Raw genomic sequence first — 121,896 nt, forward strand, 5'->3', positions numbered from 1 at the left:
AACTTTTGGTGACACATTTTGTGGACACTTCCGATGCCAACATAGGCTAGTACGATTTTCGCCTTAACACGACAATGAGTATCAGAGTGCACGTAGGCGAACGAGGATCCGCAAGAGGATCCACAGACAGGAGTAACTAAGGCTGGTGGTGGTGGTGGTGAAAACATTTATTATTATAATACATATAGGTATGTACACTAGGTGGGATGCCTAGACAAGCACTCCATTAGCGTTTGCCGCAGCCCGGGCGCGCTGCGTTAAGACCTTTTGGGCCTCTAGGGTGCAGCAGCCGGACAGGGTCGCCTCCCAGTTCTCTCGTGTGGGGTTGGGGATAGGGGGCAAATATGGGGTTTTCTGGCAGGCCCGCACCATGTGGTGGATGTCAGACGCCTCCCCACAGTGCGAGCACAGTCCGTCGAATTGCGGATCAAAATGTTTTAGAGTAGCCGGGCACAACATTGTATTGGGGAGCATGCGCAGGAGCACCCGCTCGTTAGCCTTCCCCAGCCCTTTGCATGGGGTGGGAAGAGTTTGGTGCGTAGATCTGTAATATTCACATATTTCTTTAAATTTGTACACTGGGCTGAAATCAAAATCCCGGTCCGCGTCGGGTCCCGGAGAGAAAGCGCGCGGGCGGCGGCGTCGGCTGCCTCATTTCCTTGGAGACCTTGGTGACCTGGAGCCCAAACGAGAGATCGGTACGCGGGGTCCGAATCTCGACTGCAATTTTTTGTATATGCGGTAAGCTAGAGGAGCAGTCCACTCTTGCTGGACGTTCCGACAAGCCCCTCGCGAGTCGGTTATGATGTATTTCGAGGAGGAGTCAGAGGCTGCGAGGGCGATGGCAACCTCTTCTGCGTGTGTTGGTGACTGGGCCTTGAACGTAAGGCCATCTACTGTTTTGCCCTTGTGGACGACCGCGGCTGTGTACCAACCAATAGAGTTTGGGCCGGAGACATCCACATAGAAAACTCCTGGTTTGCTTCCATAATGGCGGTCCAAGGCTTCCGCCCGCGCCAGGCGCCGACCATTATGGTCCTCTTTGGACATGTTGGCGGGGAGAGGCCGCACATGGAGGGCGCGTCTCCATTTTTCGGGAATGCGACATCTCTCCTCTGTGAGTTGGGTGTGTTGGATGTGAAGTCGGGCAAGAAGACGGCGACCCGACTCTGTCTTTGTTAGACGCGTGTACTGATTGGTGAGGTGGGCCTCCCGAAGCTCCTTGAAAGTATTCACCATACCCATACTCGTTAAAGGCAATCTTAAGCGTCCCTAAAATGTTTGCATTAAGTTGTTCTTTCTACAGAGATTTTCCGAAACTTTTCACCGAAACAAATTCTTGAATATCGCTGGAAAATCACTTTCTCCAAACAGAAGATCAGTCGAATTGGGTTGCTTAGTACTAGAGGCGCATACTCTAGATTCAGTTCAGTTCAGTTCAGTCGTTCAGTCGTGTCCGACTCTTCGTGACCCTATGGATCATATCACGCCACGCTTTCCGGTCTCTCACTATCTTCCTAACATCACATAACTTCATCTGCAGTGCCTTGAGGATGCCATCTATATGTTAAGCAATATGTTAAGATTGCAGACGGCTCAGCGTGTGTCTGTGTTTTGAAAAGAAAAACATGAAAAACGAAAAAAAAAAGGATGCAACTAGGTATGGCTATTAGTGATGCCTACTGATACCACACTATAATGTGTCATTATAAGTAATAAAACTCCCCTCGTGGAGCGTCAGTATTAGGGGTCATCAATTAGGGGTGCATGCCTTCAGTGATTTTTGGTCCTAGATTGGGACTAAAGGGTAAATGGCATGGTAATGTATTCGCGCACTCAAGCGTTCACGTTCCTGAGTTGGAGCCCAGTCGAAGCTGGTGCTTCCCCAAGAGTTATGTGCCTGGGTGGTGTGTATGTTTACATGTCCACGCCGCCGCCGGCCTTCCACAATTTATGTGCTTGTGTGTTTATGCGACCCTCCTCCGCAACGCACGTGACCGCCTCAGGAAGCCAGCATCTCGTTATTTCCTGTGGCGCGCGTTGTGTTAGTCTCCTTTCCGTCGCCCGAAGCCGAACTAAAAAGTGTCAGTGAGAAACCAAGACTCAATGCAAAGGTTTTAGCTCGACTCTCGAATCAGCTGCCTTCGTTGTTTTCATTACGATAGCGTTTCCGTAAAGAACCTTTTTTTGCCGGCCGTAAACGATAACTCGCGCAAAAAGAAGCTTTTTTTGCGACGGTGGTACTGCTTTAAAGTCCCGAGAAGCGTCCCACATAACAAAATCTACTTTCAATGTGCAAGCATTTTTCGGCTCATCAGGGACGTGGGCAGAAACTGCCATTAAACACTGTCACTAGATGTAGTCAGCATGAGCTGATACTTTAGAATATGACTCGTCTCATTGCCACATATCTAACCACCGTCCGAACAGATAGCTTCCTTGGCCCAAACATGAGAGCACTGCGTTATCTTAGTTTTTTCTTCAACATGATATTTATTATACTTTGTATAAAGTGCAGCGGTGGCGTAGCGGTAGAACATCCGCCTCGCATGCAAGAGGACCGGGGCTCAAATCCCGGTGCCGCGCAATTCTCCACCGTATGAAAAAAAAAAACGCGTGTCGATGGAATTGCATACACAGGCTTGGGGTGCGGCCTGATCCCGGTGAACACCTCTGGCAACGCACTCCCTCACCAGAACAGGAGTTGGCCCCCTTGTGCAGTAATTGGCCGCAACCTCTCATGATAAGCTCCACAAAACCCCGGCCCTTAGTCACCAGCGGCGGCGGAACAACTGACCACGGCGGCGGTCAGACCTGTGACGCAGCAGGGGGTGCTAAGAAAGCCTGGCTCCGCTGGACAGGCCGCCATTGGAAACTGACCCTGGCAACATTTAATGCTAGAACCCTAGCTAGTGAAGCTAGTTTAGCAGTGCTGTTAGAGGAATTAGAGGGCATGAAATGGGATGTCGTAGGGCTTAGTGAGGTTAGGAGGCCGAATGAGGCATATACTGTACTGAAGGATGGGCATGTACTGTGTTATCGAGGTTCAACAGAGAGGCGACAACTAGGAGATAGGTTTTCTTGTCAATAAGTATATAGCGGGTAATGTAGATGAATTCTATAGTATTAATGAGAGTGTTGCAGGCATCGTAATTAGGCCTAATAAGCGGTATAAACTGAAGGTTGTACAGGCCTATATGCACCTACGTGTAGTTATGATGACCAGACAGTTGAACGCTTCTATGAAGATGTAAAATCGGCAATGCGAAAAGTAAAGACGCAGTATACTGTACTAATTGGCGACTTCAATGCCAAGGTAGGGAACAAACAGGCAGGAGAAAAGGCAGTAGGTGACTATGGCATTGGTTCTAGGAATAGCAGGGGGGAGTTACTAGTTGAGTTTGCAGAGCGCAATAACTTACGAATCATGAGTACCTTCTTCAGCAAACGGAAGAACCGGAAATGGACATGGAAAAGTCCTAACTGAGAGACTAAAAATGAATTCGACTTCATGATGTGTTCACAACCCCCGCCATTATGCAAGATGCAGAGGTAATCGGGAAAGTGCGAGGCAGTGACCACAGGATGGTGAGGTCCCGAATTAGCCTAAATCTGTAGAAGGAACGCAACAGATTAGTAAGAAGGAAACCCATCAACGAATTAGCGGTGAGGGGAGGGCAGAAGAGTTCAGGATCTCGCTACAGAATAGATATTCAGCTCTAACCGAGTATGGCGAGATTACCTTAGAAGCAATGAACAATAATTTCAGAGATATCAATACTGAGTGCGCTGTAGAAGAAGGCGGTATAGATAGTTACAGAGGATAGCGGTAAGCTGTCTAAAGAGACTAAACATTTGATTAAGAAACGCCGGAGTATGAAAGCTTCTAGTCCAACAGGCCAATTGGCCGAGATATCAAAGCTAATCAATAAGCGCAAGGTGGCCGATATAAGGAAGTATAACATGGAGAAAATTGAGCATGCTGTAAAGAACGGGGGAAGCCTTAAAGCGGTAAAGAAGAAATTGGGCATAGGCAAAAACCAGATGTATGTGATAAGGGACAAGGCGGGCAACGTCATCACTAATATGGAAAAGAGAGTCAAAGTAGCCGAGGAGTTCTATACAGATCTCTACAGTAGCCAAAGTAGTCAGGACCGTAATGAGATTGGCGGTAGGGAAAAACAGTAAGACGTTCCACCAGTGACGAAGGACGAGGTCAAGAAAGCACTAGAAACTATGAAAAGGGGGAAATCAGCTGGACAGGATCAGATAACTACAGATTTGCTGAAGGACGGGGGGGGGGGGTATCGTGCTAGAAAAACGGGCAACCCAATATACGCAGTGCCTGGTGTCACCGAGGGTACCGGAACCATGGAAGAATGCAAACATTATCCTCATTCACAAGAAAGGGCGTCTCTCATAGCCTGAGTTGCTTTGGGACGTTAAACCCCACAAACCAACCAACCAACCATTCACAAGAAAGGGGACTCTAAGGACCTTAAAAATTACAGACCAATCAGCTTACTGTCTGTTACGTATAAGGTATTTACTAAGGTAATCGCTAATAGAATCAGGTCAACCTAAGACTGTAATCAAGCAAAAGATCAAGCAGGGTTTCGGAAACGGTACTATACTATCGATCATATCCATACCATCAATCAGGTGATAGAAAAATGCTTGGAATATAACCAGCCCTTATACATAGCATTCATTGATTACGAAAAAGCATTTGACTCAGTTGAAACCTCGGCGGTGATGCAGGCATTGCAAAATCAGGGGGTAGACGAGCCGTACGTGAAAGTGCTGGAAGATATATATATAGTGGCTGCACAGCAACCATAGTTCTGCATGAAGAAAGTAACAAAATTCCCATAAACAAAAGTGTTAGGCAAGGAGACACATCTCCCCAGTACTATTCACAGCTTGTTTAGAGGAAGTATTCAGAGACTTGGAATGGGAGCAGTTAGGGATAAGGGTAGATGGAGAATACCTGAGTAATCTGCGATTTGCTGATGACATTGCCTTGCTAAGCAACTCGGGGGATGAACTGCAAATAATGATTGATAACCTAGACAGGAAAAGTAGAAAGGTAGGCTTGAAAATCAATATGCAGAAGACTAAGGTTATGTTCAACAGCCTCGGGAAGGAACAGCAGCTTACATTAGGTAGCGAAATACTGGAAGTAGTAGGCGAATATGTCTACTTAGGACAGGTAGTAACCGCAGATCCGGACCATTAAAATGAAATAACAAGAAGAATAAGATTGAGATAGAACGCATTTGGCAAGCACTCGCAGATTATGACTAGTAGCTTACCGGTATCGCTCCAGACGAAAGTATGCTATACAACAGTTGCATCTTACCTGTACTCACCTATTGCGCTGAAAGGTGGAGGCTAACCAAGGGAGTTCTACTTAAGTTGAGGACAACCCAGAGGGCTATGGAACGAAAAAGGGTAGGGGTAACATTAAGAGATAGAAAGCGTGCAGAGTGGGTCAGGGAAATAACTCAAGTTACCGACATTCTAGTAGAAATTAAGAAGAAGAAATGGACATGGGCAGGACATGTAGTGCGAAGAGAGGATAACCGATGGTCGCTGAGGGTAACAAACTGGATTCCAAGGGAAGGAAAGCGTAGCAGGGGGCGGCAGAAAGTTAGGTGGGCGGATGAGATTAAGAAGTTCGCAGGGGTCAAGTGGATGCAGCTAGCACAGAACCTGGTTAAGTGCAGAAATATGGGAGAGGCCTTCGCCCTGCAGTGGGTATAATCAGGCTGATGATGATGATGATGATGATGATGATGATGATGATGATGATACTTTGTATATTATACTATCACCTTAGCCGACCATGTCTCGTGTAAAACTGCAACACACTCTCGAGCTGTGCATTAACACCGTCGTCTTCATGACGCTCCAACTACAAAATACTCGCGCTATGCAGTGCCCAAATTCGTCTCATAAAGTTCCTTTTGTGCCACCCATTCAATTAACCAAGGCAAATACTTTTTACGCAGAAACCATTTGACGGACTGCGGCCAAGGTCCGCTAGCGTAGTACCGAGCGACTGCACCAGGCGGCGTAAGAGAACTCACATGACATTCTGATTACTGCACTCATGTGGACTTCGGTGCATCCCTGGAATTTTCTTCCCTTTGTTGTCCCCTCCAATGATGCTTTATGCTCCATACTGCTGCTTAAAATTTCCGCACTGGGTAACTTTAAGAAGCAATGGTTAAAAGTGACATCTTTCTTCAGAAGCCAATAGAAATGATACATAAATCGCAGCTTGGTGAAACAACGTAGCTAGCTATTTTTGTTACGACCTAAACCTTTCATATACACTTTGTTCCTGGAGCCAAAAATAGACAGCTCATTAGTCCTGGCTTGTTAACTACGTCGCTAAAGTCGACGCGGAGGGTATACGCTTCTAGCCATTCTCGTCTTAAAATAGATCTAAAGACTATTTTTTAAAACTGGGTACATTTAGCTGCAATATATGATATGTGTGTGCATACATAATGCATACATACATGCATACAAATACATACATACATGCATGCATACATACATACACACATACATACATACATACACAAATACATACATACATACATACATACATACATACATACATACATACATACATACATACATACATACATACATACATACATACATACATACATACATACATACATACATACATACATACATACATACATACATACATACATACATACATACATACATACATACATGCATACATGCATACATACATACATACATACATACATACATACATACATACATACATACATACATACATACATACATACATACATACATACATACATACATACATACATACATACATGCATGCATGCATGCATGCATGCATACATGCATACATGCATACATACATACATACATACATACATACATACATACATACATACATACATACATACATACATACATACATACATACATACATACATACATACATACATACATACATACATACATACATACATACATACATACATACAAAACAAACCACCAACCATGATACCAAAAAAGCTTAGAAACTTTTTGTATTGATCATGTGAAACAAAATTCAAATCGTAAAAACAATTTCATTAGATGTGGAAGAAAAACAACGACTTGAAGTTTTTCCTCCTCCGCCATGATCTCCGAATTTGAAGTTTGGCGCTCCACCGACTGCGCTCCGCAGGCTGCTCATGTAGCGTGCAACATAAATACCTAAGGATGTTGACAGAACAGTTGTCGCCGTAGCGTTGTCGGCAAAGGCACGAATTTGAAGGCCGTGGTTTCGCATCCCACCAGCGGCATGTGATTGTTTCGGTCCTGCATTTTTTGCATATATTTGCAAATGCATTTTTTTTTCAATAGTAACTTTATATAGAAATGAGAATGCCCTCCAATCTTTGTACGATTTAATGTGGTCTGTTATTGCAGATCAGAAGTGATTAACTAGGAGAATGTATTATGTGAGCTAGCCGTACTTGCAAAGCACCACTCATTACACTGTATAAATATACCATAAATCGTAGAACTTTCAAATTTTGCATATGCTACGCAAATTACCGGAAACAAATGTTTAAATCTTGTTTGCAATTTGTCCTGAACAATCTGCGGAAACAGATAAATCATTCAAAAATTAACACAACGTATATCTGTTGACTAAGAATGTACAGGCCAGTACAATTGGCTCACAGTCTTCGAGTAATGTGTACAAGTCTAGCGCTATTTTAATCATATTTTTAATTTTCCTTTTGCTTTTACAACTTACATTTTCTAATCTGTATATTTTGCACACCATAACTTCCATACCCTGCTACCTGGGACTGTTTTCTTACATTATTCGGATTAGATCTTCATCTTCCGGAAAACCTTCCTTCTAAGCAGCTGCGCTCTACAAATGTATCCGGTATTGCACATTACCCCGCACTTCCTGCTCTATAAGCCTTGTAACGGATGTGCACCCTGATTTGAATTCTTTTTCTCTGCACCTTTATGCACCTTGCGATGTTTGTACAAACTGATTTGACAAGCTGCGTTAGCTACGCTTCGACCGTGTAATGGTTGTTCGAGCCAGAGGAAGCACAAATCACAGGGTGTGCGCAATACGAGCTAGGCTCCCGCTCCTGAGGGAAGAAGCCCTGCGAATTTGAACCACAAGTTTTATACATGTCAAGCAGCTCCATTAGGCTGCACGGTAAGCATCTTCGAGACACCGGTACAGTCAATAGCCCTGTAACGGGATCCGTCTCTATAGCGAATCTCCAAAAAGGCGTACATGGCACAAGCGCAAAGAAAATTTAAAAAAAAAAATCGGAAACGAAAATGGCTACACAAAGGTTTTACGAGCAAAGCCATGTGGGTAGGAGCCGATTTTTTGGGAAACGTCTGGGCGGCAGAAACCTCGCATTTTAAATTTGCATCCTAAAGGCGTTTTGGCGCAGCCTATTGCGCGGAGACACCCTATAATACCTAAGGGACCCTCCGAGGGACCCCTTCCCGTGAGGTTTGGTTTCTTTCAAAATTTTACGGTATATATTCCCTGCAGCCTGTCTAGTTAGTCTCGTATGCAACTTGTTTCGATATGGCCGGCCAGACCGGCTGCTGAAAACAAGGCGCCTATTAGCGGCTCTACCTAGCGCGTTACGATCCCTGAGCCCCTCCTAAACCATCTCGCGGACTGCCCGGACGACATTTCGCCTCCCGGTGTGCCTCAGGGGCCGTCTTAGAGCCCAAAGTGACTGGCTGCCTCCCTCTCTCTTAGGCTCTGAACTTTTTAACCTGAAGCGCATTCCGTTCCAGTTATTGCCTCTGGCCGTGAACCCGGAATGCCCGCACTCTACCTGTATGAAGTTAGGCACCGATGCCATCGCCATGAGTCATGAGCAGATAGATTTTCGCATCTAAACAAAAGTCCTGGAATCTGCAGTACATGCGCCTCTGTAGTGAACAACCTGCCGGCAAACCAAGCGGTTTCTAGCTACTGCGGCCGTCCAGGCGAGCACTTCAAGGTCTTATGGACCTTGAAGTGCTTGAAGAAACCTTCACTTGAGCTTCTGCGGCTGTGGAGACGATCCTCGACCTATACGACGTCGACAAATGCTTCTCCTAACATTCGCTATAGACGCTCTTATACTAACATACGCCCTTCCTGGCGCCCTCGGCGAGTCCTTTTGCCCGCCACTGACTCTCTAGCTTGACCGTTCCCGCACTGCAGAAGCACCTCAGCGGGTGTTTTTAACATGCATCTCGGCCCCTGAAAACTCAGCTGCTATTCCGAGACGTAAATCAAAGCCCACACAGGCACTGAAGCCGAGAACATCAAATCCTTCAGCCTCCGACCTTCCTGTCATGCCGTCATAATGGCCTTCGGAAATCCTAGAGACCGGGGACGCCGGGTGATGGCACGCCCCAGTAGAACCTGCTTCGACCGCCATGTCCAGCTGGATATAGGGTTCACATCGACTTTACGCCTTAGAATATTTTTGTAGCCCTTATCCGCCCGGCTTCCACACACCTCCATAGCCATGTCACCTGTAAGGACAGGCTTTCTTTAGTTATGCGATACGTGTGACGCGTGCGTGAGTCTAGGCTGGAACTGCATAGATTCCAGAAAGGTTTGCGCATGCCTTTGTGCACACACTGCACGCAACGTGACCCTGTTCCGCATGTGCGCCGGCAAAAACCTTACTCGGCAAAAGATATTCTGCTGTATATTGCCAGATTCTGTCGCCGAAATTCACGCCCGCATTAATTAGAGGCTCTAATAGCACTAGTCATCTCGCGTGTCACTCCAGAGAACCACGCCACCGCAGCTTAGTTAGCTCTCGCGGCCTTGCTGTTCTGATTTTGTGCGCATTGTTTCGCCTGCTTCCTTCTGTGCACTCATCTGGGAATCGTTTTTCTGCACTTCGCTCATGTCTTCCCAATTTTTTCACTTGTTTCATTCCTCTGTAACGTTTTTTTCCTCCTTCGACTGTTCCTTTTTCCCCCGGTAGCTTATTCTAGCTGTTATTACTTCGCTGTCAGCCCATGGCCTCTTTGCCCGCTTTTCGTCTTACTTCTCCTCTATCGATCGTTTGGTTCGGTACTCTTGCCCTCCTTAGTTTAATTCTTTATTTTCACTTGTCCAGCCGCCTTTCCCATATTTTTGTTTTTCCCTGTTCCTGATTCCGTGCTGCTTTCTGGTGTTTGTTCTGCTGCTGCAAGACACCCTTCATGCGTCCCGCTTCTCATTTCTTTCTTCAGTTCCGCAGTTATCGTCCGAGTGTGGTTCCCGCGCCTCCTTCAATGTCTTTTTTTTTTTGTCGATGGCTATGGACATCGATTTCTTCAGATCAACTTTGACCACACCCGGTTGCGACAGCTGCCTTTTCGCACCACTTCCTTTATACTTCCTTTTCCTTGGCGGCAATCTCTGACCCACATTTGGCCACAAGGCAGCCAACCAGTCTTTCCTTCGAGGTCGGCGCAGTTTCTGCGCCTTCTAACTCCCTTGCCTTGTTCCTCGCTCGAACCTCCTTTTGAGACCTGCTACTGTTCTCCTCGACCCATGGGGTCGCGGTGCTATGCACTCGACAGTACGACTCGTTTGTATTTACTTTTTGTACTCACCTCAGCTCTTCCGTTTCCACCCTTATCTCGACGAGTTGGACTCGGTCATTGTGTAATCACACCATTCTCATGGCCAGATCCATTATTAGGAAATATAATCTGTGGAAACCTCAACTAACCGACTCTCACAGCTGCGCTTTGAGCCAGTCTACTGTCCGCCATCTCACCATATTGACTGACCCTCTATAGCTACTTGCTTATACCTACTTACGACTCGCGCAAAGCCGATTCATGGATCGGCGTAATGCAAGCTTACTTCTGTTAACTTGTTCTGGCTACTATTAGACAGTGCCTTACACTGCCACCGTACCTGAGCATGGACATATCAAGGTATCGAGGTGCCGTTTCCCAACGGAGAGATGCCTAACTGAATCGTCACAAGCGAACCTCTTGTAGTCCCTTGGAAATGACTCTCGGGCTCATCTGATTCAAGGAGCTGAGCTGACCTCACCAAGGTGCTTGAATTGGTCGTGCCCCGCTTCCACAAACGGATCCGCCGCGATATACACTGCCCGCCCCTGGCTACAAGTCTTGGTGGTCACCTTACCTCGCCACTCAGCGCTTCGGCGTTCACTCAATGCGCTGCCTCTTCCGGCACGGTTGCGTTCTTCTTTCTTTCTTTCTTTCTTTCTTTCTTTCTTTCTTTCTTTCTTTCTTTCTTTCTTTCTTTCTTTCTTTCTTTCTTTCTTTCTTTCTTTCTTTCTTTCTTTCTTCCTTTCCATTACAGAAAGCCGAGGCGAAAGACAAAGGCTACAGAGCCTGACAAAGGCTTCCGCTTCGGATGACGTTCAGCGTGCAGTTTGAAGAACATATACAAAAATATGCAAAAGGGCACTTCGAATCACAAACACAGCCCCTTACTGACTACATGCACAGCCGACTGACGCATAAAGCGCGGCAAGTACGCACTAAGCGACGACGACATTGTGAATTGGTTAATTCAAGGTGTATGATCGGATAACGCGACACCCATGCTACCAGAACCTGAAAGAAGCTGTCGCTCCGGATGACGTTCAGCGTGCAGTTTGAAAAACGTATACTGAAAAACATACAAAAGAGCACTTCTAATTATAAACATAACGCGCAAATACAGAAATTTGGTTGTATTAAACTAAGTCACTCCAAATAACTATGGGTAGAAAAGAAATAAATGCGAAAGAATGGCATTTTACTGTTGATTGCTTTGTAACAGACTTAAATTAATGAAAGAATGGGAACATACCACTGTAGACAATAATAAGGAAATTATTTGTTGAACTTAGCGATACACTATAGAACACATGCAATATAATGAAGAAAAGCACATGTATTCTCCAATACAATAAAGAACACACAAAAAAAAATTAAACTATGCGATTGCGATGTCATTCTTGAGCAATGGGGCTTTAAGAAACTTTTGGTGACTTCAACAGAAAAGGTATCTGGTAGTCTGTAATATACCCGCTGTAGTTTATTCTCGTAGCAGGGGTCCTGAGTACTCGGCAAAAATACTGTGAACTTGGGTTTTTATCTGAAGCATTATTTAACTTATTGTTGTTAATGTACTGTAAGAGCTTGTAGAAGTACACCTGGTTTGCTTTGAATAATAAATATTGTGAAAGCGGAAGCGTTGGGAGAAGATGGGGCTTGCCATAAAAGTTTTCAAATATTCTCAGCGTTGTTTTATTTTTCTGCAATAAAATTAAGTTCTTATAATTTTGGGCTATCGTAGTTTCCCAAACCAGTACGCTGTAAGAGATTCTAGAGTAGAAGAGGGTATAATACAACATCCTTTTCAGTCAAAGTGGAACGAGGTTCTTAATATTATACAGACACCCGACAGCTCGACTTAAGTCCCCTGCTAGACGACTGACATGCGTATTCCAAGATAAGTTATTTTGAAACCACACACCAAAAAATGTTTGTGTCGTACATATTTCTAGAAACGTATTACGCAAATTGATGGCGATTTTGCAACATAGAGGCATATTTATGGATGCAAAGATTGTATATTTCGTTTTGTTTGTTTTTACCCTAATTTATTAAAATCGAGCCAGCGGGATAGCGAGTTGAGGTAGTTATTAACTGTGTCCTGAAGGGAAATGAGCGATCTGCCTGCGAAGAAGAGATTAGTATCATCTCCGTACATAATTAATTTTGGCCAACTTGGTATACTGCGGATGTCATTATTAAACTGAACGATATCGGTTCTAGAATTGATCCTTGAGGTAGGCTATACAGTACCTTTAATAACGACGAATGGGCATTATTTATTGTAACATATTGTGATCGATTAGTGAAATAATTTCTGATTAGGTCGAATGCAACACCTCGTATACCGTAGTCGTAAAGCTTCATTAATAATATTTCATGGTCCACACAATCAAAAGCCTTTTGAAGATCCAGAAATATACCTACTGTGTACAGTCTTTGTTCCATATTGCGTATTATTTCGTTTTTAATGTTTGGTAAAGCCGGTTCAGTTGACTTATTTTGGGGGGATCCGTATTGTGTCTCATAGATTATGTTATGTTTCGTTATGAAGTCTTCCATTCTGGCATTTATAACACCCTCAAAAACATTTGATAAAATCGGGAGCACTGATATGGGACGGAAGTTATTGACTCAGTAATCACTCCCACCTTTATGAATTCGACTCTCTTGCTATTTTTAGTTGATCAGTAAATATCCCAGTCTGCAGCATGCTATTAACAATATGGTTAAGAACGACAAAAATTAGATCGGAAATATATTTTATGGGAATTGCCGTAATATCATCAATGCCGGCCGCAGTACTATTTAGATTTTCAATCAGTCGCTCAATTTCAAGCGGTGTGGTCGACGACATTGCCAATGAGTTGAGAATAGCTGGTTTCGGTAAGACTAGCTCTGTACAGGTGGGCAAGCGCAAGTGTATTTTGAGCTATACATGAAATGGTTGTTGAGAGTATCAGCAGCTGTTGTGTCACTAAGATTTCTGTGTGGCGAGGAAACAGGAATAGTTTCAGTACGAGGGCTGCAGTGCTTAAGGTTCCTGACCTCTTGCCAAATTTTCCTGGGGTTCTTGGAAACACGGGTAAACAGCTTTTCATAGTAATCTAACTTTGCTTGCTTAACTTTGCTTGCTTAAGGTCTTTATTAAGTCGGTTGTGATATGTTTTGAATACTACAAACTTACTGGCATCACGAGTTTTCATAAAGGAATGATATAATTTGTGTTTGTGTTTAATCCTGTCTGAGAGTAATGCGTCTATCCATGGTTTCCTAATTTCGTTTTTGTAATCTATGTTCCTAGCGCTCAACGGAAATGTTTTTTGTAGCAGTGTTTCAGTTTCTCGGCAAATAAAATGTGCGCAATGTTCGGGTTTGATTCACTGAAAACAGATCCCCAATCAGTGTCTTCTATCAAACAGCGAAAATTCTTCAGTGCATTGCTAGATATTTTAGTATGAAGGTGAATCTTTTTTAATTATGGCTTCGTGTACGATCGGTCCAAAACAGAAAATGGGTAGATGATCACATATGGCAAATGATAATACGCCAGACGAAGCGTGCAACGCATCCACGTTTGTGATGCAGACGTCTAATGACGTATCACTGCTCTCCGTAATGCGCGTGGCTAACGAGACAAGATAAGAACATGCGAAAGGAATTCACTATATCGCCAAGAGTTCTAGAATTCACATAGTCCGCCATTAGGTTTACAATCATGTCACCCATAATAACAAACTTAGTCCCGCTGTTACTTAGGTGGTTTAACATATAATCGGCAAAAGAAAAGAAATTTGTTTTGTTTTCGCATGGTGGTCGGTATACCACTGCGACGATAACTAATTTCAGACGCACGGTTAGACACTCAACGTGTTGGTCGATAAAAGAAAATTCAGACACTACTTCATGAGATAGATGCTTTCGGACTTAAATAGCGAATCTCCTGCCACGTTCAGAATTTCGTTCAAGGTCATGACACACATAGTTATTATGATGCGGTGGGTTATCCTTTGCTGTCAACCAGGTTTCTGACATAAGCATCACATCAAGCTGAACTACAGTGTTTTCGAATAAATCGAGTAGTTTTTCTTGTTTGTTTTTGATGCTGCGCATATTTAGAGGAGGAGTAGGAGGAGGAGGAGGAGGAGGAAAGGCAGGGAGGTTAACTAAGATCCCTTGATAATACGAAAGTAGCGACTTTCTGTGAACTTTGCCGCCGCTCTGCGCCTCCTCGCAGATCCTCCTCTCTCAACTCTCCCATCGGCGCTCTTCTCAACTGTGATTGGCTCCACAGGCCGTCGCCGGGAAAAGCGCGCGAAAAGTTCGCTCTTTTTGTGTTTTCATTTTTAGCCGGCACCATTTTTTATGCAGCCGCCGTTGCTAGGAGCGAGCTCCCTAGCATTCCGCGCTTGCACTTCGTGCTATTCGCGTTGTTTTAGTGCTGCGCTGCGCCGAGTTGCTGCGTATTTCATTGCACAAGCTGTTGTGAAAAAGGGTTCATTCTTTTCACAATTCCGAGCGGAAAGAATGACACCATTTGAATAAAAAAGTGGTTCAAAAACATCGGCCTCAAGAACTTCACCCCGACAAAGACTAGTCACCTCTGCTGCATCTGCGACGTACTGTGCATTTGTTCCAAGCGACATGAAACTGCTTGCAAGCGCATCACAGAGCTGATAATCTCACTTAAGTCACTGATCATTTTGCGCCGTTATGCGCGTTATTGTTTTGACTTCATGGTTCCGCTCAACGTGCTATATAATAGCGACTGCTGATGCATACAATAGCCGCTTTAATTTCTGAACTACAGGTCTCGCTTTTCAGCGCTAACGCGTGCAATGAGGGAGATTGTTAATTCATTATTGGCTTATGTCGCAGGAGCGTGTAAAGGACTCTTTCGCAGAACTTGTCCACAGAGTGTATATATATCCGCACGTCAAAGTTTTGTCTCTTTAGACCCTCGAAATTAGACGTCGTCCTAATCTGGCGAAAATTGGTGTCCAACCTAATTTGAATATGGCGAATTAACTGGTTGCGTCCAAATTTCGGTGGGCCTCCCTCAAAATGTAGCCCCAGGAACCCCTTAAATTTGACCTCATCCAAAGATGGCAAAATTGGGGACCAACCTCATTTGTTTAGTGAAAATTCAGGGGTTACCTCAAAACCTAGGTGGGCCATTGCCAAAATTTAGCTCTCTGGACCCCCGAAGTTCCACCTCGTCCGAATTTGACCAAAATTGGTGTCCAACCTAATTTGCGTATGGCGAATTGAGTGGTAATTTCCAAATTTAGGAGGGCCGCCCTCGAAATGTGACCCTCTGAATCCCCAAAGTTTGACCTGGTCCGAGTCTGACCCGAAATTGGTGTCTATATATATAACCTAATTTGGGTATGGCCAACTCAGTCTTGACTTCCAAATTTAGGTGGACCTCCTTAACTTTTTTCCTGGTTAACGGGCGTCATGTCCATTTTCGTAGCGTAGAGTAGCCGTCGGCCTTGGACCCGAGAGGTGTAGTGTTTACAAAGAAAACAATGCTGTTTGGTCTTGAGTTGATATAGGAGTATTTTGTATCTGCGCACCCTGCCGCAGTTATCGACATACGGTCGGTACTATTTCCACATTTTGCCAATAAAAGAGTTGAAAGCATTGTGGGTCACGTTTCTTTAGTCTGGTCAACGCAAAAGAACAAAAATATTGGTCATACTAAAATTAGGGTTGATACCAATGTGGATGAACTTCCGACAAGGTTAAGTATCGGTGGTCGACAGGGCCAAATTTTGGGGTACGGACGACTGGAAATCGGTGCCCTGATCTTGGCTCTCGGTTTCGGCTCGACGTCGTGCACTTCAAGGCCGCCGACAGCAGGAGCTCGATCCGTTTCATGCTTAACAGAAAAAATTTGATATTCGATCGTTTTCAAGCAGCCGCGAAAATTCTTAACTACGAAAACAACTAAGCAGCTGCATGTGCACTGCGCGGTACCAAACTCAGTCCAAACCTTATTGTAAAATTTTAGGATGACCATCAAATCATTTATTCCAGCCTGTTCATAGCAACCATCACATTAATGAAACTCCGCTCGTTAACAACTGCATAAACTGTACTTCCGCTAAAATTAGTTTGAGGGTAATCTACATTTAAATGAGCATCGGTATGCTGAGAATATTCAGGAATGTTCAAATATATAGTATATATTATGCTCAATATATTATGCCGTGTTGAGACACACGGTAATAAAAAATCAAAAGGAATATGAGGTGTATGCAGCAAGCGGTTTTTGTTCGTGCGGCAAGCGCTCGTAATATGCGCCTTCATTGCGCGTACGAGAAGCTAATTTATGTGGCTCGCGGTACAGTCAAGCGAGTCGCATGTCTTACTTGTGTCTTTATTCGATAACAGAGCGTGGAAAAAGCGCAAACATAAGAGCGCGCGCGCGTGCCAGCCAATTTCCCGGACGGCGAAGGAGCGCTGCCCAAAAAAGCGTGCCGTGTGCAGCGCGCGCAGCCGGCGGGCGAGGATATTCGAGGAGGAAAGTGCCGGAGTGGAGGAGAGTGTCGCTACTTTCAAATTATCGAGGGGCTTTAAGGTTAACCGGTAAAAGAAACGGGTTTGCTACTCTGCACTGGGGGAAAGGGGGAGTGGATATAAAAGTTGTGGTCAGAGAGGGATGGGTGAAGTCAGTACAGTCACATCACAGACATGTCACGTCACATCACGTCACAGTCATATCAAGTAACGTAACAGCAAAATCATAGCATTTCGATCAGTACTGTGCTTTTCATAAAGCGGAGCAGTGCCTGGAAGGCCTTGACCGCAGACGATCGCCGTGGCCAAGAACCTAGGATCTTAGTTTCAGTGAGTGAGAGTCCATGTAGACGCTCCATGCAGCGCACGGCATAGACACCGATGGGTGATGCGCTCAGATTTATATATTAATATAGATATGCAATTGCGCTAAAATTGTGACCCTATGGATAGCGGTAGAGAGACCGGAGTGGAATCTAATGATTAGTTGGGTTCGTGAGCGTGAAATTTTAATTCTAAATTTACTCTCATATTGATGGGAAAGTCACACCATCTACCCCTTAGAGGGGGAGGGAGTGGCGGGGAGGGGGAGGCGTGCGCATCTGGAGAAACACTGGTCGTAGACATATGCGGGTGACATCAAACGATTCGTCTCGGCGAGACCTATACAAAATTAGATAACGGTGGATAGCAGCTCACGCTCTTGCGTTTCAACGCCTATTGGCGATAGCTGCATTTTCTTTCTTTTTTTTTTTGCGGCGCAGCTGTGGTGCGGCGCAGATGATACTGGCGCATGCGCAGTACCTAGCGTGTGCAGGAAAATGACATTGAAGAATGAAGACAGCGATGTTCGCTACTCAGTGCGAGAGTTCAGGGTCAAACGGTCAGAGGTATATGAGCTTGGGAGCAGTGGATCTTACGCTCCTAAAATAGAACTGTGAGCTAACATATCCGGGAACTGCATCGATAGGCCAAGCACTGGAGCCGCCGACTCGCCCAGACTTGTAACGAGATTGCGATGAGAAGGAAACATCTCACATAATATTATAATGGTTTTACTGTGAAATCACTAATAAAAGAGCATTTATAATTTTGGCTCTAAAGCATCGAATATGACCAATCTCCAATCTCGCGAACTGCACAGCTGATGTGGATTCCGACGCACACTGGCGTTCCCAGCAACGAATCCGTCCATGCCCTTGCTCGAGGGCTCTACCACCGAGCAGGCGCCAGAGAAAGAGAGAGAGTGAGAGAGGGCTTGGAGCGGGGAGCGTACAGTGTGGGAAATCTTACAGCGAAATTCTACACTACTACCGTGAGTAGGCACGGGGTTGATGCATCAGCCCCTGCCCTAAATTGCAGGCAGGCTGTCGCATGGCGCCGCCTTCAGACTGAGATATTCCCACACCCGCTCCTGGTTAGCTATATGATTCCCGGAGAAAGATCGCATTCTAAATAAACTATGACTCGAGAGGAACCCTCGAATACATCTTCTGGGATAGCGCCTTTTCTCCCGGGGATAGGTCTAAATCTGACACCGCAACTCTGCTCTGACCCTGGGCTCCAGCTAACCGCCATCCAGATAGCCTGGGGCGCCGCCGGCCAACAACGTCCGTGAAAATTGGTGAAGCGAAAATAAACTTGCGCAGAACATATAACATGCAAAATACGGTATCCAATAAGGGATTTTCCCATTAAGATGGTCGCAGCTTGCTCAGGACGGGTAAATGTGAAAGCCAGTAGGCTGGTCGTGATTATGTATCCTCGTCAGCTCTTCTACTCTCGCGAAAACTAATTATATCCATGTTTACATCTTATATCTCCTCCGATAGCCCACATAGGCTAGCCTGATTCGGCCATATAATTGCTTCGCAATTGATACCTACCGTCATCCAGGAAGCCGCTGACGAAACGTGAAGTGCTCGTTATGCCCGGCTACAGCACTTTCGGAGCCTGTTCTAGTGTCCAAAATGTCATTTCCCGCTTGGCTTTATTAATTTCCACCGCTTAATGTCGCCAAAATGTTTTTCATGAAAATTAAATTTGCTGCGTAATTTCGTCAGAGCCTGTAGGGTTCACCTCGCGGTAACATACTCTTTCCCTCTGTCCACATTACCCGTCTCCATTCTTAACAATTCATTTAAAAGAGGAATTTCAACCATATACACATGTTTCCTCTCCTCCCTTTGTAAGATATATGTTGTGGTCGGAGGTTGGTTTGCATAGCTTCACTTGTCTTCAGCGGAGTCATTCTCTTGGTTGAAGTAGCAGCTCAGGCCATTCGGTAATACCGGCAGTCGAATTCAGTGGGTCTGGCATGCATTAAGAGTAATCCATACCTGGGCATTGCCTCCGCATCTTTAAAAAAAGCTACCAAGGTAGTGTATTATTCATAACAACGTCCTATCAAAGACTGTAGAGAACGCTATACAACATATGAGCTTTCGAGGGTGTAGTGTAGCATCTCACCACGTCGCGAAACACAAAAAGGAAAGACTGTCTTCTACTTATATTTTTTATTGGAATCAGGGCGGAAAAAAAAAGTATTGCACTTTAAACAAGATATTCATAAGCTTTTAGATGACATGTGGAGAAATGTGCTGACTGATGCACCAGTCAATGCTAATCATTGGCCCGTCCTAGGCTTTTTCAAAATTGGACACCAATAATACAACGCAAGACTATATTTGTACAGTGATAAATCGCGCTGCCTTCTACGAGGTACTTTGGCCAAGAGATAAAGCCAGTTGTTCTGTATCAAAACGTTTTATTGCAGGTCACTTCACGCAGGCTTAGATCCTTTCAAGGATCTCTTGTTTCTGAACGAATTGTCCATTTTGACTAGAAACATTTATGTCCGCACTTATGCAAGTCTGCCAGAATTCTTCAAAGTTCTGACAGACTCTTTGGTAATGCCATTACCATATTACTTTCACGTGCCATAACTTGCCTCAGCGAGAAGCTCTTTCTAAGCTGGTTGACTCTATCTGGGGTCCGGGAATACAACTTGACTCAGAACACACCTGCTTGCTTCAATATGTTGTAGACAACTGAGACAACTGCGGCGCAACAATAATAATGTACGGGAGAGTACGTATACACAGCGTTAAAAAAATTGATTGCTTTAATAACTACCATATTCCAGCTGAATGGTTAATTTAGCACACAGGGCGCCAAAGAACAGATCTAAAAAAGAAAAAAAAATCCCGCCCGTCCGAAAGACCAACTAAGTGAACGGTGTGGATACCAACTCTCGTGGTCGGTTAATTTTGCACGCCTTAGCCTTCCAATCAATACTGTGGACTCCAGCTTGTCCGCCTTTTAGAGCAAAGACAAATGAACTCATTGAACCGGCCGTTGAGGAAACTTTCTTTGAAACAGTCACGCACACAACACACTTGAATTAAGGCGTACATACGATACACATACCTAGGTGCTGCTAGAAAGTGGCGACTGTATCGTGAATAGCATATACAGTCTATCATCACGCAGCCTGGGCCATTCTTAGAAAGGAAAAAAAAAAAAGTCAAAACCAGAAAAAGCGGTTACAGAAGAATGTACACACATCACGTTTCAACCGCCTAAAAATTCTGCTTTCCCGACATACAACCCTGAATATTTCCTCAGAATCTCAGGTTCCCGTCAAAAAGAAAGCTAGGGCATCGAACTGAAGTGATTGCCACCAATTTCCCTGCTTCCTCTTGCGTGTAGCGTGTTTTCTCTTCTTGTCACCTCTTGAAACAGTGCATCATCGCTGACATGTTGGCTTCGTATTTAAATAACACTGGTACGTCAACCTGGCTCGCAGAATACAAACACCGAAGAGCTGTTGCCGTCGGCGGCACGGACAAACAAGGCTCAAATCCTAAACGCAGCGACTTCACAATGCTCCAGGAGAGCCGCGATCATGGCGGCTTCGAAGCGGCTACCGCGCAGCCCGTCTTGCGCACGCCGAGGCACCCTCATTGTCCGCGTCATGGCCGCATTCATACACCACCTCTTGACCGAAGCTCGGCTCACCGAAGAAGCTTACTGAGCCAGAGCGAACGCATGCCGACTGCGGCGAACTAGACGGCGGGGAAGAGGTCTGTGGAGTCGCCGAGCGCGGAGTGGTGGACCGAGGGCTGGGAGCCTCGAGAAGTTGTATTACAGTGACTGCCGACACAGAGGCAGCCCGGCTGCTACGGCGGCATCCGCAAGGATTTCCCGAAGCCAGGGACCGCCGCTTGCCGACGGACCGACCCTTGACTAATTCATCCACGAAGCAATTCTCTCCGGAGGAGGGAGACGACTGGACGGCAGGACTCGGGCCGCGTGGGTCTTCGTAATCGATGCTGTTGGAAGGCCGCCAACTTGTATCCCCCGACGAGGAGTCGTGCGAGTAGAAGGACGGCCGGTCTGAGCCTCGACCTGGAATCTCCAGCCGCGCCGTGGACATGCTGCGAAGAAACACACGCTCCAAGTTAGAGTAATTCATACAACGCGATAATCGAAGCCTTTGTATAGCTTTTCGTTTTTTAAGTATTCTTCGCCGTGCCAATAACAGATGCGGTGGACTGTTTACACGGCCACTGTTCTGCATGTGCAAAACGGCAGCATAGCTCCTTTCCGATAGTGTCATCTCCCTATTGTGGCCTCCGCAAGCCTAGTGCTCTGCAGCTAGCGTCCCCTATACGTAACAAGGGCTAAGCCCAAGAACCTGAATAAACACACTTCCTTTCTTGCTCTAGATATTGGTAGAGCATGTTATGAACCGTCCTATAACAATCGCCGAATAAGCATTCTGTTCAGCACTACATAACGCCCACGTCAATTCGTGACGCATTTGGAAATGTGCCGACCAGGCACAGCATAATAAGAATCGGGGGTTGGATGTGTTGCTGACAGCTCTTCACTTTTACCTAGAGAAGATCCCAAACTATTTATCACGAGCACGTGCCGGCAGCTAAACTGTCCAAAGTATTCCATATTCTTTCGAAAATGTAGACTACAAGGGTCTGCTCTGAAGCAACTGATGTCGCTTCAAGTGGGCCGCGTTCATTCTACAGGAGGAATGTAGATCCATATGCAAAAGACAGGGCAAATCAAGTGTAAAAGTTTGATGCTGGGTTCAGTGTTTCGTTCTTGCTCTTGTACCACTTTCAGCTTATTATCCGTATGACCACCAGGCTGCTTGCATCGTTAATTACAAAGGGCCCGATGAGGAATTTAAACCGATCTTTTTCATACGCACATATTAGTAGAAATTAAAAGAAGCGGTAGGATGCTTGGTCACTGCACACATGTGACAGAGATGACAGAAGATGAGAGAACTCCTGCGTCCCTAAAGCTGATTTTTTTTCTCGCCTCCAATGTCCGCGCCGTAGTTGAAGTCAGTATGTTCACCACTGCGCACAATGCTTGCTCCATCGTCCTAACACAGCCGGAGGCATGCTTGCCAGCTGTATCGATAAGGAATGAGAAATGCATTTGTTAGTAACGGCAAGTCACAGGCGGGATGAATATTAATTCACGCCGCAAAAGGGAAGGGAAAGACTGATGTTTACGCCAGGGCCGAGGAATATAAACCTGTGTGGAAAACCTATCTCGAACTATACGACGCAAGCATTACTCGCGCACACGGGCTCGAAACCTACACTCTAACTTCGGTAGAACTTTGCTTCTTTAATAGTTTCGAGTTGCAAATCAGCCCTAGAGTGTGAACGTTAGTGTAGGCGTTATCTTCAAGTTTTGATTATTCTTTTCTTAGGCCAAGCCTTAAGACAGGTGATGTGCACTCTGAAAACTGTGAAGAGTTTTAAATGTCGTTTATGCAGAAAACTTCTTTACGCTATTATGTAGCTCGCAAAGTGACGCCCTCTTGTGACGAGAGAGAAGCACAATAAACACAAATGGCGTAAAAACACAACTCGATCGCGAAGTGCTGCCAAGTGCATCCGTTTATGCGACAGCGATATATGTCCGCTAAGCTATGAAATAACAACTAGACAAATACTACGTCGTCAGCAAGTTGAAGCAAAAGCGACGATCCAGGCACGTTTTGCGATTCGTGGAAGACGCATAAACGTAGCTATGACAGCTAGTTTCCTTTCCATGAACATGATCGATAGCGCGCCTAATTTTATTTCCTATGATGGATGAGGTCCTGGAAAGGAACGTTCCCTCTCTTTTTTTTTCTCCCCATGACATCCGTGACAGATGTCTCGGCGAGCTGCACTCTTCTTGCAGTGCAACCCAAAACTGGTATACGTGAATGACTCATTTATTTGTTTCTCTCCTCAATACCTCTAACCTTTCAAATAAAGGCACAGGCTGGAAGAGGGAGCTACACTGAAAAAATTCAAACGTTAAAAAGACAAGAATGAAGAATAACAAGCACAGTGTGCAAAACAAAAAGAGCTTTGTAATGACCACAATTACAAGAGCAATGAAAAGACGACGCTATTCATATTGGTTTCACAGAAACTAGACCTACACGTAAAGAGATATTGCATTGATAAACTCTGCAGAAGGCCGAACAAGAAAAATGCGTGCAAATCGCACGAAGGTGGGTAAGCAACAGTCTACGCGCATGGCACTGTGACATAAAATCAGGCCAAGCATCACGTACCGAAGACGAATGCGAAACAAACACAACATATGGACATTGAAGTAGGCACGATGAATACCCGAGCCACAGCAACACGAGAAGCTACCATATCGTCGCTCTTAAACTCGTTGGTTGCATGGTTGGTTTTAAGACAAAGCATTCACTGAGCCGGTGTCGCCCTCCTTTGATTAGCGGGATGATTCAGTTTCTAACGCATGCAATTCTGCTGGTCAATTCGTCAACCTTCTTGGCATGATTTGCAGACGTGCACCGCTGTGCAGCTAGCACAGAACCGGGTTAAGTGGAGAAATATGGGAGAGGCCGTCGCCCTGCAGTGGGTATAGTCAGGCCGATGATGATAATGATGATGATGATGATGATGATGACCTCTGAGTAAGCTATTTATTCTACAAATGCTTATTCGTGCGTAGATTGCCGCAGTATAATGAATGCGCCTTCTTTCCATTGAGTTTAGATCAGCCTCTTTAACAACGTGAGTTTTTTGTTGAATTCGCATAATCACTCAGTCAGTTCTCGATATAGCGCCCCATTTGACGACATGAGCGCGTCCACGGCGATGCTTCGTTAGCCACTTCCGACTAGAATTTAGCGTGGTATCGCCTCTGTGATGTCGCCTGACTCAGGACGGCTCCTAGACATCTCCCATATTTCCTCTTCGACAGACCCCATTGGCATTGCTTTGCGCAGAGAAGATAACCAGGACACCGATGCAACTTGCACCCTTCGATCGCCCCTGATACACGGGATGCACATAGTGGACGAAGTAACTAGCTTTGAGGTACGCGAAGTACGTTTATGCACGGATCCCAGACTGAAACGCGCACAAACCTGGGCAAGGTGCTACCTGATGGGCGCAGTGTCTTTCGCGTGCCTGCAAGGGACGCACCGCCGATGCATCATCAGTACAGCGTTCGAATCAAGACTTGAAGGTTTTTGCTTTTTAAAGATCACAGTTGCCGAGGCACACCTCGCAGTTGGTAAATGGCCACCCATAACAATTAATCCAGATGCATAGAGGCTAGATATGCTTAGTGACGAAATATGCACATGTTCAGTTGCCCTCAGCAGAATCTCGTAACTTTCACAGGACTGTACTGACGCTTCTCTAGAAGCTTAGATACATTGTATCTCGTGCTATTAATCGCAGTTTTCAGAGTTCGCAGCCGTATCTTGTATAGACCCTTTACAGCGCGAGCGCATGGGCGCTGCCATATTTGATCATGTGACCCTTCCGCCATCGCTGGCCTTCAGGCCTTCTGGTTTGACGGCTTTCGGCGCGCTAGTACTCGGCTGCACGGTGCAGCGTACCCGCTATCGCTGGGGGCAACGAGCTTGTAGACAGGCAATAAATTTCATGTGAATGTCTACAGTATGTGTAGGTGCTAAAAAAATGTTTAATTTAACCACGTAGTTCATTTATTGCGTCCTCCTAAATGTCTGCATTGGCTAGAACGTTTCGACAAACCCATCAGCCGTCGACTTTTTTTTTTTTTTTTTTTTTGCTTTTTTTTTTTATCAATTCTCTCTCTAGTGCTCTTTGTGGAAAGCGTGACTTTCTGTAAAGCTGAATATATTACAAACTGATTATTCCCTCAAACTTATTTTTTTTTTTTAATTTTCTTGGGCAAAAGGCGAACGCATGCTCAGACTATGCTGGCTGAGACGCATTATGAATGTTCATTTAACATTGTGCACAATACTTACTGCTCAATATGGACGCGCGTGCAATCCCCGACAATTGATAGGATATAATTTATCTCCTGTAAACGTCCTGGCTTCAAAAGACTATTACGCTGCTTGAAGGCCGCATCAGGCGCTCAGCGGCGTTCACCCGCGCTCGGGCGAAGGTGACTGGAAACTGCACCGGAATTCAGAACGCACAGTACGCAGCCCAAGCAAGCGGGGATATAAAAAAATCTTATCATGGTAAATTTCATCATTGGCCCGTGCATTAGTTTCATAAAAGCAGCAGTTATTACATGTATTTCAGCAGTGCTTGTCTAATTAAAGTTTGGTTTTGTTTGTGCGGTGTTACGTCCCAAAGCGACTCAGGCTATGAGTGGAGGACTGCGGAAATTCCCCTCTCCTTGGGGTTCTTTAATGTGCACTGATATCGCACAAAACACGGGCGCCTGGGTTTTTGGCACCAGCGAAAAGCAGCCGCCGAGGCCGAGATTTGATCCCGCATATCCTGGGGAATAGTACCTAATTAAAGTAAGCAGATTCACTTACATGCCCACACTAACTTTCCTTCTCTGCGCAATCAATTCGTATAACTGCATAGACATTAATAGCAACGTCAAGGTACCTCTTAACGCCCTGCGAAAAAAACTCGGCAGCAGTGCAAAGACTCAATATCCAAAGCTGAGAAAACGTCAGGGTCGTTCTCGCATTGCCATGGCCACTGCCGGTGCTAAAACGAGCTGGGGCGTGAGGTATAGCCATTCTCTTCAATTCACAGGCGCTTTCTTGTCCCAGAAAAGAGCATGAACTCGTGATACATCTCCCAGAAAAACGGTTGCCTAGGCCATGATGTGCACCTTATGTAGAAAGCGTCTTCTGTTCTTCCGCCAATAAACAACAGGGTCATTAGCGTTACCTCCTCGCAGAATACTTCGATAAGACAGATGACACCTGCATCAAAGCAGCGCTGTTTAAAAGTCAGCTGGTATTCTTACACAAGATACACAGCAGCAGTTAGCACTGCGCGCCGATGCGTTCCGAAGGCCAGCAATGACGGCCGTCCTGGTGGCGCCACCTGTTAGGGAAGAGTTGAACTACTCGCTGTAAACGGTCTATACGGGACCGGCTTCCAGGCTTTAGTTTGTTTCTTTTTTTAATCTGTGCTCGCAACCCGTAACTTTCGCAACAGCCGTTGTAGACTCATGGCGAACCGTGAAAAGTATCGGCTTACAGGAAGCAGTAGCCACATGCATGATCGAGGCAATTGGTGCGCTCGCGAACTCGCAACCTGCCAGAGGAATGGCCGTGTATCTGCTGAGTGCGATCCTGAGAACTATAAAACGCTCTAATGTGGAACTAAGCCATTAAGTTCATTGAGCATTGAATGCAATTCCATTCGCTTCACACTAGCATTTTACTCTTTGTATTGCTTGCTTGCTGAAAATTCCAGGTTAAAGCTATATACGTAGATCATGTGTCCAAGCAAATGTAACCTAGATTTTAAAACTCGTAGAGTCCCCTCTTCTCGTGAAACCAACTGAGAGGAGTTGAGTGTCAGCTGACTTATACTGCACTTCCGGTTTTTCAAAGTTGACAGATTAGTAAAAACTAATACCGAACTTCTCATCTAATGGTTTCAGGAACGAAGTGCGAATACAGATTTGTAGATCGTCTCCAAAAACAGCTGTCTACAATGCTTTCATCGAGGTACAATTTACGTAGACCTATCATCGGCCTTCAGAAGAAGCTCTCGTGTGATCAGCTGCCCGCTCAAATCTGTCGCTCAGTGCGCACGCAAATCGCCATCATTTAGAGCACTCCAGAGAAAAGCAAATCTTCTTGGGCGCTGAATCGGCACCGCTGTCACGTGGTAGACATTTTTATTGACCGAGCTATCGTCTTAAGCATACACGGTAGTAATTGAAGCTAGAGAGCTTTAGCTTACCGTGATCCGCCAGCGCGCGTTCCACTGTGCATGCCCAGACCCCCCTTGACGCCGATAGATGGCGCCACATACTGGATGTCGGCACACAGCCTTGCCGCGTCGGAACCAATCAGCTTGAGCGTCCCGCCCACGCGCGGTAGAGAGTTACGGTGGCGGATCGCGGATCACGGTAAGCTAAATCTCTCTATCGTACATAAATTACTTTTCTGGTAATTCACAGTGTGTTTAATTACTTTTAGTGCCCAGCCTAACAATTTATTAACGTCAGAAATTACTTGAAACCAGTAATTTGGCAGTAAATGTAGGTTCATTATTGATATAAACAGCGCGAACACGAAAACAAGGGACAAGAAACAAGAAGGCCACAGTACATGCGCTGTACTGTGGCTTTCTTGTTTCTTGTCCCTTGTTTTCGTGTTCGCGCTGTTTATATCAATAATGAATAAGTACCAACTCGCCCAACAAAGTATCTTAGTAAATGTAGACATTTAATTTCGAAATCCCTTTTAATAAAACGCACCTCAACTCTTTCTGTCGGCACAACTTTGAGCCCCCGGTAAGGCGCGTGAAAAGCTGTAACCAAGCGCGGAAAGCCTGAATCAGCGAACGGAATCGGCAGCAACAGAAATTAAAAAATGCAGCCGCATCTGAAACCACTCGTGCCTTTTCTATTTCGGTCACTGCGTGCTGGTGTCCAGGCAAACCTGCACGAGTCGCGACCATTACCCAAGCAGAAAAGTTTAAGGCGCCGGTGAGCCCCCGATGGAACATATGGTACTCAATGAAGTTCAAAGCTAGTCTGGAGCGCGCAGTGGTACTCCCTAGGTTGCGTAGGCGAAGGGCACAGTGGTACCTGGTTAAACACGTCGTCATGGGGTGACGGGTGGAGTACGCGTAAATGTATTTAGCACTAACGTTACCAAACATAAGCTGTCGCGGTCGATTTACTAAAACACTAAAGCAATAAATAACCTGCTTCAGGGGTTTGGAGCTGTTTAGGGATAGCTTTTCTTGCCGTCGCTAAACGTCGTGCTGCTCTTGGGCTGCAAGGCATTCAGTTCGCACCAAGATTGTCTCCAGCAGAATTAAAGTTTAATATAAATAATTAAATTAAATTAAATTAAAAAAGAAGTTTAAATTAAAGAATTAAATAAGCTGTTTTGTTGCTGTAGTCTCGCTTTTGTATGTTGCGTGCTATAGAGGATAGAAAAAGGAGCAAACATTTGGCTCGGCGGGAATTTTTCCAGAAGGTGAAAGAATGTTCGCGTCGTGTTTTTAGAGCACTTGGTATGCCCCTTTCACTGTTTGGTTTAGTTTTTGTAAGCGCAAAATACAAAACGTCATTCAGGAGCAATCGCTTTAATACTGGGAAGTTATTTCAAAAGGTTTTCTGTAATTGTTAATATAGTTTAATAATAATTGGTGGACTTTTAGGGCAGTGGTTATGAAAGTAATTTATTTACATTTCAAAAGTAATTTTGCCGTGCATGTTTAAGGCCTTAGAAAACATACTTTGCAAACACCCTAGCTTGGTGCTGAAACCTCTGTAAGCCATTATTCAGGGTGACCTACAACTTTCTTCCCCAAACCAACAATAGAAAGGACGGATAATCAGTATTAAGTATACCTACGCGCTGTTCCTTCAGGCGTTGAATACCAAGACTTCTTTCCTATGACTCAAGACAAACCCCGCGAACTATATCACAATAACAAGAAACGATGCGTGCTGCTCAAAGAGATAATAGAATGATTTTCGTAGCCGCTGAAGCCTTGTGTTGTAGTTTCTTTTATTTATTTTTTTCGAAGACGCAAAGTATGCGCGCAGTGTGCTGCGGCAGCAATGATGCATGAGGTACCGCGCCCACACGATAAACTATATATAGCGGGAACGGTTATCCGTCAAATGGCAAGTATATCATAACTCTTAATTAGTATAGTTATATCTTCCATGCGGAAATAACGGCCTTGAATAATTTATTTATTTCCAAAACCTGCCCAAAAAGCTGCAGGCCTTTGATAAACAACCTTCAGATTAAAATAGACGATTGAAAATCGCGCTGACCTTTCAGCCAGATATTGAGAACAACCCCCTGCCTCCTCCCCCCCCCCCCCCCTGCTTTTTTCTTTTCAACGTCCGCTCATGCAAGCCATCGCTCGCTTTGAAACAAAATTAAAATAACAAAAAGGCGCACACAATTACAAAAAAAAATTTAGCGATGCTTGAATGCAATTTCTACCTTCTAAAGATAGCGCAAACAAAATTTAAGGTGAATACTTCTATCACGAACGAGAGAAGTGGCCCTATTTGGCTGTGCATGGTGTGTTTTCGACGCGCTAATTCCTTTACAAAATTACCGTCCCGTGAAGGAATTAGCGCGTCAAAAGCGTCACATTCATTAAGCTCTACGAGGATTAATGTGTGCGTATGACAGTGAACTTTTTGAGTGACGTGTCTTAATGAAAGCAGAGAGAGGAGGCTGATTACCAGACACCAGCTTTCTTCTTTATTCTTCACTCCCGGTATAAAACGGAGGCTGATGAAGGCTCCATGAAAGGCAGGGGAATTCAGCGCTAATGCAAACTGCGGTGGCCCCTCAAAAAACCACGACTGTCAAAGACTTTGCTTGACACTGCACTTGGCTTGCGGGATTGAATCATGGTCATATTTATTACAATTAATATGCGCTGTCACGACATCGGTCGCAATGTAGGTAGCATGTCAAAAGTGAAAGAACGCCAACAAAATGTTGCTCTTAACACTTGTAGCAACAATCCTTTGATTGGCGTCGGTTTCATGGTTTCATTTGGGCGTCAGCCTGCCCGACCAATCGATATATCGTCCCATCTTACGTTGTACAAAGTAGGCAGCGATCCGGAGCTGCCAGCGACTGTCACCATGCGTATTCAGCGCCTTTTGAGGGGCCTAGCCGTGTCAGGGGTGCTTGCATTTACATCCCTCATAACGCTCATTTCCTATGTCTTCTTATGCTGCAATGTGCAGGAGCAGTAATGCATTTCGTAATTGTGCTATGCGCCGCGCGAATACGCCTTCACCCTCGAGAAAGGAAAACATGCGGACGGCGATGGCCAGCCGGTTTTTGATAAACGAGCTGCCGAGATCCACAAGACACAGCGGTCGATGACATCTCTTAGAGAGGCGCCTTCTTTTGCAAAGGACAGCTTTATCATTCAGATGAACGGCGTAATGTGATAACGTCGTCTGCGCGTAGACTTTACTAACGAACACTTCTTAGCTGAATTCTTCAACCTTTGTTAACTAAACTAAGGCGAAATTACCTTTTCCGCTTAGAGAAGTACTCAGCCAAAAGAAGCTTGCAGGAGCATCACACTTGCTTCATGTACGCAGAATAAGCCCTATTATGGCATCTAGTACACAAAGGCGACGAGTGCAAAGATGAACGGTGTCATTTTTGGCACTTTATTAAATACAAACTTGTAAAGAGTGTAGTGTGGTAATTCGTATAGTGTGGTAACTACAGGAGTAATAAAATTACGTTAGTTTGCCCTCATATGCGTTGAAGAAGAACCACTCAGATTGAATTCGCGACCAATAAAAAAAGACGTCAACAATTTAAGTGGCCTTCAGAGTCCTCAATAAGCTTCACTGCGTTTTCATGTGTGTCTTTGATGTCCAGGAGCAACCACAAATCTAGGCATTCAGACTAATGGAGTTGAGAAAATATTGCGGTTGCGCCATGTTGCAAATGTAGAGCACTGGAGTCGTAATCTTCCTACAATACCTGAATATATTTGACACCGGTCTGGGTATCATACCATTCTTGTCAATAGCACACGCTACAAATTCCTGGAAGCGCAATTTGCAGTGAATCTGGACAACATCATTACGATCTAGGCATGAATATGGCAACATTTATAATCAAAAGATCGCCGGATTCCCAGTCACGAACAACTACGCTGCGGACGCCTCCACAACATCTAAAACCAAAGAATGTATTGGTACCTTTAGGGATGTAACCGACAACCTGAAGAAAGACCGAAGATATATCCGCCACCGGTTAGATCCCTCAGTAAAAAGGAATCGTACGACTGTAGAAGACTCCAAGCTCGAAATTTCTTTTCGCCCCTGTGGAGGAGTTGGACGGGTGCCAGAGGGGGGAAGAGGGACGGTGCAGAAACCGAAATTTGTAAATTTTGCGGCCACGTGGCAACATTAGATCATATAATATGGAGATGCGTTCGTGCCCCAGGGCGCAACGCGATTAAAACTAGCGATGAATGGGAGACCACGCTAAGAAGCTCCGACGAAAAAACGCAGCGATTCGCCGTCCGCCTGGCGGCCGAGGCGGAAGACCTCTTCTCCTAGACGGGGCCGGGTGTCCTCTGGCCGCGGTGCGACAGACTGCCTCCCCGGACGCGGCTGCTGCACCATATTCGGCGGAAATAAATGTTCTTCTTCCTCCTCCTACACCAAAGCTCACAGCATAACTTACAACAGGGCAGAATATGCCGTATACCTCTTAAAGAAGAGGCCCCAAGCTAAGGGTATTTCCTACCGTGAAACCACTGCGACGAATATTGTCTGTAACTATATCCGCACAGCCTCTAGTGAAATGAGGTTTCAAGCATCTAAAGTTAGAAGAGGTACGCGAAGTGTCACCTTAAGTAATGCCACCCTGCGGTGCCACTATCTACGTCGACAGACTTCTGATGGAATGCACGGGAGAACGGTTTGAAAGTTTTAAACGTGTAAAATTTTATATAATTTAAATTTTACATAATGTCACCCACAGTTCCACCGTACATAAGCCTTTGACTATGTCAACGTCACCACGCTTTTGATGGAGTGCGCGGGGCAACAGTTTAAACTATTTAAGTGCCTAAAATTCGCGCGCCAAACTCCAAACGGGGTGTGTATTCCCAGGTATTTTCAGAATGACTACCTAATTAGAGCTCCCGAATAATTGACGCGACTTTGCCTTGAGCTCGAAATATGGCCTAATAAGGCTACCAGAATATATGAAATAACATGGATGCATTGTTTCCAAGGCGCTGTAATTACTATGCCGTATTGTCCTGGGCGTAACATAAGATTTCATGCAAAACAAACCGCTGTCCATGGGAACTAATGTCACTTTTGCAGATTACGTCTGTGGGAAGAAAAGTGAAAAAAATAGCGCGATGAATAATTGCTTGCGGTTTTTATGAGCTGAGCAAAGCTACGAGGCTTGCTATGATGCAAAGGCCAAAGTTAATCAGCGATGCATAATATAAAATATCTCCAAATATATTGGCGAGTTTCATAAAATCAACGCCACACTACTGGAGGCACAGCCACTTAGACCAGGGAGGACATCACCGTAATCAGCCGGATTATAGCCACTGCAACGCAAAAGCTTCTCCCACATTACTAAAATTAACTCGGTCCTGTGCTAGCTGCATCCGCTTGACCCCTGCGAACTCCTTAACTTCATTTTAATTGTTCATTTTCTATCACTCGAACTGCCACTGCTGTCATCGTCGACTTTACGGGTAGCGAAGCCCATGCGGTTATTGCAAACAGCATTTTTTTTTCGCCACCCACGTTTTTTTTAAGACAAAGGTTGAATAAACATTTCTTCATTCATTCATTCATTCATCCATCCCCCCACCTAACTTTTTGCCTCCCTCTGCTACGCTTTCCTTCCATGGCATCCAATTTGTTACCCTTCGCGACCATCGGTTATCCTCTATTCGCACTATATGTCCTGTCTATGCCGATTTCTGCTTCTTGATTTCGACTACAATGTCACTAACTCGAGTTATTTCGCTGACCAACTCTGCACACTTCCAGTCTCTTAATGTTACACCTACCATTTTCCGTTCCATAGCTATCTGCGTTGTCCTTAGTTCAAGTGCGACCCTATTCGTTAGCCTCCATGTTTCAGCCCCGTAAGGGCGTACAGGTAAGATACAACTATATGTGCTTTCTTGCGCGACAGCGGTAAGCTGGTAGTAATAATATTCAAGTGCTTGCCAAATGCGCTCCATCCTAATCTTATTATCCTGGTTATTTCACTTTCATGGTCCTGATCTGCGGTTACTACCTGTCCTAAGTATACATATTTGTTCATGATTAAACTGCACGAAAAAAAAAACACGGACAGAGACAGAAAGCACGTACACACATTGAGCGCAGAACTTCCAACTTTATTCGAAAAACAGTTCAAATATGCCTTTTATACGCTCTAAACAACCACCACATGACACAGCAGGGATAAAAAGCAGATAAAATTGACAGCTACGTGTAGATAATGCGCGAACTCGCCAGAGATCCAATCTAAACTACACTAGTGTGTGCAATCTTACGCACCATTGAACCTTGATAAAAGGATAAAAAGGGATCGGAGGAATAAAAATTCTCGAATTGAAGATAATACCAATACCACGAATGAGGGCATCAACAAAGCGCTGTATTAAAAGAGAAACTTACTCAGCAAAATGGGAAGAGACGCGGAACCGACAGTAATAACAGAAAACGATGAAGGTGCAAAGCCACTAAAAGACGTAAGCTGAAAATAATTAAAAACTGAAAAAAAAAAAGCCACCGAGGCTAAAAACTGCGAAACTGAGAGTGAAAGATGGAACCAATAAAAAACAAAGGTAAAGGCGACGCTAGCAATGAAAAGACAAAAACCAGGCTAAAATTTATGAAGAATGGAAAGAACAATAACAAGAGTACAGCGGCGGTTTTAAAATGGACGGTGTAAGGTGTTTCTTTCTAAAAACAAGATTTCTTTATCAGAAAGCATAATGGACGGTGTGCTCACACAAATCTTCGAATTCTTTGCGATTAGGAACGCCTCAATTATCTCCCTTTCCGTTTTGGTTCTAGCCGAGGAACTACGTGCTTTCGAGAAACGGGTGACAATCAGTTTTTTCGCACTTCTTACAATGTGAAGCTAAATTTCCTCCTGAGTTGGTAGAAAGATTGCGAACATGTTCAGCCGGCCTCTCATTGAAACATTGCCCTGTTTGACCGATGTACAGTCGGGCGCGGTTTGAAGGTTATCGCGCGAGCGTCGACCAGCCTTGCACTCCAGGCACCTGGCAGCCGGTTTTGGAACAGGAAAAATCATGATTTCGCACTCTTCTCTCCCTCGTTCGCTGTTCCATACAACAACCATCACCCCCGCGACAAACGCACCGCCCTCTCTCTCTATTTTAAGCTTTCCATTTGTTGCGATAAAGTGTCCAATTTCAGATAATACCGAAGAATACGTCGTGCGCAAAACGATCACTGCCTGTTCGCAGAACCAAACGAAAAAAAAAAGTGATGTCCCATTCCCATCAGGGAGTGAAGGCTGCTAAAAAAACAGCAAAAAGAATGAGGGAAGCTGGCCTGATACCTCTCTCGCCACGGCAGAGAATTCTGGGCCATGGCGCTGTTCATGTTCCCGGTCGACGCTCGAGCGATAACCTTCTAATCGCGCTCGACTGTACGTCTTGCCTCTGTACGTCTTGACTGATGTACGTCTTGAATTTACACCCTCCCATACCTGTTGGCCATACAGCCCCGGAATGAACAAGCAATTACTACCCTTTACAGTGCACATTCGAAAAGTAATGCTTGTTGGGCGAGTTGGTGGTTCATGATGGTAAAACACCGCGTAATACGAAGGACGAAGAAGGAACACACAGACGAGACACATTCAAAGTTGATTAAAAGAGCAGTTGATCCCCTTGCCTACCGTCCGGCATTAAAAAAGTCATGTGAGCACAGAATGGGTTCAAGTCTTAACCTTCAGATTGAGAGGTTGTATGCTGCTAGGTATCCGCCGCAACTGATAGCCTGTGTTTGGGAAAGTCTGCTACAGAGGATGAAGAATACGAACCGCCAAACGAACGGAGGTCGAAAACCAGTGTGTGTTATGCTTGACCTGCACCGAGTGTCTCACAATATAAACAAAGTGGCATGAAGATACGGCGTCAGACTCGTGTTTGCGGCGCCGTCTAAGGTCGCTAAACTGTGTGCAATCATGAACCGACACAGCAAAAATTTTATTTATTTATTTATTTATTTATTTGATACTGCCAACTGCCTCTTGGCAGTCCAAGCAGGAGTGAGTAAGTACAGTCGGCACTACAAATCAAGGTAAACAAGAATGTGAGTGACAAGAAAACATAAGGAAATGACTTGCAATACAGATGCGCCTCAAATCACAGCCTTGAGTACACTGAATGTGCCTGAGGGGTTATTTACCAGATGCCATTATCCTGTGGCAAGACGTACATCGGTCAAACAGGGCGATGTTTCAATGAGAGGCCGGCTGAACATGTTCGCAATCTTTCTACCAACTCAGGAGGAAATTTAGCTTTACATTATAAGAAGTGCGAAAAAACTGATTGTCACCCGTTTCTCGAAAGCACGAAGTTCTTCCTCGCTGCGGCTAGAACCAAAACGAAAAGGCAGATAATTGAGGCCTTCCTAATCGCAAAGAATTCGAACAATTGTGTGAGCACACCGTCCATTATGCTTTCTCATAAAGAAATCTCGTTTTTAGAAAGGAACGCCTTAAATCGTCCATTTTAAAACCGCACCTGTACTCTTATTGTTTTTTCATCCTTCATAGATTGTATCCTCGTTTTTGCCTTTTCATTGCTCGCGTCGCCTTTACCTTTGTTTTTTGATGTCTCCTTCTTTCGCTCTCAGTTTCACAGTTTTTTGCCTCGGTGGTTTTCTTAGTTCTTAGTTGTTTTCAGCTTAGGTCTTTTAGTGGCTTTGCACCTTCATCGTTTTCTGTTATTACTGTCGGTTCCGCGTCTCATCCCATTCTGCTGAGTAAGTTTCTCTAGTAATACAGTGCTTTGTTGATGCCCTCATTAGTGGTTTGGTATTATCTGCACTTTCAGGATTTTTCCTTTTTTCCTTTTATCAAGGTTCAGTGGTGCGTAAGATTGCACACACTAGTGTAGTTTAGATTGGGGCTCTGGCGGATTCGCGCATTATGTACACGTAGCTGTCAATCTTATCTGTTTTTGATACCGGCAGTGTCATGTGGTGGTTGTTCAGAGCGTATAAAAGGCATGCTCGAAGCGTTTTTCGAATAAAGGCTGGAAGTTCTACGCTCGATTTGTGTACGTGTTTTCTGTCTCTGTCCGTGTTTTTGCTTTCGCGCAGTTTAATCATGAACGACAAACAGCAACATCCCGCCAGAAAACCCTTCATGTATACATGTTCGCCTACCTATTGTGAACTGCTGTTTCTTGCCGTGGCTGTTAAGCGTTACCTTGGTCTTCTGAATATTAATTTTTAGGCCCATCTTTTTGCTTTTTCTGTCTAGGTAGGCAATCAATCAATTATGTCGCTTCGAGGACTGCTCTATTGTCAGAAAGTTTCGTGGGGACACTAAGGGTATCTCGTCGGAGCTTTGTTGTGAAATATACATCTCACTAATTTGCCGGCGAACGCGCTCAAGAATAGGCTATACGCATAAATAGGAAAACTGAAGGCTGCACAGCCGTGGCTTTAGTTCAGTCGGTAGAGAACCGAAAGCGCAATTGCAAGGCCCTGCTTTCAGATGCCATGACCGATATTCAACTAGTTTTTTTTCGTCTAATTTCTGATTACCTGATTACCGCATTTATCAACAAAAATAAAATTCTCAAGGACAGCTTCAAGTTGGTACACAGCAAGCAGAAACAAAAATTCCTGTGAAAATGGAATAATAAAATAACATGCACCTAATAAACCCACCATATAAGAATGGAAATAATGATGCCATCAGGAATGCCTCATTGCAGTCATTTTATGTCGACTGCACGTAGGTACACACAGCTTCATTATTAAGAAGCAGGTGAGACAGGCACGCGGGCTATGTGGATGAGAGATGACCATAATCCACATTTTATGCTCATGCAAAATATTTGAGCACTTGGGAATAAAAACTTTCCACATTTTTAGGCACACATTCCATTTCATCTCAGCCCACTTATCGGAACGATTCCCTCGTCAATAGTTTATGGGAATTTTTGCAGCTAATAGCAAGACGAGCACAAAGCATGGAGGAACGAGTAGGACAAACAAGTAGTGAGCAGCAACATTATTCTGATAATTTTCGAAATGCATCATGTATAACCGTAGAAAAACTGCCACCAGGAGGAAAAATAAGTGGGATGTACAAAAATATAAGTTTATATATAGGAAAGCCTAGCCCATGATTAACATAAAGAGTAACATGACGTAAGTTTGAAAAAATAATAAGCTAGTGGCAAACACTGGGAATGAATCAACAAAATTCCCAATTCTTAACGAGCTTAATTGGCCAAAAAGCAAGCGCAAGAACATCTTTCAAAATACCTTTTTTAAAACGCAGTTGAGTACACGAGACAATCAAAAAATGGTGGGCTGGTTGATTTAGTGTATTTAACATCCCAAAGCGACTGAGGCTATGAGAGATGCCGTAGTGAAGGCCTGTGGAATTTTCGACCGCCTGGGGTTCTTTAACGCGCACCAACATCGCACAGCACAAGGGATCCTCGCTTTTCGTCTCCGTCGAAAAGCGAACGCCGTGGCCGGGATTCGATCCCGCATCCTTGGGCACAGAGGGCGAGCGCTCTACCCACTGCACCACCACGGCAGGCAGATAGCGAAAAAAGAAAGGGTAAGCGTGAAGGAATGGAAACTGATGCAGATGTCCGAACAAAATCGGAAGCCCGCGAGTAACACGGCAAAACAAAAACCAACAATGGTTCAAACAATGCGGCTGATATGGGTATGTAGACTAAAAGCGAATGATAATTACGAGATACAAAAGGGCCATAGTGTGAAAAGTTAGAATCTAGCTAAACAAGCGAGAAAACTAGACGAAAAGCAAAGGAAAATATCAAATGACGGCATGCAAAGAGTGCCATAAAATCAGATAACAATCTAACTAAAGAAGCGAGAAAACCAGACGAAAAACAAAGGAAAATATCACATGACGGCATGCAAAGAGTGCCAATAAAATCAAAGATAAAATCCGGTAATACCAGTGATGAATAAAGTTTCTTTGCTCGAAAGAAAAGCATAGTCTGCGCTGACGCAGCCATCCTTGAGCTTCGTGATCAGGGCGGCTGCCTCTACACCGCGTGTAAGCTTACTATTGCATCTTTTCAGAATGGTTGTCTGTTCAAGAACAAGGGAACATTTTCTATTGCTGTCGCATTTGCAACAATGCACTGCCAGGTTTATGGATGATGAACCTGAAAGTTGATTGCTCTGCTGTGCTGTGCTTACAGATACATCGGCCGGTTTGGCCGATGCAAGCCTTAATGACGCAAGGTAGTGGAAAAGAGTTTGCGACATCTTTTGACGGAGTTCTAGTGCCCTGTGGTACATCCAGTGTTTTTCTTCGTCGTTTGCTTTACCATGCCATGAAGTCTAGATAGGCAACGAGGGACTGAAAAGACCACGTGAACCCCTACCTTCTTGCCAATCTTCTTAAGGCGATAAGAAACCTTGTGCATAATATGGAATTATTGCTGCCTTGTTTCGCTGTTGGACTTCATCTGAGGTGTCTGTTTGTTTGGCATTTTTTCGCCATTTTTCCAGCGGCAGAAAAAACGATCCTGCGGGTATCCCGACTGCATTAGCCCGCACACTTAGGCTGAAAAGTTATCCTGAAGTTTGTGCTCACATGGCTTCGCCGAGAATTATTAAAACTACAGTGTACAATGATCCGTTTTACAGTGAGCACCACCATGTGCAAATGTGAGTTTCTTGTGCCTGGGCTCGAATGTGCAGCACACATGATCAGGTGTGAAACACATCAGCTCGAGAAAGCGTATCTAATTATTGTCTGGCACTTCTTGAGCCAATTCGTATAGTGGCAGTGTCGTCATAAACACTGTCAGAACTTGAGACCCCTCACGTAATATGACTTCGTTATTGCAATCTAAGAGGACTAGGTATCATCCACGAGCCGGAAGATCTTTAGAACGCGTGAATATCAAAGCACTCAAGAGTTCTTTCATACATAGCGAGGTAAAGGTCATTGAGAACGGGAGAAATGCATGATCCTATACAGATCCCCTGCTTTTGATTAAAACTAGACCCATTCCACTCTGCAAAGGTTGATTTGAGGTAAACCGACAATTTAAAAAACTTGAACACGCATTCGTTCAGAAAACTACAGTTCCGTGGTTGTAATTAGAATCACGAACGCACGGTATTGAATAGAATAAATATTTCACATCGATGGAGAATCAGCAAAAAGCCTTGCTTTATTGTCTATCAAGAACCTGATTCCTTCTGCGTTTTTCATCTGAAAAGGGTCGTTAACAGGAAGCAGGTTGAGCTTGCCCTGCAAATATTTTACAACATCTTTATGCCAGGTCATCTTTTCGACAGACCATTACGCGCGGACGGCATCCTATCTTGTGTGCTTTTATTGTGGAAAACATTTCCGAACTGGCCTTTTTTCTGACTTCTGTTGCTCGAGAAAGCTTGTCTGGAATCAACCGCTCGCACAATTTTTTTGCGGTATTTCTTATCTTGGACACTGAAGCATCGGAGTATTTAAAAAAGGCTGACTAGACAACTTCCGCCGCTTTCGAGAAGTATCGTACATACGTTCTGGAAGAATCACACACCTTCCCTGCTTGTCGGCAGTTGACAATTTCTTCACTGCCAAATACGAAATCGTTTTCTTATACAGGAACTTAATCCCTTTAGCGCTGCATCGCTTCACCAATTTACGCCGTCAGCAATACATCGTTCAGCTTCACCCTGGGGTGAAGTTTTTTTGCTATATCATGCATTCACTTGCGGTTTTAAAACAGTTTTTTTAACGTTTTTTGCGCTTCTACTTGCTTTTGGTCAATTAAGCTCGGCCAATTAAACTGAGAATTTTGTTTATTTACTGACAGCGTTTTCCACTGGCTTATAATTTTTTCGAACTTGCGTCATATTACTACCCCCCATATGTTGCTTTTTCAATTAATCATGGGTTAGGCTTGTCGATATATGAACTTATTGTCGTTTGTTCTATAACACTTGGATTTTTTATGAGCCGATCTTTTTTCGCCCTGTATTTACATTTTTTGTCCCCCTCGTGGACGTTTTTCCTGCTAGTATTTATTAGGTTGTTCGCGAATTACCAAAATATAGTTGCGGCTCAGTTCAGCGCTTGTTTGCCCTACTTGATCCTTCATGCTTTGTCCTCGTCTTACTACGCGCTGCAAAAACTGATGAAAAACCAACTAACCCAACATTTTCATGTGTTGTTTCATTCCTAAAAGCAGCTATGCTTTTTTCATCAGTTATAGCATATTCAAACAAATCTTTAGATATCTCTCGTGTATGGCGCATTCAACCTTGCGCTTCGCACGTGATGGTCTCGTATAGCCTATGTGCCACTAAACCGAGCAAAACTCAACACATTTTTCCCTACCTAATGTGGCTGCTGGCTCCATTTGCATTTCCCTTGATATAATTGCGGCAGAGCGCCAATGCTTTTGTTTTTCTGGGGCCGGTTGTACTTTTTTTAAAGAGGCCATGGGGGAGCTGGGTTGTCCCATTACTGTCATACTTCATCAGGCACCCTGTCTATATTCTTCGTTCCTTTCCATCAGAACATGGTGGACACCTAAACCGCTTTGCTATTGCGGCTATTAAAGCGAAACCGTTTAAGCGTCCTACTAACTGTTCTGAAGGGTGATCTGCGGAGATTGAAAGATTTGTGTACATACGTGGCGCGGTTTCATAGAACAAACAGCTGGTTACGCATGACCAACGGCCGTACTTTGCGTGTTTGCCTTTATAATTGTCGGCTTTATTTTGCCATGCAAGCACCGTGACATGATGTTGGGTTATCTAAGTCCCCCGCCGGGGTGGCGTAGTGGTTACGGCGCTCGACTAATGTTCCCAAGGGTGCGGGATTTGATCCCGGCCTCGGCGGCTGCTTTTCGGTAGAGGCGAAAAGCAAGGCGCCCGTGTGCTGTGCGATGTCAGTTCACGTTAAAGAACCCCAGGTGGTCGAAATTCCCGGAGTCCTCCACTACGACGTCTCTCATTACCTGAGTCGCTTTGGGACGTTAAAAACAAGCTAAACCGGTTATCTAAGTAAGTGGAAGGAAGATATTTTGCACATTCAAATTTCATTTCTTTCAGTTGAATTGTCCCTTGATTTTTTATGCCCTCGCTGCCACTGGAATCGCATAGCGGGACAAATAGAAACAAGGGAATAGAACGTTACGAAAACGATTACATAAAAAAGGCCTTGAAATAGTGCATAGAACAAAAGCCAATCGATTGTTCGCGACTTTCACTGCACACGTCATTCATGTAATAAATATTTATTTATTTATTTATTTATTTATTTATTTATTTATTTATTTATTTATTTATTTATTTATTTATTTATTTATTTATTTATTTATTTCTACTACACCGCTATGCCGCGCTGCAGCAGGAGTGGGTGATTAAGACATACATGCATGAAACATATTGTGAAGTGATCAATGCTAGAATGCAATACTAAAATAAATACAAGTTGCAATGAGCAGTGAACAACGGAAGTATGAGCCAGAGCGAAGTACGTGATCAATGGAGTGTTACAGGCATCTATACAAATGTTTATGCGTCTTGAATAGCTGTTACAAAACTGTCGAGATCCGGGAAACGAATATTTTCAGGTAATGCATACCACCATTCAATGGTGGGTGAAAACAAAAATGAATTTGAACACGTTATTACATGTGTAAAAAGGCGTCAAGTTCATGACGACTCCTGGTTGATAATTCTGGAGAAAAATTACAGTAATTAGGCGAGAGCGAGGCTGAAGAATGGATCAAGCAATACAAGAATTTTAGCGATTCGATGCGGTGAGATGCAGAAAGCGTTTTTAGTTTGTGAGGGAAGTGCCAAAGAGGGTAAGAAATAGCGGTCATAATAGGGAAAAATAAAACGCACTGTTTTCTTTTGGACAGCCTCGAACTTATTAATCTGCGAATGTGTATATGGATTCAAAACTACAGAAGCATAGTCTAAAACTGGACGAATTAGTGATTTATACATTAGTAGCTTTATGTCTACAGGGGAAATAAGTAATATACGCCTCAGGAAGCCTAACTTTTTAATTGCTTTGTTACAGATGTAATCAATGTGATTAGTCCAAGGTAAGTTTTGCATCAAAATGACACCAAGGTATTTATACTCGGGCACACTATTTAAGGTAATTCTCTTAAATAAATAACTAAATGTCGATGGAGATAATTTGTTAGAGAAGGACATTAGCACAGCTTTATCAAGTTAATCCTCATCTGCTATGTACTGCCCAACCTACCAAACAATTCTTGTAAGCAAAAAAGGCCATAATAACAATTATTATACTCATATAAACGCAGTCATCGGTGTAAGAACGAATGTTAGAAGAAATATTACTGGGCAAATCATTTGTGTATATTAACATAAGTAATGGCCCGAGGACGGAGCCATGAGGGACCCCTGATTTGACAATAATTAAAGCAGTCAGTGGAGCTGTAAAACACAAACTGGGAGCAATGTGATAGGAAGCTGGAAATCCAGTTAACTAGTTGAGGGTTATTTCATTTAGCACTGAGTTTAGCTAGAAGTTTAGGATGCAGTACGGTATCAAATGCTTTTGAGAAATCAATAAAAATTACATCGCCTTGATTACCAAGACCAAGGTTAAGTGAAATGTCATGCGTGAATTCAGCCAACTGTGTTACTATACTAAAACCGCATCTAAACCAGTGCTGCATGTTAGAGAGTAAATTACTAGATTCTAAAAATGACATCATGTGCTTATGAATGGTATGCTCCAACATTTTGAACGATTGTGATGTCAGTAATGTCGGCCTATAGTTAGACAAAAGCTGTTTATCACCAGATTTATAAAGAGGTAGCACTTAGGCTAATTTCCAAGAAACGGGAACTGTAGCAGCCATTAAGGGCTTTGTAAATATCACTGACAAATATTTCGACGACCACAATGAGTATCCAACCTGGAACGCGTTAGGAACACCGTCCGGACCTGTGCATTTATTTGTACCAAAGCTACGGTAATATTTAAAATGCCAGAACGACTTACTTCGATGTCACTATTTGCTTCGTAAAATCGTAAAACCCTATATCGACACGTGGTGGGACGGTGCTGTTATTGGAAACAAATACGGACAGAAAATATATATTGAAAGTGTTCGAGACTGCTGCCGGGTCGCTAACGACGTCGTTTACTATTTTAAACGAGGTAGATGAAGTATCACTGGGAAGAATGGAAGACCAAAATTTTTGGAGGTTACTTTTTAACATATCATGCAGATGAACACAAAAAAAAAACAAATCTTTGGCTGAACGCTCATTCAAGATAAAGCTCGTCCCTTGCATTGCGATATTTATCTAAGGTGGTAGGATCATTACATTTTTTGGAACGTCCGAGCCTGTGAACTCGTCGTAACAGATGCAAGATATCGCGAGTAATCCAAGGGGTGTTAGTGTTCTTTTTTTAATCTTGATAGGAATGAAGCGTTCATGATTTTGCACGATTTTACACGGATGCACGATTTTACAAGACATTTTCAAGGTAATCAACAAGAAACATTTACGTCATGGCTGCCTGACAATGCACTGAACATATCGAAATGTTCAGATAGTACATCAGTAACTGAATTGTCATCTGCATGGGTGAAGGCAGGGAAGCTAGTAAATGTATAGGGTGATTTGGAAACCGTATAAGAGAGGGACGATAAGACATTTTAGTGAGCTGAGATGCCGTCAACTGTTTCGCAAGAGGATACTTGTTCTGCGAAATCAGCACTTAGAAATACAAGATCGTGAACAGAATTTAACCTAGTGGCACTAGAAACAATTTCAAAGACAAGGAATTATTTACTAGCTATTTACGAACGGCGGAGTCATGGCCGAAATTGTGCATAGATGGTCAGTGGATACCAGGAGAAGTCGGCCATGCAAATGAAACTAGCAGCATCAAAGTTCAACTCATTCATGAAGTCAAAGACAGCATAAATAACATCAGCGGAAGAGTCGGGTGGACGATATATAACACTAATGATGATGTGTTTATTATCTGTATCCGATGATGTTATCCGTATCCGTATGTCTGTTGATGTTATCTGCATCCCTATGTATGCTATCCGTATCCGATTATATGTCTGTTATCAGTAAGTATCACGATGGCTTCTAACGTTTTTGAACATGGAAAGGCGCAACAGGGTGCAGCTTTCTGATATTAACGTGTTTTCCGCGAATCAAGTTGACCAATTCACAATTGCAGTGTCTCGCCTGCTTGTTCTACCGGTTTGTTCATTTTCCCATTGTGCAAGAAACCTTCATTTACAACTTCAAAGATAATATTCTCGCAAGAGATTACTACCATTGTCTAAATTCCTAGGCTGACACCGGAAGGAGTTCTGCAACTCCACCATAGTGAATCATTTGTAGGACCATCTCTACGATGTGACCATCACCAATACAGAGCATAAAATTATAAGCACTAATATTCTGCACATGGATCATGATATTGAAGTGCAGTGTACACTTACATATCACTCGCTTCGTCCGTATTTATGTAAACATTTTCCTCCTCATGGCTATTAGGTCGCCTTTCAAAAGCTCCACAATAATGCATACTTAGTGCGGTACAGGCAATGCATTCTCATGGAAGGATTTGCTCGGGGACGGAAACGTTACTGCAAGCATTGTGCATCAATCACCATCCTCCACACGAACAAGAGCCGAGGAATAAGCAATCATAAAGAGTGCTCGGCTCAGAAACTCAAACTTTCCGCTCACTGCATGCTTATGAGATGTATCGTGACAGCGGTATTCCGAAAAATGACATGACTAACTGGAAAATGCCTTCGTGATTGCCCACATTTAGTGCCACGTTTCTCGTGCGCAGTGTCCAATGGCTGCTTTAAAGGTCATTCTTAAGTTTGCAAGCACAAGAGTGAAGCTATAGGGGTAAAGGCTTTGTTGGTTTCGTCATTTGGGGGGGGGGGGGGATGCAAAGTAAGTCATAAAGGGCAGGTTGGAGATGTGCATCAAAAGAAACACGGCTCGGAGATAAAGAAAGCAGATAAGGCGGGATGTGGTGGTGATTTTTTTTTAGAGAAGCCGCCAGTAGGGGACAGCCAAGAAAAAACAACATGGACGGTACTCGTTAAAAACAGCAATCTCATGTAGACAAATAATCAGAAAGAAACAAACGGGTGTTAAGTAGGTAGTTTGGGCTCTAGAAGCAGAAAGGAATCCGTCTCTATGGCTATGTTTAGTGGCCATAGATATGAGCGAGGCAAAAAACAAATCTCTATAATAGTAGCCAGAATGGTACCTGCATTGCACTTGACACGCAGTTTCAAGTTCTGGGCAGTTACCTGCCCATACTTTCCGAAAGTTACATATGTAACCGTGGTATTTACAAAGTATCTACAATAGGCTGAAATTAGGAGTCTCGAAAAACACAAGCGCGAGTCTTTATGCATAGCTAATTGTCAGCGCGAGAGGTGCTGACCACGCAAAAGGGTATCCGCCTACAATACCTGATTCCAACTGTTTTGTTCAGAACGTTCAAGTAGGGTAGTAGTTACACACTGAACGAATTTATTTGCAGGTGCAAGGCAGGGAAGGCTTAGAATTAGGACCGTAGTGTGCCAAAAGAGAGCTCTTCAAGGATACTCTACCTCCACACAGCTGGCCCATGGCGGGAGAGTGCGTATGAGTGCAACTTTTCGCTTTAAATTGAGAAAGACAAGATAAAAGCAGGCTGCGTTTACTTTTAAAACAATAGCGCTAAAGGCTCCGTTTAGCAGAAAATTGGTCGTCGGCGTTTTGAGGGAAAAATAGTGCTGACAGGCGATATCTAGCAGCTGGCATATCCGAGTCCTGAGGGGTTTGTTGGAGTGTTTATCAAATTCCATGCGCAAAAATGTCCGTGCGCCCTTCGCTTGACCCGCACTTTAAGATGGTAGCAGGATTCATCTTAATTTGGCTACCTTAATTACTAAAAAAAGTGAACTAAAACACACTATCTTGCCCACAATACACACGCTACTAGAAGATTATATGGGATGAATCTGTTTATGAAATACGTTAATTTGATTTGTTCAGCGTACCTGGAAGAGAAAAAGAGCTAAAGGTCCTTTCGGTGTAAATTTTCACGGCGTTCACAAGGTCTCTGAGATGTCTCTTAGGAACTGGACGTAGGACTGCCTGATGTTATGTTTGGCAGGAGCTGCCAACTGTCTCCTCTCCTTTTATATGGGAGGGCGATATCAGAATCAGCTTGCCAGGACCCTAGCGTTCTGAGTCAAGCGTTTTATCCCTAGGCTAGGCTGGTACGTTCATACGACTTGGTTAAAGCGGGGCTTAATATGTCGGGTGGTAGCTTACGCTATCGCGTCATACCAGTTAAGTTAAGGTGGAGTTTAAGTGTCGCCCACGTTTTTCATAGAAATAACTCCAATTGCTTACATCCCAGTCGAAATCAAGAAAATATGGACATGATCAGGACATCTAGAGCGAACAGAGGATAACCGTTGGTCATTAAAGGTAGCAAATTGTCTTCCAAAGGAGAAAAAATTTACCAGGGGGCAGGAAGAAAATTAGATGGGTGGATGAGGTTAAGAAGCAGCGCTCAAGTGGATGCAGCTAACAGAGGGCCGGGTTAATTGGGAGAAATTTGAAGAGGCATTTGCTCTGTGGTGGGAATAGTCCGGCTGATAAGGATGATGACGACGACGATGACGATGATTCTTCAAAACCTGGTCTTAACCAAACAAATTGGCTGTGATTTAGCTCCTTATTAGGTTAGGAATACTTCCATGGCTGCGCTTATGGTTCAGCATGAAATGTACCTCATGGTGTAGGTTGAGATGTTCAGCTTTGAGTAAAGACATGGCACACAAATGAACAGCTAGTCTTATTTGCCTTTAATAATCCTAATGAATACACTACAGTAGTCCGTAAAGTAATGAAACTTGGTATCAGTTTGGTTAATCACATGTCCATCTTCTGCTGCAGGTCTGTGTAACACAAGGTCCAAACTGTTTCCCCACTGCGTTGTACTTCTTGGTCGAAGATGGCTTAACTGTAGCAGATACTTTGTCTTCACCGCTTCAATGAAAGCATTGTCTCTCCTTGTGTGTTTGTTGAACTCTCCAGTACACAAGGCCAACTGTTTCACAGATCGGTTCGGCATGCCATTATTTGTGTGAGTGTTGAAGTCCCCAGTACACAAGACCAACTGTTTCACAGATCGGTTAGACATGCCGTTATCATTAGAAGCCATTAGATTGGTTAAAGCGGGGCTTTATATGTGGGCTGGCAGGAGCTGCCGACTGGGGTATCTCGTTTCACATGGAACTGTTATGTCAGAATCAGCCTGCCTGATCCCTGGCATTCACATTACCGCTATAGGCAACTAAGGCGCGTTCGTACGGCTTGGTTAAAGACGTATTCGGCTCGGTTGCTGCTCAAGGTCAAACGTGACCCTTCCCGGTACAACACGACGGGCTAAAACCTGGCGCAGTGTTGCTAACACAATAAAAGGTCCGTATATTTTATATGTACGCCGTAGCTATGGCTTAATATGCTTAATTAACGCAGACAAATGAGAAAATGTGGGAGGCCAAAGCAGGGGTTAGACAGATGCTCCCTGATTTAGCAGCCCAGTTGTGAGTTTTGAGGTGTAGCACTACTACTACAGGCACGCCACTGCAGATTTGGAGGCTCAACACCAGTGTCAAACTGCATATGCTGTACAGCGTGTTATCCACTGTCACTGCTCACTTCGGGTACCTACTTGATACAGCCGGCGTCCTAAATATAGGCAATGACACTTCAAATTTCCTCGCAATGTCCATGGTGGCGACGACGTTTCTAGTGTCCTCGCCACCAGTACTATGCCTGGAACCCGCGCGTTCTATCACTGACCTCAATATTCAGACGCTCACGCTCAAGTTAGTGACTGAATGTAGCTTGGCGTGGCAAACCACCTTTTTATAAAGCAACTTTCACCTTATTTTTGTTCTAGCGTTTCTGTCCTTCATATTCCATCATTTTTAAGTCAAAACCTTTAATGGCTCATACGGTCGATCGCAGAAAGTGTCACACTTTGTGGCAAACCTAGGTCACGTGATGCCACCAAAGATGACGTCCACCATAAGTCAAGGTGGGCCACCTTTGGCCCACGCCCCCTAAAGGCGTATTAAGGCGTAAGCCTTAATACGCTTTCGCTACGTGGGAGACGGTAGCTGGCAGCTGACATGGCCGAGCACTAGCTAAGCCTAGGGCTTCCTGATATTACGTTTGGCGGGAGCTGCCAACTCGGTTGTCTCCTTTCATATGGGAGGGTGATATCACAATCAGCCTGTCAAAACCCTTGCATTCACTTTATTCCTATAGGCCACGCAGGCCCGCTCATACGGCTCGTTAAAGCGGGGCTTTATATGTTGGCTGGTAGCTTAAGCTATCGCGTCATACCGATCCAGGAATCCGTGGGGAGTCATTCATTTGGCGCTTCCTCGAACGCCGCACCACGCAGCCTACACAAGCAGACCCAGTAAAACCAGGAATTAGCAAAGTTCCAAACAAAGGCTTTCGCTTTATCGCAATTTATCGGTTCAAAGTGCCACACAATGTTATTTTTTTATTTATTTCGGGCAGCATTTCATTCTGCAGGGAGATCGATAACCGGATTCCTTTACTTCTGTAACAGTTCATTCTTATTGCTGTTAAACCGAAAGTTCGCGCCGGACAGAAAGCTAAGATAATCACAGGCGGCTTATTATTGCATGAAAATACAGCATTATATCGACAAAGAAATCAGTGATTCATCCGCAGGTAATAATTATTCGTGGAAAGAAAGCAAACACATAACCGCATGCAGAACTGGGTGTTAAAAAAGTTTACTGATTTTTTTATCGTATAAAATCCGAAATCTCGAATTATACGGAAATCTGCGGAGAAAGAAAGCAAAAAAAAAAAATGATACCAAAATGCGAAAAAGTATTCTTTGGTATTCTTTTTTTTTCATTTCCTTCCTACCTTCGATTATATACTTACTCGCGGATAGGTGGATATCGCACTGTTCTTTCTGAATAAAAACACTCATTATGGCTCGGCAGCGCGCCTTTTGAGAGGCTCCAACTCGAGAAACGAAGCATGGCTCCTGTCTTGAGTACCATCCACTAAAAGCGGGAGCTATTTTTTCGCTTCTGTTAAGAGCTACTGCTTGATAAAGTGTAATAAAACAGTGAATAGCAGCACGAAGACATCTACGAATAGAAAAAGTATTTGGGACGTGCTCAAGGGCGCAAAGGAAACAGTAGAGTTGACTCGATAATGAACTCGAGCTATGATCGCTATAAAAAAAAAAAATCGAGAAGAGCAGCTGACAAAGAAATGACGGCCAACGTCATCCGTCCGGCCGACTTAAACAATGGGGCACTGGCGACGTAGTCTAAAAGAAATGGCGCAGTGGATGGCTTGTTCTGGAAGCGAACTGCATTCTATGGAGAGGAAAACGAGGTCTAGGGCGGCTGAAAGTCGTTTGGGGAAATGCGACTAAAAAACTTGATGACGTAAAGGGATGACGTGGATAGCGCAGGCCTTTCTACAACAGTGTACGAAACTCGACTGATAGTTATGATGACCGCGATAGGAATAGCCACGGTGTTTTCCGTGACTAATTCTAAGTTCATTCGTGTAACATTTCGGCACGCAAAGGTAAACAGGCGGCAACAGGCTCTGTCGCGACAAGCGTCGAGTCTAGCAGATGCATCATCCGTGTCTCGCCTGACTCCAAATCTCTGAACATCCAGATATACAGTCCCGAGGTACCGAGGAATTTCGTAACCCAGACCTTCATCTCTGCGTCGCAGGCGAGAATTCGGTATTCAGTATGCGTCCCTTTTAAATGAAAAAACACGGTTCACGACAGAACGACCAGCACTGAATCAAAGAGCCTTGACACAGCACGGGAGCAACTTGCTTCATGCCAAAAAGAAAGGTATTAGTACTTCTCGGCACAAGCCGCACTTTACCACCTACGCTTGGTAGGACATTCATCCTAGTTTAGGCCTCTGCGACAGTCTTATATCCTAGCAAACTTCTTGGCGCTTTTCCCTAGCCCTTCACGAGGCAAAACTGGCTGCTTCGCACTGCTGCGACCGACGGAGCAGGAAGCCAGGGCTGATTTATTCCGCCCCCACTTGGCGACAGCCGGCCGCTGCTGCTGTACACGCCGCAAACCACTCGGCAGTGGCGCGCGCTTAGCAAAGAGCTGCCTCTTCGCCGCCTACGCTGAAGGGAAAGCCTCTCGAGAAGCCCTCCAACAAAGTGGCACTCGTCGCTGATGTATGTCGCAAGTGTCGCCGCCTGTTCCCAACACGAGTTCCTAGAGAGGACGCTTATTTGCGTCTCGCCTTAGCACGGCTAGTTTAAGCGTGGCCTGGGCTCAGCGACTGCATCTGGCTCTCAGGAGAGGGCGTACTGTTTACCAGGGTGCCCTCTGTATCGGTGTGCCTTGGGTTGCTCCCGAATATGTGCTCCACAGGGTACACTCGCTGCTGCCAAATCCTGGCAGTGTGAGTTTTTAAATTCTTTTGAACCTACTGACGGCACTACGTTCATTCGCGGCGCCTCATGACGAATCGTGACGAACTAACTCACCCGAACAGCTGCACTGGAAAAGTTGGCTTACATATACGGTGTACTGCGTTTTAATTACAAAGACCACTTTCACCAAGAACGGACTTTCTGCTGAAGAAAACAGACCGAAAATACGAAACACGGTGTCGTCATTATTTTTTCGCGCGCAGATCTCGTAGCCTACGACACATCGCCATTCAACTCAATACAGTTTCAGCAGGGACATTTCGGTAAGGCCACCCGAATTCGAATCAACTAGTGGACGGGTTTTAAAGTTCGAAATTCTTGGCAATAAATGCGTCTTCCTCAGCCGAGCAACCGCCAACATTTTTGGAAAAAATATCACCGATGATTTATGGTGGTTAGTAGGTCAAATGCGAATTAGAGGCACAGCCCCGCTCAGGCTTTTCGAATGTCCCGACTGACCTCATTTTATGCGTATGACATTGTGTGTTATGGTGTGGAAAAAGCTTTTAACGCGTTAAAGAAGAAAACACACTCTCCGTCTTTTGCTCTGTACTGAGTCCGTAAAAGCGCATTTGTTTCATAAACTTCCAGAGTCCCTTCAGAAGCCTCAGTTTTTATGGACAAGAGGAATGAAAAAAGCAAAACTGTGTGGTTCAGATCGAATAATGGCAGATATATTCAAGGGAGGAGAGACTGTCCTACTGGGAAAATGTCCCCCGCTATGTATGCAATGTCTTTAACTTCACTATCCTTTCCAGTATTTTACATCTTCCAGAAGTAATGCTAATTCTCAAATTACGCAAGTTCAACACCTTCGACAGTTTCCAAAATCAAACATTTAAATATTTCGCTTTAATTCCTTTCCCTACATGTGCGGTGGCTCGCTTAAATGATTGAGGTATACTACCATTGCCGTATCGTTTCCTGCATTAGTTCGAACTAATAGTTTTGAGATCTCGAACAAAGAAATCCACTCTGGACTTCACAAGAAATGCTATATTATTGACCACGATATTTTTGTTCCTAACGCGCACATGTAGAACTAACTTTATGTGTGCAATTTTCTCAAACCAGTTCCCAACGATAGAAAATCATGTGCACCTTCCTTGGTTTCCAAAATTAGTTTAAATTTCTGCTGACTTGCCTAGCAAAATGTTATTTGATACTGATTACGCTTTGAACAGAATTAGTATTATTTCCGTTCTCATTGTTATTCCAACTATGACGTTACTATTATTCTATTAAAATATTTTTTTCTTTTTCCACTGTTCTTATTCATCACGATTGTAATATGCACGTTTCTATGAAAACTATTCGCAGGTTGTTCTCCTTACGGTATCGCAAGTTTGGGACCTCTTCTCGCATTTGAAGATATGCGTACGGGAATAAAGTGAAATCAAAACCTCAAGAACGCTGAAACATTTGATGAACGCAGACATTGCACAATAAAAGGAATGTCAACGGCTTGCACATGTACAGAACGATCAGCTTACTGCATGCTACGCACAAAGTGTTTACTGCGTCGAGCGCTCATATATTTAGAGCGACCTTAAGCTTCACTCGACAAAAGCAGCAAGCAGGCTGACTCCCTCCCATAAAGGATGACTGACAGCAGGCAGTAATAAAAGTATCAATTAGATGATAGAAAAACTCACCCATATTGCTTATAGCCTTTACCAAAAAAAACAAAATATTATTCTTCAAAATGATGGGAACAACCCAGGAGAATATGAAAACCGTTGGCTCAATCAGTACGGGAAAGTTGCGGCCTTTGGACGACGCTTTGATGTATCAGATTATACGTCTCGAACGGCATTTGGAAAATTCAAGAACAAGATCTGAACGCTTTCACCGGTATCGTGGCAAGACAAGACCCAGGCTGTAAAGAGAGATTCAGCTCCACAATAAGACTTTCTTTAGTTGTATAATAAAGAGAGAGCATTTCTCCATGGCGAGCCCAACATGACCTGGAATAAAAGAAGTGGAACTTTATCGTGCGTCAAAGTTTCGCTTTTTGCCGTCCTCGAGAGAAAGCATCGAAAGGACCCTCTACGCCCGAACTCAGGAGTACAACCAACCGGCCCAACTCTGCAAGCCTGGCGAACCCCGCGTACAGCAGAACCTACTGTCGGGAAGTTATTGGGAAGTAGGCCGGGCGGAACCACGTTGGCTGCCGCCGGTTCTGCACAGCCTCAAGCCTCTATCTCTCTCTCTCTCTTCTAACAATCTCTCTTATCGATGTCGCACGAGAGGTGGAGCAAGAAGGAGGAAGGAGGGGGGGGGGGGAGCTGGCACATTGAACCCGACGGCCCCTTCCACAGGCCGCCGCATTACGTAGATCGGCTCCTAAGTGAGACACACCAAGCTCTCGCTAATACAATTTGCCCTGTCAGTTCGAGCGCCTCCCGTTTGCTCCCACCCTTTCCACTCACCACCCCATTTAGGTCATTTTTATCGAGCGGTCTTTATTAGCAATGTAGAAGCTCCAAATATTACTTGTTTTCAAGCGAGATGCATGTAAAGCTCATTAGCACATTGTTTATTTCTTTCCTTAGTTTTATATAGGAGCACGAGATAAAGACGACGAGACATCACATTCCTATTCCTTTTACTTATGGTTTTCATTATTATGCGTTAATGTAAGCTGTTATTTTTAATGGGCAGTCACAGAGTGAATTTACGTGTCTTCCTATTACCACCAGCGCTGTCCTCACCGCAACAATGTGGGTGGCGTCACACGTACCCTCCTACCCGCAACCGGCGCTGGAGCTCCCTACGGCGCAGCCTCAGTGCCCGGTACCGGAGTGCGCAGATCACAGCCAAGGCCACGATGGGGAAGCACGTCACCGATGACAGGATCGGGATCAGCACGGGCCGGGCGTCCATCGACACTGCGCATTGTCACCAGGGGTGCAATCAAATACTCACCAAATACTCACTTGTTCTCACCCACTTGGCTCAGCGTACAGCTTTCCCTGTCGTACTGCCAGCATTTCTCAGCACGCTGGACGAATTCAATGCATTTCCTTTGCAGGTGGTGCAGTTGTTACCATAAAATCAAATGGAAATGACTAGAATCATGGAACTTTCAAAGGAGGCCCACACTTCCATGACAGATTCGCACAAAAATGAACCGAGTGTGGAAGGCTATCGTCCTATTGATTAGAACTGCCTTTAGACGGACATACCCTAAGAACGGGGCCCGATAATAAGAAACTGGCTTTTAGTTTACTAGCTACCAAAATCATTGCAAATTCCACGCATTTATTGAGTGTTCAGGAGCCTATAAGAAGAACGGTAGCACCATGAACGGAGACCAGGGGAGGAGCACTTTACAATTGCACTACCTCGCCACTGAGTGTGCACCGCCCGAGACAGCGTGTTCTCAAATATCAGAGCGTTAATAAAACTTCCAACTCCCGACCAAAGAGTGTGCCGTTTTGTACATCGCTACTGGGCGAGTTTCTTTAATTAACCCCTCATCAAATAAGGCTGCCTTGGACGAAGGTTGTGCATCAAAGGAACTGTAGCGCTTGGTCATGTGCATTATCAGCATTTTTATTTTATTTATTTATACAAAATACCCTTAAAGGCCCTCACGGCTGACAGTAATGCACAGGAGGGGCCACAGGCAAGTAATAAAAAACAGAAAAAAAACTGCGAAGAGAAAAAAAAAAACACAGCACATGACATGCGAAGGAAAACATTAATTAGTTATAACTAACATTAAAGCAGAAGGGAAGAAGAAACAAAATAAACAGTATTTGAACAGAGAAGCAGACGGAAAACCTTTCTACGTTACATTGCTTTCCTTGGTAAACATGATGGGCATCGAGGACTGGTCTGATTACGCTTCGCGGAATGATCGACAGCAAAGAACGCAAAGGGTTTTCAACATCCCCAGAAAGCTTCGCCTGCTAGCGTTCAAATTTCTAGAACATTAACGTTTCCTGATTAGCAATTAGCACGCGCAGATCAGCGACCGGTTTCGTTACCCTGCGTTGGAAGGTATATGTTCCACAGGTCGATCCAGATCTGATTGACATGTTTTTCTGCTCGATGAGGGGCTGATCATTCTACAGTGAAGATACCCTGCGATGGAAAGTGTATGTTCCGCAGGTCGATCCGGATCTGATTTACATGTTTCGCAGCTCGCTGAGGGACTAATCACTCTATCATGAAGAGGAAATTACTTTTTTTTTTTTTCAATTTTCAATCAGGTTCATTTCCTCCGGAGCTCGGAGGGTAAGGTACCGTAATTTTCAAAGCCGTCATTTAGGACATCGATCTGTAACTGTGCTCAAACAATTTCGCCGATGCGCGAGCATTGTCCTTTGTTCATACGGCAGTCACAAAATTTCGAATCCAGTTCATTTAGAAAAGGCCCCTACAGCTTATCAGAATAATGTGACGTGTACTAGCAGTGCGGTCGCCTGTTTGCGAGACCCCCTTTAGCATTCCCTTTTCTTCCATAGGTGTCCAGGAACCAACTCTAAGCAGTTCACTTGAGTGCCACAGTTTGAACTAGACTGTGAGCTAAACAAGAAGTTTTTAAAAAAAAATCAAATTTAGGGTAATATTAACGTGTCTAAGTGGAGATTCGCGTGTGATATATAATTAAGGCCTTTAGATCCATTAGCTATGATTCTCACTCTAAACATGAGTGCAGCAGATGCGTGGTTTCTTTATCTCTTCATGAGGTTAGCCTTGAGGTTATTCTCCCAGCACTTTTTCCGCCGTACCGGCACCTTGTATTAGTTTCCGGAGTTTTGGCACAGACTTTTCTCACAGATTAGGCGAAGATTTCTCCACCGCAGCGCACGCAAATACCTACAATAGTCAAGTGTTATTGCCGCCATTTCTAGTCAATACAAGAGTATTGAAGGAATTCAACAAGGCGTACAATCTCCTTTATAATATGACTTGTTTCCGCACGGGTTAAAACGTAGCGTGGCCCTCTCCTGTCTTGTTGGAAGAAGAATGACAGCCCTCTCTCCAACTGCTATTGTTACGAGGTTTGTTTACACAGATGTTAGGATGCGCTGGAGATTGGTAGCACACCACAGCGGACAGACTCAGCTTCCCTGTCCTCTTCTGCTTATTCCGCCAAACCTCATCTTCCTTCAATAAGGACAGCGGGAAGTGCGTGACACTGTCGCCTTCGCAGACGATGCCCGCCGGGCGAGTCAAGGTTCGTCACGTTGATAGAAGGGCTTCATGCGGGCCACGTGGACTACTTGAGTCTTCCGAGAACGACGCCCTTGGGTGGTCAGGCGAGAGACTACAAAGTTTACTGCGCTGAGGCGTTCCAGTACAACGAAAGGGCCAGTATAGTGGTGCAACAGTCTCTGGGACAAGCCGCGCTTACGCAACGGCGTACAAAGCCACACCAAGTCACCAGGGGCATATTTAACATCTTGATGATGCTTGTCGTAGCGTTGCTTGTAGCGTTCCTGGGAGACAAGAGTGCGAAGTCTAGCGAGTCGATGACCTTCTTCAGCCAAAGAGAGAGTATGCGCTAGCGAAGTTTCAGCAGGGAGTGAAAAAGGCAGAAACGTGTCCAAAGTGCTTCGTGGAGGTCGTGCATAAAGAAGAAAAAACGGACTGTAGCCTGTCGTTTCGTGCTTAGCAGTGTTAAATGCGCATGTTATAAACGGAAGGACTTCATCCCAGTTTTTGTGGCGCGAATCGACATATATTGCGAGCATATTGATAAGCGTCCGATTGGTGCGTTCGGTAAGACCGTTTGTTTGTGGGTAGTAAGGCGCTGAATGGCGAAAATGGGATGAGAAGAGGCAAAGAAGTTCTTCAACAACTTCTGCCGTAAACTTTCGGCCACGAAGGTAGTCTACGCACACTATGACCCAGCGGTTTCCGTTAGAGGAACGGGGAAACGGTCCTAGGAGGTCAATTCCCGCCTGTTCGAATGGAGTTCGTGGTGGCGTTATAGGCTGAAGATCACCCGGCGGTGAGCAGGTTGGGTGCTTGAAACGCTGGCACTGGAGGCAGCTGGCCACATAACGTTGCGTAGTTTGACTCATCTTCGGCCAATAAAAACGTTCCTTAGTCCTGTGCAATGTCCTCGCGAAATCCAAGTGTCCAGCTGTAGCATCGTCGTGCATTACCCGAAGAACCTGACACCTAAGACTTGTAGGAACTACCAGAAGAAGCCGCGCACCTACTGACGAGTAGTTCTTCCTGTATAGTACACCGTCACGAATGCAGAATGAGGTCTTAGGGTTCCGGGAACTTGCTGCATCAAAAAGCGGCGCCAACTCGTTGTCGTTCCGCTGCGCAATCTTGAATTCACCAACATCGGGGAAACTTGTAGAGATAGCAGCTATATATTCATCCAAGACCTCATTGTTGCAATCAGTAGTTTCAAGTGGTAACCGTGACAGGCAGTCAGCATCACCGTGCTTAAGACCACTCTTAAAAGACACAGTAAAATTGAATTCTTGAAGGCGCAAAGCCCACCGCGCAAGGCGTCCACAGGGGTCACGAAGGTTTACAAGCCAACATAAGGAATGATGGTCCGTCACAATTTTAAATGCACATTCATAAAGATATGACCTAAACCGTTGTACACCGAATACAATAGCTAAGCATTCCTCTTCAGTTATTGTGTAATTACGCTCAGCCTTGCTCAAAGAACGGCTTGCATATGCAACAACATGTTCATCGCCATTGCGGCGCTGTATGAGCACAGCACCAACTCCAACTGCGCTGGCGTCAGAGTGAAGTTCTGTTGGAGCTGATGGACAGAAGTGGCGTAGTAGTGGTCCTGATGTCAAAATAAATTTTAACTGGCGAAAGGCGGAGTCACAATCGGCAGTCCACTTGAAAGGCACATCTTTTTGCAGAAGATAAGTAAGGGGATATGCTAGATCAGCAAACTTCGGAACGAAACGTCGAAAATAGGATAAGCCCCAAAAAACTCCTGAGCTGTTTTAACGATTTCGGCGGTTTAAAGCAAGAGACAGCTTCGATCTTTTTCGGATTAGGCCTGATTCCATCCTTGTCTATGAGATGTCCAAGTACCACAGTCTGGCGTTCTCCAAAACGACATTTCTTGGAATTGAGTACCAGACCAGCTTTCTCAATACACTCCAAGACAATCTCTAATCGACTGTTGTGTTCATGAAAAGTAGTCCCGAATATCACTACATCGTCCAAATAACACATACAAATGTTCCACTTCAGACCACGCAAAACTGTATCCATGAATCTTTCGAACGTGGCTGGAGCGTTACATAATCCAAACGGCATCACATTAAATTCATACAGCCCGTCTGGGGTGATGAATGCCGTCGTTTCTTTATCTTCCGGGTGCATGGGGATCTGCCAATAGCCTGATCGCAGGTCAACTGAGGAAAAATGGGAGGCGGAATGTAAACAATCAATGGCGTCATCAATACGTGGCAGGGGATACACGTCCTTCTTGGTAACAGTATTCAGCCGTCGATAATCAACACAGAATCGCCATGAGCCATCTTTCTTTTTGACTAGAATCACAGGGGCAGCCCACGGACTAGACGATTCCTGAAAGATGCCCTTATGCAGCATGTCACGAACTTGTTCTTCGATTGTTTGGCGCTCTGATGGGGATACACGATAAGGCTCCTGACGGATTGGATCATCAGTCCCAGTATTGATTCGGTGATGAGTACGGGAAACGGGAATCCGTGGTGGCGAGTCCCGAGAGAGATCGAAAGTCGCAGTATGTTTCGCCAGAACTTCCACTAAACTGTGACGGTGACTTGTTGGCAGGGATTTGTTAATCATGGCAAGAAATTTTGTCTCATCTTCTTCTGAGCATGCGGTAGGCTGGGAATTGTCTGTGCTGAGCACAGCCACTGATTTAAAACTGTCTTCGTCAAAGTTGACAAGTTTTAGACCACGTGGTAATACAACAGGTTCGTTAGAGCAGTTAGTCGTCCACAAAGAAGAATGGCCATTCATGACTGAGATTACGCAGCGGGGAATCAGAATACTTTTCTTCGCGCAGTTTAGGGTGAGTGGTTCAACCACAGCGTCGAACGCATCACTGGCACAGCTTGAACTAACAACTTGTATAAACTCTGCTGACATTGCAGGAATGACTATGTCGTCCGAAACCGAAAGCGTGCTAGGATTGGTCCGCGAATTTTCACGCAAAGCAGATTCAATTCGAGTGCTCACAGAAAGGTCTTCGTTGCGAAAGTCGAGAGTGGCCCCACAATGTTCTAGGAAATCGAGCCCAAGAATTACGTCATGTGTTGATCGAGCAAGTACAGCGGATTCAGTTCGGAATGTGTGGCCGGCGATAACAAGATTCACGGAACAGACTCCAAGTGGGTTAAGCGGTTCGCCACTAACACCACACAGTGTTGTCGCACTATCCCAAGCAAACATAATTTTACGAGCAAGGCAGTTTTTAAAAGCGAGACTGATAATAGAAATGGTTGCACCTGTGTCCAACAACGTCATAGCACGTACACTGTCCAAAACAACTTCAATTCGGTTCTTTAACATCGAAACGGGCAGAGGCATGGGTAAGCTAGAATCATTTGCGACCTCACCACTATGATCAGCTCCTAAAGTAGTAAGTAATGATGTTGATCCAAATTACATGATGCGCACAGTGTTGACGTTGCCAAGGCAGTGTTATGCATTCACACCGGTATAGATGCCCTCCCCCCTGTGGTGCCCACCTGATCACTCGTGTGTAACAAAGGACGTCAATCCACTCTGCTGTACTGCCCCCTCGCTCTAAAAAGCTCGGAAAGCGGTTAAAGCAGCTCATGGAGAGCATGTTCATTGTACATAAGGACAACTGGTCGACCACCCTACAAGCCCACAAAAATTATTAGCGATATGGGCACCAAAGCAAACGATGATATGGTCGAAGAGCCATGCGGGCACACGCGGGCTTATCTCTGTTGGCTGACTGAAAACCTTTAAGCGGTTGCAAAGCTAGGTCTATGCTGCAACACTCGAGAGTTAGGCACAGCTCATAAGCGCTCGTCTTCATCGTGGCGTTTTGCTGAGAGGGAAAATATGTCTCCCGAAACCGGTTCTGAATGACAACTAGCTATTGGCTTTCTCAAAAAGACATATTTTCGAACTGCCAATCGCTTAAGGTTATGGTGTCCTGTGCTTAATTTGCACCCTGTATTAAAGGCTGCTAACGAACCAATCAAAGTCACAAGTTTAATCAAACGCCTGTCCTTTCCGAGAAGGCCAGAAAAAACACAAAGCCCTCACCACAGAGCCCGAACATTTTGCCGGGTCACCGCATTTCCTCTCTTTGGGGGAAGAAAATGATGCAATAAATCTGGACGGGCGAACAGAAGTCTTCGAAAATAAGATAGAAATGAAAGTGGAAGAAAGGGAACGACTGCCTGTCATCGCCAGGCTGTGTAGTGCCTCGTTACGGTGCCGGCGGAGAGTGCTCTGGATGAAGAAAAGCTTTCTTTTTTTAGGTTTCGTTCGAAGTACTCTAGCGGCGCCTACCTGTAGGCCGGAGAGGCCGCAGCGCGCTTCCAAGCCTGGGCGAGGAGGGCACAGTACTCCGCAGCCACGCCGTGTTCGCCACTGCAGTGGTTGGAGTAGCGGCCCCTGCATCCTTATCGAGGCCACTGCCGATCTCATTACTAGTCCTATCCTGCGCTGTACGCATGGCCAGCCGAGAAGTCTAGGCGAGCCGCCATACTTCATCACGCTCTCTTAATACTTTAAACCAGGGTCGTCTTCCAGGCTGCGTGGCGTTGATGGAAACTCTTTGCCTCTCTCGGCTTCCTCACGACGGGCCATGATTCAACCTGTAAGAAAGACATAAATCAGGCCAGTAATTATAGGCCTGTCTGCTGGGTAATCTTAAAGTCGGTTGTTACTGGACTCGTAAGAAACAACCTTCCTAAGTTTCGTTTATCGCATTCCAAGCAGTGTAATTCTAGAGCACTGTACTGTTTTGCAATCTTCTATTTTATTGCCGCCACTCGCGGATGATAAACTGAAAGTGACGGTATGAATAGAGGGACCATGTTAACTGGTAGTTAGTGGAAGGGGTGTTTTTTCGGAAGTGGACATAAACTAGAATGGTGATGACAACGATAATACCAGATGCTAATCTAATTTGGTAGGGCACCCGGTGCGTGTTGTCGTGTTTGTGTTTCTTCGTCTATCGTCCCGCTTTTTCGCGCAGTTGACATTTTTATCTGCAATGAGGTATTCCTTTTCAGAAAGCAGTTGTGATGCAGAAATTGCCCACCCGTGCGAATTCTAATTCCCTAATCGTGAACACAGCTATTATTAGGATACATTGCTGAGCCCTAAGGTTTTGCAGATCACTACTATTTCCTTTTGCACAACCACGTTGCAATGCGGGGTCATTCCTTCCCAGCTATTTTAGCTATTTTGTTATCTGCTGGCTGATTACATCCACTTTGTTAGCGTTTAAAGACACACCTCAGGTAGAAAAAAAAAGCTCACCCAACGTATAACCAACCTACTGTGGCCAACCATAATTAACTGTGCCCAACTTCAGCTGCCAAGGTATATCAAAGCTTCCAGATTGAAAGTGGCCAAAGACAGGCCGAATTTTAAATATTGATGTAAGGCCGACTTGGGCACCAAACTTCCCAATATGATCTCGGTTGCATCTCATAGATTAGCACAGCGCTGGGAATCACACTGGCCAAATACCGAACGACTTGTAGGCCTCCGATGTGAGGCCGACTTTCGCAGCCAAGGTAAGTCTTGACTACGTGGCCAAGGTAAGTCTGACATTTGGGACTAAGACTGTGCGAAGACTAGCCAACACACAAATTCAGCGCCTGCCTACCAGGTCGACGGCAACTTGCTCTCAGTATGTTCAATCAGCACACATACAAACAAATAAGGTTCCGAAGGAAGCTTGCGGCTCCTCAGAATCGATACGAGCTACTTCTCAACACTGCTATAGGGTAATGTTGAGAAACATCTGCACTGAGATTTGAGCAGCAGGGTCCAGGTAAATACGCTCTCATGCAAAAGCCTTTAACTGCAACTGCTTATGCTGCCGGCCACGATTCTGTCACAAACTTTTGTCACACACTTCCGTCACACTATAGCTAATGTGACGTCACATCCGATTAGGTGGCAATTTCGAAATTTAATGAGCAGGAGTCCGGTCAATCAAACTGATGACGCTATTGATGTAACGCAGTAACCCAATAGCGCTGATATAACATCAATTGATCATTATTTAGTCATTTAAAATCCCTTATGCACTGGGAACCGAACCACCGTCCCTCGGATCCCCAGCCGAGCGCTTTAACCAACTGCGCCACTCCCGGGATCGTGAAACGCATATCATAATTCTCCTTGTCTACCGTGAGGATGATAGTAGCAATGACAATAGAAGCTGAATTTAGTAATAAAGACAATGATGACATTAGCAATAATAATAACAGCGCATTTAGTTGATAATGATAATGAAAACAAAAGTGATTCACCGTGTGCACCATCAATGATCAGGCTTTCCCATTGCTGCAGTGTAGATTCCACAGTGTTCTCGGAATTTTTAAAACCGCTTTGTCCTCATAGACACTCTGACTCTGTGGGAAAAGAAACGACCCTAAGGTTGTTGGTACTGCAGTAAGACTTCTCAGCACGCTTTATTAAAGTATGTAAAGAGCAGTTATTTTCCTCCAAATTATAGACATGACAGGTTCACTGCACAGCTGGAACAGCAGGCCGGCCTTCATAGCTGAGGGATTACAGGCAAGACGGCGAAGCTGCTATCCTTCCGTGTATGGCATCATTAAATGGGCTGATACAAATATGAGCCCAGTGTACCGGTGCGGAAAAAAGTAAACGGAGCAGTCAATTTCTTCTAAAATTTTTCACCCGTTGCATAATTAAAACTGGCAGTAGTGGTATGTGCGAACCGGTAGTAGAGCCCAATCACTTGGGCTCTTTCACCCTTTCACTTGGACAAATATTGTTTTCTTATCTTCAGTGCAGAAGGCGTGGTTTTAATTTGAGCAAGAAAGCGTGCTGTCCGCAACTGTAGACGCAAAATGGTATTGTTCAGAGCTGCAATTCTCCTGCGACCATATGATGAGTTATATAGGAATGAATCATTTCTTTAGCCTTACAGACAACAGCTTTTTTCACATTTTAACTGATAATAAAGCCACTTTCATATCTTCCTAACATCATACCATGTGTTTTACCTAGTAATTTCAGAAATTCTTATTGTTAGGTGGTTATAAAATGTTAAAAATAAGTATATATTTGCGGGAAGAAACGCCTTGCCACTGTGGGCATAATCTACTGCGGAATGCTCTTAATTGCATCGCTAACAACGCTCATTAATTCAGGATTTAACCATATTAAGCTCTAAGTTTCATTAGGGGATTCGAAGCCGTCGACAAGACAGTGCAATATCAGTTTGTTGAGACAAATGAGAAACTTTCCAAAGCCCTTCAGCACGAGGAAATCCTAAACTGGGTGCATTAGACGCGCAGGAAATTCGATGCAGACGTGACATCCGCTGATAAGTTTTGCGGGGACTACGGCGCTTAATTGAAACTGCTGCAGCTTATCATTCACCAAGTCATTCACATAACTTAAGGTGAAAGCATTAATTTGCTTACGATTGCCGTTCGCAGGATGTGTCCGCAGATTACACAGAATGCGCCCGCTAGAAGTGTCAGCCGATAGATAGAGCGGGGTTCATAACACATTTGTGACGCAGGTGTTGTTTTCGTAGCGTTAATAATGGCGTCATATCCCTCCGCTCCTTATATAGGAAACATCAGCTAGACAAGTTGGAAGCCAGTTAGCGAGGGGGATTCGAACTAACGCGTGCGTACCTCCGATTCTATGGCGTAATTTGTAAGTATAGTTGTCCGCCGAAAAGTGAGACAGTTAGTCTTCCTTCCACCAAAATACGAACCCACTAAAGACGTGATAACACGTTGTCAACCTATGTGACCATTTCTCAATGCTAAAACACCATGGTAAGCCATTCCAAGCTATGAGAAACCGTGTTTTCGCGCGTCTTAATAACTTTAAGAGAAGTTTAACCCAAGTTAAATTTTTGTCTCAATCGTTTTCAAACCTGAGGCTATTCAGTTGCCAATGACCGGCATTTATTTTGCACCACGCTGCAAGCACAATAGTGTACATGCGCATTCAAAGTAGATCGAAGGAGATATAAGCGAAAAACAGTTTTCATTCGTCCCATTTCGGGCGCCGACAAAATGATTGTCATTTCTAGAATTACACGATTTCCCAACAAATATCGCCCATTATGCTTGAGATTAACAAAAACTAATGTGTTCCAACATAGTCACCTGTTTACTTATGGGGGCACTCGTACGTGACGTGACACAATAACACTCGCCATTATAACATGGTTCGAACTCCGCGACGCATCACTGCAACACACCATCAGCGGACATAGTTTATGCACCGATCTTTCTGCTTGGCTATACTTCAATCAAATTTAGACTTGAGCGAAGAAAAGAGCTGGGAATACTCCCGTTGGAGGGCATTAGGAATCTAGTTTCCCATCGTTTCAAAAATTCATGTGGCATCTTGTTCCCGGCTTCAAACCTCCAAACAACGTACACTATGCACCTCACAGCAGCAGTTAAATGATAATTTGCAATTTAAGTAAATTAGCTGCAATAATTAGTATAGTTCTGTAGTAATTGTGTCAAGCGCGGCTGTATGCTTATTTTTAAATAGGCTTTTTATTGTAAATCACTATTTATTACAATTTTCTAAAAGTGCTCATTGAAACAACGGCTATACCGCACTTTGATCAAATTTAAGCACTTTACGAGTGTGGTCAACATATCGCCTCCTGCACGTTAGGAATGCATCAAAAAAGAATAAAACATGCACAATAAAAGCAACAGAAATTTTGAAAGGTTTATAATAAACCTTTTCTAAAGAACTCCTATATTAAATAGCTTCTATTTATTTAGCCGGCCGTCATATTATTCACCCATTGCCATACTGCATACGAAACAAGAGTACGAAAACAGACACAACCACTACTGTGTGAAAACAAAATTAAGTTTACATAACCAGTAGTTATGTATAAACACGATCAGTTCCTAAAATTACGGGGTTTTTTTTTGCTTTTTTTTTGTCCAGATGCGTGAACGCGACGAAAGAACACCTGCTCAAAAAGCATTGACATTTCCCTGCCCTCTAAAGGTAATATTTTTATCATTCAGTCACCACGTCCTAGCACGTGCGGGCATGCTATCAGCATTTTCTCGGTGAAACATCGACCGAGCGAAGCCCTTTACCATTTTTGCTGTTTGGTAGCCCCAGAAATGTCAGTTCAGCGCGCAGATGTCGCGCTGATTTGCTGTGTTTACATATTAGCTGCATCGGACCATGTGGTATAGCATTGAAATAGCGCAGTGGAGTGTAGCCGATCGAAGCCTACGAGTATGATAAAGTGGGGCGACCGAACATGGGCCAATTTTTTTACATAGTTAACAACAGCGCGAAAAACACGGACAACAGAGAGAATACGGACAAAACAATCTATCGGTTGTCCGTGTTTTCCGCACTTCTGTCACCTATGCATTCCTACCAACTTGGCCAGATACCTGCGTTGACACATTTTGGTCGCTGGAACCACCTTGATTCAACATGTAGCTCGAGGGATGCAATAGGCATGAGTATGTTTATAAGGCTTCGTCAGGATTCCCGCATCTCGTAACATTGCAGCTACGCCCACTCGTGGCTCGAGACTGCCAAAAGGTACTAGTTTCGAAAAGCTGAGACAATAGCTCGATTAAACCATATCGTACCTGCTTACTTTACAGGTACTCCCACGTTATCGCGCGTAGGGTAGCCATGCTGGTGAAAGATTTCTAACTTTGCTGGCTGCAATACTCAAGCCTGCTTTGCATATTTTCGAGGAACTTCTACTGTCACGGGATGAATAAAGTAGTCCGCTCCATATTTTGTCCATAATTAAGGCATTATGTTGCGTTTATAGAGTGTCAGCGTGTCGTTTTTCCCGTGCGTGTCGCCTCTCATGGCAGCTCGCAGGCTGTATGTACTTTTCTTTGCGTTCAGAAAATGGCGCCAAGGAGTTTTGATTATGACCGTCATTTTCGCTTGCCTGCTTTGCGTCATTTCGCAGGCTTCTACAGTAGCGGGATCAGTAAAATTGTTCAATGCACATTTTGTCTACACTGAAGGGTCGTGCAGCGTTTACCGTGTTTGCGGTGTTTGCAACATTGCCCTCCGGCACACTGCTCCAGCGCTCATCATAAATGACAAAAGAACTGCGTCCACGGCCCTAATTTTGGAGGCCTTTCTGGTGTTCAGGGGCACTATTCATCGCTAAAGGATCACTCACAGCCTTCAAACCATTTGTTAGATATAACGCCTCAATAATCGACCCTCACATTTATGATCTGATGTAGAGCGCGCGACCTGGGACGATATTCTACCCTATAGTATACGTGATGCTCGCTTACAAAACAGCACAACAAGACACCATTCAGGCTCCTTCAAGAGTGATCACTGACCAGTACGCTGGAAGCAATGCTGCTCCTGAGTGCCAGCACTGATCACGTCGACCAAAACCCCGACTAATTAGCCCGGAACCCACAGCAAGCTCTACAACTAACGTTCGTGCCTATCAACCACCAATAAGATTGTAAATAATGATAAATAGTGCTACAGTCGTCGCCAGAGACTCTGTATGTTTTGAACATGGAGACAAAGGATGGCTCTGGACGCTTAGCCTCCTCCGTGAACTCACTGATTAATTATTCCGCCGAAACTTCAGACCCCACGTCGTTATCCAATATTTGAGCAACGTAACGTATTAGCTGGTGCTGACTGGCTTTTTACCATCGAAGCAAGGCCAGCAATACGCAGACATCGTCCGCATTCTATTTATGGAGCCGTGTCGTTCGGGCTAATTTGTTTTGACTTGTCATTAGGACTTCGCATGAAGAGGGAACAAAGATTGCATCGAAGACAACAACGGCGGGAGACAAGATCAGAATCTTGGAAGAGAAGGAAACTGCAAGCAGAACTTTGAGTGACTGCCCCAATCCAAAGTCTCATTCCTGACAATGTTGGAAAATAAATGCAAAAATAAAGCGGAATGAGAAAATGCCTGCACCTGCGGAGCATCAACAGGCTTAAGCCAATCAAAATAAAATGAATAGGGCCCAGTCGGCCAAAATTTATTTTGGTGGGAAAAAGCCAATTGAAAAAATAAATGTGGGCACGGTAACGTATCTGTGTCCGAAGGGCTCAGCGAGCACAGAGGGTGGGCAATCCTCACAGAGCTGGTTTATTTTCAGGTTTCTTTTTTTTTTTTTTCAATAGAAGTGCCCAAATAAGTGACACACACACAAAAAAAAAAAAAAAAAAATTAAAATTGAAAGAAATAAGAAAATTGATAATAAAAGAATGAAAGTAAAATAATTAAATAAATAAAAATAAAAGAGAAAAAAAAAATAAAGTTTTATTTAGGGTCTGAGATTGAAAATAAAGAAATTAAAAGGTAATAAAGAAATGCATAAATGAAAAGAAAGGTGGGATATCTTTTGCAATGCAGGTGTTCTGGAGTTGTGAGGTCCAATCTGTAAAATAGAAAAGAAGAGAAAAGCAAAAAAGACGGGGCAAGACGTACAAGACAGTACAATGGACATAATGTACACTTAATATTTGGAAGAAAAGGATATTGGAAGTAGTGGTGTTAATATATATATAAATTCCTTAGCTGTTTACAATATTTACAATAGATACCCTGTACAATATGTACAAAATATATACATTTTTTGCAGTGGATAAACAATGTTGTAAAATTAGGTGCTCTGTACAATATGTAATATATTTACAATAAATATCCTGTACAATATGTACAAATATGTACAATATTTACAATAAATATCCCGTACAATATGTACAAAATATGTACAATATTTATAATAAATATTGTGTACAATATGTACAAAATATATTCAATATTTACAATAAATAGAAAAAAAAAAAAAAAGGTAGTAAAAGTTAATAATAGAAGAAGTAAAAAAAAAAAAAAAAAAAAAAAAAAAAAAAAAGAAAATTAAGCTAACATAGTAACTGCTGCACTTCTCCATTCCGGAGAAGGCTGACAATAAATGTCAACCTCATGTGGCCTGAATGGCCCTCCCCGGAAATGGAAAAAGTGCAGCTACATTCTTCGTGTTCTTGGTCGTGTGTATTCAGGTAAATTGGCACTTATAATTGAAACTATGCGCATCAGTAATGCACAATGTCGCTTGTTGTCAAGCCAACGTCTCCAATTGGCTGTTGGTTGGTCATTTGGCATATGTGGTAGTTGTGAAACTATGTTTGATGTCATTGGGCATGATGTTAAATAGTGGGAGACGTCCCCTTCCGGATATCCGCACGGGCAAGCTGCCGAGGCAGCGAGTCCAAATCTGTTAAAATATGCCGGGAATCTACCGTGTCCCGTTAACAGTGTAACTAAAGGTTTTGCCGGAGGGAAATTTAGGGGTATGTTAAACACATTAGGGATCCAATTGTAAATTAAAGTATTGTCATTGTTTTCCCGCCACCAGGCCTGCCATTTCGCTTTCACTGATCTTTTGAAATTTGTGCGTACTGAATTTTTGGATATTGCAGAATGCCGAATTCGAATTGATTTATAGGCGTTTGACGCAATTATATCTGCTATTTCATTCCCTTCGATGCCCGAGTGGGCTGGGACATGAAATAGTTTTATAATGCGAACAGTGGCGACCGTTTGCAAAAGTTGCTTAATAGTATTAATTTTAGGGTCTAATGTAAAGTAATTTGAAAGGGCTTTGAGGAGTGAAAGAGAATCCGTGTAGATGTGGACAGGTGTTCGTCCACTTTGATTCTTCACAAACCTCAATGCCTCTTCAAATGCTATTTTTTCGGCGCAATACGCGCTGTTAGCCAATTCGACCCTAAACCGGCCTACTGACAAAATTCGGCCGGTTTGTGTGAATGCTACGAACGCGGCACCTGCAGCCGTGGAAGTATATGAACCATCCGTGAAGACATGGAGCGCCGGCAGCAACGTCTTCGCCGCCGCCGCAACCATGTCCAAACGGACATGCTCAAAAGAAATTACTTCCGACGGATGTTGAAGCGTTTCATCAAAAGGGGAAACTATCTCCGAGGCAAGATACGAATTTTGGCCGAATGTAGTATCCAATCGTAGTACGAATAGTCTAAACTCCGCGTTTAACCTATCAAGGTCAAACTGTAACGGAGCCGCATGCATTAAAATTTGTAGAGCCTTCGTGCTTGTTGTGGAGTAAGCTCCGGCCAACGCCATTAGCGGAGCTCGCTGCACAGTTATAAGTCTTGCACGGAGTCCCGAGTGGGGACACTCAGTCCACCACACAGGCGAGGCATAAGTTAGAGTTGGCAGAATGACTTGATTGTATAGCCTTCTGAGCTGCTCCGGTGCCAACGTGCCACTCATGCGCACAAGGGTTCCAAGACGCGCAGCAAGCATCTCGGCACGCTCCTTGAGATATTCGCCATGAGGTATGAACGACAGGGTGCGGTCTATGAAGACTCCCAGTACGCGGACAGACTGTCTGAACTTCAGACAGACACCGTCCAGGCGAACGGTTGGTGGAGTGCGCCCCATGCCCCCTCTCGGAGGAGAAAACAGGACGCACTCCGTCTTCTGAGCGCAGATGGTTACCCTGGCGTTCGCCGCCCATGTCGTCACTCGTCCAAGTGCATCTTCTGCCAAGGTCTGTAGAACCCTTCTGCCCGAGCCAGGCACAAGAACGACTACGTCGTCTGCATAAGCCTGGAGCGACACGCCCTCTGGCATCGGCTGCTCTAGCAAGCCACGCACCACTATATTCCAGAGAAGCGGTGACAGTGGAGAACCTTGTGGGCTGCCCAAGGTGGGACGCGCAACCGCGTCTCCCGCCCTGGAGCGGTACACCACCTCGCGGTCTGATAGAAATGACCGCAGCAGTGCACAGAGGTTTCTCGGGCATCCCCATTGTCCGAGCGACGCAAGGACTAGGGGATGCCAAACACTGTCGAAAGCTCCCCGGAAATCTATAGATATTAGCAGTGCGTGAAGTCCTTCTGCTCTTATTTCTCTAATTTTGGTTATTAGAGAGTGGAGAGCGTGAACTGCTCCTCTCTGTTTGGTGAAGCCGAATTGATTGACATGAAGAAGGTTTTGTCTTGCCAAGAAGTGGTATAGTCGCCCATACAAGAGACGCTCCAACACTTTGCCCAGTGTCGAGTTCATCACTATGGGTCGATACGAAGATGTATTATCTGACGGTCTGCCTGGTTTGGGGAGAAAAATGATTCTTCCCTTTCTCCATACTATCGGGAAATGTCCCAAACGCAAGGCGGAAGAAAATATGAAAATAAGAAAATTTGGTTTCAATTTCCATAATTCCTGTACTAATCTAGGGGTGATTCTATCCAGTCCCGAAGCTGTTCCCATTTTCACCCTGGAGACGGCGAGGTGCACCTCACCATAAGTGAAGGGAACATCCTCGGGACCTCCCAATGTGGGGTTCATCGCCTGAGCTCGAATCTCCGAATGCAACGGAGTGTCAATTTGACTATCGTCCGAAGCTACTTGGTTATCTAATAGAAGTTGGGCCGTTTCTAATGTTGATGTAGTTAGTGTGCCATCCTCCCTCTTTAATGGAGGAAGAATGACAGGCGCCTGTAATTTAGAAAATGCAAATTTGAATGTGTGTCCAAAAATGTTGGATTTTAGGGAATCTTTAGCAATATTTCTCATTTCGGAGTTTCGAGCCTCTGCGATGTTATTTCTGTATATTCTTAAGGCTTGGTAATAATCTTTTCCGAATTGTTGCCGCAATAAATGATCTTTTGTTCTTTGGTATCGCCTGCGGAGAGCCAAGAAGAGTTTTAGCTCGCCAACAAGTATCCCCCAGGCTTACATGGGATCGCCCAGGCCGAGCCCCTTCCCAAGAGCTAAGTCCCACAATTTGGCGGACACCCACGCCGGGGACCGCTCTTGTCCCAGTTTACGTCTGGTCATCGTCGAGCTGAAAACGAATCCTGCAGCTCTCCCAGCGCGCGTGGCGGACTTGTCAACTACTGCCACCGCGTTGGTCGTGTTGTGGGTCGCACCCACGTGCTCGGGCAGGCGGGATCGCAACACCCGTGGTACACTCCCATGACGTGTACCCCTGCCAGACGCCTTCGCGCCCCCGACTTCGGTAACTCTCTTCGTGCTGCGCTCCACGCGAGAGCCCGATTCTACCAAATTTTGTTAAGCGTCTTGGATTGGACGCCGGCCCCGTATTCCAAAACCTTTGGGACCTACCGCCTACGTACCGGAAGCGCGAGTGGAGGCTTCATCCTCCACCCCTCTGGTCTCACAGCGGTACTACTGACAGACTCTCAAAGGGTGCTTGCACCAGTTCTGCTTTCGCTTCGCCTTCACTCTCTTAGCCTGCTGAGACGCCCGAAGGCCTCAGTGTTTCCCAGGACGGACCTGGCACGCCGGAGGTGGAGTGAAGACAGTCTCTAACAGCGCCCCCATGCCTCCTCGCGGGCTGGGTTACACGGGGTTGCCCCTACCCCTGATGACATAAGTCAGCGGGGATTCCCCCGCGGCGTCCATACATAGAGACTTAGCCGGCACAGCCCATCCCTGGACTGCACCGGCGGGGAACAGACTCTTATTTCCCGCTACGAGGAGTGGTCACCTCCGACTCCAGCGGCTTCCACCATGGATTACAGGGAGTTGGGAGCTCCCCAGCCTTATCCCTAGTCCCGTTTGTCAATAGGGTACATCATCGGTAAAGGCTGCAATCTTCAGTGGGCCCCATAGTAGCAGTTCCTAAGCCCGAGAATCTACCCCGCTTTAGCGGGGTAGACTTCCTCAGAGTGCACAAGGTTCCGAGGTTCCAGTCGGCCGTCTGAGCATTCACCGGCGTGGCCTCTCTCGATTACAGGAGCGCGCCATTGCTCCCAGCCTTATCCCTCAGAGCTTCATCGCCAATGGTTGCACCCCTCTCGGTTACAGGAGGACGCAGCCCCTCCCAGTGACCAACCAAAAGTCAATCCACCCATCATCGGGAAAACTGCCTTAGTTTGCTCGATGACAAATTAATGCCACCAGGCTGACCTGTCCCTCTTCATCAGGTCACAGCCGAGTCCTCTCCGCTTCCGCGGAGGGCTCTCGGGTGTCTGCTCACCCGTGAGCAGACACCCGACCATTTATGATCTGATGTAGAGCGCGCGACCTGGGACGATATTCTACCCTATAGTATACGTGATGCTCGCTTACAAAACAGCACAACAAGACACCATTCAGGCTCCTTCAAGAGTGATCACTGACCAGTACGCTGGAAGCAATGCTGCTCCTGAGTGCCAGCACTGATCACGTCGACCAAAACCCCGACTAATTAGCCCGGAACCCACAGCAAGCTCTACAACTAACGTTCGTGCCTATCAACCACCAATAAGATTGTAAATAATGATAAATAGTGCTACAGTCGTCGCCAGAGACTCTGTATGTTTTGAACATGGAGACAAAGGATGGCTCTGGACGCTTAGCCTCCTCCGTGAACTCACTGATTAATTATTCCGCCGAAACTTCAGACCCCACGTCGTTATCCAATATTTGAGCAACGTAACGTATTAGCTGGTGCTGACTGGCTTTTTACCATCGAAGCAAGGCCAGCAATACGCAGACATCGTCCGCATTCTATTTATGGAGCCGTGTCGTTCGGGCTAATTTGTTTTGACTTGTCATTAGGACTTCGCATGAAGAGGGAACAAAGATTGCATCGAAGACAACAACGGCGGGAGACAAGATCAGAATCTTGGAAGAGAAGGAAACTGCAAGCAGAACTTTGAGTGACTGCCCATTAAAACGTCCTCTCCCCTAAAGGGGCACTGCGATAGTTTTCAAATATGCTAATTTTTTTGACGTTGGCTATTTGTTGATCATGTCTGTGAAGTTATTTTTTCGATTATGCATGAAACACCTGCGCAGTCGCCGACTGCAAACGCGCAGTACAAATCTCCCGTGCTCCGCACGACTACTACGGAGGGGGAAAGCAGAGAGAAAAAACTGGCTTCTCCGTCCATTGTGACGTCACTTAGAGGATCCGGAGGCATTCAGATCCACCCGCGGGGTCTTTCGGCGTGCGTTGTGGACATACAAAACATGTCAACTTGGTGTTGTGCGCCCGATACAATACTGCTCTGCATTTGTTTGGATGCACGAGCAGCTGGGGTTGCGACGAGGTCGTCTTCCATAGTTTCTTGCAATTTCAAAAGCCAGCGGTGCAATGGCACGCTGATGAGAAGAAATAAATTCAAGCCGACCTAAGGAAACATTCTACTCGAAGCATTTTCGTGACTGCAGTTTGTTCCTAATGTGATTTCTATAGGGCTTTGTCAAAAAGGCATGGCTGAACCATGACGTGGTTCCTTCCATTTCCTCGCACAATAGAGTCGTGCCAGTGACCATCTCTTAGAACCACGTTCACTGAAGGAAGAAAACGGATGTAAGGATCTTACTTCTGACTGTAGTTCCATTCCTTTCTGAATATTCAGGTCTCATTTGTATGTGAATCGTCGCGTTTATAGTTTATTACGATCTGCTAGCGGAGTGCAATCTCGCGATGGGACGAGCAGACAGCATCGGCGACATTTTTCGTGTCTCGCTTATTTTTTACGCAAAAGTACGAGCAACGGCTTCTTTGATTAAAATCAGAGAACTTATCAGCGGCACGTGCTGATGATTTTTTTTCGAATGAGCAGATGGTTAAGCAGAGCCCCTTTTTGTGTCGCAGCTAGGTTGTGACGGCTTTTCAAGATCATTTCTAGTCAAATCAAATTAAATCAAATCAAATCAAATCTATTCAGCCTTTTTGTCTTGAGGAACCGAAAAGAAATACTAGGGTAGGAGCAAAAAGCTACAAACGCAGCAGCTTGACGGGGCTCCTACCCCTGATTTAAAAGGCCAACAGACTGTTACGTTATTATATATATATATATATATATATATATATATATATATATATATATATATATATATATATACAGGGTTTTGAATATTTGAGGGCTTGGATTTAAAACATTCCTATGCAAAATCTACTACACCATTCGAGCTTAAATAACGTTCACAAAGTAGCAAAATATCGTCTACGTTATCTGATAAGTGATTCAACATCGGTACTTGCCTAGATTTTCCGAAATCAAGAAAAAACTGCTCTCGGCGGCGTGCACAATTTTCGCAGAAGAGAGTCGAAAAGCTATTTTAACATGGTGCGTCATCTGTCGGGCAGCGAGGCAAGCGCGCCAACGGCCGGGATGGAGCTTGTCTCACTTTGTCTCACTGCTCGACAGATGACGCATCATGTTAAACTAGCTTTTCGACTCTGTTCTGCGAAAAATTGTGCACGCCACCGAGAGCAGTTTTTTCTCGATTTCGAGAAATCTAGGCAAGTACCGATGTTGAATCACTTATCAGATAACGTAGACTATATTTTGCTACTTTGTGAACGTTATTTCAGCTCGAATGGGTTAGTAGATTTTGCATAGGAATTTTTTAACTCTCCGCCCTCAAATATTCACGACCCTGTATATATATATATATATATATATATATATATAGGGGAAATGAGGGTACTCGTTATAATACATGAAGGAAAGAAGCCAACAGTCGGCGAGGCCAAGGAAAGCGTTGGGGATGGTATGTTAATGTCATTTTTTTTTTTTAATGTTTACTTCGAGAACCATAGAAATTAGTAATGTAATCTGTTTAGGGGAAAGATAATTAGACACAAAGTAGAAGAAAAAACAACGTGCCGATGGTCGGATCCGAACCCACGACCTCCGAATAACGCGTCCGGTGCTCTGGCAGTCTTGAAGCCATAGGTAGCGTAAGAGGGTTCTAGGACAGCTTTCGCCCTCGCTCTTGATCACGTTCTACGTGACGCTGGCGGTAACAAAGGACGTCCCACGTCCGCCGCTATGGCTGAGGGCGGCGCTGGTGAACACTCTCAAGGTTAGTATACAGACAACATAAATACCCAAGAAAGTAGCAGGGGGGACAGCGGCCGATGTAGCTCAGTTGGTAGAGCACCGGACGCGTTATTCGGAGGTCGTGGGTTCGGATCCCACCATCGGCACGTTGTTTTTTCTTCTACTTTGTGTCTAATTATCTTTCCCCTAAACAGATTACATTACTAATTTCTATGGTTCTCGAAGTAAACATTAAAAAAAAATGACATTAACATACCATCCCCAACGCTTTCCTTGGCCTCGCCGACTGTTGGCTTCTTTCCTTCATATATATATATATATATATATATATATATATATATATATATATATATATATATATATATATATATATATATATATATATGCAGAACTTAGAACCAGCGAAAAAAGTATGCAAGGAATGTACAATAAGACCGGTGCTATGTCTGAAATAGTTTTGATGTGACAAATGCACATGTATCTGTGTTAACTCGTCGCAGGCCCGTGCAGTGCCGTGCCAGCGCACGGCACGGGCCTGATATGTTCGCGGAACACCTACGGGAGCGTTATTAGAAGATGTACATCATGTGGTACATGTGGAGTGGTACATACATACATGTACCACTCAGTTGAGTCAGGGGCATCCCGGTATGGAGTGCGCAGAGCGATGTTTCCATCGATGCTTCCGAACAAGCAGTAACCGAGTTGTTCATTTATGGCCTCGTGATCTCGTACCCGTTGCTACGTCATCATTGTACATAGTCCTTTCTTGCTTGAGAATACAAATGAAATTAGTAAGGAAACCAACTAGGTCCTCATAAGAAAACACATTTCAGAACATGATTTCCTCATGAAGGTATGGGTGCGGTATGTGGATCTGCAGCTTGGTTTTCAACATAAGTCAGCTGTCAATTCACTAAACTTATATTGTGAGCGTACGATATAAGGGACAAGTTCTCTACGCCTGCTAAATGTCCCATCCCTCAAGCAGCATTCTGCGCGTGTTTGACTTGGTCTCCAGCACAATAGCTCCATCAATGCCTCACGTGCATCGCAGAGGTCGGCAACAGTGCTTCGCTTACTGTTCATTTGTCTGATATCAGCTATTTACTGCATCACCTTTTTCATAACACGATTCGTTTTGCCAAATTACGAAGCTTGGCAATCAAAGGAGGATGTGGTAGACAACGCCTTGGGTCCTTTTTTCACAACAACGACTTTTCTGATAGGTCTGGAGGCCTGAGAAGGAAGTATAACCGGCTAGTGCATTGTTCGCTGCCCTTCCTTCCCAGGAACATGCGCGCCAGGGTTTCACTGAGGGCTGTGTAGTTTCTACTAATAATTACACACACTACTTTTCAAAATTCCTTACTCCATACCAAAGCAAGACTTCAACAAAGCCTACGCTCCCCACAATGGAAGCGATGAATCGTTTGTGCGCGCATCTGGTGCAGATACATGCGATGAAAAACCCGATGGTCATTCGAGTGGAAATGGCGTGCCATAGTGACTTTCACAAAGCCGCAGAGAGCTGCGATCAGCATGCGGTGCTACGACGGAGCCGCATCGGCAGCTTCTCCGGTCTTCAAAATGTCGTCACGGAATGTCTTGGCTAATCACCGGCGGCGATACGACCTGCGGTGAGCGCTGTCGCGCGGGCTGCGTATTTCTGCTAAAAATAAGGCTATTTTTGCTTTTTTCTCTGCCTAATTTCAACCTTATATTCGCGTTCGCAATATGAAAAACTGTGGGTTTCATTGAAAGCCCGATGTTTGCAAAAAAAAAATATCGCAGTGTCCCTAGGTGTCGTGACGCTGGGGCTATGGCGACCCGGCCTTCACTTGGTAGCGTGCAGAGACTCCGGGTTGAAGAAGGACTGAATCTTCGAAGTTGATAAAATATGTACAAGCAGGTTTACTGGCACTTTGAGAAAACGATTTACAAGAATATTTACATGAAGAAGAAGGGTACATCAGCAAAATGACAAGCGTTAAGAGTTCATAGCGAGAAGCGACTGGATGAGCCGTTTACCCAGGGCCCAGAGCGACATTTCGTGCTCTGCAGCGTCCTTAAAACCCCCCTATGTCCAGCCCCTCTCTGAAGATGTTGACCAACCAAATCCAGGGCACGCCCCTCAGGTATCGGCATCCAATCGAACACATCACTGCACTGATGGTCTGAAGCACTGACTGGTCCGGCATTCATTCGTTGGGCGTGATCACTTGTTGGCGGGAAAAGCTTGGGAACGGCGAGGAGAGGAGGTACATTTCTATTCTTCAGCAAAGAAACCACAGGCTGGTTCTGACAAGGGGTTTTACTTCTCAGAAACCCGAGTGCACGTGGCGCCGCATAGGGCTCCCAACATGGTCCCTTTTCGACAATTGCAAATCTTTCCTGCATTCCCGGGAAATCACTTAATGGCCGTATGAGTCATGCTCCTTTCTTGTCCTGCACGTCAGCGGACATGTCACTCTGTCGTCTCCTTTGGATAGGAGGCATTCATCACTGGAGGATAGCACTTCTCGACTGGAAGGGTGGACAAAAGAAAGAAAGCACTTCCTGCTATTTCCCGCAGGGGGACGTTTCTTTGTGTTTTTCCAGACGTTCTCTTGACAGGGTCAATTTGGCATTTGCAGGTTGTCCACAAAGCAAAACATGCTTACAAAACAGGATTCCTGGAAACAGGCTCACTTAGAGCCATTGGACCATCACCACATATTCACAAAACTTATCCATGCCCACAGGCGAACAATAGAGCGCGCAATTGCGGATGCTTGGTCGTAACAGCCTCCTCCCCCGCCAGAAGAGTCTCGGAGGGCAGCAGTCCCAGCTGCTGCATGAAGAGACGACTTAATGGTCTGCACGTGAACGCTTGAAGCTCGCTGTTGCTTGTCGCGTTGTCTTGATTGTTGTAGGCCAAATTGCTCGAGCTGTCTGAAACTCAACCACATGTCGAAGCAAGCACTCGGCTCCCGTCTGAAGAGACCAGGTCAAAAGAAAACTGCCATTGTTGTTCGAGAAAAGCCCACTCTCAAGACGTTCAGGACCCACGTATTCCTAGAAAACCAAACGTGCTGCTTTACATAGTCACACATATACAAGCGCACGAAAAAAAAAAAAACCTGATTATCAATTTGGATACATGGTGAGGAACATCTCGGACCGCTTAGAAAGAGCGGCTAAGCGCGTCCGCATTCCCATTTAACTTCCCCTTTTTGTATCTTATTTCAAAATTGTACTGCTGTAAAATCAAGCTCCACCTAAGAAGGCGACTGTTCTTTGATGTCGCAGTTTGCAGCCAAGCCAGGGGACAATGGTCCGTCTCTACGGTGAATTTGGCCCCTCCAAGATAACACTGCAATTTTTGAATGGCCCATACAATGCAAGCGCATTCTTTCTCTGACGCGCAATAAGCCCTCTCTCTAGAACTCAGTTTTCTGCTCAAGTAGAGCACGGGGTGCTCATTACCGTCGTCATCTCTCTGGCAGAGAACAGCACCTAACCCTCGATCACTGGCATCACACTGGACCGTGAATTCTCGGCCATAGTCTGGAGCTCGCAATACCGGACGGCTAATCAGCACAGCCTTCAGGTTTACGAAGGAGGCTTCCTTTTGTTCGTCCCAGACTACATTTGTCGGTTCTGTCTTGCGGAGAGCGTCGGTCAGAGGGCTAGCCAAAGCTGAATAGTTAGGGATGTAGTGATTGTAGTACCCAGTCAGACCCAGGAATGCTCGAATTTCCGTCTTCGTGCTCGGCCGCGGGTAGTCTGCTACCGCAGAAATCTTAATCTCGCTGGGTTTCCTGAAACCTTGACCTACATTGTGACCCAAGTAGTCCACGGTCGCCCTTGCCAGGCAACATTTCTCGGCCTTTACGGTTAGTCCAGCTTGACGCAAAAGGCTCAGTACAGCTCTTAGATGTACCATATGGTCCGCCCATGAGTCGGAAAAAACCGCAATGTCGTCTAAATAAGGCACCGCGAATGTTTCACACCCCTTTAAAACCCTATCCATGAGTCGGGAAAAACAAAATGGAGCATTTTTGAGCCCGAAACTCATCATTGTTGGCTGGTAGCTGCCCGTCGGAGTGACGAAAGCCGCGTATCTGCTGGCGCGTTCAGTGAGCGGTACTTGCCAGTATCCTCGAGTAAGGTCCAGCGTAGTCACATATGCCGCTCTACTGACCTGTTCTACTCTCTCCTCAATATTCGGAATAGGATACACTTGATCCCTGGTGAGAGAATTTAGCTTTCGGTAGTCTACCACAGGCCTAGGGTCTTTACCTGGAGCTTCTACTAAGATCATAGGCGAAGCATAATCGCCTTCCGAGGGTTTTATTACTCCCAATTCCAGCATGCGAGTTACTTCCCTATCCAGAATTTCTCTTTGCCTTGGAGAAAATCGGTAGCACCTTGATCGCACTGGCACGTCTGAAGTCAGCTCAATATCGTGCTCAGTCAAATCAGTTCTGCCTGGCCTGTCCACGAAGCAGGCCTCAAACTCTGTTATTATCTCGCCCAGATCGGACAGCTGGGATTTCTTTAGTTCTCCTCTCTGCTCCGTCTTTTTGAGAAGCTCCTGAGCGTTGCTTCCTTTTCCGCTGAGGCAAATCAAGTTGTCCCCCATCTCCTCGGGAAGGTTTAACGTTAGATTTACCATGGTTTCCCTCTGCTCATAAGGCTTCATAAGATTGCAATGATAAATGCGCACTTCTTTACGCCTACCGGGAATTTTCACTGCGTAGTTAGTGTTAGAAAGCTTTGCAACGACTTCAGCCGGTCCTTCCCACTGTACTTCGAGCTTATTCTGCCTTGAACTTCTCAGCAACATCACCTGGTCCCCGATACAAAATGTCCTTTGACGGGCTGTCTTATCATAGTACACCTTGGAACGAGCCTGGGCTGACTTCATGCTGGCCTCAACGAGTTCCTTAGTGTTATGTAAGCGATTCAAGAGGTTCAGAATGAATTCTACTACTGTTGGGTCTTCTCCGCGCCCCTCCCAGGCTTCGCGCACCATTCGCAAAGGTGAGCGCAGTGACCTTCCGTACACCAACTCGGCTGGGCTAAATCCAGTGGATTCGTGCGGCACTGACCGCAAAGCGAAAAGCGCTGCAGGCAGGCAGGCATCCCATTCGCGCTTGTTTTCATAGCACAGTCCCCTCAGGACTCGTTTGAGAACAGAGTGCCATCTTTCTACGCTGTTGCTCTGCGGATGATGGATCGAGCTATGCACTACCTTAATGCCGCATCGCTCGAGAAATGAGGTGGTGAGGACACTCGTGAAAACGCTACCCTGATCACTTTGGACCTCGGAAGGGAATCCAACTCGTGCAAACACTGACAGCAGCGAATCCACTACACTCTCGGACGTCACCTCGCGCAGCGGAACAGCCTCTGGAAACTTTGTGGCTGGGCATAACATAGTGAGGATATAACGGTACCCTGACTCTGTCACAGGAAGTGGCCCAACTACATCTATTACTAACCGGTGAAACGGCTCGGTAATGATTGGTACTAACACCATCGGCGCTTTCCACTTATCTTGCGCCTTTCCAACCCGCTGGCACGTGTCGCATGACCGTACAAAATTTTCCGTGTCCTTAAAACATCCAGGCCAATAGTATTCTTGCAACAGCCTCTGCTTTGTTTTCTTTATTCCAAGGTGACATGACCACGAGCTGCCATGGGAAAGTCGCAGTAAGTCTCCGCGGTACTTTTGGGGAACAACTAATTGGTCCCGCTCTACTCCGCGCTTATCCTTGAATAAGCGATACAGCACTCCCTTTCTCATCTCGAAAGAAATATTGTTTGCTGTCTTAGTGGCGCGGTGGCGCTCCCTTATCTCCTGTATCTTGGGATCATTGGCTTGCTCTATAGCTAAGTCCTCTCGGGTTCCACTTAAAAGTCTCGTGAGATTACTAGACACTGGCGGCAAGAGGTTACTCTCAAGAACGTCCTCATTCCGCGTCTCATCAAGCTCACTTTCAAGTTGACATATCTGAGATGCCTCGCTCTCAAAGTTTTCTGACCTGCTATCTTCCACATCGACCACTGTTTTACCTGCCGTTTCTTCCGCTGTGGAATTTTCTGGTATGAGCAGTGTAGCTAGTTCTCGCGCCCTTGAACGTGTTAAGGCTTGCACAACTCTGTCTCCGAACAGGATGCCCCTCTTTCGCAGTAGCATGTCCGATTTGTTGGAGAACAAATACGGATAGCACTTAGGAAGCTTTCCTGAAACGGCAGCCTCGGTTGTTAATTCGCCGAAAGGGCCCTCGATGACCACGTTCGCGATCGGCAAGCACACACTCTGTTCCTCAACTACCTGTCGGATCCATGCACACTGTCCTGTATAGTCGGAAGGCGATACATACGCCGGATGGACAACATCCATCGTTGCGGCCGAATCGCGCAGTACCTTGCAAGGCTTCCCGTTGACTACTAGGTCATGCAGGTAGGGTTCTAAAAGCTGCATATTTTCATCGCAGTCCCTGACATACGAGAAAGCAATCTTTTCTTTCCGGCAGTTGACGGCAATGTGACCCTGCTCATTACACCTAAAGCATGTGAGCGGCTTCCTAGCCTCAAGCTTATTCTTTGTGTTCTGCACGTTGGTCACTTCCCCACTTTTCTCACTGCCGTCCTTTCTAGGGAATTTGCCTGAAGAAACCTTCATTTCTTCGTTTCCAACTCTAGCAAAGTGCCTTTCCTGACGGTTTTTCACACTGAACTTGGGATTGCGGGGCCTATCCACTGCTGGGTTGCTGAATTGTCGGCGCGAAGCATACTCCTCAATAAGTTCGGCAGCTTCAGTTGCCGACTTAATTTCGCCTCTGTCCTGTAACCAATTTCTTTCTTTTTCTGGGAGGCAGTTATAAAACTGCTCCAAAAGAATTCGCTCGACTACAGCGTCCCTATCACTGTAGGAATCTGTGCTCTTTAGCCACTCGCCCAAATTTACTCTTAAATTGTACAGGAATTCAGGGTAACTCTCGTCCCTGGACTTAGTAGCGTTCCGAAAACGTTGTCTGAACGCCTCGGCGCTAAGCCTATACTTTCTCAGAAGGCAAGCTTTGACCTTCTCGTAGTTGTCCGCGTCCTCCTTGCTTAGCCGCGCGACAACCTCCGCTGCCTCGCTGGGCAGAACCGTCAATAATCTCTGAGACCAAGTGTCTCGCTGGAAGGACAGTTTTTCGCAGGTTCGCTCAAAGTTAGCCAGATACAGACCGATATCCCCTGATATCACATATGGCTGCATGTACTTTGACATCTTGAAATCTGCCTCCTTGTTGAGACGAGGTACCGCTAGCTGGGGACAATCGCCCGACCTCTTGCTCAACTCTAGTTCTAATTTCCGGAGCTCAATTTCTTGGTCCAGCTTTTTTGCTTCTCTTTCAAGCTTCTCACGTTCGTGCTCCCTTTCCTCTTTTTCCCTCTCAAGTTCACGCTCTCTTTCCTCTTTTTCCCTCTGACGTTCGCGCTCCCTTTCCTCTTTCTGCTGTCTGAGCTGTTCCTTTTTTTGCCCGATGAGGTTCCATGCTTCACTGAGCTCCTCATCATCGGTTCCCAGATCAGTGATTGCCTTTAAAATCAAGGGTTTTCGTGCCAAACCACTTGTATTAATTCCCAATTCCTCACACAATAGCAACAGTTCCGGTTTCTGCAGCTTTTGTAGGTCCATGATCGCTCCGAGTGTCGGCTACTTCCAAAACAACAGTGCAAACTACCAAACCTAAAGGCGTTTCAACACTTTTTACCAGTTCTTAAAATCTAACCCTGTTCTAGAACCTGGTCCACATCAGAAGAAAAGCCAAGCACTCACCCACACATGCGATCGATGTTCCGAGCTGCTCTCTTGTTGGCCGATTGTTGCTCCTGCTTGTTGCTTGAGATGCCACCTCCGATCACCAGATGTTGTGGCTTGTAGATTCTGATCCACCTCGAATCACCAGATGTTGTAGCTTGTAGATGCAGATCCCAACGCTGGTCACCAGTTGTCGCGCTTGTAGATTCAGATCCCACCGCTGATCACCAGTTGTTGTGGCTTGTAGATTCACATCCCACCGCTGCCACCAGTTGTCGTGACGCTGGGGCTATGGCGACCCGGCCTTCACTTGGTAGCGTGCAGAGACTCCGGGTTGAAGAAGGACTGAATCTTCGAAGTTGATAAAATATGTACAAGCAGGTTTACTGGCACTTTGAGAAAACGATTTACAAGAATATTTACATGAAGAAGAAGGGTACATCAGCAAAATGACAAGCGTTAAGAGTTCATAGCGAGAAGCGACTGGATGAGCCGTTTACCCAGGGCCCAGAGCGACATTTCGTGCTCTGCAGCGTCCTTAAAACCCCCCTATGTCCAGCCCCTCTCTGAAGATGTTGACCAACCAAATCCAGGGCACGCCCCTCAGGTATCGGCATCCAATCGAACACATCACTGCACTGATGGTCTGAAGCACTGACTGGTCCGGCATTCATTCGTTGGGCGTGATCACTTGTTGGCGGGAAAAGCTTGGGAACGGCGAGGAGAGGAGGTACATTTCTATTCTTCAGCAAAGAAACCACAGGCTGGTTCTGACAAGGGGTTTTACTTCTCAGAAACCCGAGTGCACGTGGCGCCGCATAGGGCTCCCAACATGGTCCCTTTTCGACAATTGCAAATCTTTCCTGCATTCCCGGGAAATCACTTAATGGCCGTATGAGTCATGCTCCTTTCTTGTCCTGCACGTCAGCGGACATGTCACTCTGTCGTCTCCTTTGGATAGGAGGCATTCATCACTGGAGGATAGCACTTCTCGACTGGAAGGGTGGACAAAAGAAAGAAAGCACTTCCTGCTATTTCCCGCAGGGGGACGTTTCTTTGTGTTTTTCCAGACGTTCTCTTGACAGGGTCAATTTGGCATTTGCAGGTTGTCCACAAAGCAAAACATGCTTACAAAACAGGATTCCTGGAAACAGGCTCACTTAGAGCCATTGGACCATCACCACATATTCACAAAACTTATCCATGCCCACAGGCGAACAATAGAGCGCGCAATTGCGGATGCTTGGTCGTAACACTAGGTCTATCCAGACGCGATATCATAGCTATGACCGTTTGTTTCTTCTTGTTTTTCATGCTTTCATTTCGGGCAACGGGAAAAGAGTGCTGTGAGCTGCATTCTCTCCACCATCGCGTCGACAAAAAAAAAAACCTGAAAAACTATGCAGCGAGACACAGCAACTTTTGGAATATTCCGGAACCATGAGGGAAGAAAGATGATTCCTTCACTGCAAATAATATCATAGCTTACAATGTATCTATAAACACAGGAGCCATAGCTTTTGTTTGCGCAACTGCATACCGTGAAACTTCTCCACTGTTTTCCCGCGACAGTATGAGGTTCTATACTACACACCAATAGCTACGCAATAAAACGTTTCTAATGTGCGCATTACATCCTTAAGAGCAAGGGAAAAGTGTGGGTTGCTTATATGACTGACTGCTGCCAGTAAGAGGAACAGAATCACCCCACTCCTCCTAACCGACGACGAAAACCTACGTAGCAAGTACACGGCGCTTTTCCGCGTTTAGAAAACACATTTAAGTAAGAAAGTAGGCGAAGCAGTACAAATTTGGAATCTCAGCCGTGGAAGTGATGCTGCGCAAAAAGCCTACGACCAAACAAAATAAGAAGCACATTTCGCTGGTGACAAATAGTCTTGGAGGAAATAACGGCTCGGCAAAGACCTCACAGAGCACCACCGCGTTTATTCCTCTCGTTTAAAATTCCGACTGGGTAACTGCGCTTTCCTGAGCGTGGTTAGACCTTTAACTCGAGAATACCACAGCAGTAAATGGCTCAATATATTTTTCTTGAAAGAACGACTTTCACCAAAAGTTTTAATGTACCACTCGCATAAAGCGCATAAGAACTAGAATTAACGAAACGTAACCGCAGCACTCAAAGGGACCGCATTAACAGAAAGCGATTCACTTATAACAACAAACATCGTATGTGAGATTTAACGTCCTAAAGCGCACATTGCATGCTATGAGGGACGCTGTGGTGGAAGATTCTGGATTACTTTAGAACAAACGGGCTGTTTAAAGTGCATTGACATCACACTGCACAGGATCATTTTCGCATTCTGCCTCCAACAACACGCGGCATTTGAAACCGCGTCGCCAAGCTTAAGAGGTGAGCGCCATAACCCCTGAGCCTCCACGACTGATGAAACGACCAAGATGCCACACAGCCCTTGAATTTTTCTTGATTTCGTTTATTTGTTTATTCAGCATTTCGGAGCATTCAACAGCGAACAGCTCGCCCCGTTTTCTCCCTGGCCATTGTTTTGCTTTTTTTGTAGAGCGCATGGAGCTCTTATGCGCCCGTTCAGTGGTTGAGAAGCGTCGCCGTTGTTGCCGGTGTAACCGAGCAAAAGAGACTCACGAGCCAGAATTTCACATAATTAGAGGAAGAAGAGCCAAGAGCTATGCGCCGCTCTATTCTTTTTCTTCTTTTTAGAAGTTCTATTTTCCTCGTGAGAAAAATAGTGCTTTGTTCACACGCATACATACATACATACATACATACATACATACATACATACATACATACATACATACATACATACATACATACATACATACATACATACATACATACATACATACATACATACATACATACATACATACATACATACATACATACATACATACATACATACATACATACATACATACATACATACATACATACATACATACATACATACACCCGCCGGGGTGGCGCAGTGGTTACGGCGCTCGACTACTGTTCCCTAGGATGCGGGATCGAATCCCGACCTCGGCGGCCGCTTTTCGATGGAGGCGAAAAGCAAAGGCGCCCGTGTGCTGTGCGATGTCAGTGCACGTTAAAGAACCCCAGGTGGTCGAAATTTCCGGTGTTCGCGCGTCTCTCATAGCCTAAGTCGCTTTGGGACGTTACACTCCACAAACTAAACCAAACCATACGTACATACATACGTACATACATACATACATACATACATACGTACATACATACATACATACATACATACATACATACATACATACATACATACATACATACATACATACATACATACATACATACATACATACATACATACATACATACATACATACATACATACATACATACATACATACATACATACATACATACATACATACATACATACATACATACAAGCACGTCTCGAATTCTTTGCCTCAATATAAAGTAAAAACGCTTAAATAGCTATGCTCAAATTTCACATTCGGGAGTATCGTTATCGTCCTTAGAGATTTTTTTCATACACATCAATGCACAAATTCTTTTTCGCATTATGCTGGTTGCCTCTCCTCCCGCCATTTAAGCGACAGCGCTCCTTACGCACCAGATCCGCGCATACGACGCCAAGCTGAACATGACTTCAGGCCAGATTCGCTTCACAGTGAATGCATAACAGCGTGGCGCGCCCATTTATCACCCCTGCCGAGTCTTCATTCTTTCATCCAGCGTCAAGCTACACGCCTGCGCTGCATTTGCGCGCGATGAAAAATAACCGTCCAGATGTTGCCCCGAGCTGTATGAACGACGCAGCTTATATCGACCGCCGCTTTGGCCATGACCTCAGTCATGCGAAACAAGAGGCAAGGGAACTTCGCTGGGTCACCCCGGGACTAATGCGAACATACGTCAGCTGGCAACGCGCGAGGCGTCACGTAATGCGCGCTCCCTTAACAGAACCATTACTGTCTTGCGCATTGGACAGAGCGCGCGCAGTGGAGCACGAAAGAAAAAATTTACAGGACGGTTACGAGTGCGTAACGCGAATCGTCGGCATTTTTCTGTAAACGGAGTAATTTTCGGGGACGAAGTTTAGTTTTGCGAGAGAGATTCTTGAAATGTAAGTGAAGGACTGGAAGCTCTGCTTCTTCGCGCCGCAAATGCCATGTAGTGCCGCATGCGTGACATCACAGCGCGATGACGAATCAGCATCGCGAGTTGTGTGTGCTCGCGATGTGGACACAAAACGATAACACGGTAAACGTAGTATGACAGCTAGCAGCATCTAACGCGGCCAGATAGGGAACGTGTAAAGGGTGATGAGCGAGTGTTAGAGCCTTCCCAGGCATGAAGGCAGTGTTGAAAGAGAGTAAAAATAGGCTGTTGAAAAATTCCGCAGAGAGCATAAGCTTGATAGTACCGCGCAATGTTGTTGACGGATATATTTGAGCGAGTCTTACTTGGAATTCCCGCTTTATGACTGTTGTTGATGTGGCAAACTTATACGAATGAACTAATGTCATGTGGGATAACAGCTGCCTCTATACCTCGTTTTGACAGCGAGGCGGAACCATTATACAGTGTATGGCAACCTCATTAATTTCTCCTGTAAGTAATTCTCTAAGCATCGAAGCTTTATACAAATTAGTGAATTAATTATACGCAATGGATATTTTCTTTCGTTCGGCTTCTGGGGTTTAATACCTCGAAGCGACTCAGGCTATGAGAGACGCCGTAGTGAAGTGCTCCCGGAAATTTCGACCACCTTGGGTTCTTTAACGTCCGCTGACATCGCACAGTACACAAGCGCCTTGCTTTACGCCTCCATCGAAAAGCGGCCACAGCTGCCGGGCTATTTATGGAGCGAGGAAAAATGCAGGCAAGACAAAAGCCATCTACAAAAATAGTGAATATATAAAAGAGATTAAGGACAACCTCGAGATGTCTCTGTTGCGGACTATCAATGGATGCAATGATTATGTGAATCAATACGCCAACGGTAACGGGAACTTAACGCTAGAATTCTGTGAGCATCATAACCTAGCTAATGCGAATGGACAAACAAAATGAGACGGACAGCTCACGTGGGAATTCCGGAACCGGCAAACGACCATTGACTACTGCCAAATGCGTCAAGGAACCTACAGCAAGCTCGCAACAATAGAAAAGACGTCAAACGGGAGTGCAGTTTAGGAAGTAAGAATAAGCGTATTAGCCTGCAGAAAGGACATCTGATCAAAAGAGAAAATCGGGAAGCACCAAAGGCGAACGCAACGTTAGCCGACAAGCAACTAGCCCTCAAAGCAGTAGGCATTGAGGTGCCGATAAATATCGAAGGAAGAGCGGGTTTAAAATAGATCAGCACGACACATTCCTCAAAAAGCAGAAGTGCCGAATAACTGGAAAGGGAATAGGAAGCCTCGAAGGGGGTGAAATAAGAAAATCAAACAGAATAGCTAAGAAAGAGGGGTAGCTCATAGAACGCAGAGAGGCGAAGAAGGCGCACTTTTCTAAAGAGGAAATATATAAAAAATGGAAGTCTTGTCGGTAAGGGAAATTGGAAGCATCGAACCTCGTACACAGTAAAATAAAGCAGTACATCGAACGATGGATGACTGAAGTTCGCGAAGCAACTAAAGGACGCCGAGAGACATCTGCCGTCATATAAACTGGTCAAATTCCAAAGAAGAGAAAGACATATCTATGACGCGAAGATAAAATGTGTAGGAGGAGGGGGGAGGGAAGGACGACGCTGTCAATTCATTACAACAATTACAGCCAAGTAATTAAAGAGAGACGTTAGGGTAACGTCTCCTACCTAGTAGGGACTCGCACCTTCGTTGGAAGGTCGAGCATATATTGCTCAACTTTCTGCGAGACGAAAATAAAACGTCAACTTCAAATTTGCGGTCAACTTTTTTGAGACGGCGAGATATCAAGTAGGGAATAGCCAAGATCTTTTGGCGCTTGGCTGCTTCATGGATGTGATTAGATTTGATGTGATTTAGACCGATTCGTCTCGTGTGCGGAAGGCGTCGTTTATTCGATCCCTTTGACTTGTGGCCATGCGTACATAGGCCAAACCGGCAGATGTTTTAATAAAAGATTATTGGAGCACAACTACAATGTGACAGAGCGGATCTCGGGCCATCTGGGTGTGCACTGCCGAGATTGTAAATGCACACCTGATTTGCGTAACACGAGCGTGCTGCGCAGGTGCGGTGACAAGACCACGCGAGAAATAATCGAGGCCGAAAAAATTGCAAACCTAAAAGACAGCTGTGTAAGCATTCCCTCCATCGCCCTTCTAGATAAGGAGTTGCTTTTCCTATCGGGTGTTGGATGATCATGGTGCTCCTGCTTGATGTCTGGCTGAGATGAGTGCCTATCAGGCTTTGTTGTTCTTGTTACTGATGCTTGCTGTATATATACCGAGGTGTCAGAACAATAAACCTTCAGTTGTTAGTCAGCGCCTGTGTCTCGTCTGCCCTTCTCTGTCCATTGTGAAGTTTGCGCTGTTCTCGCTCTGTTCTGTTATAGACAAAGACGAGTGAATGAAATCATTGTAATTAATTGGTGAAATAAATTAGACAAAAACTGAAAAGGGTGATTCAAAGATGTCAAAATCCTAAAAATGCCATGCTTGATAATGCTAATTAAGAAAACACAGTGGGTAACTGATCAAATAATTAATTGAAATAATAAAAAATGAAAAATTTGAAACAATACGATCAGACGGTCAAAGTGCTGTAAATGAAATAGCATTGCTTGATAATGCTGATTAGGAAATTTAGAGTGTATAATTGATCAATTAATTATTTGATATGGTTGAAGAAATGAAACGGATGAAAAGGACGATTCAGAGGCGTCAGACTACTCAAAATGAAAAGCCAATGCTTGATTATGACAATTAGAAAATTTAGAGCGTTTACGTTATCGATGAATTGAAGTAGCCAAAAAATGAAAATTGCGTTGGAAGGTTCAAACGGCTCAGAATTGAAAGCCAATTAAATGAAGTGAAAGAACATCGTTCATATGTGTGAAACTCGATCGCATCGCACCCTTAACTGTGGTGCTTTTGTACCCCTATATTTTATTTCCTGTTTTGTTCCCTCTATTCACGTGTTTTTCATTTCTGTCCGCATCTGCCATAAATTCGCGCTCTACGAATACGCACGCTGCCTCTCTCCCCCAGAAGCTAAAGGGATCACCCGGGCCCATTAATGCAGTCTCGATCTGGCGAGCAGCACAAGCCACCCCAACCCACATTATGGAAGTGACAATAGAATACGTTCGCCTAAGGATGCCGCACTGAGGATCTCGTAGCATTTCTGCTATCATGCACTACAGAAACACGTCCTAATTATGTTCGTGTTTCAATTACGAGCGAATAAAATTTTAGGCTTCTAAATTATGTTTTCCCATTACACACTGCTTCTCACAAAACAGATATGCATTTGAACGCAAGCCTTTTAACAAGCGTTTAATTTCCGGCTTTAGCTAAAGCTCGCACTTTGCTTTTGTTTTCAGTTTCGTGTTGTCATTTGAGTCCTCAGTTTTCTCTCAATCTGTTTTGTTTTGCCATGTGTGCGTCGTTTACTTTTGCAACTGGAGTGTGACATCTTTTCTGAATATTTTATCATTTCGTTTTTGTTTTCATTTTCTGCATGTGGTCATTTCTTTAATTAACCCGTTACAAGCGGAAGTTCCTGCACTTTTTTTTTCTATTGTATTGCCCGCTTGTTGTACAAAGAACATTCGCCGGCACGTTTTCCCTCCATTGCTGACCTAAGATGACAGCGGTTTATAAAGTAAAGAACTAGCAAATTATAAATGGTAAATAAATAAGAAAAACAATTCGTTCCTTCACGAAAGACACCCACATTGCTGATCTCCCTCATGCACCAAAGATTTAATTTCAAGAATTGCATTATCCTTATCGTTGCACCAAAATACATCAATTTGAAGCCGATTAAGATGCTTTAACGGTGAATGTCATTTGACGAAATTTCGCAAGCAGGTCCCAGAGGGACCACAAATTTTTCGCTCTCTTTCTCAATCTATATAGCCACTAAATTGCGGCTTGTCTGACTGCTGGTACACCACGTCTTCTTAATGTAGGAAAACATAAAAAAAAAATCATTTTGTTTACAGTTAAGGGCAGAGAAAGGCAGTCTTATAGACGCGGAAGTGTAGGTTTTGAATTCAAATATTCAATTTCGCTTTAGCCAGCATTTTTTTTCAGCCCCCCCCCCCCCCCCCTCCACGGTGCGTACCGAAATAGCAAGAATGTATTTTGCGTTTGCAGTCAAGCAAACACAGATGCTGCTCTCGGAGCGTCATATCCTCGCGGACAAAGGGTCTTGGACCGCTGCCAGTCTTGCAGTGAGGAGGACACGTGCTGCGAGCGGACTGCCTTCGCGATATATGGATACCCATTATTCACGCTAAGCTTTCTTCCCATCTGCGTCCTCGGACAACAGCCAACTCGCCGAGATGTCGGAGGAGAACATTTTCTGTACCTTCTCTACATTTTTGCTGCGCAGACCGCGCTGCCTACCAGAATTTCTTGTATGTGCTTTATCATCCTTGCCATTATTTCTCTTCGTCCCGCAACCTTCGGACGTAACGCGGAGGAGCTGACCGCCGGCAAAACTACAAATTGCATCACAAACATTAGCTCACTGCAACAACAGCCGTATAAAGCAATAACGGGCCTTCTTTTATAAAACAGCGAAAAAAAAAAAAGCACTCCTTTCGGATGCTTCGTTGCTCAATGCAAGGTCACGTGATTCTATCCCGGCTGCGAAGGCCGCGCTTTGACTGACACGGAAAGCAAGAGCGCCTGATTGCTGAGCGATGTCGGTGCATGTAAAGGAGCCCGACCCGATCGAAATCAATCTGGAACCCATCGCTGTGGAGTCTCTCACAATCGGCTCAAAGCGTCGCTACGTTAAATTGATGCCAGTGTTTTGGGTGCGAGAGCGCGCAGACGCTTCCTGAAAAGGCTGCCTTCATGCTTAAGAAATAGGTTTTCTTTCTTTAGGTCGAAAGTAAACACGAAAGTCTAAAAGCATTCTAAATGTCCTTTACGTGTCACTCATTATGAGCGTCATCGACAAGTAGCTGCATTTACATTACATTTCAAAACTTATCAATAACCTTTTCAACACCTTCTTTTAAGAGTGCTATAAATTTGCCGCTGTTTAACTCGGGTAGCCAGCAACTTTGATGTGTGCGTAGGCAAGCCTGTAGTATTTTATATGCCTGAAAAGACATGCTCTCTCTCTCTATCTCTCTCTCTCTCCTCTCTCTCTCTATCTCGCACACACACACACACATACAGCTAAGGTGCAGAAGCTCGGATAGTTCCGTCGGAGCATAAACGTAAACGACATGACACACAGGGTAGAAAGCATAGTGTCACATGGTGGTGACAAGGTCGATGACACAAATGAAGAGTCGATGATTGCACTGAAGAAACTATTTATTCGGATGACTCGCGCCCGCAAAAGAACTAAGCAACTCGGCGGCGGTGATAGCAACAAACGGGCTCGTCGATCGTCGAAAAAAGAATGCCCGTCGCACTCGACAACGCTCAATTTAAAGGCTGCTCAGAACAATCTAGATAACGTCGCAAACTGTTACTAGCACAAGCTGGAACATTGTAGAAAGACACGCGAGTGGCCGGAATCTTCGAGACAGATCTCGGTGCATCTTGCGCTACAACTAAACTGATAAAGGTGCAACTCACGACATCGAGCATTAACAAACAAAGAATACAGAACTGATACGCGATACAGAATCAGAGTGATAAGGCCATATTCCGGCGGCTGTTAAAAAACAACAAATACAGTTTGGAAGGTTTCGCGGCAATATATACTTTAATGAGAATTAAAATATTCTTTTTTTCTACTGTGTGTCATCAGTGACCAGTAATTGAGGTCCCATGACCATTTTTGTTTTTCAATTATATTTTTATACGTGGGGGCAAATGTCTCCGCACACAGGAATAAACCTTGGTTTTGACAGATAAGGCGTAGTTTTTTTTTTTTTCGGGAAAAAGAAATCGAGTATCGCTAAAGGTGGAAAACGCCGTTTTTGACATTTAAAAAAGTTGCAAGTTTGAAGACTTGCTGCTTCCGCAATAAGATCTTGTCGTCTACTACTTTTTACTCACAAAATCTATACAACTTCTAGTTTTAGAAATTACTAGAAGCCTTTTTTTTTTTTTTTTGCAGTTGATTTAGTAAACATTGTAAACTTTGCTTCATGAGCGGCGCATTGCAAAAATGTTAATTTTCAACCTTAAATACTGGCATGATGCCTCAGTTGTTTGCACTAATTTTTTTTTATTATTATGCGGGTTACATTGTTAATTTCAAACAAAATTTGGAGCTCTACATCGCCAGGTGTGTTCTCCACAACGCAACAGAATCGCCCAAAATTTGAAAACAGCAAAAAAGAAACATATTTGATTCCAGTTAAAAAAACGCCATATTCGATTTTTATTAAATCCTCTGTAAAGAATCCTCAATACCTCGAAAGTATTACGGGCTAAAAAGTTTCATTATATCATTTAAAAATACATAATAAATCAAAATTGAGCGCTTGTCCTGCAAATTGCTAATGTTCAGCCCTACATTTCTGCAAGAATCAATAAAGTGTAGTCACTGAAACTATTTGTCTAGATTATCCATGACCTGTGTCTTATTTCTGGGAGAACTTGAAGCTCTGAAGTTGTCCGTTCTTCCTCTATATTATTTTAAAATCGGCCGAAATTCAAAGATATATAAAATTAACAATTTTGATTCAAGTTTAAAACTACACCAACTTCGATTCTTATCAAAATCTCCTAAAACAAATACGAGTACTTTATAAATATTAGGCAATAAAAGTATTGCATTATGTAAAATAACAGTGTACAAATAAATAGAAATGTAAACGCATGTTTTTATTTCATAGAAGTGCTTATGGGGCCTTCTTAGGGCTTATAGAGCTCATTATGCTGTTTGGCAGGGTTGATGATAGCTTAAAATGGAATAAATTCGCTTTTTCTTGCAATATCGTGAAGAACGCAAGTAGCGTTCGAACTTTTGCTATCCTGTAATCACTTTTATAGCGGAGTGCAGTGCTATTCAATCCAATTCTTCATAATATTATTTCATTTTTCGATTATCAAAAACAATTTTCAATACTACGTTTTTGAACACGATCTAAGTGCAGTCATAAGCAAAGCGCTTATTGTTTCGGTGGAATTTTATATTTCTTCATGGCAGCTGCACGAATAAGCCGAGATGACGTGCATTCTTGTCGATAGAGCTATCTAGCTCAGAGAAAATGCGAGTTAACAAGGAATGAACCCGCCGTCTACCTAAATTGCAGATTACGCTTTGCAGGTTGACTGTGGGGGGGGTCGATCTGTGCTGGCTCGCCAGTAGAGATAACGAGAATACTTATCTCAACTGATTCTCCCCATGCTGCTTCCGTTATCTATTATTAAATTCTAGCAAAACTATCATGCTGACAGGCTTTTTGCTTATGATTGCACTTAGGTGCCTATCAGAAAAATTGTCTTCAAATGCTCAATATTGTTAATTTATTTCACAACCGAGAAATCAAATAACATTACTAAGAACTAAATTGAATAGCACTGCACCCCGCAATAAAATACATTACAGGAAAGAAAACAAGTTCGAACGATACTTGCGTTCTAAATGAAATCGCAAGAAAAAGCGAATTTATTCCATATTAAGCTATTATCAACCATGTCAACAAGCAGAAAACGACTTTATAAACATTGAGATTGCTTTGGAAATTGCATAAGATAGAATGTAACCAAATTCAGCAAATACTAAGTCTAAAGTTTGACGCATACTACTAAAGGAGAAGCTCTAGCGCTTATATAGAATTAAAAATGCGTTCAGTTTATTTCTTTTTAAATTTATTTTTACACAACGAACTATTTTTAGTGACTAATAATTATGAAGTCATTAGGATTATTTTAGCTGTTTACGATAAAAATTGAAGTCGGTGTAGTTTTTCAATTCGAACCAAAGCTGTGCATTTTTTTATATTCTTGAATTTCGGCCGATTTTCGAATAATATGGAGAAAGAACGGATAAATATATAACTTCATATTTATGCCAGAAATGAGTACAAGGCCTGGATAATATATATAAAAAGTTTCAGTGGCAACACTTTAATCAGCCGCGCCAGAATTTACGGCTAAACACTGCCAATTTTCAGAACAAGCACTAGGTTTTATATTTTTATATATTATTAAACATATAATGCAACGCTTTTCAGTCCGTTATATGTCTGATGTATTGAGGATTTTTTAGAGGGATTTTATTAAAAATCTAGGATGATGATTATTTTTTAACTCAAATATAATTTGCCTCTTTTATGCTCTTTTCAAGTTTTCGGGCGAATTTGATGCATTGTTGAGAGAACCAGGAATCTAGAGCTCCAAATTTTGTTTCACATTAAGAACGTAAACCTCCTAATAAAGTGAAAAAGTTTTAGGGCAAACAACTTAAGGCATCGAGCCAGTATGTAACGTTGAAAATCAACATTTTTGCAGAGCGACGTTCTTAACGCTAAGTTTGCGATGTTTTACTAAATCAACTGCAACAACAAAGCGAGTTTGTAATAGTTTTTATAAAAGTAAATGTATCATAGATTTAGTGAGAAAAAAATAAGATTTCAGTGGGGAAACAACAGGTCTCCAAACTTGAAACTTTTTTGATGTAGCGAAAACGACGTCTTCCACATCTGGGGATATAGGTTCTTTTTTGTTTTTTTTTTTGTTTTTTTTTTTCAATAAAGCTACGCCGTATCGTGCAAAACTAAGGTTCATGCCTTTATGTGGAGACATTTACCCACTACATATAAAACTTTAATTGAAAACAAAAAATGATCATGGGACCTCGAGTATCATTCTCATCAGAACGCATTCATATGTATATATATTGCCACGTCTCGATAGAACGCCAAGGAGGGCCGAAAGATAAGGCAGTTTTTAATAGTCGACTGGAACGAGTCTTGCGTTCAAGCTTCCTCTTTCTTCTTTCAGGCTCGCGCTTGCGGAGCCAGTCATCATCTTTGGCGTCGTTTTCTATGCGGCATTTGCCCCCCTCCTCGGGAAGCATCGTCTCGATGAGTATAAAAGGAAGTAGGAGGTCAAGGTCAGTCCGAGTTGTACGGCTTCATACGTACAACGTGGACGACGTCGGCTCGTTGCTGGCGTCGCTTTGAGGTCGACAGCCTGTCTGGCACCACCTCATAAGTGGCGTCGGTTGAACGTCGCTTTACAACATAGGGCCCGAAGTATCGCCGCAGTAGTTTTTCATAGATTCCACGGCGGCGAATAGGCGTCCAGACCCACACTTTGTCGCCAGATTCGTACATGACATGTCGGCGTCTATGACTGTATCGTCGTGCACCATGCTCTTGCTGATTTTTTATCCGTACACGCGCTAGTTGGCGAGCTTCCTCTGCACGCTGAGTGAATTCCTCGGCGTCCTGATCGAGATCATCGATGTCGGCATTCGCGAGCATCATTACAAGGAGGCCGAATACGAGTGCTGTCTTGGCGTGCCGTATTGTAGGCGAACGTGACGTAGGGAAGAATTCCGCCCCAATTCTTGTGGTTCACGTCAACGTGCATGCAAAGCATGTCTGCGATGGTTTTATTGGGGCGTTCCGTCAACCCATTGGTTTGGGGGTGATAGGCTGTAGTTTTACGGTGACTGGTACCACTGAGGCGGAGAAGGGTCTCCAAAAGTTCGGCCGTAAATGCAGTTCCTCGGTCAGTTATAATGAGTGCCGAAGCGCCATGCCTCAAGACAATCTTCTCAACGAAGAACCGAGCTGCTTCGGCGGCGGTACCCCTTCGCAGAGCCTTGGTCTCCGCGTAGCGGGTTAGATAATCGGTGGCGACAATTATCCATTTATTCTGGGCTGTGGACGTCGAAAATGGTCCCAGGAGGTCCATGCCGATTTGCTTAAAAGGTGTTGTTGGGACTTGAAGAGGGTGGAGTAGGCCAGTGGGCAATATATATATATATATATATATATATATATATATATATATATATATATATATATATATATATATATATATATATATATATATCGTAAAATTGCATCCTACTGCTTCTTGTTTTAGTTTTCATTTTTTGTCGACTTTGCGGCAGGAGCCTTCTACCGGTGGTGGTGTCCCGTGTTGAGTCCCCGAGTAGCCTGGTGGGCTGACGGGGAGCACGCCTTTGTCCTCTAAGATTCTGCAGTGGCCACGCCGGTGTTGGCAGCAGGGCTTGGCACGGGGGCACTGATGATGCCGCAAATTTCGTTTCGGACTGTGGCCCTGGGTGCCTTCGGGGCTCCTCCGCCCGCCGTTGAGCGTCTCCGCTATAACATGATTTGCCTGGCTTTAGTGGCTGTTCGAGACAGAGCAGGTGGGAGCTACTCGGGCATGTTGTTCCACAGGGAGGGGGGGGGGGGGGGCGTAACCCACTGCTGGTAGGTGGCCTGGCCAGGGTATTAAGCGGTGCCGCAAGTAATTGAGAAGGAGCGCGTAGAAGGCCACCAAAACTCGGATGTCCGCCGTCCACCGCGAGGACGCTGGTGGAAGGGACGAGTTCCACGCCATGATAGAGGAAAAAAACATCCTGATGTCGTCCGAAAAGTTCCCCTAGTCGAGAATTCATAACGTTGGCTCGATAAATGAACTTCTGGACTCCTCGCCAATCATCGAAGCGTCGGCGACGGTTAGGCGCACGTGACAACGCGAGGATGGAATAAAGTATGCGAACTCTGGCCCGTTCTGAACGAATCAATTTGAATGCTTCGGCGTACCTGTCCAACGCGGTCTGGACATCATCGCGGTTCAGGTCATTAGTGCCTAGATGCAAGATCCCACAGCTCACACTGGCAGCAACAAAGTCCAGTAGGTGCTTCAGGTCGTTAATCTGTACGTCAGGCGGGGTGAAATATGCCGGGGAACAGAAACATGAGGCGTCGAAGTGGTTGAAGAGATGTTTTGTTTGCGAGTCGCCAATTACAGCCCATAGTGGCGAATGAACAGGATGTTTCTAGGAAACAGTTTTTGAAGCTTTCCTAGCAGCCATCGAAGAGGTGTAGTATAAGCACTAACGTACTTGGTTGCTAGTTACATGTAAACGTAAAAAAATCCTTCATACTGCTTCTTGTCTTAGTTTTATTTTCTAGTCAACGTTTCGGCAGGAGAAGAGGGGGTTTTCTGCCGAAACGTTTACTACAATATAAAGCTAAAACAAGAAACCGTATGAAGCATTATTTACGTATGCATATTTCTCCAATTAACCTTATCCTGAGCTAGCTGCATCCATTTGACACCTGCACACTTCCTAACCTCATCCACCCACCCAATTTTCTGCCGCCCCCTGATAAGCTTTCCTTCCCTTGGAATCTAATTTGTTGCCATTAGCGACCATCGGCTATCCTTTCTTTGCACAACATGCCCTGCATATGTCCATTTCTTTTTCTTAATTTAGGCTAGAATGTCAGTAACTTAAGTTATTTTTCTGTTCCACTCTGCACGCTTCCTACCTTACACCTGCCATTTTCTGTTCCATAGCTTTCTGCGTTGCCCTCAATTTAAGTACAGCACTTTTTGTTAGCCTCCACGTATCAACCCCTTAGCTGAGTACCAGGAAGATGCAACTGTTATAAACTTTCCCCTTGAGCGATACCGGTAAGTTGGTAGTCATTATGTGTGAGTACTTGCTCAATGCGCGGCATCCCAATCTTATACTCCTAGTTATTTACCTTTCGTTATCCATACCTCCAGTTACTATATCTCCCAAGTACACATATTCATTTCCAGTGCTTCGCTATCTGTAGTAAACTGCTCTTCTTTTCTGGGGCTGCTGACCATTATCTTCAGTTTAGTTCAGTCGTTCAGTCGTGTCCGACTCTTCGTCTTACTTAGTCTTCTTCATAATAACTTTTAGGCCTACCTACGAGATTTTCCTACCTAGGTCAATAATCCTTATTTCTGATTTTCCTCTGAGTTACTTAGCAAGACAATTTCATCAACCTTATTCCCTTATCCCCCACTGCTTATCCCTAACTGCTCCAATTCCAAGTCTCTGAATCATCATCATCATTCTATACTATATCCACTGCAGGGCGACGGCCTCTCCCATATTTCTCAAACTAACCCGGTTCTATGCTAGCTGCATCCACTTGACCCCTGCGAACTTCTTAACCTCATCCGCCCACCTAACTTTCTGCCGCGCCTCCTGCTACGCTTTCCTTCTCTTGGAATCCAGTTTGTTACCCTAAGCGACCATCGGTTATCCTCTCTTCGCACTACGTGTCCCGCCCATGCCCATTTCTTCTTCTTGATTTCTACTAGAATGCCAGTAACTTGAGTTATTTCTCTGACCCAATCTTCCCGCCTCCTATCTCTTAATGTTACCCATACCATTTTTCATTCTATAGCTCTCTGCGTTGTCAACTTGAGTAGAACCCTCTTGGTTAGCCTCCACATTTCAGCCCCATAGGTGAGTACAGATAAGATGCAACTGTTGTATAGTATACTTTCGTCTTGAGCGATACCGGTAAGCTACTAGTCATAATCTGCTAATGCTTGCCAAATGCGCTCTATCTCAATCTTATTCTTCTTGTTATTTCCTTTTCACGGTCCGGATCTGCGGTTACTACCTGTCCTAAGTAGACATATTCGCCTACTACTTCCAGTGCTTCGCTACCTAAAGTAAACTGCTGTTCCTTCCCGAGGCTGTTGAACATTACCTTAGTCTTCTGCATATTGATTTTCAAGCCTACCTTTCTACTTTTCCTGTCTAGGTCATCAGTCATTATTTGCAGTTCATCCCCCGAGTTACTTAGCAAGGCAATGTCATCAGCAAATCGCAGATTACCGCTGTATTCTACATCTACCCTTATCCCTAACTGCTCCCATTCTAAGTCTCTGAATACTTCCTCTAAGCAAGCTACGAAACTTGACAGATCGTAACTCCTTGCTGAATACCTTTCTTTATGGGAATTTTATTACTATTTCTTTTTTTTTTGTGTGGAGGTCAATGCTGACCCTGCTGCCACTATACATATCTTCTGGTACTTTCACATATAGCTAATTTAGTCCCTGATTTCGCAATGCCTACACGACTGCCAAGATTTCCACTGAGTAAAATGCTTTCTCGTAATCAAGAATGCCATAGGCAGGGTTTAAAAGAGCACTGAACAAGGGTAGAGAGGGGAAGCTTTTGATGTCCGAACCAGTCGCGCTATTGGCTTCACAGGCAGAAGCTCCTGACACTAACAGAAATGAGAAAATAGGCAACAAATTCTTCAAAATATGCGAGATGCAATTTTCTCCTCTCTTGCTGACAGCTATAGATCCTGCGGTACCTAAGTGGAACTGGGAATTCTCCTCTGTTGAGCTCACCTACTAACTATCCTACTAGAGAAATGTTCAAGGCGGCCCACTTTAACATTCCAAGCTAGTTAAACATGACACAATCCCCCATTTATTACTCAGTTCCTCCTCTCACCCTCGACAAGAGCTCATAGCATTTTTTGTGGCTCCCTACATTCATCTAGGCCTTGCTTTTGTCGTGAATGGAACAACGCGGCCAATGGCAGCCGGACCCTATCCGTACCATAATCTGTTGCTGGCCAAACGGTCGTCAAGGACGGCATCGGTAGCGGCCGTTTTTACGACTGCCGGCAAACTGCGCGAGACATCAGCAAGGACGCAAAAATAGGACAAACACAATGCTAACAACTCGCGGCTTTACTGCGAAGCTTCGGCAGCTGCTGTGAAGCACCAAGTGACCCAATCGTCTGCCCATTTTTACGATCGAAAAGCGCCCCAAGCCGCCGCAACCCCTCCGCACCAAGACAAAGCTGACGACTGCAATAACGAGCCTGTTATGGGACGTTTGTAAAATGTCCGGATCATCTCAGTCGAATAACTCGCTTGATAGCCTGGTTTTCTTGTTGCTCGTAAAATGCGCTCTTTAGATGTTGCCTATCGAAGGTCGTCTGCTGGCAGGTAAGACGGCTTTGTAGAGGCTGCCAACCGAATACTCAAATTTAGATCATTCTTTCAAATTTCATTCAAATTTAGAGACTTCTTTAAACCTCCGTCCTGTGTCTGCTGCGGTTTTATTTTCCTTATCTTTAAACCAAATTTTCCCCCCATCACCGTCTCCATCTAGGAAAACTGTTAGGACATTTGAATGTGCAATCAACGTCAACCCAAAACACGAACAAGAATACATTTCAGCGAAAACAGAAACACGAACATTTCAGCTACTGGAGATGCGACGTACGTAGGGCCTATTACCCCATGGCGCAAAGGTAAACATTTGAGCCATCAAAATGAAAATCAAATTAATAGTCATTCTTAAGTAAATCCTTTTGTTGCTGCTCCCATATAAAATGTCTTGTTTGCGGTTCATTGAACTTTAACAGCACAGTTTGATTCTCTGTTGGGACACCTCTGCGAGGTTATCAGCGGTCGACAAGTGTCGAGCTGAAATTACAGAGCAGTGCCCGTTCTAAGAGCGATTCCACTTTGGATGGTGTATACTGTGCATCATCTCGGGTTCCAAATGCTAACATATGGCTGCGAAGGCTGAGCCCTTCAAACACGTCTCGCTTCAGGAACGTTGTTACCACGTTCCCATTATCCTCGTCCGGTATGCCAGCTTTCATCTCGGTGCAATCCTTAATGCAAATTAAAAGCCAGTAGCTGCACGCACTGATTTATTTCCTTTATTCTGTTTGGCACAGACAACATCCCCCGCCTAATTGCACACTTAAATGCTATGAAATTAGGCATGACACCTGTCCTCTCGTTTTACGCATTACCATCTGCATGACTTTAGCATTAGAAAGCTTCAAACGCCTTCACATATTGATATTTGATAGAGTAAACTGTTTCTCTATTTTAGCACATGCACCAAACTTCTTCATGCACCCCTCCACTATTTCGGGCCATTAAATCAATTTAGAATCTTATTATAGGTAAAAGAACACTGCGCAATATACAGGGTATCCAAGATAAGTTTAGCCAAGGGTTATAAAATTAAACATTTGAGATAGGCCAGAGAAACCACTTGCATACAGCTGCCAGCCATCTGGTGCACCGCAGGCAAGTTTTTCTTGCAATTAACTAATTAGTAATTAAAATAATTTTTCTAATTTACTAACTATTGTATTTAGACAACAAATCTGATCTGCAGAGTTGGAGAGCATCTTCTAAAAACCCCATTCCAGCTATTTCCGATAAAGAAAGCCTCAGGTGTATCGTTTTTTTCGAGCCTTAAAGAAAGCCCGCGAACTACAAAAAACATCAAGTGATTCGCGCATTCGTGCGCCACGATTGTACTGCTCTCAACCTGCCTTTCAGTGAACGAAAACAGCTGCGGCATTGGCTCCACTACCCCTCTGAGCGGCAGGCCGATATGACTGCGGTGTTCTTGCCCGCTTCACGCAGTCAGCGCGCGAGACGATGCAAGTCGCAACGGACTCACTGACCCGGCTGTAACCAATGCCAAAGTATCAGCCTGCCGCTGGAATTGGGCTGTCGAGTCACGGCCGCAGCTAATTTCTTTCACTCAGGCCGCGATTGAGAGCACCACAATCGTGGCGCACGAATGCGCCTGTCACGTGATTTCTTTTTTTTTTGTATTTCGCGGGCTTTCTTTAGTCTTTGGAAAACGATAAACGGGAGAGAGAGAGAGAGAGAAAACTTTATTTCAAAAAGAAAAAGAAAAGAGAAAGGAAAAAAGAAAAAAAAAAGGGGGGGGGGGGGGGGGGGAGTGAGTGGAGTCTTCATTTCAAGACCCCAGTGGCCTGGGCTGCCGCTCTTGCCTGAGTTACCAGCCTACGCTGGGTACACGGGAGGCTTTCCTTATTGGAAATAGATGGAATGGGGGTTTTAGAAGATGCGCTCCAACCCTGCAAATCGCATCTGTTGTCCAAAGGCAATAGTTAGCAAATTAGAAAAATTATCTTAATTACTATTTAGTTATTTGCAAAAGAAAAAATTGCCTATGATGCGACAGATGGCTGGCAGCTGTACACAGGTGGTTTCTCTGACCTATCTCAAATGTTTTATTTTTTAACTCTTGGGTAAAGTTAGCTTGGACACCCTGTATAGTTATTGTATTAAAGAAACCACACACTTCATGCAATAAAAACAGGATAATTTACTAAAGGAGCCATGGTAGTACAAATATAAGTCAACTTCTTGTAACCCTAAAGAAATAATCGGGGCTGCGCAAAAAATTATACTATGGTAATTTGGGGTTACAGTGATTGATGATTTATTGTTGTATGATAGGTGTTTACGATTTAGTGAAATCATTGTAATTAATTGGTTAGTTGGTTAAACAAAAACGAAGAAATTTAAAAAATGGACAAAGCGGAGTTCGAAGGTGTCTAAACACGTAGAATGAAAAACCAATGACTGATGATGCTAATTAACAAATTTAGTGTGTTACTGATCAATTATTTAATTAAAATATTTTAAGAACGAAAAATGCGTTTAACGCTGTCAGGCAGCTCAGAATGAAGAGCTAATGTTTGCTGGTGCGAAGTATTGGTGGATAAAAAAAGCAAAAATAAAAAACCTAAATTGCATCATCCGTGGGTGTGAAACGCTATCCCTTATAAGCGGAGCTTAGCTGTCCCCCTGATTTTTGTATTGCGTTTGTGAATGTGTGCGAGTATGGTAGCACATCACAGGTATTGTTTCATTGCTGCTGCAGTAGGAAGCGTCTCTAGTGCGATAAGACCGCTCGGGCGCCGTGAGGTGTCACGGCTCGAACGCAACGAAATTCAATTAGCCGCGCATGACTCGGCTCAGTCAAAGCGGAACCCGCTCCGATCGCGTGAGTTCTTTTGTCCCTCGCATGGCTCTGGGCTGCGTTATCTCAGTACAAGCTCGAAAGGAGGTCATGAAGCTGGTAGAGCGAAGGGATGGTCTGAGGAAAGAGGAGATGCACTCAAATATTTTCAGCGTGGACATCTCTTTTTTTTTCATCAGAAAGGCATTTTTTTATGAACCCAACTTTCGCACATCCTGAAATTGTACCAGAACAATAAATGTATGCGCAAGTTATTCGTCGGGGTTCTTAAATATTCTTTCCTGTTTATTATCAACAACTCGCAATTTTCGAATCCCTCCACTACGGCCTCTCCCATAGCCTGAGTCGCTTTGGGACGTTAGACCCCACCAAAAAACCAATCATGTACACAATTGATTTCCTAAGGCACATTTAACTGCTCTGTGCGAGCGAAGGACAGGTATTAAAAGATTTTGCCTCGCATTTGAAAGTTACAATACTCCCATAAAAATAACTAAACAGTACTTTACAGCATTCCACAGGTCCCTAACAATTGGTCTGGTTTGTTCTAGTTTATTAGGTTTGATATGACAAAGCGGCTAAGCTATGACGGACAGCGCAGTAGACGATTCCGGATAATTTTGACCACCTGGGGCCTTTTAGCGTGCTCTGAAATCCCACAGCCACCGGGCGCTTATGTTTCACCTCCATCGATAAGTGACAGTCGCGGCCGGGATTGAGCCAGAGTTCATAGGCTTAGCGGCGAAGCGCCGTCATCGCTAATCCACCACGTCAGGGCACCTCAAAATTGCTGCCAAATGCACACCCCGTTATGCAGCAGTCTCAGCCACTCAAACTGAGCTCAAGATAATGTTTCAACGAAAGATATCGTTACTTATTCACCGGACAACTCGGGAGCCGTTGAATCGGGGAATCGGTGAATTACCTTGAGCTCTGCACGAGGTCTCACCCCGTATTTTTGTGCTTAACTTCCGAGTTTGCCAGGTGTAGGCGAATTACCTTCAGGTGTCGCAAGATCGAATTACGGCTTAGTCGCTCTGACGTTGATTTATCCACTCCCCGTAGAGTGCTCTCGCACACACGCACACGCGAAAATAAACACATTCGAACCGGTCAAGTTCGAACCCGGGTACTAAGGTTCATTAGCCGTGCGTCTTAATCACAGAACCACTATGGGAGGAGCTTCCCCTCGTTATAACCAGATTTAAGTAATGTTAAACCTCCTTTGTCTGATCAGACGTCCGCATCCAGTCACCCTGGCAAAAAAAAAAATATTTTGGGCCAAAGTGTCGTTCTGATATCGAAGTCATTGACGCAGGTGTGCAGGTTCCCATCTAAAACAAGACAAACTCGCAGTGTTTGCACGTTGCAGGGTCTGTTCACTTGTCAAATTCTTCCTGGACGATAACTTCGAGCTTTCGGACTATTCTAGATATCTCGGATAATTTTTGAGAGGTGGAAATCATGCTACAGAGTGACTGCGCAATGAAGACAGCGCAAAAGACGTGACAAAATGAGCCAACTCGCCTAACAGTCGGTTATCCGAAATTCTTGGTTTGAAGGGCCCCTGTCCAGGGTATGACTCTTTTTTTAAGCAAAGGAGCCCAATGCTTCGATCAAGTACCGGATATAGTCTGTGCAAAATGCTACAGCGATACGCGCGCCGCAAAGCAGTAAAAAATACAAATCAAAGCTCTCTCATCCTCCCCTTCAGTAAATCGGCTTCCCCGTTCTCTACGAGCCGCTAGGCTGACGTCGGAGTAGCAACGACATCCATTGGTCCGTCTCGCTGACTGGAGGGTGAAGGATGGGCGTGTACACCACTAATTGTGTGCGCCGCCCGCTTCGCGCTTTTCCCTCGCCACGGCAGGACTGAATGCAATGAATGCAGCGGCGCACTCTCCCTCGCCCGTTTCGCTTTGCCGCACACAGTGTCAACACCACCTAGACGAACTTGCAGAGTACCACGCCCTCCCTACCTCCCACCAAACGCGGTGGAAGAACGGAGGTCTTTTTTAATCTGTCTCCACATGGCGACGTTTCCTGATAACTAGTCCGGCGGTCACTTTCTGTCGATGCACCATGAGCCTAACTAGAAAGGATTTCGCCCTATAATAAAGATTATTACTGATGTTCATTGCATGCTGTGACGTCTATGACGAAAGCTAAGAGCAGTAAGATTGTCATTAAATCTAAACTCCGTCCGTTAAACCAAGAATTCAGGATAAGTGGGACAAAAGAACTCACGCGATTGAAGCGGGTTCCGCTTTGACTGAGCCGAGTCATGCGCGGCTAATTTCGTTGCGTTTGAGCAGTGACACCTCACGGCGCCTGAGCGGTCTTATCGCACTAGAGACACTTCCTACTGCGGCAGCAATGAAACAATACCTGTGGTGTTCTACTATACTCACACACATTCACAAACGCAATACAAAAATCAGGGGGACAGTTAAGCACCGCCTATGAGCGCATGACGCAATAGCGTTTCACACCCGCGGATGATGCTATTTAAGTTAAGCTTTTTTTTTTCCTTTTTTATCCACCAATACTTAGCACCAGCAAACATTAGCTTTTCATTCTGAGCTGTCCGACACCGTTAAACGCATTTTTCGTTTTTAAAATATTATAATTAAATAATTGATCAGTAACACATTAAATTTATTATTAGCACCATCAGTCATTGGCTTTTCATTCCACGTGTTTAGACGCCTTTGAACACCAACTTTTTTCATTTTTTAAATTTATTCATTTGTTGTTTCGCCAACTAACCAAATAATTATAATGATTTCACTAAATCGCCACCGCCTATCATAAAACAATAAATCATCAATCACCGTAACTTCAAGTTACCATGGTGCAATTTTTTACGCAGCTCCGATTATTTCCGACACGTGGCGTCGACCTATCCTATGGCGACAACTTTTCAACCGAAAGAGCTGTATAAGCTATCGCTTAAACCTACTTCATAACAAAGAAAGAAAGCCCTAGAAGTGGGCCCCTCTGTGATGCTTCAGTGGTCAGGACTTTCGACCATAAGTCAGTGGACCCGGGCTCGATCCCAGCCTCGGCTCTCATATATCGATGGAGGCGAAACGCAAGGAGTCCGTCTACTGTGCGATGTCAGTGGACGCTAAGGGACCCCAGATTTCCGGAGCCTTCCCCGCAGCGTCTTTCATAGTCAGAGTTGCTTTGGAATATTAAACCACATACACAAAACCTAACCAAACTAAATGTGGTGATGACAATAAGATGTTGGTGGCACCTTGAAGGAACCAAGTCCAGGCTGTTCAGTGATGGTGAGGCCCTTCCTGAGTTGCTGAGCCTTTCACAACAGACAGAGCCAATTATCCCACTGTAGAAAGCAGCTCCAACAGCTTTGCTAGAGATGTACTTACAGCGACATGAACTAGAGTCATTAGACGTCAGCAACCTTTCTTGAGTTTATCTCCGGATATTTCCTCCAATGACAAAGCTGGAAACGCTCTAGGAATGTAATTAATGCTCAGGAAAGCTGCAGAACGCTAGCGGCCGTAGAAATGCATGCATGCAGCACAAGGCCTAATGCTATTCATTATTAATTTAAACAACGCGAACACGAAGACAAAGGACAAGATAAAAGAAAGCCACAGTACAAGCGCTGACTCACAACTATGCCTAAGCCCTTTACTCCAAGGCCCAGAAAAAACAAACATGAAGAAAATGAAACAATCACGTGAAACAACCCCTGGGTTCACCTGCTGAACAAAAAGTCACTTATTAAAGAAACCTCTTTGTCCTTTGCCTTCGTATTCGCGCTGTTTAAATTAATAATGAATAAGTACCAACTCGCCCAACAAAGTATCTTGGTAAGCCTAATGCTATATTGTGTTGGCAATGTATGGCCCTATACCTGGAATCACGTGATTGCCGCTGGGCCGATGATTTATCCTGCTTACGTTTGCTTACATGCGCATGCATGTAAGAAAAGACTTTCAAGTAAGTTTTCTGCCTTAACAGTCCGTCTATGAAATCATACTTTCATGGACAGCAACCACGTACGGATGTCAGCAAGCGTGTTTATAAAGCACTCGAGAGACGAACGGCGGAGCAAATTAGCTGAACATTTAACGTAGCTCCTCTGCTCTGGAAAAACTGTGCGTGCAACCAGCCGCGATCGAGTACAAGTTGCCGCCATAGAAGTCGGTACCTGCTTGAAGTTTTCAGTTTCCTGCGCAAAGCTCGGTTAGAAAGCTGTACAGAAACACGTGCTCACCTCTGTAGATATATATTATATAACGCATTGTCGAAGTATGAAGTCTCGTTTCTTTCAATGGTGACGTATTTCAAAAGCAAGACCAACTACAAATGTAAGTGGAGTTCGCAGACGTCGCAGGCGGCTATCGTCTGCGCCTTCACTTCGTACACACTGCGAAGTTCTCTTTCGTTCTGGCATGGCGTGTGGGAATTCAAGCTGTCCCGGCTGTCAAACTTTTAAAGACTGTATTGGTAGCATAGTACAAGTGAGCAAATATAGCCCACATGGCAGCATGTCAGACTCCAAGAGAGACCGAGGGTATTCGGGGAAACATCCGGCGGATAGACCGCTTTTGAATGCATGCTCGGCTTCACAGCGCACACTATGTTTTGAATTTTGCTTTGAATTGACAGAGCAGAATATTTTTCAAGAATCTTCTTCAAAGCAATTGCCAACAGTTGGCGAACAGTTGCCACCATGGGTAAACGGTGAAAGGAGAAAAACATTTAGAAATGTTATGCGTACATCTGTTTTGAAGGAGCGTCCACCCCACCTTCTATGCACTTACAGCACATAGTACGACTCCCACATGCGCATATCGTAGTGGTTTAAAAATGTACTCGCTTTGCAATGACATTCTAGATTTTTAGGATCATTTCTAAGAAGTGCTTGGTCCTTTCTTATGCAGGAAGTATATCATTGACGCACCGTGAAAGCAGAAAACTGGTTTGCAAACTTTCGTTTACATTTCCATGGGCGCCAATCCTACTATACACATCCATGTCGGTCCATTCGACGGCAGCATGCGTCATCTTATATTCGTACGGGAGAAAAGTAAGCGCTAAAAAAGACAAACACAAGAGAGGAAACAGGACAATGTGCCATAGGTCGGTATTGGCTTATAGATAAATATTTGACTGTTTTGTGGTTGTCTTTGAAAGTAAACTTTTATACGCGTCATCAGCATCTGCGCTATCTTCTTGATGTGCATGTGCATTTGGACAAAGGTTTCCATACAAGAGGGTCTCCTTTTCAGAAATGTAGTCGGCCAGTTACAAGAGCCCCAAAGCCGAAAATGTTTGTAGAAAGCACAAGTATCATCCTCTCATCTGAAATTCTTGATGACTTCATCGCCGTCTTAGGTCCCAAGGTGTACTGCTGATAAGCAGACACTGGCTCTGAAACTTTGAATCCATCCTTTACGTTTACAAGTGATCACAGATTTTCTTTCCTGTCAAAACTTCCACTTATGCAAACACAATACATACCAATGGAACCAACAGCCCCTGATATGAGGCAAATGACAGAAAATGTGTTGTGTTGATTGATGTGAAACAGGGACATTATCGATGACGTAACTGAATAAAGAGTAGAACATAAGCAATCACATGCCGCCGATGTGGTCCAAACCTCTGAATTTCGCGTACAATGCTCTACTGACGGAGCTGCGGTAGGCTGTTCAATATTCAGCTTTCTTTGGTATTTATGTTGGATGTTGTCTATGCTTGAAAATGTTCGCCAGCGCTATCGCGGCATAAAGCGGCGGACCTGAAACGCCCAGTGATACCGGGAGTGTCACGTGGAGTGTGATGTAACGGAATAGTGGGAGCTGTGTTAAAAACCTTCTAAGCTGTTCCGTTATTTGAGCACCAGCGAACTTGATTTGCGCTTGTAAAGCAAGATGCTGTGTCTGTATATATATTTCATATGCCTTCTCCCACATCGTCACCCATCATGACCTTCTTTCTTCTATCCTTCCCCTTCCCCAGTGCAGAGTAGCAGGCCAGATTTGAATTATTCGGGCCAACCTCTCTGCCTTTTCCTTTCAGTAAATCCATCTAAGCTGTCTAAACAGAAGGCTTCCAGATTCGAAACCTCCTGATTCAAAACGAAGATGGTATTCCGTATGACCTTGTATTGGCTTTGGGGCAGCATAGTAGACGGAGAATCAGGATGATGGATGCGTCAGCAGGTCTTGACGCACGGACAGTCAGACAATGTGTTAAGGAATCCATTGTAAGGTACATAAAAATTACGTTATGAAATGCATTGTGATACACTGAAATTATGTTAAGGAATTCATTGTAAGATGCATTGAATTTATAGAACATGCGGATCCAGCACCTGAATGGCCACCCATTGCAGCCTTAAAAGAACCAAAATAATTTTAGCCATGCCACGCCAATCAAATGCGGCTGACGCGGTTCCTGTGTAAATACTGTATATTTTGAGTGCAATAAAAAAAACTTCGACGGCTATAAAGTTCCCTATTCGCTTCCCAACGAGGAATCCCTTGTCTCGAATTTGCACCGCTCCATTGTATTCTTTCTTTTTTTTTTCGGTCTGTGCTTGGCACATGCAAGCATTCTTGGATGAGTTTAACAGGGAAGAGTAATTAGTGCTTCCACTCTAAACTTATTCAGGGTTTTACCTATCAGGCTGATGGTGTCGTACCAAAACTGAATTATCCGCGTCCGGACACGTGAACTGTGAAGTCATGATGTCGCTGGCCAATCAGTAGTAAGCACGAAAAACGTAAGATAGTTGCTCGGCTTTGGGGTCTACATGACGACTTCCGTACTAAATACGCGTTAGAATCCAGGTTCGTAGCGATCGCCGTCAGTAAAGAAGCAGCCGAAGGGCGCACATATAATTTATCAAGCGCGGTCGTGAGAGTGAGGGCGGAAGATGTCTACACTCGGTGCACCCTCGCAATGAGGAAAACCCGAAAGAGATGGCCGCGCCGCGGTGTACAGCCACTCTTGTCGCCGAAGGCGGGTATTTTTGAAGACGACTGCACGTGCCCACTGACATATGAAACAGCTTCTGTTGCTAAGTGTGCCTAATTTTCGATCACAGTTTGTTCAGACCGTTCTGTAACGATTTTCGAAAGAGGCACATTAAAATCGACAGTTATAACATTGTCGACAAATAGCGGTATGTTCTGTTCCTCATGAGCCCAAGACATTTAACACCCCACTCGGTCCTACAAACTGCCGTCATATTTATGGATCTTGATTTGAAAATCAGTCCAAATCCGTCTGCGCGTGCTATTCTAAAAATGTACATAGGTATTGTACATAGACTAATATGCAGTATTTTGCACAGTGCTGGAAATAATAAAGCGAAAGCCTTTAATGACCCCTGCTGTCATGGACAAAATGTGTCCTGCTTTTGCGGCTTTCTGATTGGCCGAGGCGGGATGACATCATAGAGGTCTCGCCCAATCACAGAGCATCACCACAGTATGCGCGAATATGTGCCCTATATGATAATTATAAGTAATTAATAATGTCAGTAATTTGCCATTATTCTCAAATTAAGTAATTAATTACTAATTATTGGTTGTTTTTGTCTGAGTAATAATTACTTTAATTTAATTACTCTTTAATTAATTACTCATCAGTGCCAGTTCCTTAGCAGAATGCGGCACTCAGGCTTCCGCCTCTCACTACTTTAGTCGTAAAGTCGTCCCTCATAATTTTTTTTTTTCAGTAGGTAGAATTTTAATTGCGTTTTGGAGAATAGTATTACGTGCCATGAAAAATTGTTTACTTCCTTGCTGACTTCAAAAAAAATTGTCTAAGTTTAGTTATGCTTGCTGTGTGCTGCTGTTTTCTTGCTTAGTGATGGGCTCCGCGCGAATAGCCGCTCTGATGGAGTAGCCTGACTTGATTTGTGTCATTCGTATTCGTCTCTAAACATGAATAAATTCCTTTATCACCATCGTGAACAGGATCTTGCGCTCACATCGTTTAGTTATTGCTCGTGTTTCAGGCCTTAACAAAACGTTAATACAGACTGGTCATAAGCATCATTTACGCTTGTCACAAATTTTCCTCGTTATTAATATAAACGAGTATTAGTTCGTAGCTCTAATCCACTTGTTTACTTACCCCCGCTGCTTCAATAGCCCCACTGAAGCTGCAATGTTTGGAAGTAACCAAAGAAATCCAAATAAACGGCGCCCGCGTCTCCTGGCTGCACCACAGCGAGCGCGAAAACTGGCTTTGCCGGCGTCATTTCTTCCAAGCGGCTACCCGCGCAGGAGCGCCTCTCGACCTATTGCGAAAAGCGCATTCACTGCGCCCCGCAATATCCGCGCAGTCGGCGCGAAATCCAGTTAGAAGAGCTTCTCGGACTCCCCAAACAGCCCACGACAGCGTAGCAACGAAGAATTTCACTGCATTTCTGCGAAGCGCGCGGCACGACGAAAAATCTAAACTTCGTATCCGCCATCAATCAAATCACCGAAAACTGCGTGGCGAGCACGATAACGAAACTATTCAAGCCCTTAAAGTGTTTCCGAAGGCAGTAAAGCAGTTTCAATTTTCTTTTATTTGTTAAGCGTGGAAGTCTGGAAGCATAGGCAAGAAATGCGTTTTAGGATTTGGAGAATTCTATTTACGCCTGTTTTTAATACTTACCGAAGGTCATTATTATCGTTTTCTAGAGTCCTGTTGCCGACATTACACAGCATAGCTGGTCTTTCAAGACATCATTTGTCATGCAGACCGGTCTGTCGTCTACTTTCTATGTCATTCAGAAGTATACTGTAATATTGGTAACGTAGCGATAAGAGATTAGAATTGTACTATATTTAGAGATGATGAGCCCGAGACTTTAGTGCACAATCAAGTAAAAAGCCTGCAGAATCAATTCACGTCAAATTGGAACCTAAGACAATGGTGATTATAAAACTTAAGAACAGCCACAATTCTATTTTTATAGCAAACCTCAAAGATGTTTTATACAGAAGAAAATAGGCTCTCACCTTTATGAATGAACCAGCTGTGTTGACTGCCAACAATCCAGAGGTCGTGTAGGCGTGCTTATTTTCATGACGCGGAGTACCGACAAGGCACGCATACATCGCAGCGTGAAAGCGTCTGTAGAAAAGAACACTTCGCCCCTAAACTTTCTAAAGTTGCAGTAATGCAACCAAACTGTATTTAACTATAACTGGCCTTGCTATAAGGACCGTCTTCATTCGTTTAAAAACACGCAGATAATATTCGAAGAGAAGCACTGCACAGCGTAGTATTAAGCCTTAAAATAGAACTGTCCCAAATTCAGGACGACTCAACAAAGACGCCTTTTGAACGTAGGGCGCCTTGCGCGCGGGCTTGCTGGGTTTCACGTGCGTCGGCGCCAAGAACAGTCCACAAATTCAGCACCCGCGCAGCGTTCGACCAGCGCGGATGAAACACACTCAACCTCCGGCCTCGCACTGATTTGTGGGCTCCTACCAGAGTCCGGCGCCAGCTCTTCCATCTCCCTCTGCTCTTCCATTTCCACAGGTTTTAGGCTCAAAAAGATGCTGCGCATGCGTGGCTTTCGTGACGTCATCGAAACTGATGAGGAGGAAGCGGCTTTCACTGCCCCACACTTTCCCGCGGTCTCTTCTGCTGCCGCTAGCCCGAGGCAACGCGCTGTGCCGGCGTCTGCTCTTTTGTGTCATCTGCCTCCCTACGCTCGCCCTTAGTTGCCTTGCGTCCAGCAGCAATGCTGATGCGCGAGCACCCTCGTCACTTACACGGTCCAAAGAGAAGCTGCCTAAAGAGCAGCGCGGCGCATAAAGGTCGCTCCCTACGCTGCTGCGATGCGATAGCTGGGCGACTGGAAAAGGCCTGCTTCCGCGTATGATCTACTTTTCCGCGCTGAGCTGGGCAGAGGTAGATAAAAAAAAAAAAAAAACAGCTCTACATCAGTTTTATTTGCACGTAGTTCAAAACTGATCCACTATCCTTGTCCTTCTTTGTATGGGTGTTCAACAAACTGGAGTATTCTGTAGCTTTCCCGTATACATATATCTTTCATTGTTACAAGTATATTTTTATTCGTGCTTTAAATTCGTCTCTTTTGTGTGTGTGTTTTTTCAAGTCGCAAACAAAGCTATTCAAATTTTTCATGACATATGTGCATGTTGTCTGTTTATTTGGAGCGGCAAACGCAGAATAGAAGTGGCTAAAAAATTGTAATTTATTGAGCTGCCTTCCTGTACGATGTGCGCATTCTCATAGCTGCGCAGACACTTTCCGGTGGCCTGACCGCAGCGCGCTCGAGAGGGTTGTTTGTGGTTTGTGTAGGTCAGCATCAGCCGTGAGAGCAGGCCGCTTCAAATGGACGCAGGTGCTTATTTCAAATGAAAATTGGTACCGACCACCTTTTCATTTCGATAACTTGATAACTCTCATATACAAAAGTAAGCAAAAAAAGATTAAAAGATAAGCAATCGCCTGCCCAAATCTGGCTAGTGCTGTATAAACCAACCAAAACAAAAAAGAAGAAACAAAACAGCCACCTTTTCTGCAAAGGTCAATCAAGACTTTTGCGTCAAAAGCCAATTAGTTCTTCTGTGCCAAACGCTAATTAGGAAAGATTAAGGGTCAGAAAACGGGCGCAAAATGAGATGATCGAAGCCACAACATATTAAAGTATGGTGGGACGTTGCATGCTAAGAAAAAAGGAAACGGGAACCTGCAAGGGAAACTGAAAGTAGTTTCCTTTGTGAAAATGCAGTACCATCAAAAAAGTTCACAAAAATGTAACAGAACATCGTCGGAAAGAGAAAGTGAACAAAGGTTGAAGATGGAAAAGAGAAAAGAGAAGCAGGCGATTCGTGTGAACAGAAATATAATTTGGTGCAGGATGCAAAAAAAAATTAAGAAATAAAAGTGTGATATAAAAAATAGCAAAGAACAAAAAAAGAGGAGAAAAAAAACTACCTCGCTGAGCCCTCCGGCATAATCCAATAGCCTCACGGGTTCGATTACGGCCGCGGGGGCTGCATTTCAACGAAGGCGAAATTGCAAGAACGTGCGCGTACCGAGACTTGCCTTCGGATTAAGCGACTCCTGATATACAAAATTCATTCCTACGATGCGGAAGTACCGCAGACGACAGCATCTCAACTAAAAAAAAAAAAAAAAAGACGGAAGAAAAGTCGGGAGGAAGGCGCTTTTTTATTATTATTATTCTTGGTGGAAGAGCATGTTCGCCAAGCCGCTTAGGAAGGGCGTCGTATAGTAGCTGGTTATCGGCCGAAAGGCACCACTGGGCAGCGGCGTACAGCAGGAGGTGGCTTGTAGCAACAATTCCGCGAAGTGCTCGGTTTCATGTCGGTGGTCTGTCTAAGCGGCGTTGAACGAGCTCCCATTGGCAGGTTTCTTTTTTTCCAAGGTGTATGTTTTGCAGTTCTGCGAAAAACCGAAGAGCGAGAGCATGATTGCGGCGTGTTTCTTCATGAATAAAGAAAAACAATTTCCTTGAATGGTTCAATATGGTATCTGTCGAACAAATTGTTTGGCGAAAAGAACTGCGCGATACAAAACAGGCGAGAACAAGAGAAGAACAGGGCGCAAGCTAGTGCCTGATTTATATATATATAGTTCTGATATCCTTATGGCTGCCAAATTATGAACCATGTGGGAGGCATCAGCATGCTTTTTTTTTTCTAATAAAATGTAATAAAAATACCACTGACCCAATCAAGCTTCACCAAGCTCTGAATTCGCCTCAAAATTTTCTTATTTTCCAGAAAAATCTCGGCACGGGCAGAGTCCTTCAATGCTTTGAAAAGCATTGAAGGACTCTGGTACGGGTTATCACGGGTAGCCATAGGACATGCGCTACAGTGATAGGGTAAATTAAATTTTTTCCCGTTCCTTGGCTGTTCATTTATATTGTTCATTTATGGCCCGTTTGGACGATATAAGATTTCCAGCAGGTCAGGGGGATTTCATATTGTTACGATACGGCAAGCCGATGAAAACAGGAGAACCGAAGACAGAGAGATGGTCGATGACAGTGAGATGACGTTTAATGAAAATGTTGCCGGGCCTAGCGCGAGCGCTCCTGTCCGCGCCACTGCCCGCTTTTTCTTCCTTGATGTCGTCCGGAACAATATGCTACCTCCATCGAACACATGACGAACTTAGGGGCGTAGGGCTTCGTGCAGTTTGGCACTCTATCTCCCTCCGACATTACCTGGGAGCACAGTGAGGGCAACTTGCGTGAGGCAGGATATCATCGGCACACGGTAGCGAACGGCTAGATTTATCAGGTTCCGGGACACGAATATACGATACATCTGCCAGTCAGGTTTTCTGATTGCCAGGACACCTGGGTGGTCTATGTCGCATACTGTGTGTACGGAACTTCCGAGCAAGTGCGGCCAAGACCGAAACAGGAAACCAGCAACATTATTGCCGAGGCTCTCACGCACCAACGGAACAAATGACTCTGCAACCCCGCAACGATGGCGCAGTGTTTCGGACGCTCGACTACTGTGTTGCAGGATGCGGCAGGGAATCCCATTCTAGAAGGTTGATTTTCGATGAAGGCGAAAGTTAGGCGTCTGTGTGCTCTGCGATATCAGTGCACGTTTAAGAACCCCAGGTGGTCGAAATTTCCGGAGTCTTCCACTACGGCGTCTCTCATAGCCTGAATCGATTTGGGACATTAAAACAAATCACTATGCAAAACTTCCTTCAAGCACAACGCACCAGTTGCCGGCTTTACTGTTATGCAGCGTGCCGAGTCAAATAGCAACGGGTCTAAATTTGTACAGATTCTCAGGCAGCATACCGCCACTACCTAAACGGCGTGGCGATGCCGGCAGCGCATCATATTCTTACCACCGCCACCTCTCTCGACCGAACGGTTAATCTAACGTGGATCCCAGGGCATGCCTCGATCCCCGGTAATGAGCGCGTTCATGCGCTGGCTCGAGAACTCTCTACCCGAGCCCCGGATGATCAGGCACCCAACTCCGCGCAGGAGGCCGCATCGGTCCTTTCTGCATACCACCAAATCACTACATTCTACAAACACAAGCGCATGACACTGCCACCACCCCACAGCACCTTGTCACCCTTATCCAGCGCTACATAGCGACAATTGCAGACGGATTGTTTCATTTCCCCCTACCGTCTCTCATGCCTTCACCCTGGCTTGCCCCCTCACTGCGACACCTGTGGCGAGCCAAAATCCTCACTTTTCCACTACCTGTGGGAATGTCCTTCCCCCCAGGCAGTGCTCCCCATCCCCCATCCCACCTTTTCTTCCTTTGAGGCTGCTTTGCGGACAGCTCAACCCGCCGGTCAGAAATGGCTGGTCGATCGGGCTCTATGTGAAGCAAAAGCCCGTGGACTCCTGGACTAATAGGGGACCACCCTGGAAGACTTTTTTTTTATTAAATAAAGTTGTTTCCATCCATCCTAGCAACGGGTCTTTTCCAGCTCGTGGGGCCGTATTATTGTGGCTGTTGGAAGAAGGAAAAGAAAATGCACGGGCCTGCTACTGGCTCTGTAGCTCAGCCACCTCCGCTGCATCGTGCGGACAGAAGAGAAAATAGAGAAGAAAGGAAAAAGAAGAGGGAGAGAAATACGTGCGCCGCAACAACAGCCGCCTACCACCACCAAAGCAGCGGCGGGTGCAATGACGGCCTACAACAGATAGACCCCTAGACCCCTCCGCAAGCTGCGTTGACCTACCGCCCCAGCCCCGTAGGGCCAGGAACTGCCACCCTTCCTGGCCTTACGGGGCTGGGACGGTTGGTCAACGCCGCTTGTACCGTCCCAGCCCCGTACATAGAGTCATCTGGTGTTAATGGGGCACGGTCACTAGCGCGCGGCAACAGCCGCATGTTAGCGATCGGGAATGTGAAGCTAAAAGAGGCTGTTCAGAGACGCCACATTTTTGTTTGTTTGTTTGTTTGTTTGTTTGTTTGTTTGTTTGTTTGTTTGCTTGTTTGTTGAGAGTTCTGGGAATCAGAGGCATGCATGAATTTCCGATATTCGCACGGGGCTTCGAATAGAAATGTAAGGTACAACTAAAATCAGAGGACAGGCGCTTTTCATGAATTATTCGAAATTTGTTTTTATATTTCCACGCCACTACTTTTGGAGACGCATTCCTTGCAGTGTAGTGCGAAGCCAACATTGAAAAGCACCGACCTCCATTCCTCTCTCCCGAAAGTAATTCAATGACTATTTTCCACAGGTGCGGAGCAAAAGTGGGCGAAAACTCTATATCATAGCTACAATTATAGCAGGCGCAGTTTTGAGCCAATGGCGCAGCAGTTTCACCACTGTTTGGTCAGTTCTCTGAAGGGCAACAGCCTCCAGACATTCGCGATTTCAAAACAGTAGTTTCATTCGGGCAAGTATCTGTTCACTCTAGACTGGCGTAAGTACAGTTCTCGAGACGCATTCCGAAACGTCTGAGAAAAAAATACGTTTGTTGACCAGCAATGTCAAGCAAAGGTGAGCCAAACTGTGTCCTCCATTGCGGATTCACCGAATGAGACCTGTTCTTTGCACTCTCTCATCCACAGAGCCTAATGAAGGCTACGACTACGTGTTGCAGTTTCTGCGCGATAACTATACAGAACATGGTATTTTCTGAAGCGCGTATCATAGCTTATGCACGAAGAAAAGGTTGCACGCAGTGGCATGTTCAAATATAGAATGAGAAAAGATGCTGAACTTGTATTTTCTCCCATTCGCTGGCCTCTTCAATCAGGTTTCCTTTCACCGCACTCCCGAGCGGTTAGCTGGCCCCTCATCCGTGATATGTTGAACAAAATGTCCAATGTGTAATGCCGGTCACTATGCCAGGACTCCAAACAGTTTTCCGGTCCCCGAACTACCGCAAGCAGAACAAAATTTTTGACAACTTCCCCCACTTTAGATTACTACCATAGTCAGCACAGAATGTTCCTATATCGCTAGCAAAAGCTATAACGAGGACCTTCGTCGCGTGAAGTTGAAAACCGCAAATAAATTGGCACAGCACATAACTTTTCAACAAAATATTTTTTTTTGAATTAACAAAATAACAGGAATGAGATCGGGACAGCCTTGTTTCAGAAAGCTTTTTACCCTATTTCGTGCTTGCCCAACTTTTTTAAAGCAAGCCGAGTAGGACATCCCCTATAACGCATGTTCACGCCTGCTCTAAGGACACACCTGGTATTTACAAAACTTTAACATGCCCAGTACGACATGACGCATATAAAAGCATTTGCAGGATCGAGCTGAACCATTGCAATGCTGTCCTTTTGTACCTCACAGCATTCAAGCGCGCAAGTGACTCGATTAATGATCGTATAAACACTCTGCTTTAGTTCCACAGGTCTAGTCACTGACCAAAGTTATAACAGTTTGCAGCCTTGGGGCTCATATACTTCATAGGTATATCGCATTCTCTGTTTGTGAGACGTAATAGCCATTACGAAGAAATAAAACGAAGCTTGTAGGGATTAAAACCGTATGCGGGGATAGAAAGAACGGAAGCGAAAAATCCTGGTCTACACTGATTAGTACAACCTTGCCAATACTGGAGCTAGGGCAGGCTTAAACGATTTACAAAATGAAGCTGTCAACCCGTCGAGACCAGATGACTCGCATCAGTTTTGGTCTGTTGCTTTTGTTATTTATTGGGATTAGACAGGCGCCTCTAAGACTATTTTGTTTCGTCGTCTAATCGTGGCAGTAATGCAAAAAATTTAATTTTAATCTCTTCTGCCTGGACTGGACAAGAAGTGAATAGGGCAAAGTAAAATTGAAAGACCGCGCATCGTCTTTTCGATTTTTCATTTTTCTTTTTTTTGTTTCTCACAGAGATCTCTGCCGTTCAATCAGCCATGTTAGGTTTTAGACGTCACACTTTTTCTGAACCCTCGCCAGCGATCCCTTTGCCCCACATCGAACTGCTGCGTTAGGGACCGAATCTCGGCAATGCGATCACCTGGTTGTGTTTAGAAAAAGTTTTATTAGACATTATACATTGACATGTGTGATGACAAAGGACCAAAACTGAAAACGTACACATTTAAGAACAGGAGACACTGCTCATAGCATACCTCATGCCAAGGAAATACGTTAAAATTTACTTTTTACATTCGTGCAAAAGCCTTGACTGCTAGTAATGATGATATTGTTACGACGGGGGTTTGACGTCGGAGCGCTCCACAGGTCGAGGACGCAGAGAACTCAGCTGGTGAACGGCTGCGAGTCTGACATGGGCACCAGAGTATCCTCGTCTTTCTCAACGTCCTTTTCCCTTTCTTTTTCTATGTGCGCTCTTCTTCAGGATTGCTACATTTTCCCCCGGGACAGCCGAAGCCCTCCTGGGCGAGGAAGTTAGTCGTTCCCACGGGATTGGTACGGCTTCATCCGGGCAACATGACTGAGTTCCGTTGTAGCTGAGTTGCGGTCATGCGTGCGATTTCGTAATTCAGGTCGCTGACGCGGTCGAGGACAACGTAAAGGCCAGCGTAATGCGCCAACATTTTCTGGGCTAAACCACGTTTCCCGAGAGGTCGCCAAAGCCACACTAAGTATCCATGTGCGTAAGACACATGGCGATGTTGTCTGTCATACCGAGCTTTCACTCCTGAAAAACCAAAAGTTCTACGGGGCAATAACCTCATCAAGTCTCATTTAATCGCATAGAGTCTCATAAGGTGCACATCCTTATCATAAAATATCGTACATAATTTATGATCATGTACAAGAAACTATGAGAACTTATGCAATTATATGCAACTTGTACGTGATTTCTTATGTGAATTGAGTGAGATTGTGTGAGAAAATGTGAGGTTATTGCCCCTTACAGATTTTTCAAGCCAGAATCCGCAAACGGGCGAGACGGCGAACTTATTCGGCCCGACACAGAGTTTCGGCGATGCAAGGTTCGTCATGGACGGAATAGGGAAGAATGGGGTCGAGGGAATACCGAGGATCACGGGCATAAAGAAGAAAATATGGGCTTTAGCCGGTCGTCTCATGTGTTGCAGTGTTGAAGGCAAACGTTATAAACGACAGTATTGTATCCCAGTTCTTGTGGTCTGATGCAGTGTACATAGAGAGCATGTTGACGAGTGTGCGGTTGGTGCGCTCCATCAAACCGTTGGTTTGAGGGTGGTATGGTGTGAAGTGTCGAAAATGTGACGAGCACAAACGGAGAAGCTCTTCCACGACATCTACCGTAAACTGCCGACCTCGATCACTGATGATCACTCGCGGAGGTCCATGGCGCAGGATGACGGAACGGAGCAAGAACATGGGCGAGTAGTGAGCGGTGGCTGAAGGAAGAGCGGCCACTATTCAGTAGCGGATGAAATAGTTGGCACAAACCACGATCCAGCGATTTCCATCGGAATTAAGATTTCGGGAAGGGACCCATAAGGTCGATTCCAACTTTCTCAAATGCACCATGTGGTAGAGTCACAGGATGCAGCAGGCCCTGTGGCGTGGACGTAGGACGTTTGTTCCGTTGGCAGTCAGTGCAGCTCGCCACATATCGCTCAGTCGTCTGGCGCATTTTCGGCCAATAAAACCGGTCGCGGACACGGTGGAGGGTTCGTGCAGAGCCCAGGTGACCGGAAGTGGGGTCGTCGTGCATGGCACGCAGGATGCACGAGCGGTAACTTTCGGGGACCACAAGTAGAAAATTCGTGCCGGTGCTGGAATAAGCCTTTTTGTACAAAAAGCCATCACGGAGACAGAATGGGCTGGGAGCTGTGGAATCCCGCGCCGTCGCAAAGCAGTGGCTCGAGGCTTATGTCGGCCTCTTGCGCAGTCCGCAGAGCCGAGGCGTCAGGAAACTCGGGAACAACGGAGGAGATGTAGTGGTCGAAGTCAGCAGAGTACCATTCGGTCGTGGGAAGGGGAGACGTGATAGGCAGTCTGCATCGGCAAGTTTGTGGCCACTCTTGTACGAGACAGTGAAGTCGTATTCCTGCAGACGAAGGGCCCAGCGTGCCAGATGACCAGATGGATCACGAAGGTTGACGAGCCAACACAGGGCATGATGGTCCGTCACAACCGTGACATGGCATCCATATAGGTAGCACCGAAACCGCTGAACAGAGAAAACTACAGCGAGACACTCCTGTTCCGTAACAGTGTAGTTACGCTCAGGTTTGCTGAGGGAACGGCTCGCATAT

At 44.8% G+C, this 121,896-nt stretch overlaps 1 protein-coding gene across 1 annotated transcript; it reads right to left on the bottom strand.

Moving 5' to 3' along the window:
* Positions 1–19,653: 19,653 nt before the first annotated feature.
* Positions 19,654–113,250, bottom strand: LOC146200163 (uncharacterized). The gene is made up of 4 exons (XM_084595391.1): positions 112,714–113,250; positions 60,484–60,791; positions 53,732–53,879; positions 19,654–21,590 (listed from the first exon to the last, which is right to left on the bottom strand). Exons 2-4 carry the CDS (start codon positions 60,647–60,649, stop codon positions 21,077–21,079), a joined length of 828 nt encoding a protein of 275 aa, XP_084451517.1. The 5' UTR covers positions 60,650–60,791; positions 112,714–113,250; the 3' UTR covers positions 19,654–21,076.
* Positions 113,251–121,896: the final 8,646 nt, after the last annotated feature.

The sequence above is a fragment of the Amblyomma maculatum genome, chromosome 2 (assembly GCF_055883805.1).
Source record: "Amblyomma maculatum isolate TAMU_Amacu chromosome 2, ASM5588380v1, whole genome shotgun sequence".
In the NCBI taxonomy this organism is placed as follows: Eukaryota; Metazoa; Arthropoda; class Arachnida; order Ixodida; family Ixodidae; genus Amblyomma; species Amblyomma maculatum.

Coding starts and splice junctions, on each gene's coding strand:
- LOC146200163 (XM_084595391.1), bottom strand. CDS start 60,649: ATGCGTACAGCGCAGGATAGGACTAGTAATGAGATCGGCAGTGGCCTC. Junction 53,880..60,483: donor GCGGCCTCTCCGGCCTACAG/GTAGGCGCCGCT, acceptor GACAATGCGCAG/TGTCGATGGACGCCCGGCCC. Junction 21,591..53,731: donor CGCCGGTTGCGGGTAGGAGG/GTACGTGTGACG, acceptor GTTTCTTCGCAG/CATGTCCACGGCGCGGCTGG.